The sequence below is a fragment of the Manis pentadactyla genome, chromosome 2 (assembly GCF_030020395.1).
Source record: "Manis pentadactyla isolate mManPen7 chromosome 2, mManPen7.hap1, whole genome shotgun sequence".
In the NCBI taxonomy this organism is placed as follows: Eukaryota; Metazoa; Chordata; class Mammalia; order Pholidota; family Manidae; genus Manis; species Manis pentadactyla.
In genome coordinates this window covers 115989710-116133888 of record NC_080020.1, presented here as the reverse complement: position 1 = coordinate 116133888, position 144179 = coordinate 115989710, and the positions used below count along the sequence as shown (strand labels likewise).

Genomic DNA, 144179 nt, shown 5'->3' with positions numbered 1-144179 from the left:
CGACGGCTTCCAGAGAGGCTGAGGAGGCAAATACACACACATGCTGAGCAGCAGGCACCAGGAAGGGTGCTCCTACCCCACCCCAGCACCGAACATTCTCGGGCACTTCATTTTTAAGCTTTGGCTGTCAGTGTTTGTTCACTAACAGCTGCAGGTAGAGGGGAGGGTGGGACGGTCACGTTGCTTCCCAGCAGGGCATACACCAGCCGCCATGCTGGCACCTTCACAACCACCTTATGAGGTCGCCATTATGTTTCCAGTTTTATATTTAAGGAAGCCGGGCTCAGAGCATGCAATGAACTGCCTGAGGTCATGGGGCTGGCCAGCGGCAGGGCTGGGATCCCAAACAGAGCCTGCATGGCTAGAAGCCCAGTTTCTGTTTCCCTCTTCAGCCTGGATCTGGTAAAAGCCCTCCTGCAGGGCCAGCTCAGCAAGTCCTGAGCCCCACAGAAGGCTGGTTAGCAGCACTGAGCCTGCTCAGAGAGTTAAGCCTTCAGGAGCCACAAGAGAGACTAAAGTGGTTTAAGATGAAAATAAAAAACTAGCTTCCCTACTCTGCCTCATCTCCTTTCTCTTCAGAGTAACTCCAGGCATCAGGCAAGTGCAAGAGAAGGCTAACCAACTTCACCAAGAATGTGGAATTCTGCTTAATTCCGCAGCTCCAACACCTGCTCCTGGGTCCAGAATTTATTGGAGCAAGTTACTCTTGCCTCTCTATGTCTCAGCTCCTCAGGGACAGCAATGGGCCCTATCGGGTGCTGTGAGGATCAAATATAATACCTCAGAAGACAGGAGGCACAGGGCCTAGTGTGTAGTCAGTGTTACATAAATATCACTTTTATCATCAATATTGAGTCATATTTGTGAGAAGGGGCTTCTTCAATATCCAGGTTGCTAACAGGGACTCTTACCATGTTAGTATCTTTTTGACGAGGCGAATTGAAGAAGAAGGTGCTAAAAATGGGAATGTACAGGCTGTCTGAAAGAACGGTCAGGTAGGTCTCTGTGAAATCAAATGCTGGTGGATGCTGGTGTACCACCTGCCAAACACAATCTAAGAAAAGCAGGAACACAGGAACCTACGTGAAAACAAGACACACATTACTGAGCACGTACTACAGGTCCCACGCCAGCTCACCCAAGTGCAGGTGGAAGCCATCTCAGCAGCTGCACAGCAGCCACTGTGGGCACTACAGTCTCTGGGACACATCAGACTCCATCCCATTGCAAGTGACAAATGTGCTCAATTGCAATCACAGGCCTGTAGATTAATATCCACGTTTGTCGGTACCTAACTGCATGAAAGACATTTCACAGATGAAATAAGTAGAATTTCATGATCAGTCAGGATTGACAGAGCATCATTCACACTTGACTTTAACAGGGAACACTAGCTTTGAACCCTAACTAAGTGAAATGTTATCTCCCCCCAAAAATGAAACCCATTCTTCTCATTAGTTGACTATATTACAAAATAACTGTAGTTAATTATTTTGAATTTTGTCAATACTCCCATCTCTATCCTTATAATGAGGTTCCTGATGAAAACAGGACAGAAGGCAGAAGCAGCAAAAATGAGTTTCCAACATTTTTTTCCACAATTTTTTTTAACTGATGGCCTCCTTTATTAGCCATCCAGAGGCAAACTCTTTATTGGTAGAGATAGGAGGTTTCTTGGGTACTTGGTCATTCACAAAGTATTTATCCTTCCCAGTCAACAGTGGGTAAGGCTGGCCACGTTACAGTCTCTCCCTCACAGAGGCTGGCCAAGGTCCCACGCACAGCTTGTAAGAGAGACATGAGATGGAAATCTAGCCTTTGAATCAAAGTCCAGTACTCAATCATATCATAGGTAGACTACCCAGTTTTCCTTCAAAACCCCAATACTCAATGTTGAGCTGCTAAGAAACATTTATAAAGCAACATTCACACATCTTATGCTCAGTATCATTAAACAAAGTGGAAAATATCCAAACCTCATTGTGCAGTCAGGGAGATGGGCTCAGAAAGTATGGGTGACTTCTCCAAAGGCTGCATGAACAGCAGATCACATCAGATCTGCTCTTGGAGTTGCTTCCCATCAGATGTGGTGCCTGTTAGTCCTCATTTTCTCAAGATCAACAGAAACATACTCTTCCCCACATCGTATCAGCAATCTCTGCCCATGGTGTTTTTTTAGTCCTATCAGCCTTTCAAATCAGGCACACATCAAGCCCTTCAGGGCAAGAGCCTGGCTCTCTTTTCCCAGAGCATACTGTGTCAGACAGACATGCTATTATCCAAAGAAAAACCATGAGTCAGGCACTAGCATAGACAGCTTTGCAGATTTAATTAAAGAAACTCCACCTGTTTTCATTTTTCCTTCTACAATCATCAATAATGCAGCCAAAGAGTTGTGCAGCTGTGGCTGAGGCAAACACCACAATCTGGGGGGCTCGTTTCCACTGTCTGAACGATACTGTTAACCTTCCTGTGCTTGAATTCAGCACCCAGACCTGGAGCAAGTCACACAGCCAGAAGGCAAAAAAGACTGGGCACACAGCCACCACTGCACTCCCACTAAGACCCTGGTAATGGATGGCATTAACCCTATACTTGGAAAAGGTTTATGCGCAAGGAAAATTTACTTCGTGTTACTATGCATTTTCTGTAGGAAACTTGCACTCTGAATATCCAATTTTTTGCAAAGACTAACTATGCAGAAATTATAGGCATCTCTCCCTGAGCTAAATTTTTATTTTTCACAAATCAGTATTCCCACCATGAAATATACATCCACCCTTGGTGTAACACAATTTAGAAGAGAAGACTCTGAACACACTACTATCCCTCTCCTACCATTTAAATCTTTCAAAGTCTTCAAACAGTGAACTAAACACAGCCTTCCTAATAAGCCCATAGCACACACTTTGCAAGCAGCAAAGTTGTATCTGAAGACAAATATTCCAGGCATTTCTGAGATAAGGACACTCACCTCCTCTTTGTCACTCTGACGTAGATGGTTGCAGCGATCCAGGAAACAGTGTCCACCCATGATCCACTCCTTTTGGATGAGGCTCTGGAAACCAACCCTGGTTCTACAATGGGGGTCCATCATCACTTGTACCAGAGAGGAAATGAGGCAGCAGAGGTCAGAAGCATTCTCCTCTAGGAGGGGCCCCAGCAGCAGTGCAGAGAGGAAAGAAGGTGTGAATGTTAAAAAGCTGCAAACAGTGCTTGAACTTGCAGTTAACAGTGGGGTTCCCAAAACTAAGGTCTGCCAGCTACTGACAGTTAAGCTCCAACTCCCTAAAGGCAATGGCTAATAGGGAAACAAAGTTGTCAGACTGACAAATGGCTTCTAACCTGTCTAGTACAGGTTCCAGCATACACTGACACTCATTATGGATCTGCTTACTGATGAATAAATGCAGCAAGTCCACTGTGTGCATGTGGGTGTGCAGAGGAGCCACAGAATGAGGACAGAATCCTACACATAATGGTGACTTGCCAGGCTCTGCAGATCAAGTTCAAAACTCTCTCAGCTGGTATGTCAAAGGCTCCACCACTGAACTCACTGTTCTAAGGCTCCATTGCTTTGCAGGTACCTCTGGCCCCTTTTCTCCAGCAGCCCCAATTCCTCTACTACCTCTGCTTTGGAGAAAGTGTAATACTGCTTGAAGGCACCAAATGCTCTTATGCTCAGCTCCGGGCTCTTTGCATTCCTGTCTGAGAGTGCAGAGATGCCAGCTTCGCCTTGCTTAGCCTAGAGGAAGGACTCTCCTCAGTCCACTTCAGCATGCCCACGCTGGGAGTGCATGACACAAATCCATACGATGAGAAATTCCACTCACATGCCTGTTTAGCATTCACAGCGAATAAAAACATACATCTACATCCACGCATTTACCTTACAGGTTTAAGATCCTAAAAGTCAGGGTCTACATCCCATGGTTTCCTCTTACAAAAAAAAGCTGATTCAAGTTGCTATTTAAAAATGTCTGTGAGGATGCTAGCGCTAGTCTTAATGCAGCCAAACAAGAATTCTAAGCAGGGAGGTGCTTCCACTGCTAAAATGTTTTCATTCTAACTCCCAAACCATGAGGCACTACAGCTCCAGGAAAGCCCTGTGCTGCTTTTTCTCTTCTGAGAAGCAAGCCTAAACCATGGGAACACATGGGTTTAAAAGAAACAGATTTTACTTTTGTCTTCCTAGTGCTAACAGTTTTCACGAGTTTCATTTTTAAGGGAATCTCCCTTCTTGCATCTGAAGGGTGTTGACAGGTACACCCCGGGGTCATAGGAAGAGGGGCTGGAAAATGAGGTTTCAGATGAGAGAGAACTCAGTAGTTCATCTAGGAGCAAGTGACCTCTCGGTTACATCAGTCAAAGATTCAGGCAGCCTTTTCTGTAGCCCTGGACCAGTGTGGTCAGGCCCTGGGCACTTCCACCAAGCAGACCCCAACCACTGTCCCTTCTCCTTTCACCAGATACTCAGTACTCAGTGCTATCATTGCTGGTTACATCTTTTTCAGTAACATGCTCAGGTCAATGCTTCCATTAGGTTGTAAACTTCTAGAAGGCAGGAGTATACGGGGGCTCTGCACATGGTAGGTATTCAGCCAGTGTATTAAAATCTAAGCCAGTGAGACAGAATCAGGTAGTGTGGAAGCCACTGGCAGACACGGTTACCAGTCTGTCCAAAGGAGAGAAATGTCCGCAGTCATGGAGCATGTTAGAGAAGTGATGAAGGCTTGTGGGATGAGAGCATGAGATGATCTAATTCACTGAAGTGTGGGACTATAAGAAATTTTAAATGTTCTAAACAGCAGACATAATATCTTGGCCCCAATCTAACCAATTCCAGCAACACTCTTTGTTGCACAGTGGTTTACACTTGCTTTTACACATTCTCAAAGTTGATGTTCTGTCCATATGTATGGTAAGTTAAGCCCACTAAGAAAAGGAAATCATGGACCACAAAATTTCTGTGGTAACTGCACAAGGTGGTCGAACACAAAGATATAAAAATAACAATTAATGTGAGAGAATGAAACTGGATCACTGTCTAACCCCATACACAAAAGTAAATTCGAAATGGATCAAAGACCTGAATGTAAGTCATGAAACCATAAAACTCTTAGAAAAAAACATAGGCAAAAATCTCTTGGACATAAACATGAGCAACTTCTTCATGAACTTATCTCCCTGGGCAAGGAAAACAAAAGCAAAAATGAACAAGTGGGACTACATCAAGCTGAAAAGCTTCTGTACAGCAAAGGACACCATCAATAGAACAAAAAGGTACCCTATTGTATGGGAGGATATATTCATAAATGACAGATCCGATAAAGTCTTGACATCCAAAATATATAAAGAGCTCATGCACCTCAACAAACAAAAAGCAAATAATCCAATTAAAAAATGGTCAGAGGAGCTGAACAGACAGTTCTCCAAAGAAGAAATTCAGATGGCAAACAGACACATGAAAAGATGCTCCACATTGCTAGTTATCAGAGAAATGCAAATTAAAACCACAATGAGATATCATCTCACACCAGTAAGGATGGCTACCATCCAAAAGACAAACAAAAACAAATGTTGGTGAGGTTGTGGAGAAAGGGGAACCCTCCTACACTGCTGGTGGGAATGTAAATGGGTTCAACCACTGTGGAAAGCAGTATGGAGGTTCCTCAAAAAGCTCAAAATAGAAATACCATTTGACCCAGGAATTCCACTTTTAGGAATTTACCCTAAGAATGCAGTGGCCCAGTTTGAAAAAGACAGATGTACCCCTATGTTTATCACAGCACTATTTACAATAGCCAAGAAATGGAAGCAACCTAAGTGTCCATCAGTAGATGAATGAATAAAGAAGATGTGGTACATATACACAAAGGAATATTATTCGGCCATAAGAAGAAAACAAATCCTACCATTTGCAACAACATGGATGGAGCTAGAGGGTATTATGCTCAGTGAAATAAGCCAGGCGGAGAAAGACAAATACCAAATGATTTCACTCATATGTGGAGTATAAGAACAAAGAAAAACTGAAGGAACAAAACAGCAGCAGAATCACAAAACCCAAGAATGGACTAACAGTTACCAAAGGGAAAGGGACTGGGGAGAATGGGAGGGGAGGGAGGGATAAGGGCAGGGAAAAAGAAAGGGGGTATTACGATTAGCATGTATAATGTGGGGGGGGCATGGGGAGGGCTGTGCAACACAGAGAAGACAAGTAGTGATTCTACAGCATCTTACTATACTGACAGACAGTGACTGCAATGGGGTTTGTGAGAGGGACTTGGTGAAGAGGAGACCCTAGTAAACATAATATTCTTCATGTAATTGTAGATTAATGATAACAACAACAACAACAAAAAATAACAATTAAACCATCCATGGGTCTCTTTATATAAAAGGGATTATCAAAAGATTTTAACTTTAGCCAAATTAATATGAAACAAAATTCAAAACATTAGGAAATGTGAGCTTTGGTAAAGATAACAAACAATTCCTTCTTGGGCTGCAAATAGGTTGCCAAGTCCCAAATGAAAGAATTTATTTTTAAACTGTAACACTGAAATCCAGTGCAAAGGATTCCGAAGTTAGGGTGAAAAAGAATTGGAAGGATTTCTACATTAGCTACTTTTACAAGACATTTCCAACCACATAGTTATATACACAGAAATTGAATCTCAAGTGAAGGAAAGTGGGGACCACTCTTTGTGCTTTAAATAAATTACCTAAAAGAAGAACGTTCATGTTTTGTGCTTCTAGACACTCTGTGATTTCTATTGCTTTCTTCAGGCAACGCCTAAAATAAGAGATAAGAAAAACGGGAATTAGTTCCTGGGCTTGGTTTCAAAACACTAAGAAATTTAGAAATAGAAAACTGAAGATCAAGTCAGATCATCTCATTTATTTTTTCATGCTAAAATCCCCCAGAAAAGCAAGTTACCATTGACACTATTCAGATACTATAAGACATTTACAGTATCTAGACACTTTAAAATTTCACAAGGGAATCCTGAAAGTGATGTAAAAATGCTCCTAGGTGATTATTAAACTAGAAATCCTCATTAAGAACTCATACCTGAGTGTGGCCAGGGAGTCCCACCCACTAAGACCCATAAAGGGTTTTATCTGGAAATTGTGCTGCACGTTCATATTGTTTAATTCAGGCTCACGGGCCAATTGCTGTCAGTATGGCTGAGAAGATCCCATATGGCCAGGGGTTCTTTTGTCTCTCCCTAGGTACACTACCCCCTTTGAGAATGTTGCCGCTATTTGCAGCTCTGACTTCCCCACTCAGAACTAGGGACTTCATGTATGCTGTTCTCTGCCTACAGTGCTGCCTCCCAGGCCCCTGCCCCTTCATCTGGTTAAGAAAAAAGGGTTCTTTTCATTATAACATTTATCAGTGTTTGCAATTATATATTCAAATTATGGGACACACAGCAGGCTCTCTAAAATATATTTGTTGGTCAGTGTTCGGAGGGCAGAGGCCCCTTTCCACAAGCCCACTGGCAGAATTGGCAGGCACGTCATGCTAGCGTAAAGGAATTCTTCCCTCTCCCCAAAAGCATGGTAGGGTCAGAGCTGGTCTCACACCCCTGACCATCACTTCTGGTCTGTGCCTTTGCGCTCTCCAGTGTTTAACAGCAACAAAGAGGAGCTATTTAACTTATGAAGTAAGAAAGGGAGTATAATTCTATCTCTGGGAATCTTAGCTTAATTCCAAAACTCAAAATGACTAATTGACATTAATCATGAAAACTTTTTAAATAAATAATATACACCTAAGACACAGAATTCAAAAAGGTACTCAGTAAAAAGTCAGTATCCCTCCTTTTCCCAATCCCCCATTTCCTCCCCAGAGGCCAGCAGGCTGCCTCAATTAGAATTTTGGGTTACAGCACCCCCTTTTCTGTAGCCTCTCAATGCCTAGTCTATGGTCTAGAGAGTAGATGTCTTTGTGAGCAGGTAGCATGCTATAAACTCTGATCAAACATGCATAGAAATACTAAATAACAAATGTAAAATCCACCTGAATCCTGAATAGAACATGTAATCTAAGAATATTTAACTATGAAATACAAAACAGCTAATTTGTCAATCTGCTTTACTACTTTGAATGAGAGACCTTATTCATGAGCAAAACAATGGTTTGAAATACCTGATTATGTCAAGCCAGCTACTGCTTTCCAATAGAGAAAACCACTTTATATCTGTGTCCCAAAATTCGGTACTATTATCTGAAAGAGAAAGGAGGAAAGAAGTCAGGCCATTATTCACTGACAGGCCTGCCACAAAACACCTGTGCTACCCAAATGCGCTGTTCAGATGAACACTTCAACTGCACGATCCCAGCACAAGTCTTTCATTCTTAAGTAAAGGACGTTTCAATACTTCAGCTGAAATGGTTCTTGAGCTGTACTCCCCAGGAAGGGTGTGGCAGTCAAAATCAATTTTTATTGCTCAAACAGAAAGCACCCTAAATAAGTATCCAAAGCCACAACACAGCCTATAACTCCACAAAAAGAGCAGCTGCTCTGGGCAGAGAGAATAGACATGCAGGTTACTGTCCCTACAAGTGGAAAAAGTGACAGGATACGTCCTGATGCCAGAGGCCTAATGGGGAGCCCTGGCTTCTGCTGCAATCCTAAGCACACATTTCCCATGCACTCCACTACACAATCTCCCCAACCCACCAGGATGTACAGAGTCCTGGATCTGACAGAACTAGTACATTTCCAAGTTGCAAACAAATCAGTGAAAAGGCAGATACCCCTACAAGTCCTGGATGATGAAAACAGAAGTGCCAGATCTCAGTCCTGGAACAATTAGTACAATGTATTACTCTCTCTCCACTAGGTCCCTGCTTTTTAATAAACCTATTTTATAGTAAACATCACAATGTGTTCTAGTTAGGAGCGTGTACTTCTGCTTCCCTTGGTGTCCTGTTCATCTTTTTGTGCGATGCCTAACAGAGCACACACAATGGAAATCCAATAAATGTCTGCTGATGAGTGAATGAATCCTAAGTTAGGCAGAATTTGTTATGCTGAGAAGTTCAAGTGAGGAAAAGTTACCTACAAATATGACAAATCTCAGAGGGAAAAGACTCATTTAAGAATGAATAGAATTAATAAGCAACTTAGCTTGGTTAAATATGATCCAAGTTCTAAACTGCTCACAGCGGCAGCCAGGGCGGGGAAGTGGAGGTGGCTGGGATGGCATATCTCATTTTCTACTTTGTACATTTCTGATTAGCTCAATTTTTTACATTGTAGAAAAACATCTATGTTCAATCAGAAGGAAAGGATGTGAACAAACAGGTCGTTTGCTTTATGGATCACTGCGAGCGGCCAGTGAATACAGGCATGGCACAGTTCCACAACTCTCAAAGGGGGAAGCCCCCAGGTCACACTGGACACCCGGTGTCTGGGGAAGGGAGCGCAGGGGAGTATTTTTGCCACGGCAAGGGAGAGAGGGCCAAAAGCCTGGAGGAAAACGGAGGCGGACTGTGGCAGTGGCCGCCAGCCCCTTGGCTACCAGCCCCTCCATTCCAAGACTTCAACCCTCATGGCCACAAGCCTCTGCGGAACCCAGGGAAAAGGCACCAACTTTCACCTGATCCACGTGGCATGTGACAGAAAGTTTTTGCTCAGCATTCTTCTCACCTATCAGAAAGAGCTGTTTGAATTTAGAGTATGCGGTCTGGACGTCCTGCAGGGACAGGAAGCTGCTTGATAGGTCTTCAGTTTTAACAGTCTCATAGGGTGGCCTGTGGATGGTCCTGTAAATTCTAGGTATCAAAAGTGACAAGACATTAGAAAAGCAGATGTGAACTGGAACTAGCTCGTTTCTCCTGAACACTTACTATGTGCAATCTCTGTGAAGAGCTCCCTTGGTCTCCTCCCACTTAATCCTCACCCACAGGCCTCCCAGAAGGCTGCTAGCCCCAGGCGATGGAAATAGAGGTGGGGGAGTGGAACTTCCCAGCCCAAGATGTGCAGTATGTAACTGACAAAGCCGTGATCTGAACCAAGGCGGGTTAACTCCAAAGTCTACTCCTTTCTGTTTTTAATTTATCCACTTTGGACTTTTTTCACTTTTTATTTTGCAAAATCTCAAACACGCAGAAAATTTAAAAAAGAATAGGACAGTGACATATACCATAACTTAGATATGGAAACTGTTGACGTTACAGACACCAAGCCACTTACCCCTAAATACCCAAGCGTGCATCTGCAAAAGCAATGCGGCCGACATCCTTCATGAGCATGTTATGCTGACTCCCTTCAGAGTAATTAAAACCCACCACTCTAGGCTGAATTCCCAAGCACTAAGCTATCAGCAGGTAAACAGGGAACATACTGCTAAGCACTTGTCCCTGTTTCTCAGAAAACAAGAACTGAGCTCAACAATAACAAAATGTGCACAAGCACTGACCCATCCAGGAAGCCCTTCTGGACCTGTAAAATGCCATCGTCCTGTTCTCTGGGCAGCACTGACATTTTCAAAAGGGCACATCCGTTGTGGCAGGACCAACACCATATCTGCGGAGGGGACAGAGGTTTTTTAGATATAATATACACAATCCAACAGGAGACAGGTAAGCTTAGCACTTAAATTCATCCAGGGAAATGTATAACTTGAATAAGAAATGGCTGGATATATTCAACTTTGTTAAGTCAAAGAGCAGTTACTCACAATGAGAAACACTGATTAGTCTTCGGAGGTGGAAAAGAAAAAGATCAGACCAGGTGTAGACAGTCACACTCAGACTTCTTATGGTCTACCACACACCTCCCGCCTTGGCTTCAGTGCTGGGAGCCCAGATGACGACAGCAGGAGCAGCAGCGTCACCAGTACAGGGCAGTAGCTATCGACAGAGTGCGGCTCACTCTCTCAGGCATTTTATGTGAATTAGTTCCTCTAATCACCATAGTCGCGCTTGGAGAAGAGTATGATGATCAACCCCATTAACATCAAGAAACGGAAGCCTGGAGTGACCGAGTGACCTTCTCAAGTTGCACAGAGAGCTACAGCAGTCTGCCCAAAGGCTGTGGTCCACCTGGTGGCAAAATGGGGGCAGCTCCCACCATTAGAAAGAATGGAAAGTTGGCCATTCAACATACATTGACACCAGACTTGCACATGCAAAGCACAGCATGAGCTTGTGACCGGATGTAAAGAAAGCCAAGATACCGTATTTACCTTCAGGGAACTTAGCCTCTCAAAGGGGAAATAAATTTATAAATATAATAGATGGTAGAATGTGGTAACAGAAGAGAATTTCAAGAAACAACAAAAGGAAGACAAAGGAGGAAAAAACCATTTGAGTGACCATAAGGGATAGGCTCGGCTGTTTGGGAACTTTTTTGACCACAGAGGGAATTTTTTGTGATTTGCTTACTCTGTTTTGCAGGAACAGAAGATATTAGAACTGATCTTGGGCAAAGTAATTTGCCACCAGAGCCTGGAATGAAGACAGGGAACGACTGGCTGGGGCAGGTGAGCACCGCACCACTGTAGGTTTTGTGCCCCATAAAGGCCTGGCTCAGGGTTTGTGAGGGCCTAAAGCCCATCCCTGCTCTGCTGAGCAAGCCACTGGCCTTGGCTGCAGGCAAGCCTGGAGGAAGGAGATGCCTCTTATAACTGTGCCAACAGAGGGGGCACCACTTTGCCATTCACCAGCTGTGTATAAACCACACACTGCTTATGCTAGCAGCAGCCTGGGCCAGGAGATCAGAGATCAGCACACAGGTGACTGCACTCAGAGTCAGAGAGAGGAGCCAGTTTGGGGATTCAGGAGAAGATAATGGAATAAGCACTGGGTGTGTGCCAATGGGACATCACGTGGAGATAATGCAGGTGGCACTGCAGCAGAGGGTTCTGAGCTTAGGAGAGGAAGGCACGACCGGAGCTCCAGCCATAGGAGCTGATGGCCAGCTGACGTAGAAGAGATGCTGAGCCTACAGGGAGTAAAGATGGGAACACAGCACTGCTTTAGGAAATGCCAGAGCAGTGATGCCCCTCTCAGGGCCAAGCCATACTCCGAATAAGATTCACAGTGAGGTGGAAGTGTCAGAACACTGAGACAGACCTAAGGGCCCTTTGCTGTCCTTACTCCCTTTTCCAGTGTCATGCTAAGTAACATGAAGAAGCCACCACATAGGCGCAGCCCTCTGCCAAAGGGGTGATATTTTCAAGGCCCTGCACTCCTGTCCTCCAAGTAGGTGCTGCTCACTTGGATAAAAGGGGAGACACTCTTAGCCATGACTGGTAGACAGGTTCTAAGAAACTGAGTGCTCTTCATCTTTATATCTCTTCTCATGGGCAGAAGGGGTTGGCTCTGGGTGATATTCAACCATGACTCATTTTCTAGGTCGGGCACAGCCACAACTGTCACCTCATCTGATGCACTATGGGGCAATTCTCTTGCCTTCTCTATTTGAAATGGTACATGGAGAACAAGCAAAACTCTTGGTCAGAGAGAAACTTCTCACAAGAACCTAGCAAAAACCACACCTTCTCCCATTGTTCTAATAGGCACATTTCTGTCTGGGTTCTTAACATAAATGACTTGACGATAGACAAGAATCACTGCTGGTGAATTCCAGCTTTGTTTAAAAAGGCAGAGGGGAGATTCTTCATTTTGTTATACATCTTAAGGCATCTCTCTTAGAGCTGAAGACAGAGCTTTTGGGGAACATCTACAGCTGCAGCTAGAAAGCACTGTAAGAAAGGAGGGACTACGGAGGAGGCGGGGCCTGAACGTGCAGTGTCCAAAGCCAAGACAGGAATTTAGAAGGCAGAAAAAGGAGGACATGATCACAGTCAAACCTGCCAAGGTGGTAAGGAGAAGTAGGTCTGTGCAAGGCCCACTGACTTATAGAGGGTCAGGCAGCAAAGTGGGGGCAACAGTCACGTTGTAAGAAGAAAGGAGTAGAGAGACAAGCGGAGAAATCAGTGTGGACTCACTGTGCTTGGCAATACAGGGAAGAGAACAACACCAGGCTTACCTCTGAAGGGCGGGCTTCTTCAGGTAAGGAAAGACTTGAACATGGCTTCAAGGGCAGAACAGACAAGAAGATACACATGGAAGGGAGAAGACTGACAGAAGCAGATTCCGGACACAGCAAAGGCAGGTGAGATCAAGAGCCCAGGCAGAGGCTTAGACTCGGGATGAAGGAAACAGGAGCACAGAGAGAACAGGAGGTAGAGGAGGAGGCGGCCAAGGGTGGTCTTGTCTCCTACTGTCCAAGACCCTAAGAAGTAGGGGTAATGTCCCCTCTCACACACTTGGACAATGAGAAAATGTTTACACCAACTCCAGGAAAGAATGATACAGGAACTGGAAGGAGCTAAACATAGACTGCTGAGCCAAACATGGGCCCAACTGAGGCAAGGCAACAGTTCTCATGCATCCCATTAAGTGCACTCTACTGTCTGAATAATCTACAGCAATGTTCATTAGTCCCACAGCAAAAAACATAAATAGGTAAGGTTAGAGAACAGCACAGGTCCAGGGGTTCAATGCTAGAATGGCAGCAAGGATCCAACTGAAATTATAAATGATACTGGTCTTCACTGAAGAGGAATAAGCAAAGGCAAGAAAGAACAGATGAGCTGAAAAGTCAGGGTGAAAAGCATGGAGATGTGGAGATGTTCTGGCACGGGACAGTGGTGATGGCTGCACAACACTGTAAATATACTCAGTGCCACCAACAGTAAAGTTTATGTTATGGGTGTTGAGAGTTCTGTATCCCCTAGATAAATGTGTAAATTTCATCTTGTGTAATAGTGTTCTGTTGTCCATTCATGCAAACTCCACTAATAACTTTCAGGACATATAATTAAGGCCAACTTAACAAAGTTAAGAACACCTTCCTATTGTTCCTACCAAAGTTATCTTGCTGGCTCCCCACTTAGGTCTTTTCAGAATATTTTCTACTTCTTAGCCTCTAGGCCTGGTTAGAACACAGTGTCAAAATTTCATACAGTGCCAGATGGAGAAGCAGCCTATTTCCATATGCGGACAATTCATCCTTATTACTTCTCACAGAGCATGCCCTCTTTTCCTAGACCTAAGAAGGGCTGAGAAATGAAGACCATCATTTTCATTCTTCTAAAATAGCGATTCTTCCACTCTAAAACTACTAGATCTAATATCTGAATTCAGCAAAGTTGCAGGATACAAAATTAATAAACAGACATCTGTTGCATTCGTATACACTAATGACGAACTAGCAGAAAGAGAAATCAGGAAAACAATTCCATTCACAGTTGCATCAAAAAGAACAAAATACCTAGGAATAAACCTAACCAAGGAAGTGAAAGACCTATACTCTGAAAACTACAACACACTCATGAGAGAAATTAAAAAAGACACCAATAAATGTAAACACATCCCATGCTCATGGATAGGAAGAATAATATTGTCAAAATGGCCATCCTGCTTAAAGCAATCTACAGATTCAATGCAATCCCTACCAAAATATCAACAGCATTCTTCAACGAACTAGAGCAAATCATTCTAAAATTCATATGGAACCACAAAAGACCTCAAATAGTCAAAGCAATCCTGAGAAGGAAGAATAAAGGTGAGGGGATTATGCTCCCTGACTTTAAGCTCTTCTACAAAGCCACAGTAATCAAGACAATTTGGTAGAGGCACAAGAACACACCCACAGACCAATGGAACAGAATAGAGAGCCCAAATATAAACCCAAACATATATGGTCAATTAATATACAATAAAGGAGCCATGGTTATACAATAGGGAAATGACAGCCTCTTCAACAACCGGTGTTGGCAAAACTAGGCAGCTACAGGTAAGAGAATGAAACTGGATTATTGTCTATCCCCATACACAGAAGTAAACTCCAAATGGATCAAAGACCTGAATGTAAGTCATGAAACCATAAAACTCTTAGAAGACAATATAGGCAAAAATTTCCTGAATAAACATGAGCAACTTCTTCCTGAACCCATCTCCTTGAGCAAGGAAAACAAAAGCAAAAATGAACACAGGGGCCTACATCAAACTAAAAAGCTTCTGTACAGCAAAGGACACCATCAACAGAACAAAAAGGCATCCTACAGTATGGGAGAATATATTTGTAAATGACATATCCAATAAGATGTTAACATCCAAAATATATAAAGAACTCACACACCTCAACAACGAAAGGGCAAATAACCCGATTAAAAAACGGGCAGAGGATATGAAGAGACAATTCTCCAAAGAAGAAATTCAGATGGTCAACAAGCACATGAAAAGATGCTCTACATCACTAATCATCAGGCAAATGCAAATAAAAACCACAATGAGGTATCACCTCACACCAGTTAAGATGGCCAGTATCGAAAAGACTAAGAACAACAAATGCTGGCAAGGATGCAGAGAAAGGGGAATCCTCCTACACTTCTCGTGGGAATGTAAGCTAGTTCAACCATTGTGGAAAGCAATACAAAAAACTAAAATTAGAAATACCATTTGACCTGGGAATTTCACTCCTAGGAATTTACCAAAGAATATAACTTCTCAGATTCAAAAAGACATATGCACCCCTATGTTTACTGCAGCACTATTTACAATAGCCAAGATATGGAAGCAACCTCAGTGTCCATCAGTAGACGAATGGATAAAGAAGAGGTGGTATATATACCCAATGGAATACTATTCAGCCATAAGAAAGAAACAAATCCTACCATTTGCAACAACATGGATTGAGCTGGAGGATATTATGCACAATGAAATAAGCCAGGTGGAAAAAGACAGGTACCAAATGATTTCTCTCATTTGTGGAGTATAACAGTGAAGCAAAACTGAAGGAACAAAACAGCAACAGCCTCACAGACTCCAAGAAGGGACTAGTGATCACCAAAGGGGAGGGGTGGGTGAGAGGGGTGGGGGGGGAGGGAGAAGGGGATTGAGGAGTATTATGATTAATACACATGGTATGGGGAGTCATGGGGAAAACAGTGTAGCCCAGAGAAGGCAAATAGTGACTCTGTGGCATCTTACTACACTGATGGGTAGTGACTGCAATGGGGTATGGGGGGGACATGACAATATGGGTGAATGTAGTAACCACATTGTTTTTTCATATGAAACCTTCATATAAGTGTATATCAATAATACCTTAATAAAAAAGAAAGAAAGAAAGAAAGAAAATAGCGATTCTCAAAATGCAGTCTACAGATTAAGGAGGGGGGTTCCCAGAACCCTTTCAGGTGGTCTGAGAATAATACTAAGGTATCATTGGTCCTTCTCACTGTGTTGATGTTTACTCTGGCGGCAACAAAGCCCTGGTGGGTAAAACTGCTGGTGTCTTTGCACCAATCAAGGCACGGCTGCCAAACGGCACTGCTGCCATGGTATTTATTCCTCACTGCCACACACTTGCAGAACGAGAAAATTCTGTTTCACACAAAAAAAAGTCCTTAATGAAGGACTAAAAATGATTAACTGTGTTAATCTTAACCATTACAGACTAATATTGGTATTTTTTATATTCTGTGTAATGGAGTAGGAAGTACTGAAGTACAATGTTTATTTAGAGGAAAAGCACTTATGTGACACTTCAGAGCTGAAGTACCTAGTCTTCACGGAATTGAAAGAAGAGCGATTGAGGAACTATGGGTGTTCAGACTTTGGCATCTGGCAGACAGACATTCATTCTTAAAAAAAATTAAAAAACGGAATGAAGTGACCCTATCACTTCAAGGAAAACTGACAAATTGTTGCCAATGATAAAAACTGAACTATTAAGCAAAAATTAGAATTCTGGAAAATTAGTTTCTCTCTCTAGCTGGACAGTTTTCCAATATACTACGACTTTTCCGATGAGACAAGGGTGATGTTAATGAATGTGGTTTTTATATTATATGCAGAAATGTCAAAATTTAGACTATCTGTATAACCTAGTAAACCAAGTTTCCAGATGACCACCTTGTTATAAAATCATGCAAGTTTTAAGACCCACTCAAAGTAGAAGACAGACCAAAGCATTTTAATTGTGCAGAGAATGAAAAAATACATTGATTAAGTTTTTAGATTCCTTGTTGCAATTAACCTTTCTAAAACCACCACTTATTGTTTGGCGTACCATCAAAGAACAATACCCTCAATTATCTGAGAAGACTACTAAATATTCCTCCCTTTGCCAAATACATATCTGTGTGAGGCTGGATTTTCTTCATGTTCTTCAACCAAACCCCAACATACCACAACAGACTGAATCAAAGAGGTAGATACAAGAATCCAGCTATTGGCTTTGGTACTAAAAAGTTTGTCCCCAGTCCAAGAGTGATCCAGCTATAGATACAAGTCCAGCTATAGATACAGCTATTATCCAAGAGAATCCAGCTATAGACACAAGAATCTATTTTTAAAAATATGAAAGAATACTACCCTTTTTTTTTGTATAATACAGTTATTTTTCATGGAAATGTTGCTTACATTAACATGTGATGAGTTTATTACTAAAATAAACATGAAAATAAACATTTCTGGGTATGTGAATCTCCTGCCTAAACATCTTGCTTCCCGTTCAGCAGTGTCCTTTTTGGTGAACCAGCCATGCACACAGAACAGCATTTATTTCTAATTCTCCTTCTTTACTCAATTCCCTGCAGGCTTGGCAACTCCCAACCACTTATTAGAATCCGGAGTAAGTGCCAGAATCTTGGTTTCTTTGATCAGTAACCCATTAACTAGGGCTCCCATTCCAGTCTATTCTGTGAAAACTAAGTAAGCTCTCCACATTGTCTCTGGGAGAAAACACGGCCACACCCATTAAAAATTAATAGTAGGCCCCCCAAAGAATCTTAAACTCTACTGTTCTTAGAGTGGTAGGCTCAGCTTCAAAGTGATTTAAGTGTTAAATCAGGCTCGCTTTCAACACCAGACAGATCTGTAATTTTCTGACAGCTTTTTAAAGAAGTCTCTGCTAAAAACTCCAGTGCATCTGTGAAAACTTCAGAAATCTGTCCCAGAGAGCCTCATGTCTAAGTGGCAACTCTAGTGAGTCCCTGAGATATTTCTGGATCACTCTTGGACTGGGTACAAACTCTTTAGTACCAAAGACAATGGCTTTAAATAATTTGCCAGGATGGGCTGATGAGCAACCCATGGCTGCTGGGCTCTCCAGATGCACTTACTGGTATGCCATGGCCTTGGAAGCGAGGCACGTCCTCCTCAGGCAGAGGGGTGGGGATAACGAAGTATGCAGGCAACCTAGAATAAAAAGATGTCATCAGTGTTAGTACCAGAGTTACCTCACCAAATATGAGAGCTCGATGTCAATGAACAGAGAAGCTGAGCACAGTGGTTATGACAAGTCTCTATTTCCCTGTTAAGAAGAACCAGGGCAGATGAACTGTCTCTGGCCAAATCAGTTGGAAATCTGAGGTCAAATCCTAGCACTCTGCCTCCAATTCTGTGTGTGACCCTAGGTAAGCTACCCACCTCTCTGGGTTTGCTTCATTATCCATAAAATGAGGGATTGGAATACGTGATACCTAAAGGTACATGAATTCCAGAACTAGGAATGATCTTTCTCATCATAGACTGACAATATAAGCACCTGTATTGCTTTCACTCAGACTAAAATGAAAACCAGTCATTATGATGACTGCTATGCAGACATCTGACCAAGTGCTCTGATAAATATCTAAGTGCTTACTGTATGCCAGACTGCTCTCATTACTTAACACAAATTATTAATTTGATCCTCCCAAGAACCCTGTGAAGTATGTACTAGTATTATTTTCATTCTAGAGATAAAGAAACTGAGATAAGCACTACTGAAGCCCTTCCCAGGTTGCACAACTAGTAAGTATTAGTGGAGCTGAGAATTGAACCCAAGCAGTATATCCTCAGTCTCTCCATGAGAAAATTCAGGTTCTAAAAATTAAAACCTGGTAAGTAGTAGGATGTGGGAAAGTTAGGTTTTCAGAGATGCAGGAACCAGAGGCATATGAGGACATCTTCCTCTAGTTAGCAGATGTAGGTTTCTCCGAATAAGAACCTGCCTAAGTTCTGTCACTGTGGAGTTGTAAACCTCTTTCACTCAGAGAGCTGTCAATAAAGCCTCTCAGGAAATAAGAAGGTGACTGTGGTATAAGACTTACAATGGAAAATATCAGATGGTATCTGTATGCAAGCTGCATGTTTGAAGTAAATCTTTTAAGTATTAGGTCATGGGAAAGATTGATTTTCTGAGTTGAAGAGATCAGAATTTGAATGTGACCAGTGATTAGATCTACTCAATTCACAGGGGATGGAGCACCACTTTAAACATCATCATGAGCATGTGCTTCTCAAAATTCAGACTAGAAAAACATTGGACAAATAGCCTAGATTCTTCAAAGAAATTTCAAGAAAAAATTGATGGTGTGAGAATCTATAGATTAAGAGACTTAAGAAACTTACCAATCAATTCCAATATATCAGTCTCACTGAATCTTGATTAATGATAAACAGGTAAAAAGATGAAAGATAAACCTAAAATTTTTTGAAACGGGAAAATTTGAACATCGACTGGGTAGTGAATGATACTGAAGAGTTAACATTAAATGTGAAAGGTATGACAATGGTTTTATGGATATGTTTATAAAAAGAGTCCTTAATTCTTAGGGATGTATACTGAAATATTTATGAATACAATGTGATGAGCTCTGGGATTTATTTCAAAATATTCCAGGGAAAGCATACGGAAAACAGAATTAGCCATAAATTAGTAGTTGTTGAAGCTGGGTGATAGATAAAAGAGAATTCATCATATTCTTTTCTTTTGTACTGCTTGAAATTTTCCATAAAAAACCCCTTAAAGGTAACTAAAGAGAAAGAAAGCTCTCATAATATTGTCATATAAAACCAAGTTTGGGAACCACTGGTCAAGGATAAGACACCTCAGACCATCAAAACTGTCAAGAATTATTTGGCTTTTGAGATTTTGAAGTGTTTGTAGTATTTCCTTATGCCTACTTGAGTGGATGGGCAGTAAGGCATCCCTTCTCACTTCAAGAGGTATCGCTCTTCACTGAAGTAAAAAACCTCTTCACAGATCAGTGGCTCTCAAACTCATACTTCCCAGTATGGAAAGATTACAAAAACCCCAAAGTCCAGGCTCCACCCCAGAACTATTGACAAAAAAATCAGAAACATAAAAGCTCTCCAGGTGTACTTCTCAAGATGCTGCTACTCAAAGGACACAGCACCAGGACCTGGACACTTATGAGAAGAGCAGACTCAAGCCTGACCCCAGATCTCATCAATCAGAATCTGCCCTCCAACAAGCTCCCCAGGCTATTTAGCTGCACATTAACTGTAAGAAGCAACACTCTAGACAGCAACTTACAAATAGACCAGTTTCTCAACCTTTATAGGAGAGTCACCTGTGGAGTTTATGTAAACCGATTCTCTGCTTCTTATCCAGAGGCTCATTCTACAAAGCTGGAGTGGGGCCACACTATTTTAAAACATTTGCATTTCTTCCCCTACCACTGAGGCTGAATATTTTACAATGTTAGTTAACCAGTTAACGTTCTCTTACAGCCTTTCACTGAAGGGGGGAAGATGTCAGAACCAAGGGTTGTAGCATAATGACCATGCTGCTGCTCAAGAAAGGAGGCTGCACATTTTATTAAAAATAATAATAATAATAAGGGAGAAATGTGGGATTCACATATAAATCAAGTATAAAAATCAAACGAATATTCATATCTGACCTGATTGTTTGTAGTTCATAATGCGTGATCAAAACCGAAAGTTTCTGTGATGACTGCCCTTGTACTGTTCACCATGTAAGAACTTATTCACTATGTAAGAATTTGTTCACCATGTAAGAACTTGTTCGTTGTGCTTCAGAAGATCGGAGACTGATGAGAATTAGGCTTGGGGTGGATTAATGATTGTGCATTGAGTCCCCTGTACAGAATTTTATTGTTGTTAACTGTTAACAACCATTTGATCAAAAAATATGAGAGATGCCCTCTCAAAAAAAAAAAGAAAGGAGGCTGCACAGAGGTGGCTTGCTCTTCACCAGCGAGCGGAGTGTACGATGTCCTCTCTCATCTCCTGTGAACTCAAGGTGGTTCTATACAGTCCCTCCTGTGAGACTCCCCATGTCTACAAACAACAAACCCCTTCCTCCTTAGAGAGCAATCATTTTAGTCATCAGCATGAGTTTCAAATGCAAAGTAAACAGCCTCTCCAATTACAGGATGATCTTGTAATTGGGAAGTTGTATTATCTACCCCGGCACAGCCTTAGTCCTGGTGCCTGAGTGACATCACCACAGCAGCAATGTCTTCGTGTGGAGAGTCAATTCACACACCCAACTGTTACGCACAACCCTACAGGGTTATGGGCCTCTTGATACCTTCACAGGGAGGTAAGAGGAGTGAAAGGCTTTTCAGGAGAAGGAACAGACTGTGGTACTGGAAGAGCCAGCTCTGACCTCAGGGGAAGATGAAGTAGACTTCATCTTACCCAAATTAATTGAAGGCCCCTTAATGATAGGACTTTCATTAATTTATTCATTCTGTCTCCTATTTACTGAGTACCTCTTAAAACCAGTCACTGTACTTGGTACTGAGGCTGTAATGATGAGCAAAACAGTGTCCTTGATTCCCCAGGCTGAAGAAACAAACGTAAATCAAATGGTGACACCTACATCTCAGGATAAAAATAAAACTTGACAATCCAGGAAGTGCTCTGAAGAGGCGCCTGGTGCAATGAAGGCGTTCTTGAGGAGACCTGACCTAGTCTTGGGAAGGCTCCCCAAGAAAGTGACACCTGAGTGGAGATCTGAGCGATGACACGGAGGCAACTACACTTGTGCAGCTAGAAACAAAAGGAACACCGCACAGGCAAGGCTTCTGGTGGGGGTCAGCATGGCTGGGGTGGGTGAACACAGTGTTGGAGAGACAGGGCTCAGAGAGACAGGACAGCACACAGGCAAGGCCTCTGGTGGGGGTCAGCATGGCTGGGGGGTGTACACAGTGTTGGAGTCAGAGCTCAGTAAGCTTTACTCTATAGATCAAGAACAGCAGGGAGCCACTGAAGCAGTGGGCGGAGGTGAAAGGAAAGGAGCGACACACAGCAGCAATTTACCGGAGAAATCCGCTTTACTGGGGAAAGGTGCTGGGTTATATAGGAAGGGGCATGGGGTGATTGTGGTGTTACTTCTACGGGGCTGGTGGCTATTGGCTAGGTGCTGGGAGTGGGAGTGGGGAGAGAGGTGATTGGTCTTTAGGTGGCGTCGTCAGGAACCGAGGACCCGGAAGAGAAGCCGGAAGTTCGCCATCTTACTGGTGGGGGCCCTTCAGGAGGATCAGAAACTTCCTGGAGACATGAACTCAGCCTGCTGCATAGGGAATGGACGCTGAGGAGATCACGTGGCGGCTACCACAGTACTCCAGGTGAGAACCGACCCCAGCTTTCCCTGCATTGTCCCCAGCAAAGGGCAGAGGAGTTCAAGGGCTGTGTGTTTGCACTGAGTGCTCTGAGCACCAAAATCTTGCTAAAGCTCCACTCTCCCCACTGATTATGAATGAAAAGCTTCCCCACCTTCTCTACCAGGTGTATTTTTGATGTGCTGAGACCTGTGTAAATACCTATGAATGTAACCATATGTGGCATAATTTCTTTAAAAACAATTCTGGGAACAGGGATGTTGTCTATCAGCATCAACATCACATGACAATTATCACCTCCTAGGGGCACAGGTTTCCAACCTCTCTGAGCAAGAACTAGCTTAGCTTTTCCTCTCCAAGCTCTGTGACTGGATGAGAATGGGGAGGGTGACGTGACTCTTGCTTTGCAAGCCCCTCCCCACTGTCACCACAGTTCATGTTGTGACAGGAGAGCTAACCTTATAAATGTCTGAGATCAAAATCAAAACAAATCTGATGAAGAGGCCCACAAGAACCATGAATACCAAATGCACTACAAAAATACAAATTTATGAAACTGTTAGAAGGGTGTTGTGGAGTATACTCCAAAATGATAGGATTTGAGTTTCTAAATGAGGATTATGCAGAGTCATCCTTTAAAAATGTAGGTCAGATCACATCACATCGCGCCTCTGCTCAAAGTCCTCACGAACCTATAAATGCTTCTCAAAGTCCTCACGAACCTATAAATTCTTCTGAGAGCTTCCTGGCCCGGCACTGTGCTACCACCTGCTTCACCCTGACCTCCCCTCCCCCGACTCGGCCCTTGTTGGCTCCTCTCCACCCACTAGGCTCCTTGCTGCTCCTCGCACAAGCCAGGTAAAATCCCACCTATGGGTGTTTGCCCTCACTGTCCCCTCTGCCTACCAACCCTTCCCACCACACCTCCAGCACTCGCTAACCCCTTGCCTAATCTATTTTTCTCCAACGTTTTAATTCCCTTTTAATACACTATAATCATCCATTTGTCCTATCATCATTTCCCACTCACTGGAATGAAAGTTCCAGGAGGGAAGGGGCTTTTAGACTGTTTACTGCTGTATTTCCAGTAGCCAAGACATTGCCTGGCATATAGTAACCACTTAAAAAATGTTTTGCTAAATGAATAAATGAAGTGCTCAATAAAAGGAAAGCAAATACACAACATAAATTCAGAAATGCCTCAGAAATTCAGTTTTACACTGAGATTACAGATACAATAATGGGAAAAAAAGACAAATTCACTTCTGAATGTTTTAAGGGACACTAAGGCTTTCTTTAGAAAGCATAGTATCAATGTAGAGAAACTAGAATCCATACACTGGGAATGTAAAATGGTGCAGTCTCTGTGGAAAACAATCTGGCAGTTCCTCAAAAACTAAATGCAGAATTATTATATGAACCAGCAGTTTCGCTCCTAGGTATATACCCAAGAGAACTACAAAAATATGCCCACACAAAACCTTGTACACAAATGTTCATAGTGGCATCATTCATAATAGCCAAAAGGTGAAAACATCCTAAATGTCCATCAACTAATAAATGCATAAATAAAACTCTGTGTGTGTGTGTGTGTGTGTGTGTGTGTGTATCTCCATACCATGGAATATTATTCAGCAATAAAAAAAGAATGAAATGCTGATACATGCCACAATGTGGATAAACCTTGAAAACATTACGCTCAGTGAAAGAAGCCAGGCATACAGCCTACATATTACATGATTCCATTTACATGAAATGCCCAGAACAGGCAAATCTAGAGAGACAGAAAGTAGATTAGACACTGCGTAGGGCTAGAGGTTGGGGGTGCATGGGCAGTGACTCAAGGGGTCTGTAGTTTCTTTCTAGTGCGATGACAGCGATGAAGGTTGTCCAACCCCACGAATATTTTTAAAAACACCATTTACTTTGAATGGATGAAGTGTATGGCATGTAAATTAAACCTCAGTAAAGCTGTTAAAAAAAAAAAGCACAGCACTGACAGCTCACCTTTCACAGACTTTATAGCCTTCATTGACACTCACTGCTTTGTACTTCATGCTGCCTTTGGTCCGCTCCAGTTCCCAGCACCAGTCCTTAAGTGTGTCAAACATGACGGTGTGATTTTTGGAATCAGTGGCTAACAAAATAAATTTAAAAGAAAATAAAATCTCATTATGGAACACTGCTATTTTAATGATGCGAATGTGGATGCTTAGGCCCCAATTTCCTCCACTCACGCCCATTTTTATCCAAGCAGAAGGAATTCCCTCTTAATCCCAACCCTGTTCCCTTTTTTGTCATTAATCCAAATTATGACAGAGGGTTTGTCTTTTTATACTGGAGGGAAGGAGTTGTTCTTGTTCCATTCCTTGCAAAAGTAATTTTTAGCTCCTTTTTCAGTCATCTGACCATGAGATAATTCATATAGCATAAAAAGATCCTGTGAGCACTAAAAGACAGGCCTGGCACAAACACTAAAAAAATAAAATATTTTTAGCCCTACCAATGCAAAAGAATGCAAACTCATTTGAACAGCATGTCAGATTCCTGAATGTAAATCCTTCAATTTGAAGACACACTGCCAACAAAATCATTTTCCAGTATGACCCCTGGTTATTGACAGCCATAAACAAATGAGATAGCCACAGCAAGGGGCAAGGCCTGCACTATGGTGACAGTGACTTTTGCTCCTACCCTGCCCTGCTACTCTCTGCGAGGAGGAAATGCCCAGGGGCACTACCTCTTAGCTCAGCACATGTGCCCGTGGTCCTCTCCCAAGCTGGCACTGCTTGCTGAAGGTGACATGCACCAGAACAGTCTCAGGTATTTATACAAAGCAGTTCAAGCCTTTGCATAGACAAAACAAGAAAAAACAGTATTTGATAAGTGCCTTTTAATAAAAGCAGACCAGAGTACAAAAGATAAAAGTAAGAATAATGATAAAAACAGTTGTTAAGCTTATATAGCACTTAATATGTTCCAGGCACTGGTCGAGCATATTACATTTTATTAACTCAATCCTCCCACCTCTATAGCAAAGGTGATATTATATCCTCCATTTTATAGTTGTGGCACAGAAAGATCAAGAATCTTGCCCAAGGTTACAGTCAAGCAATGGCAGAACCAGAATTCAAACCTAGGCAGCTGTGAAAGAAATTTCCATAGTGATAAATGCAAAAAAAATTTCTCCATGGACATAAATATAGACTCCATGGACTCCAATTCAAACAAAGCAGATTATTTCCTTAGCAATAGATAGGTCCTTCCCTAAAATGCCATCTCATAAGCATTCAGAACCTTTTAGCCAAAGCACATTTGTGGATACTTAAGCCAGGGAATAATTAAAGATGCTCAGATTGCAAAGCACGCACCTCTACCAACCCCTACTCATCGAAAAAGCTAGGTGGTCAGTCAGCACCTGTCAGTTATAACCTTACTTCTCAAAATAATGGGGGTTGGAAAGAGGAGAAGAGAAAGATGGAACTAAAATAGAATAAAAGATGCTACATATCTTGGGCCTTCTGGCACAAAAGCCACCATGAGGTGCCCGGAAGCTGCCAGAACTGGTAAGGATTTTGGCACAGAGATCAAGTGATGCTGGGCAAGCCAAGGACACTACACTGAGTCCAGATGAAGAATCAGGCTATAAGAGGCAGGATTCCTAAAAGTAGAGTATGATTTTTTAAATGTAAACCCAATAATGCTCATATAAGATATGGTAATCACAACCCTTAAATAGAATTCGTGCCTCATATCGAATTTACCGAGTATCATAATTCTTCCAAGTGGTAAAGATACCTCAAGACAAATGCTGGGCATAGAAGCCACAGGGCATAAATATTCAAAGAAGTAAAAAGCTAACCTTTTCAAACAATAAGGCTTCTCTCTCACTTACTAACTTTACATTTCCCTGTATGGCCCCAGAAGATGACTGGTTAGCCAGAGACGGGTAAGATTCCTCAAGGGAGGAACAACCTAAGACAGGCACAGTCGCAGGGGGGCCATCAGGTGAGAAATTGGGGATCAACAGAGGTGAGGCTTAGTACCTCACCCCGCGTTCTGAGAGAAATCTTCTGCATACGTGGATGTTTAATTGCCCTTGTCTAGCTTGGATTAACACATAGTCTACAGGCACACACCTGATCATCTACATTTGCTCTCTTACAACACTAAACTATGTTTTCTACCTTTATCTTGTATCTACCTACCACTTCAGCATTTTATTAAAAATAATAATAATAGAGAAATGTGGTATCCACATATAAATGAAGTATAAAAATCAAATGAGTATTCATATTTGAACTGTTTATAGTTCATAATGCATTAACAAAACCAAAAGTTTCTGTGATGACTGCCCTTGTACTGCTCACCATGTAACTTATTCAATATGTAAGAATTTGTTCTCCATGTAAGAACTTGTTCGTTATGCTTCAGAAGATTGGAGACTGACGAAAATTAGGCTTGGGGTGGATTAATGATTGTGCATTGAGCATTGACTCCCCTATACAGAATTGTATTGTTGTTAACAACCATTTGATCAATAAATATGAGAGATGCCCTCACAACAACAACAACAACAAAAGTACACACTTCCAATTGTAAAATAAATAAGTAACCAGGATGTAATGTATAGCATAAGGAATATAGTCAAAATATTGTAACAACTTGGTATGGTGATTAGCTGGTACCTAGAATTATCATGTATATAAATGTTGAATCACTGTGTTGTACACCTGAAACTAATGTAATGTAATACTGTGTGTCAACTACCCTTCAATAAAAAATAATTATCTACAAAAAAAACACAAAAAAGAGGAAATAAACACTAAATATTAAAAAAAAAAGATATGGTAATCAACAAGGAAGTCATATTTTGTATATCCCCTACTGCACAAGCTGCTATAAGCCAGTTAATCAGCACTTACACATATAGCTACAGTGACAAGGTCATTCACACAGACGAATTTACTAAATTAAGGAACAAATTTTATGTTCAGCCTAACAGTGGTGCTCAGTGTATTTTGTCAGTGTAACTCTCAGAACATAACCTGTCCCGAATAACATGCAGTTATATTCTCTACTAACTCTCATTTAATGCCTGCAGCCTACATGTTGTGCATTTAACAATTTATAATCTTCACAACACTTCAAGGGAGGCATTAACACCACTGTTAACAAAGTGAGGAAACAGAGGTCCCCAGAGTTAAGTGTCAGCCCCAGGATCCCACAGCTACTAAGCCACTGGGTAAGGACTTAAACTCAGGACAGACCCTGAAATTCATACCTTTTCCATTAAATCACCATACTTCCCAAAAGGCATCCTGCTCTCTCAGGTGTCTACATCTCCGCACGTGCCATCTCTCTGCCCAGAATACTCTTCTGTGCCTCCCAGACCCTCCCACATCCTCTGCTATCAGCTCTGGTACAGCGTTTGCCCTCTGACAGCCCTCCCTCCATGCACTCAGGCACTTCCTCCCTCCTGCCCCCACAGCCCCTTCCACCACAGGACACATCGTTCAGTCGCCTCTGTTTGACCTGATGCTCTTAAAGGACAGGTGTTTACTCCTGTTCACTTCTATCCCCACAGTGCCTGACCCATACCAAGTGTCCAATAAATGTTTACCAAATGAGCAGTTAGTGATAAAGTGACTCTGCATTTCAGAAAGCCTCATACATGCCATTAAACTAACATGCCACTTCCCTGATGAAAAGTACACAGCACACGGGATCACAAAACAACATCATGCTAAGTACTTAATGGGCAGAGCAACTGAACAGCCAAGGGGAGAGAGCTAGAGAAGGAAGACAGCCATCTGTGGGAACACTGTACAATGCCAGGCATTATTACTAGTAATTCAGATGACCAAAGTTTCTTAGTTAAAAGATTTCCCTTGCTAACTAAATGGAAAACATTTGGTATCTTAAGTTTTCTAACCAAACTAGTTTTCTGATGTGCTCTCTTATGTACAACCATTCCATTTTCCCCAAATATGTGATATAAAGCAGGTTCTGTTTGTTCAAAACCTTTCTAGGATGAAAGACATTCTCTAGAGTCTCGTAAAATGAAATCAAGTATATTAAGGTGGAAAAAGAACCCAGGGACAAACAGGGTTATATTTACACTTGCCTCAATTTTGTTTCTATGGAGTCTCACATTCCCAATTATACTGATTTTATCTTTCCTAATAAAAAAATCAAACTGATAATCCCTCACAAAAAGCAAACAAACCTATAAGTTAAAGCAACAAGTATCACAGGGGGAAAAAAAAAAACTTTTTCTTTAAGAAATCAGAAAATCACCCAAGCAAGAGGTAACCAATTGCTAGAAAAGAGGAAAAAAAAACCCATGGATGGGTTTTCTCCCATTTGTTCCAGGTAGGATTTGAAAGGGCCTGCCCAGCCACAATTTCTGGATTCTGAAAATCCAGAAGACGCTTACCTGTACTGTTTTGCACAGAAGTTGCATAGGAAAACAGAAACAACCGTTTAAGCAGTTTCGGAGCCTGGGTATGATGAATTATGCCACTGACGATCTAGGGAAGAACCAAGCAGTGGATACAGTCACACTTTTGGAGATAAACACCGAATTGTCTAGGTTTTCATTTTCATTTAGGCTAACAGGCTCCTGTGGTCAGCATGCTAACTCATTTACGTCTGTATCTATGACCTTATCTCTTGGAATAAACAGAATGCTAACCATATTGGCAGGTTTTCTAAGAGCTTTGTATTTCTAGGGAAATTTTTAAAACACAGTCTAATTTCTCAGAAATAAAATGCAAAAAAAATATAAGTGCCATATTCAGATACTCTAAAAATCTGACATCTCAAGACATTCAGCTGATATCAGATAATTAGCAAAATGCCTAGGTATTTGAGCCACTTGTGGCCTTTAGGACCTTCTAGAAGATCAGAAAAAGCAATCAACCCATTGTGCTTTCTGTTTCAAGTTCCAAACAAAAGTATTTTGGGTCAGATGACTACAATCGTCATTCAAAATGAAGTTTCTGGCTTCTCAGGAAATTTTCCATATCTACACCATTCTTCCTCCTCAGAACAGATACTGGAATCATGTTTATTATCCTAACTAAGCTACCACACTCCCTGAAAGAAAATTAAGGAGTTCTATTTAAGTGTGCATAACTCACTGCAGCCAGAGACAAGAGATGACCTGGCTTCTCTCTAGATTTTCCCTGATGTATTTACATGACAGTGGCAAGTTTGAGACCTTCAATATCTCAATAAGAAAACTCTTGGACGTCACAGTGACCACTGCAACCAGTTCACCCCGTTACACATCTCAACTTGCTACGCCAACAAGAGTGTTGCCTTAGTCTCCAAAAACCCAGGCCTCATTTGGTAACTTGGTTTTGCCCATCTGACCTATTAACTCCTCTCTCTTTCCACACACTTCTACTACTTCCCAGATATGAGCTCACTCATTCCAGGCATTGGGGCGACTGCTGCTACCTTCTGGAAGCCATCAGAGGCAGGAGGAGGACTGTTTGCCTGCCTCATCCTTCCCTTTCCCCAACTGCCTCCTGACGCTGAATTCCCACCTCCCACCCTGCAGAGGCTCCAGGAATAAACACATTATGATTTGAAGGCCTAAAGGTAGCATGTGCCATGATAATACACAGGCAAGCTTTACCAAATTATTTCTCAATTCTAATCAAAGCATATGGGATTAAAACCACTTTCAACTTCACAGAATAAAACGTTCCCCTCAACCTTTGCACAATACAAGTAAAAAACAGTGGGGGAAAACCTGATGGGAAATAAAACCTAAAAACACATGCAACTAGTTACCCTTTTGACTTCCTCTTCTTTTGTGTACCTCAGACAGAAGTGGAATACTCGGAGGTCTTTGCAGTGGATGATGAGTTTCTCAGGGTATTTCTTCAGTTGTCCAAAAAGAGGTTTTTTTTTCTCATCAAACACTACACGTCAACAATGAAATCAGGAAGGAAAATCAGTGTATAAGGCAACAAATTAATGCTAAAGAAATAAAGTAGACTATTAACACCTCTCAAAAGTGAGAGGAAACCGTGCTACCTTCTAAGTAAATGTCAGCAGGGGCCCAGGCCCACCCTGCAGGGTCCTGACTCTGAGTTAGGGTTCTTCATTTCTCTGGAATAAGCACAAGACCAAAACGGACTGGCCATTGCTGGCAGAACTGACTCTCAAAGTTGAGATTACAAAAGATGGAAGGGAGATCACTAGTGACATGCTGTCAGGGCAGTCAACTCCGGGGTTTTGGCTAGGGGCCCCTCCTGACACCTCTCTCTCTGTTCCAGAGTTTGGGCCACGTAGCACCTACGGGTGTTTGGATCATCAAAAATGGCTAATTGAATGACTTCTGGAAAAGCCCTGGTGACAAAAAGAGAAATGGAGCAGAAAGACGCTGGACCCTTTGTCAGCAGAAGATACCCAAGTGCCATGGAACAGACCTTTAGATTAACCTTTAAAGTAAAACCTACCCAGCTGACACTGATGGCCGAAACAGGATCAACAGCCCACATATGATGGCACTGCCGAGTATCAGAAAGACAGGTTCAAAGTTCAAGCTCCTCCACCAATTAAGTGACCCCAAACAAGCCACTTCACATCTCAATTTTATCACCCATAAAACTGATTTAAACAAGATAAATATGTGAAGGAATTTTACTAAACTGTTAAGGACCACAAAAATATCATCATTATCAGCTATACTTTATTTTTTGTAAATGAATATTCACAGCAGCTTTATTCATAATAGCCAAAATCTAGATCAGCTCAAATGTCCTTCACCAGGCAACTGGTTAAAGAGCTATGATACATACAAATCATGGAATATTAATTAGCAATAAAAATTAACAAGCTGTTGAATCACACAACAACTTGGCTGACTCTCCAAGGAATTATGCTGAGTGAAAAAAACCAACCTCAAAAGGTTACACACTGTATGATTCCACTTATGTAACATTTTTTGAGATGAAAAAGTTTTAGAAATGGAGAACACATTAATGGTTGCCAGAGGTTAGGGACAGGGGTGAGAAAGGATGGAGATGAGCATGGTTATGAGACAGTAACCCAAGTCACCGAACTGTTCTGTGTCCTCACTGTGGTGGACGCGTGAACACAGACAAAACTACAGACCAAAAAACACACTCACACACACAGGTACAAGTCAAACTCTGGCAATCTGAGTGAGATCAGTGGATTTTATCAGTGCCAATATCCTGTTAGCAGTTATATTTTCAAAAGCTGGCAATACCCCAGGGGAAAACAGATACTCACCTCCGTAAATCTGATCAACACAGTGGAGTGTAATGTCATTTTCTCCTATAACCTTATTCTTAAATTGGGTTTCCTAAAAAATTCAAAAGGGAACAATTGTGATTCCTTTCTGTGTACTGTCAGACATTATAGGCAGAACAAATCACCATTCTCCACTTGCACGTTAAGAAAAACAGGGAGGGTGTGGGGCAAATGGGTGAAGGTGGTCAAAAGATACAACTTCTGGTTACAATATAATTCAGTCAGGGGGGTGTAACATACAGCATGGTGACTATAATGATACTGTATTGTACATCTGAAAATTGCTAAAAGTAGATCTTAAAAGTTCTCATCACAGGAAAAAAAATGTGTAACTATGTGAGGTGATGGATGTTAACTTACTGTGGTAATCATTATGCAATATATATATATATATATATCAAATCCTTCTGTTGTACACCCTAAACTATTATAATGTTGTATGTTAGTTATATTTCAATAAAACTGGGCAAAAAATAAATAGAAGAGTGTATACCCTAAAAAAATAAGCAAACAGGGAAATGCAGCCACAATCTAGGAAAAGGACCGTGAAGTGACGGAACATGCAAGAGAAGCTGGTGAGCACTTGCTTTTCAAACCCAGGCAGAACCTGCTGTTCCTGGGCTGCTCCCAGGCATAGCCGCCATGCCATCCATGATCTCTCTGGGGGGTGCTGGAGAGTGCTGTGCAGGTTAGGATTGCTCCAAATGTAAACAGGTGAGTGACAGAGCTCCATGAAGCCAGCTTTGGGAAGAAAATACTGAGAGATTCATGTTTCTGTGAATGCTGTCTTGATACAGGACGGGGAACCAAGCTCCAGAGCCGAAGCCAGCACAGCAGACTACCCGCTGGGACAGCAATGGTGCTAAGAAGCCAGGGTGGGCAGTTGTGTTACTTCACACTCTGCTGCTCATTGTTCATAAGCAGGGACAAGTCTTACAAGACTTGTGTGCAGAGGACACATAAAGTAAACCCAAAAGCAAGTGCTGCATTCAGCATCTGTTTCCTAACTGAAGGCAGTCCCTGAATTTGAAGAGGAGTTTAGTACAGGGGAAACCTGGGGAACTAGGGTATCTGGGGAGATGTGATTCCAGTGAGTGCTAGACACGCTATACTGATATACAGGAGACAAAAAGTTGACAGCCTAAAAAGCATCAGCCTGTAAAGCCAAACACAAGCCAGCATGACATGAGGCACTGGTGGGAAATTGTAGCATGGTCCCATCACTGAAAGGAGATCCTGAAGGACAGAGAGCAGACTAGTGGTGAGATGGGCTTCTGTCCTTTGTCTTTAATGTGTATTAGGGTAGAGTAATTGAGAAGCTGGGGAAAAAGGCAGTGGGGCCCAAACTGCACTGCTCCCCTGAAACTCAGCCAAGCGCAACTCGTGCGTACATCATGATCAAAGGCAGATTCGTCATCACTCAAGAAGGCTATCTTGAAGTCTGTGCAGACAAGCTTCCCATAGATGCCGCGCTGACAGGAATCTTCCTGGACATACTTGAGGACTGTGCTGGCTTCACAGAGCAGCTGTTCACCTGATCAAAACCAAAACAAGTCCTCCTTAGAGTTCTCAGGGAACATACAGTGTGCAAACAGTAAAAGCTCCCCAGGCTCTCCTCGTGTAAAGGCAAACATACAAAACAAAGTAGCACTTCAGAGCTCTGCACAGTTCCAGCACAGCTGGAGCTCCAAAACTGAGGCGAAAAGATCAGCAGTGGGGACCATGACAAGCAAAATTAAAATGACCCAGACACACCTTAACTCTGGGCATTTCTCTGTCTTCTCACTGTGAATAATGGAAGTTTCCAAATAGGTGGAAATGATCTCAGCTACACTTGCAAGCATGGGTCTTAAGTGTTTTTATTACCTGCACTCAAGCACACTCCACAGAAGTGATACCTATAGGAGTGGAGCCAGAAAGGCTCACCAGCGTGCTCTACAGCAGAGCCCTCAAGCCTGCATTCCAGAGAGAGCGGGCCACCCTCCCTCTGGGATTGCTGAAGAAGAGCCGGGTGTCTCCCTGGCTCTCGGGCAGCTCCCTCAGACAGGGGCGGCAGCATTCCCCCTTTCCAGCAGGACCACACTCGCTCTGGCTCTCCAGACAAGGAAGGGAGGAAAAGGGAGGTCAGGGGTTTGTGGGGGTAAAAAACCTGTTTCCTCTCTTTCTTAGCTGAGGGTATTTCCTCTCAGTGTGACACCTTTCCTGCTCTATCTGCAGGCATCCAGCCCACAAGAGAAACTATTTCCTGGAGACAGTACTTCTCTTTATAATTGAGAAGATTTGGATTTAGGGACAGGTAAGCATTCTCTGCTCCCTGGAAATAGAGAAGCCCATGAGGGCTAGATATCCGGGTGAGGGCAGCAAAAAGAGGAGGATATGAGGATAATGAAAAACTAGGTGGAAATACTTGGCAACAAAAAAAGAAAGGGAATTTGCTTCTCCTCCAATCTTCCTTTCAGAACCTTCCTCTGGATATTTCCTTCAATGTCTTTACTTTATGGCTCAAAATTCATTTAGTCTAACTTTCAATATGAAGACAAAGAAGGGTTTCAGACACTAAGACTATCAAGGGACACATATTATGGTATTTTTTTCATCTTCTAAGGGGTTAATTACTAAGGAAATACTGGAAGATGGCTCAGTCACTAGGTTAGCCTCTAGAGAGACCACAGAGCGTGAAGAAAACAATGAAGTCAGGGTCTCATTAGGGCTTAAAATAGACCCAGAAAAAGTGCCTTAGCTAAGTCCCAGGTGAAAGGCATGTGAGCAAAGCTTCCTGTGCTTGCAACTCCTAGTGCGAAACAGCTTTTAAGAGCGAGTGTCTCCTGAAGACCGAGGGAGCCGTACCAGACGTGATCACGCCCTGGAGCCTAGAAACTGCCACCCGCTGGCTAACACAACATCCAGGGGAGGCTCTGGAGCATGGCACGCCGCACCAGTTACCACCTCGTGTGTACAGGAAGTCTCGAATCATGGGGAAGGGAGCCAAGGGGAGAACAGATCTTACAGTAAACTAAAAATGGAAGTTAACTTCAAGATCTATAACCCAGGAAAAGCGATAGACTATATGGATTGAGGTTTAGGCCATTATTATAGGAAAAAGGCTTTGAGACTTAAAAACATTTTTAAGAAGTTATGGGATTCCAATATATTTACCAAATAAGGGAGGGTCAGTCATAAATGTGTGCATATTCATATCCTCCCAATAAACTGGAATAAAAAGTACCAGAACAAGGCTGCTATTGTTTAGGGAAAACGTACTTAAAAAAAAAATTTATGAAAAAAAGCTGTTTGGGGTTGGAAAAAACAAAGTGGAAGAATTGAATGCCCAGCTCCAGGAGAGCTCAACACAGCGGACAGGACAGGCTACCTCTATCTGAGTTCAGAACATAGCAGCTTGCCTGAAGCTCTAGGATCACTCTCCTCCATCTTAAAAATGTCCAACCAATCCAGGCTCCTTGGTGGCAGCCCCAGGGTCAGTGAACCCCAGCGTGGTTGGCACTCATGTTCAGACAGGCAAGCAGTGATGAATACAGGTGAGGCCGCCACCACGGCCTGCCCGGCAAAGCTGGGCAGCTGTGTGAGTCGAGGGCAGCTACCAAAGCGGCAGAAAGAGTTGGGGGGGCGGGAGGCATAGGGCTCTGCAGGGGACCAAAACCCGGACTTTCCTGACTCAGGATCAGAACACTGGATGGGGACAAGTAAAGCAACCTGAAAAAGCCCTCATTTGTTTGTGAAAAAGGTGAGAATTTCCCAGGTTTATTTTCACCAGCTTGTGAGGGGCAAGAAAAATTCTTTGCAGATGTTGTAATACTCAGACCCAGGTGTGTGGAACTAAAGACCTTGATGTTTTTGTCCAACTTGTTACTGTCTGGATGAAAACAAAGGAGTTTATATATAGTGATACTAGGGATGACATCATTAATCATTGGCTTTGAATTGCACATGAGGTATGAGACTCCCATAACTGTTACCTGGCAACAAGTGAAGAGTTGCTTCCTTCTCTGTTACTTCCTTTTCATTTGTATGAATTTCCTAAGAGAGAAGAGCAAAGGGTAATTTTGTCCTTTGTTTAAGGGCTCAAAATGAGAAACATAAAATCATGCTTTCAGAATACAGACTAAAACACTGAATTCTCTCAGGAGTTTTGTTTTTGACAAGCTAGTTACTTTTCTTGAAAGCATTTTTAACTAAAGGAGGAGAGAAAATTCCAACAAATTAGTTCAATGTATTAATTATTTAGGACTGACAGCTATAGTTGTCCCAAGTGGAGAGGCAGGGATGGGCACTCCCCATCTAAAAAAACAAATGTCACACTGCAGCGTAAGCAGCTCAAACACACTGAGTCAAAGAGATAAGGGAAGACATTCCACAGAATGACCCCTTTTACATTCAGTGAGCATCAGGGATTAAAAGCAAAAGAAGATTGTGTATTCTTAGAGAAAATGGACATATATAAAGGACAGGAAAATATGAATGTATCATGTCAATGCTGATCCATCTAATCAGTAGCATACCAGGACTCCGTAAAGGGAACTCAGAACGAGAACGTTCTTTGCCCATTCTAAGTTAGCTAAAACCATGAGACAAAGACACCAATATAATTACTTCTGATAAGAAATCAAGGACAGATTCCATGTCACTGTTTCTCAATGAAAATACTTTCAAATGCCTCCTTGTCAGGTTTGGTGTTTACTGGATATTGAAACATAATCAGTAATCCTTAATGAATTAATGGACCAAAGCAACAGTCATAAATGGCTATGGATAGACCTGAGAGGCATGGTAGGCCTAATGCAAACTTGCACGTCATCTATGAAGTATTCTCACCAAAATATTTAACCTCAATCTGCTTGAGCTTCTATGTCAGTCTACCAATTTATGAGAAACACTGGGACAGAGAAACATGTTAAATGACACCACAGGGATGCAACCAGTCAAATCCTGACTGTAGAAAATTCTATACATTTTTTGTTTTGTCAACAAATAAAATTGGGATTGTTTTGTTTTCTTGGCAGAAGGCTCTAGGTGAAATGAGTTTTTTCCTGAAACATGACATTTAAAAAAACCTGGGTACAGCTGGGGCAGGAAGAGGCTAGAGAGCTTATCTTAAGGCTGAAGAAGAAAGTCATGGCTGTTTGAGATAACCCATTCTGAGCATGGTCTATTTTAGAGATGCCTACAATTTCCACTTTAGGAAATGCCAGTAAATCAAATCCTTCTGAGACAGTGCTTCTCAGACTTGGGGAGTGTCAAATCATCACCTCTGCAGACACTCAGGCCTCACTACAAGCCTAAGGAATCAGTGTACGGGATGCAGCTGGGCTTCTGATTGTGTCGAAAGTTTCCCAGATGATTCTGATGCATTGGTCTAGATTAGTCCCACATGAGGAACTATTCTTGCGTATGTAAATTCTATGACTATTCTGGTAATTTAGAAATTCTCATTGAGAATTTCCATCACCTATTATTACCAAAGAAATAAATTAAAGCACAACTATTTTTGACAGTTCTATCATCTTTGAGAGAAAATGCTATTCATTAAATTATCAGCTGTTAGAAAGCTAGTGATCATCTTGATTAGGGCTTAGAACTCAGTTCAAACACTTAAGTCAATGGGGAGAGGACGACCCTATTGGGATGCTCCCAGAAGAACTATCTTCTCATGACAAAGAATTTACACTATCCAAAACTACATCAATTCTTAAAATGGTTAGTGGAATTCTTTCTGTATATTCCATAAACAAAACCTTTTAGGAGCCTGTCCTACCCAAAACTCCCTTTTCCCTGACAACTGTTCCCTGCCCCCCACCAACCTCCTGGAATGAACCACCTCCTCCCCATCAACTACAAGGGAAACTGAGGGACAGTCTTTTTATCTCCCCTATTAATTTGGCTCAAGGTCTAAAAGAAGCTAAACAAACTGGCCACTTAAACTACAGCTGACCCTTGAAAAACACAGGTTTGAACTCATGGGTCCACTTATTCACAGATTGTTTCAATAAATATATTGGAAAATTTTTTAGAGATTAGCAACAATTTGAAAAATGTTTTCTTTCCTCCAGTTTATTGTATATAATACATACAACATATAAAATATGTGTTAGCTGTGTTTGTTATTGGTAAGGCTTCCCATTAACAGCAATTAGAAGTTATATACAGACTTTCAACCGTAGGGAGAGTCAGCACCCTAACTCCTCTCTTGTTCAAGGATCAACTGTACAGACTTGCAGATTTTGCCACAAATATGGGGAAGCAGAGAAAGTTGTTCTGCAGAGAATGAGACACATGAAGAGGTTAGGCAGAGATAAAAGCCCAACCCCAGACACACAGTCAGGGCCTGGACTCCCATAGCTTTCCAGGCTACAGCGAGGCGAAACCGCACCTTTGACTTATGTTCCATGAATCACACCTGCAACTTTATAATAAATCCCCTTGTTAGCATAAGTTAGCTACAGTGGGTTTCTGCTGATCGTCCCTTTTACATTTCTGATTCTCCAAGTTCCAGATGAAGAAAGTGAGGCTTAAAGAGATTCAGGAACTTCCCTTTCACAGGAAATAAGTTACTAACCAAGGGTTCAGCCCAAGCTCCAACTAATTCCAGCACTTAGCAATACCCAAGCTGGCCCTAACTCCAAAAGACTTTGACTACACAGGAATATCTGAAGTCATGGAGAAAGAAATGACATTTTTCTATTAACAGGATTTGTTTTTCTAGAAGCCCACAATGACTTAGGTCTGGTCATTCTGTGTCATATTCTGCAATAGGAAGTACTTTGAAACCACTATAAGACCAAAAGAGTAAACTAATGGCTTTCTTAAGAGAACACCACATCAAGGAGGGGGCTGCTCAGGTATGCCATACCAAAGGAGAGCTTTCTCATCTGCTGATTTTATTGAAAGACTAAACAGCAAAAAGTTGGTAAAAAATTGAGAATAAAAACCTATATAAGCACTTGAGCACTGGAATTTAAGGAGCCACACTGTAGGTGATCATCACTAATATTCTAAATTCTCTGGTTGGCACTTCAAAAAATTAGTCACTATCCAATTCTGCAAATAATCAACTCAGGAAAGAATAAGTACCATTACCACTACCATGAACTCCAAAGCAAAATAGACACCAGCCCTGGGAAAAGTAATAATCCATAAATCAGGACACACAAAGAGGAATCATAAAGAAACCCTCCCCTCAAAATTCTGTTGTTTTTTTTTAATTTGGGAAGCTATCTGGGTGGTGGGGAGGAGGTACGAAGGACAGAACGGAGTATTCACTGGCTATTGTCCTATAGTTCCCTCATTCCTGTATTTTACAATAGTTTTCAAATTGACAAAAAAAAGAACATGGAGAAGATATTTCAATGTTTTTGAGAAAGCATCCATTGCTTGTTGATTCCAGGAGAATAAACAGTTGACTGGAGCAGAGGGGAAGTAGTCACCAACAAGGGTACAGGAGCGCCCACATCTAGATATGCCAAGGCTGGATCTTAAAGTGGGTTGCAGGACATGGTGAAATTCCACGTATACATCCTACTTTTGACCATGTGCACTCTGAACATGTATGAGCTGTTGTCTTTGTGGGAAAATGTACTGGACAAGTGATTAAAGGCTGTCCAATTTGATCTTTACAACTGCATGAGTAAATACCAATTTCTTCCTTATCAACATTATAAATTATTACATGACTCAGGGGTCACTTGTGGGCTGTAGAAATCACAAATGTCCAATCTATGAAGGCCAAAGTGGGTTCTTTCAGAGGCCAGCCCTTATTGAGGTTGAGGTGAATAATTATAAGTATTTCTTTAGCTTTATGTATCAGGCATTGCTTAAAGAATTTTATACTTATTAACTCATTTAATCCTCACAGCAAGCCTTTGAAGTAGAGTTATTACACTCGCTATTATCTCCATTTGCTGATGAAGACACCCAGCTAGTATGTGGTAGAAGTGGAAGTCAAACCTGGAAGCTGGCTCAGTTTTTGTTCCTGTATGATGACACACTGCATCTTACGTGGAAAGAAGGAAAAAGGAAAAACAAGACAGATTGGTTAGTGAATATATCTGCTAGACCCACCTAAAACAGGTCAAAGGAAGCATCACAGAAAGTGTCCAGAGAAATCCAGGAGTATTGTGGAGAGGTAAATGGAGGCTACAGGGAAAAAACAAAAATCAAAAAATACCTACCCCCAGGGTAATGGCTGGCTGCATGGGGAAGAACTATGGGGCCTCTTCAAGCTGAGTTACCTCTTTTTATTTCCCCTTTCATTTTTTAAAAAATTAAACTATCATTGATATACAATCTTATGATGGTTTCAAATACACAACACACTGGTTCAATATTCACCCATATTATCAAGTCCTCACACCCTCCAGTGTGGTCACTGTCCATCAATGTAGTAAGATGTTACAGTCATTCATTGTATGAAAGTTACCTCTTACGATTTATTCCACTGGGTCCTCTAAGGCGTAAGTCTCTGTCACCCCAACAGCCTTCAAGAGTTCAAGGGGAATCCTCTGACTCACTGCACTCCAGGAAGGCCTCCAACCACGATTAACATTACATTCCACCTGGACAATTCTGTGTTTCCCTCCAAGATCATGTAGTCTAGGGATCATGCTAAGAGTCCCCCTTTATACCGCTTTCTCCTTTACCCTCATTATCCAATCTATCACCAAATTCTACCAGTATTACCTATTAAATATATCTAGAACAAACGCTCCTCCTATCTCCACCAGCACCATGTAGACCAAGCTATTATCATCTCCCACCCAGACCAACAGCTTTCCCCTGCTCTACCTGCCTCTCACCTCCTTCCAATCCATTCTCCACCCTAATGGAGCAGTGACCCTTTCAGAACACAGCCTGCTTTGGGTTACTGGTGGGATGAGGACAATGTTTTGACACAGCCTACAAGACCCGGAGAAATCTGGCCCCCATTACTTGTCCAATCTGATCAGTTACCATCCTCTTTCTCAGCCTGCATGTTGGCCACACTGGCCTTCTTTCAGCCCCTCATACCTGCCATGCTCCTTCCCATCCTGAATCAGTTCCACAGGAAGTTCCTGCTGCTTAGAATGTTTCTCCTTTCCTCTTTGCCCTGTGAATTCTGTGTATCCACTGGATCTCAGGACAAGGGTCATTTCCTCAGGGGAGTCCTCTCTGTTACCAGGTTTTTACATGGTACCAGGTACCATGTACCTCTCTCACTCCTAGCAGTTGTCACAACTGCCATTTCACATGCTTATGTCATTATTTAAGTCCATCTCCCCACCAATCCATAACTCTGAGGGCAGACCCCTTTCTGGTTTTTTGCTCACTGTAAATCCCCAGAATGCAATTCAGACTTTGCATACAGATTTTGTGAATAATTTAATAATGACTTTAAATAGTGAGAGGCTTTAAAGTAGTCCAGCAGGGACCAGAGAAACATATGGGAGATTAAGATACAATATCTGGCTTGGGCATTAATATGGATGGCATCACCAAATGCTCTAAGCATACTGTGAAGTACTAGAGAAAGAGTGCATTCCATTAAAGACTGTCATGTGTGTGATATTAATCCAAAAAGACTAGAAATTATGAAGCCTGACCAGCAAGAACTGCAAGAGCACAACAGCTGTGGGTGGGCCTGGCATCATTCCAGGATCTCACAGGCAATTCAGCCAGTGTTTAGTGACAGCTGCCTCTGTACTATCCCTGTTCTCTGGGGCGCTGGGAGCTTCTTAAACTGTCATCTGGCTTCAGAGAAGGGCCGAGTCCCCCTTAACCCTTTGCTCCTTCTGTCCCACTATCCTTCAACTCTTGACACTCCCTGCCTAGCTGCTTCATCAGCAAATGGTGACAACCTTTCTTCCAGAGCTATGAAACATGGAAAAAAATGCCTTACTGACCCCAATTAACTACCATGTTCCATGTGTAGGAAGAAAAGGTAGAGAGATATGGCTCTTTAATAATCAAGCTGAACTGGTTCTACTAGGTACACCCAGCAGACTTTTTCTTGAACTCTGTAAGATGCCTGAAAACTAACTCGTTTGGCAGTGATGCAATTTTCAACACATGTGGCAGTTAAAATGGCCATGTCCAAGAATTAGGAGAAGTGCAAGTTGCAGTGTTCCAAAATCGTGTGACTATAGACTATCTACTGTTAAAAGAACATATGGGATGTGAACAGTTCTCAGGAATGTGTTGTTTTAATTTGTCTGATTTTTCTCAAACTATTCAAATTCAGTTAGACAATATCCATCATATCATTGATAAGTTTTCACAAATGCCTAGGGTACCTAACTGGTTTTCTTGGTTTCACTGGATATGGCTGGTAATTGTAGGTCTGCTTTTGTTATGTAGCTGTATTCCTATTCTGTTAATGTGTGTACGCAATTTAATTAGTAGTTTGTTAAAACCTATACATGCTTATGTTACTCTACAAAAAGTTATGTCAAAGAAATAATCTTCCCATGTTTTCTTCCGTCTGCTACTTCTATAGCTTTTCTTCTTCCTTCCTAATTACAACCCTTCAGTAGAATTTGTGCCTCATATCGAAAATTACCAAGTATCATAATTCTTCCAAGTGGTAAAGATACCTCAAGACAAATGCTGGGCATAGAAGCCACAGGGCATAAATCTGCAAAGAAGTAAAAAGCTAACCTTTTCAAACAATATTGCTTCTCTCTCACTTACTAACTTTACATTTCCCTGTATGGCCCCGGAAGATGGCTGGGTAGCCAGAGACGGGTAAGATTCCTCAAGGGAGGAACAACCTAAGACAGGCACAGTCGCAGGGGGGCCATCAGGTGAGAAATTGGGGATCAACAGAGGTGAGGCTTAGAACCTCACCCCCCCTGTTTTGAGAGAAATCTTCTGCATCCATGGATGTTTTGTTGCCCTTGTCTAGCTTGGATTAATACTTAGTCTATAGGCACAGACCTGATCATCTATATTTGCCCTCTTACAGCACTAAATTATGTTTTCTACCTTTATCTTGCATCTACCTACCACTTCAGCATTTTATTAAAAAAAAAAATAAGGGAGAAATGTGGGATTCACATATAAATCAAGTATAAAAATCAAATGAATAATCATATCTGACTTGATTGTTTATAGTTCATGATGCGTGATCAAAACCGAAAGTTTCTGTGATATGACTGCCCTTGCACTGTTCACCATGTAAGAACTTATTCACTATGTAAGAACTTGTTCACCATGTAAGAACTTGTTCGTTATGCTTCAGAAGATTGGAGACTGTTGAGAATTAGGCTTGGGGTTGATTAATGATTGTGCATTGAGTCCCCTATACAGAATGTTATTGTTGTTAACAACCATTTGATCAATAAATATGAGAGATGCCCTCTCAAAAAAAAAAAAATGGCCATGTGTTTTCTGCAGCACCTCCTGCTACTCCAAGTCTGGATAAAATTTGCTATTACGGCACAAAAGAATGCTAAAGGCTGCTGGCACTTGCCAGTGGTCACAGCAGGTCCAGGTATCCCAGTGGCCTGAATTCACATGGAACAGCAGCATAAACATAAATGGAGAACAGTTCTGATAAGGCGGTAGGATCATAGTTAGGGTTTTTCTGTTGTTAATTCCTTATTTCAACATTAACCCCAATGCCATGGCTACTTTTTTTGTGTGACTGAGAAAGAGGATAACAGCATGAATAAGAAGTCTTCCAGTTTCCACACATTTTACCCCACAGATCAAAAGGAACTGCATCTGTTCCTGCTCCAACTGTATCAACAATTCCCAGGACCCGCAACTGCCACTGCCCCCATGTATCTCAGAAGCTCGCCCGGTGCTGAGCCAGAAGCACTCCCATTCTGGCAATGTCTATGCCAGAGAAGATGTGGGAACGGCCACCCATTCTCTAGCAAGCTTAGGGCCCAAAGGAGACATACCTACTGGAACCCACAGCTGGTCCAGCATTAAAAAGTTCTCACTCTGATCTCTTCTCAGAACTGTGTTTCTGAGGAGTGGCCCAAAGCACAGGCCTCGTCCAGAGTCAGCACTCAAGCCACAGGTCTGGTTACTCAGAGTTGCAAGATAACCCATCCATAAAAAATGCCAATTCATTTCAATAAACAGCTCTCAAATATCCTAATTACCAAATGCTAAGGATAAAAAGATGAGTAAGAACTGACTTTGGCTCTCACAAATTCAGACAGACAAAAAGCAGTAACTGGAGAAACAGTGCAATAAATACTAGAAGCCTACAAAAGAGGATCTCTCTACACATTATCTTGTTTAATTTTCACAACTCTGTTAACTGCCACTTTAGAGATGAGGAAAATGAGGCCAACCACAGTTTAGTGAAGCGGGACTGAGCCTCAGTTTACTGGACTACTCCACAATCCGACCTGCCTCCGCCCGCTGCCCACACCCTGCTCTGGGACACTGTCCCCTCACCCACAGCCTTTCACACTCTTCCACTGACTGAACTATCATTTCTTATGCATCTGCCCTATTCCAGCACAGCAAATCCAGAAGTGAACACGACACCATACCCCTACTTTGCCAGAGTACATGGGAGTCTGCCCACAGCACAAGCAGTAATAAGGATGTGGGCGAAGTGCTACCCTGGGGAAGGACAGGCTACAACAGGGACACAGCGGGAACACCTCACCTCTCTCAGAGGGTCAGAGAAGACTCCAGAAGTGCCATTTACCCCAGACCTGAAAATTTGCAGAAATGCATCTGAAACCAAAGGACCAACACTGTCGGACTCTTCCTCAAGTCTCCCTCTGGGCAGGACAACACCTGCCCTCCCCAACTGAGCTCTCCCCCTCACATGGCTCCAAAGATATGTGCAGATGGCTCTTCACTCTTCAGAGCTCCAGACCTGGACACTGAAAACAGCCTCCTGGCCACCTGCACTGGAGTGTCTCTCAGATCCTCCAAGTTCACATTTCAAAATCAATTTCCCCTCCCCAACCTGCTGATCAGTTAACAACTTTGCCACTATACCCTGCCTTTGGCAGTTACAAGCAATGCTCACTCCAACAATAAACCAAGGAAACAGTATGTGAAGCCAGGGAAGAAGACACACAGTGAGAAGGAAACTGACAATCTCTGTCTGGACCCAAGGGAACCAAGTATGTCCACAGATTCATTTAGGTGTCTGGTCTTTAAAGAGTCTGCTGTTTACTCATCATGCAAATCAGTTCTCGGCCATCCTAAGTGTTCATTCACAGGGCTAGCAGGAAATTCTCAAGAGCATTTCAGACTAAGTATCTGTTACCCACAAAAATGCAGTCTAATTTAAACACATAAGTACATAATTTGCTGGAGGTTTTACTACATCCACTTGCACATGTCCTATGTCATTTATCTTGACAACAATCTTGTATGGTATTTTCATCCCCACTTCACAGATAAGGCCAAAGAAGCTCCAAGAGGTTAAATACTGTGCCTGTACTCACATAGCTGACTAGGTGGTGAAGCCAGAACTCAATCTCAGGAGTTTTGGCACCAAATATAGTACTTCTGATTTTTACTTTGCTTTTGTAAAAGTTTTAGTAAGACAAATTCACCTCCCATACAATTCATCCATTTGAAGTGCACAATTTAACGGTATTTAGTATATTCACAAAGTTGTGCAACCATCACCCTCAATTTTAGAACATTTTATCACGCCTGAAAGAAATCCCATACCCATTCTCCCTAATGCCCAGCCCCGTCCCCAGCCCCAGGCAGCTACCAGTCTTACACTGTTTTTCCTATTACAAAACAATACATACCATCAAGTGTCCTTTCAACTGTAACTGGTCTCCAGGACAGGGAAACAGGTAACAAACTTCAACACGGCACTAACAGCTAAGCAATACTTACTCACGTCCATTCTAAATTCTTCCTTTCAGATTTAGGCTACTATTTTTGAAGTAAGAAACACACTGCTCACTAAGACCCAAACTAAATCCCTCATTCTGTTTGGACAGCTCATGGTTTAGTGAACGACAGTTTAAGTATTACTCATTCATGCTTCTTAGCAACAATCACCCTTACCAGGCATTCACTAGGCCTTTCAATAATCCACACCCTTTATCAAACTCTTCCTAGTAAGAAACCCAAGCTAGAGAAGAAATGCTAAGACCCAAATACCAGCAGAAGGCTCAGAACCCATAGATCTAACTTTCCCAAATGGTTAGCTGGCCCGATTCCAACAAAGACAGTCTTGCTCACTTGATGGAATAAGGAGCTGTCTGAAGAAGCCAAGAGCAGCCAGAGACACATCACGGAGAACTGGGCTTCAGGCAACCAGACAGGTTATTGGTTTAACAAACTATGTGCCACAGTGACAGCTTAAAGGAGTACTTTAAGGCAAAGCACCTCACGTCAAAGCTGACTGTTGGGGCATAAAGGACTAGTAGAGTCAGCGGCCACACTAATGTAGTTCTCATCCTCAACTCAAATCACTCTCCAGGAGGAAAAAAAAAGCCTCAGAATGATGCCCCACCCCCAGCTACCTCCGGAGGCCCCTCCCAGGACAGCCAGGGTCCTCTCTGAAGCTTCCCTGAGCCCCACAAGGCAATATGGCGGGGCACTACAGCCCAGCCCTCTGGAGCTTACAGTTCTGTGGGAGAAACAAGACCCACAGACACAGGGCAATTAAACACAAAGGAGTAGAGAATCAATGTGCCACTGCATCGCCCCAGAACCCAGAGCTACAGGCAGCCTGTATCACAGGCCAAAGGGAGGAGAATGCCAGGTAGGAAAGACTGGAGAATGGAAGAGGCTGACGGGGCTCAGGCCTGGGATTCTGCCAGGCCAGGGCTTTTCCAGCAGTGCGCCCCACCCCTTTCTCTTCTTTTCCCTCTTCCTCTCTATACTTGGGTTTCCTCTGATTTCATTTGAAATAGCAGTTCTCAACAGGGAGCAGGGGCACAGATCACGGTTATTGAAAAAAGTGCAATTCCTATTGCTGGTGCCCCCCACCTGCCCTTCCACCCCTAAAGGCATATCCAAATCTCTAAAGCCAGACTTGGGCCTGTGTATTTTGAGAAAGTTTCTCAAAGAACCACGCTATTAAAAAAAAATGTTCCTTGTGCAAAACAGGTTTGAAAACACCTAATCCAACTCTATAAATCAGGAAATGAGAGCCAAAGAGGTAAAGGGGCTCCCTCAACATCACACAGAAAGGACATGGCCTGCACCCAGGCCTCCCAAATCCAAGCCAATGCTCCTCCAACAAGCAGGGAGCAGGTAGACCTGAGCTGTGCCTGGAAGAGGGAAGGAGTACAGACTTGGACCAGTGCAAAGGATGGAGGGAGAGGGAGACCTCAAATAGCAAAGTGACACAGGAAGGCCGTGTCCAGGAGCCTGGCCATGGCATGGCGGTGACTCAGGGGGTACTGCAGGGAAAAGTGGTGGTGCTGGAGGGACCAGCTAAGCAGTCATGATCAGCGATTCCAGGCATGAGAGGAGATGCTGGCAGGAAGGGTGGAATGAATGGAAATGAAGACAGACCAACACAGAGCACCACCCCACGCAAAAATGGCACCCTGGGGACTGTGACTGGTTCGGAGTACAGATGACTGGGGAAAGATGGGGCCGCTGGTAGCAGCTGGGAAGCCTGCCTTAAAAAGAGAAAGCTGAGCTGGATTAGAGGTATAGGACCAGGATAAAATACCCCACCCCAGATCCTCCTGGAATTCCTGCGTCAGCTCCCAGAGAAAGAAAATTGTATCAGAAGAGAAGCCCTTTGGGTGGTCAGGAAAGGTGCCCCCTGTGTGGATGGCATAGACCTACGAGAAGGACAGCACCCTTGGCTCCAGACACAGCCTGTGAGAGCACAAGGGAAGAACAATGCTGGAAGGGAATGTAGGTCAAGTCTTGCCACTATCAGGACATGCATTGGTGGCCCAAAGAATGGACACATGAACATATGTACATACACACACGCATGCACAGCTTCCAGGGTGAAGAGTAACAGCAACTACAACAATTAACATTTAGTAAGTGTTTGTTTACTACATGCCAGGTACTGTGACACCAACTTTCTGTGGATTGTCTCACTTCCGTGGATTGTCTCACTTAAGACTAACAATAATCTTATGGGCTAGATACTATTATTTTTATTCCCATTTCACAGATCAGGAAACTGAGGCTCAGAGAAGTTAAACATCCAAACCAAACTGACACAGCCAGTGACAGAGCTCTAATTCTAAAGCCATTCTCTTAACAACCACATCACACTGAAAGTCAAGAGGGTAGCACCGGGCTGTGCCTAAGTGCTGAGAGGAAGGTGTCAGGTGGCAGTTTGGGGGCTGTCAGAATCTTAGAAGTTAAGCTAGCTGATGTGAAAAATAGCAGCTGCTGAAACATATGGCTCTGCCTTCTGTGCCACTCCCCCCACCCCAGGACTGCTATATAAATACTAGGTCAGCTGAATAGCTGGCAACCAGTTAAATTCCTTGGAACAGGAGCCTTTCTGTGGTCTTGAATCAAGAAGAACCAGCAGCAAATGAGATGTGCCTACAGGCTTACAAAGGGCCAGAATGAATCAAGGAAACAATCCCGCATCCTAACGGCACACCTTGGCTCTTATGCATCAGAACTTACCTTCCTTGCATCCCTGCTCACACACCTTCTGTAAGGGATGAGGGCATATGCTCTGACCACCTGGTCCCAGTGCACTTACAAGCTCTGAAGTTGTCCCTCTTGCCTGCCGACTACATCGTTCCCCTTTCCCACATGAAAGCCCACCTGTACACTGCCCTTTCCAAGTCCCACACAGCTTTCAAATGAGGCCAGATGCTGCTGCAGTTTCTGCAGAGGGCTCACTCTGGGCTCTGAGAGTATTCTGTGCACTCCTCCCTCATAAGCAGGCAGCACCTCCCTCCCTGAGTTAGAGCCATCTGTTGACTTGCCGTCACTCCAACAGAATGTGAACCTCCCGAGTACAGAGTGGTTTTTGCATTCCTAATTCTAACACAGTGTTTAGCAAATGGTAGGTATACAGTCAATAATTCTTCCAACTCAAGTTACTATTCATAACAACAGCATCTAGCAGTTGTTGAGTATTTGTGTCAGGCCATTTTCAGGTGCTGAGCTGAGTATACATGGCATTTCTTCTCATGCTCAGAGTAAGTCTGCAGAGAAGATAGTCACCCAATGTTACAGGTAAGAAGAGTAGCAGAGAGGTAAAGTCACCCTGGGAGTTGGATCTCAAGGTATTAAAGCAAAACAGGAATTCAATTCTATATCTAGAGAAAAGTGGGAACACAGATTTTTCATCCAAAAAACTGGGCTCATTTCCTTCAAGGTATCCTCAGGAATTTCAAACCTCTCTTAGCAAAAATAAAAGCAAAAAATCCAGCACCTCAGGACCACTGAAACAGGCTGGCAATCCTTCACAAAGAAAGGGTAGACTTCAAAATATTTCCTCATTATGGCCAGCACTTCCATACCCAGGCTCTGCTTTTCTTGCGTCTAAAGCTCCTCCCTTCTCCAGAAGCAAACCGCTGAGGACTTAGATGCTACCTCTGAAAGGATGCCCACCAGCCAGGTCTACAGGGAATGATGAAGGATGGGCACAGGAGGGAAAAGTGATGACATTATTTTAGAAAAAGCATTTACAGATACAATCAAAACAGCATGGTCTTGCAACTGACTTTGAAGTAGATAGAGTTATTACTCCCAGAGGTAATTTAACTTATTCATAGCTTAAGTAAATCACTAAACAGACACGATAAATGAACAAAATTTGGTCTATGACAGAAAGACTCATTAGTAGTGAGGGAAGAGGAAAAATAAGTCCTCAAAATCAAACTAGCAAAGTGTCAAAGGCCAAATGTTAACAAAGAAAAATGTTAACTAGTAAGTGTTCTCACTGAGTTGGAATTTCAAATACGATCAAATCATTCTCAACTGTATAAAGAAACAAAAGAGGGAAAGAGAGCTTTTATTAGAGATACTGAAAAACACTCTAAGAAAGAGTTACCACACGTGAACTTTCCTGATGTGAAACCATGGTAACAACCACGACACTCCACATCCATTGATCCCGAGCTGGGAAAGGTTTCTATCGTCTAAGATTAATGATTAAGCACCTTCTAAAACCACCCAAGTGGTTCTGACCAACAGCTTCTGAATAACAGCAGCAAGGACAGTCTACTGAAGACTGACCACGTGCCAAGTGCTCTGCTAAGGGCTTTACATGCATAACCACATTCAACAGTTCTAAGTGTTCATCTATACCTACCAGATACTGTGTGTATTAATATTGTTCCTATTTTTCATGTAGAAATACAACAAAACCATAAAGACTGGCCTCACTCACAGCTGGTGAGGGACAGCCACTGACAAGTGTTTGCCTTCCACAGAGATGTGACCCTCAAGGGCTTTGAAGAGAGGACTGGACCTTGGGTCCTTCCAGGCCTCAGACAGCCTCACTCCCTCCTGGGGTCCCTGTCCATCTCTACCTTCCCTCTACTACCTCCCAAAGCAACAGAAGATTAGAGGTCACCAGAATTATTCTAGTTTAATCCTACCTCCCAATCCAGCTCAAGAGGTTTATTTCAAATGATTCATTAAACTGTAAACCCACTATTCTCCTTGCTCTCTCAAAAAAGAACATCAGAAATCTCAAGCATAATTTGATTAGAAACTTAAAATGGTTTTCTGCTGGAAAAACAATTCAAAGTATACCTTCTCCCAATGGATCAGCAGTGCCATCTTCAAGCATGACCATCACATGCAGGTTACAAATTTTACGTGTATTATGACTGCAACACACACATACACAGCCTGGACATACCAAAAAAAGGAGATAATTCCTTTGGTCAGGGAAACAAAATTAAGGGTGATTTTATTCTTCTAACTTCCAAAGTCTAAAACTTCATTACATTGCCTTTATCACAAAAACAGGATGTACATCTTTTATGGTGATAAAAAAAAAACTTTGGCCCCTGAAAATCTAATTCTCTCTAAAGCACATAGTTAAATAAGATGGTTGGTTTAATATGAAAGTATTCCAAGAACATCAAACATCCTGTTAAGGATGCTCAGAGAAGGATCCACAACTTAAAATTTTTAAGTACAGGTTGCCCTCAGCCTAAGATTTTGACTGTAGCCATGGTTTTAACATCAGAGAGGGAAGTAGGGTGTGGGAGAGCATCTGGCTTTCAGACAGTGGCTGTCCGTGTGGCAGCTGTTTGTTGATCAGGCTGCAGGAAGTGTTGCTTGACAGCCTCATGACATCTTCTGATGCTCCATCTGCAGAAGTTGTGCAGTGTTGGATATGGCCCACAGAGATGCTGCAGGAAGCACATGAAGGAGAGAAAAAGCGGAAGCTTCGGGCAGATCATCAGGCTAAAGCTAGAGCTAAGAAAGTGATCATTTTAGGAAGGACTTTTAATGTCCTTTAATAGCCTCTTAAATTACTATCAGTGACCTGTAAGCTCAAGAAAAGAGTTCACCATTGAAAAATTAGCTTGGGATGGAGAAAAAGTTCTAGAATCTTGAAAAAAACAAAAACAGACCTAGATTTTGCTTTTAAGGTAATTTTGTTGCTAGGACTGAGGAAAGAGGTCCCTTTTAGGATAAGCCAATCTCTTCTTGTCATGGATCTGCTAAAGTTAGTAGTACAATACAGCAGTGTTCCACCCAAAAAGAAATCTCGTTTCATTTAGTTTGTATCCCCAACATTTAGAACAGTGCCTGGTACTTATAATAACTGTTATCTCCAAGGAGCCCCATTAAGTTCTCAGTCACAGGCTATCTCAGTGGATAGCCTGACTAATGCCAAGAAAGGAACTACTACAGGGGAACAGGAATGAGAAAGCCCTTTAGGGTGCAAGCAACTAATCATGACTACATACATTTCACTAATAACATTCCTTGCATTCATAAATACATGGATAAGAAAATGGCCCAGGAATCAGACTGCCCCAGTTCAAATCCCGGCACCAAACCTTGCCATCTGTGATCCTGAGCAAGGAACTAACTTTCCTCATTTAAACACACACAAAAAAGGAGGTAACACTGTGTAAGACAGGATAGTGCCCACTGAGTAAGACACCTGAAAGGATGAAATGAGATAAGCACAATTCCTAGGGCACCAAAGTGCTTCATTAGTGTTAGTAATTATTCTTTTTTTTTTTTTTTTGATATATACCCACAGTCATATCTGTGGGAAGAATATCCCCACCAGAAGAAATGGCCTTGAATGAGGACTTGGCAATCCAATGCATTCTTTTCCCTGAGGGACAATGAAAAGAAAAAAATTGTCTCTTAATTCTGGATTTTTTTTAATCCTTCCTCAAATCTCCATCTCTCTTCTTGCCTTTTTCCCCCATGTCTAAATAAAAGCTCTCATGAGCTCCTGTGGGTTTGGCTTAGCCACGGGTTCTACTGGCTCCTAACAGACAGTTCTCATCTCTGTTCTGAAATACTGCTGTGGTGGTGGGCAGAACATGTTACCGTGTGGGGCTTCACTTCCACATCTGTGTAACAGAGGAAGAGTATAGGGATAGAGTGGATTATCTTTAAGTTGCCGTCCAAATTTAAAACCCACAAATAAGTAACTGATAATATTAATCTATTCAAGTCAAACACTGACCTAAACTACTTGAGAGTACATTTTAACTATATTTGGAATACCACACAGATATGGGCACTCTAAAAGCCAAATTCTCCTGGTCTTAGTTTCACAGAACACGTGAACACCCTGATGCTTTTATTCAACTCATCACAATGAAACAAACTCTTATTAAATCAGAACTTTCTCTTAGGACCATTAAGTGCAAGTGTTATTTGCAAGCGCCTGGGTACAAACACTAGGCATTTCTACGCATTATAAATTACCAAACCAGTGTGTATAATTTCAAGGTAAATGAGCAGAGAATTGACGATCTTGAAGAATCTGAGTTGTCATTCAGCACCAGGGAAGGTGACTGAATAGAAATCCACTTAGAAGTCTCACAACTTTCTTTGGCTACCTTTGTACTACCTAACATCTCTCCATCACACTGTGGGTTTCCATTAGGAAAAAGGGTCTATTTAAAATGACATTACAGATTAACAATTGACATGAAAAAACATTTACAATATACATTTCTGGTGAAAAAGGCAGATTACATAATATTATCAGCAATATTAATTCTATTTTGATAAACATAAGCATACAGCTATACACATTATCTGATAGGACACACTCCAAGCTGCTTAAGAATTTTCTTTAAAAAGTGTTTGCATATCTGTATTTTTATTTTCTACTAAGAACACATGCAACTTTTTAAATAATAATTCAAACACGTGTTTTATTTAACAAGAAAAATGCATCTGGCATCCAAACTGTTAACCAAATGCCTCCCAGAAGGGACCTCAGCACCTAGGGGTTCCCCTGAACAGAGGCACGATATCCTTTGTGCCTTATGCCTATGACTAAGCTAGGGTGGTAATGCTGAGATGTTTCTAGATATCAGCTATCAGATGCCACTAAGAAGGACCAGATCTCTCCCTCCTGTTTGCCTCAACTTCCAGAGCCATCTGCTTCCCACTTAGTAGCTTTACTAAATCGTAACCCTCCAGGCAAAGTTTACAAAACATGACCAAAGATCCTAAATTACTGCTCAGGTTTTAACTTTCAACATTCACTGGTTTAGAAGAGTCAGTGACAGAAAAGCCCAAGTTACTCTGGCAGCAATCCAATTTTAAAAGTTGAAGCTAACTACTATCCCTCCTTTCAGGTCATTCAATGCCAAAACTTTCTGATCACAAGAAAAAATATAATAAGCCATCATGTTTAAAAGCATCATCTTCAAATACTTTATCCCATTAAACACTTCTGCTTTTTAGCACAAAGTGCTGACTCTTGATAGACTCTGGCATACTGAAGGCAGCTGCTGTTGAACCTTCTGAGAGCTGATCAGCCAAGAACAACTTCATCACCAGGCACAGGTATTATTACACTATAAGGCATGAAGGTTGTTCTGGCAGCTCAGTGACCAACCAGCAAAAAAGTCTGAGAAATCTCAATTTTCCAGTTTACAAGAGCAAAGCGCTACAAAGACATACACCAAAAGCAATAAGAGGGAAAGGAGTAGAAACTAGTTTTCAGAAAAGTGTTCTGAGGGACGACTCCTACTGATGCAGCCAAGAGGTTACCAGACCCAGTGCTCACACAGGTACATAAGCTAGGCCTCATCGCTTGTCACATGCATTTCCAATAACGTGATGTCCAGGAGAAGCCATACACTTAAAAACAAACTGCTTTTCAACCCCTCATTCCCTTATCTTCTGAAAAACCATTCACAATGTAAGTCACAGCCTTATCCCGTTACAAAATATTTTTAGAGACAGATTACAACACAGTGTCTACACAGCATTAGCTGATGGCAAAAAAAAAAAAAAATAGCCAATTATAAGGATCTGAAAATGTGACCACTTCAGGCTTATTTTGGGGCTGAACCACTCCCCTTCCCTAATTATCCCTCAAAGGAAATATATCAGGCGCTGTGGGCAAAGAGGGAAAACATGTCTAATTACAACATGTGCATTTGGTGGATTAAAAATTCGAACATTCTTGAACTCTGGCCACATTTCAAAAGATCCACTTGTGGTTTAATCTCACTGAAAAGGAAAGGTTAAAGATTACTTGTACTTCAACCGGGGCTCCATCAGAAAAAAACACAGAGAAACTGACGTTACTTACCAGTGATACTGCCGAAAATTCAAGATGACCCTGACTCCTTATCGAGCACTTACAGAGGAAGTGGTTTTTATTTTAAAATTAGGACTGAAAATAATTTCAAGAGTACTCTCCATTTCAAGAGGACTCCCCATTGTAAGGCATATATTTTGAATTTGAAGATGCATACGCAAAGGCTCCCGACCCCAGGTGGCTTTCCAGAAGCAGTCCCGGATCAAGACCTCTCATCCAGACCACCTGCCTTTGCTTTACAGAGGTGGGAAGGCAGTTGAAAACAAATGAGTTTGGTCGTGCTTCTGCTCTCTGCCGATTAAGGTGCTGGGGGAGAGGAGCAGAGAAAACCTTAAGAATCCAAAACGAGGTCGCATCTAATTAGGCATTTGGATTTGGAGCTACAGCTCAAGAATCCCTCAGGGTGGCCTACAAGCTGTAACCTCTCTGACTATGTCTCCTGTAACTCTCCCCCTCACCCACTGGCGCTTCCGCAGGGCTGGCCTTCTTGACTGATGCTTCCCCAACACTCCAGGCTCTTCCTTCTACCTGCACTATTCTTCTCTCAGACCCCAGGCATCTTCCAAGTCTGCTCAAATGCCAACAGTCAAAAAAGGGAAAAGGTGCCTGTTCTTTTCCCATGATACTTATCACGTAATTTGCCACGTAATTTACCTACATCTGTTTTATCTACTGTTTCCCTACTCTCTCTCTCAGGCTCCAGCAGGGATCTTTATTTAATGACTTACATCCCACACCTTTAGAACAGTGCCTGACACAGAGTAGGCGCTCAAAAAATTTTTTTTCTGAATTAATGAATGAACTTAACAGTAAAACTCCAGGAGGAAAGCGAGAGGGGGTGGAAAGGGTGGTCTTGAGGGGATGAATGAAAAGAAGAAACGACAGAGGGGAATTCACAAGGGAGAGGCAGAGACTGGCTGAGGCCGGGCCGACCCCCAGTTTCTCCCCGCAGTGCTGACAGGAGGCGGGAGGCAGTGCACGGTATCCCGCCAGTGGCATCAAATCGACTTAGCAGCGGGCAGCTGAGACAAACGAGCTCAGAATACTCACTGAGAAATTTCTAAAGGCGGGCAGACCCCCGCCGGCGGCGGGCTCCGGGGAGGTCCCTCACGGGCTCCGGACCTGCCAGCCCTTCCCCTCCAGCGGTACCCAGAACCCCAGCTCTTCTCCGGGGTGGTCAGGGCGGCTCGGGCCCCTTCACCTGAGGGCCAGCGAACAGGGCCCCGCGCTCGGGCACCTGCCTGCCGGCACCGGAGATCCCCAACCGGCCCGCGCGAGGCCCCAGCGCGCCCGAGGGCCTCACCCCGCCCGGCTGCCCTCCCGCACACCGGCAGGAAGCGCCCGCGGCAGAGAAGGGGCTCCGCCGCGCCCCGGCAGCTCCAGCCCGACGCCCCGCCCGCGGGGTGCCCCCTCACCTCGGGGCGCACGTACGACACGAAGGAGGGCTTGGGAGCCTTGGTGCCGCTGCCACCAACGACTACCCCTTTCCCTAGCATACCGCCGCCCTAGGAAGCAGCGACGCGCGGGAGCAGAGGCGGCCGCTCGGGTTCCGGCAGCGGCGGCGGCCACCAGCACTGGAGGCTGGGGCTCCGCCCATCCCCAGGGCTGCGGCCGCCCCGGCGCCGCCCGCATCCGGCTCGGCCGCTAACACTGTTCGCCCCGCCCACCCGTCGCGAGGGCTCCGGGAGCCGGAGGCCACGCCCTCTCCGTTCCGGCAGGCGGGTCTGAAGCGCAGAGATTCACTTTCCCAGATAGCTCCACTCCACCCTCCTGGCAAAGCCCGCCCCTACGTGTTCTCTGATTGGCCAGAAGGCGCTGCCCGGCGAGCCCCAAGCCAAGCCCATTCTTAAGTAAACCTGGAGAGATGTTTCCTCTGACCAATCCAGAGAGTATTCTCTCCGGACTCCCCGGCGATTGGATAGCCGTCATCCAATGAGCCTACGTTCACTAAATTATGAGCGGGTGGTTCATTGACGTTCTGCTTTCTTGTCCTATTGAAATAAATCTTCCAAAAGTGTGGTATAATGAATCCCAAGGTATGGGTTCCAAACCCACATCAATGACGTTCAGATTCACCATTCCATTTTTTTTTTTTTCAAAATTGTTGAGTATAGTTGATATATACTATTCTGGTTTCAAGTGTACAACATAGTGATTCAATAGTTACATACAGTCCTCACCCCTAACTAGTGTAGTTACTATTTATCAACACAGAAAGATGTTACGAAACTACTGACTATATTCTCTATGCTGTACTTTCATCTCCGAGACGAATTTATATTCCACTGAGATTTTGTGCCTCTTTATCCCTTTCACCTATTTCACCCTTCCACACCAATTCCTTCCCAGTGGTGATCACCAGTCACTTCTCAGTGTCTATGAGTCTACTGCTGTTTTGTTCATTTTGATTTTTTAGATTCCACATATAAGTGAAATCATTTGATATTTGTCTTTCTACACCTGGCTTATTTCACTTAGCATATTAACTCCTAGATCCATCCATGTTGTCACAAATGGCAGGATTTTCTTTTTTATGGCTGAATAATATTCCATGTGTACTACATCTTTATCTATTCATCTATTGAAGGACACTTTGGTTGCTTCCATACCTTGGCTATTATAAACAATGTGCCAATAAACATAGGGGTACATATCTTTTCTAATCAGAGATTTTGTTTTCTCAGTTAAATTCCTACAAGTGGAATTACTAGGTCCAATGGTATTTCTATTTTTAGTTTTTTAGGACCTTCCATATTGCTTATAGTGGTTGCACCAATTTACTTTCCTGCCAAAGAGTAGGAGGGTTCCCTTTTCTCCACATCCTCACCAACACTTGTTATTTCTTGTCTTTTGGATAGCAGCCATTCTAACTTGCATAAGGTGACACCTCATTGTGGTTTTGATTTGCATTATTAGCCTGATGATTAGTGATGTGGAGCATCTTTTCATGTGCGTGTTGGCCATCTGTATTTCTAGGTTCATTATTTTAAATGTAAGCAAAAATGTAAGGCAAAACAAGTGTTAACACTCACTTAGGAACAGGTTTGAATATTTGAACATAAAAGGCCTTGTTGGCCTAATTTTCCCAAACTTTTTGCTTTTGTGTGTTTCTAACAGAATATCAAAAGACTTCTTTTATCCTCTCTCCCAAGTTACCAATAAAATCCTCATATTTAATGAAAATTCTAAAAATGTATTCAAATTTCACATCTGGCCCCAAGCATTGTATTAGACACAGATGAGTAAGGTAGGAGCTTGCTATCAAGAAATTCAGTCTGGTGAGAAAAACTAATAATAAATATTTGCAGTTAACTTTTTCAGTGTCACGGCATTGTGCTAAGCATTAGTCTCATCATGAATAATGCTTTTTACCCTCTTCATCGCTATAACCTCCTCCCCACCACAAGTCACTCCAAATACACCCAAAATCTACGTGAAACCAAATGTGCTTACTTTTGCAAACACAATTTCAGGACACATCCTATAGCCTCATTTTCAACTACATTGCTGTTAACCCATTTCCCCATAGCAGTGCTGGAGTCACCATTGAGTTACATTATCTCAGTTTTCAAGTGAGAAGATAGATGCAAGTAATATGTCCAGTTCTCACAACTAGTCAGTGACAGCTGGGATCCCAGCCCTGATTCCAAAGCCCAAAATTTAAAGATTATAATTACACAAATTAGGAAGGAGCACAATAAAAGGGTGGAAAGTTCTATTTGGGAAGGCTGAGTCAGGCTGCACAAAGGACACTCCTTATAGAGATGTTGAAGAATGAATATTTGTCGGGACTAATATCACTTTATATGTCATAGCAGTTTTTACTTTCAAAGTGAAATGCCAGGGCACATTATTACAGCCTGGGAAAAATTTTACTTTCTTACTTTTCAAAGGATTTTGAATTTCCACGATCTTCCACCATAGTCAGTATGTTAGCATCGGTACCCATGGCCAGGGGCTGGCTTCTTGGACATGCAGTTAGCACAATGATATAAGGCCCACACTTAGATGGGCTTGGGATTTAGGGCTGTGCAGATTCCTCCTTGAAATTCTTAATCATTTTATCTTTGAATTTGAATTTTTTAAGTAAATTTTGTTTGGACAATGGAGAAAGCCCAGGGGTCTGGGAGCCTCAGCTCCTGTGCAGGTCCACCTCCCATCCTCTCCCCGCCTCTTCTCTGTACCCATACCTCTGGCACCCTGACTGTCCCTGGCCATCCCACACTGCTGCCCATCTCTTTCAGGACAGCAACTGGACTCATGCTGACAAATGGGGAGGGGAAGTCTTATGTTTCAGCCCTGGACAAGTTCACTATGGATTCAATGTGACTGAAGAAATGACACTAGAACATTCTTGGGGCAAAAGGGTTTATTACCTGGCTTGTTCTCCCAGTGGTAGGTTGAGCACTAGCGTCTCTACCTCTGCTTCTCTAGCTGCACAGATGTCCTCTGGGACTCTCTGCCCTCACAGCCGTCCCAGACCCTGTCCTCAGTGCTGCCACCACTCCAGCTTCTTTTCTGCTTTCCTGCAGCCTTGCAGCCATGCCACCGTGTCACCCAGAGCACTGGGCAGAGCTCTTTATATAGAGTCAATAACAACGTATTGCCCACACATGTGTAGTGAGCTAGCTGACTAGGGCAAGGTGAGAATCCTGGCCACAGGAACCTTCACCTAATCTACTCTCCACCCCTCCAGGATTCTTGCCTCTCAATCTATGCACCCTCAATCCTCTACAATGGTCCCTGTGCAAGGAAACTGGAACATTGCAACCAAATTCCATAATAATAACAGAGGCTACAAAAATATACAAATAACAAAAGTTACAGCAAATTATAATAACCCTCAAGCCTGAGGAGATCCATTGCCACCAAGTGGTCATCCTGGCTGTATTCAAACCAGTTCTAATCAAATGAGTTAACCAAAAGGGCGATGGTGGCCTTACAATACCCACCTTCTCCAGCCTTTCCAGACACACAGGCTGATCTTGTTGCTTTATCTCTGCCTTCTGCTTTGTCCTCAGCAGCCTGAACTGCTGCTCTGGTCTCAGTTGTTGCCACAGCTCCAGTCATCTGATTTCTTTCTGTCTGCTCTTGCCTTATCAAATCAACCCACATCTGGGTCCTCGTGGCCTTCACAGGGCCCTCCTTAGAAAAGCAGAACATATTTCCTTTTGTGCTTGAGCCTGAGGATAGAAGCAGAGCATGGAGTGCTCCACGACCTGAGGAGGGGGCCGCACCTCTCCTCAAAGAACCTGTGGTTGCCCAGTCCTTCTGGCTTTCCACCAGCTTTCAACAAGGTGGGGTTTTAACAAAGGAGACACAGGCAGGGCCTCCACCCCCACCTGTTCGTCAACCTCCGCTCCTCCATTTCTGGGGTTGAAGACTCCACTACATCCTTCACCTGCCCCATGGCACCTGGTAGCCTGCATGCTGCTGCTTCTCGAGCTGCTTCCTTTCGGGCTACCACGACATCCTTTACTATTTCCACAGCAGTTCATAGTGACATCATTTTAGTCAGCAACAAATTTTCTTTCTCTCGGAGTGGACCCCAGTCCTTCACCCCTTCACAGTACCACATGTCCACTGGGGGACACTCGGATGTCTCCCCATCTATAGATGCAGCCTGCTGAAACACTCCTTCCATGAGAGCACTCTGTTCTTTTTCCTCGGTCACCAATGCCTCCTGTTGACTATGCCATTTGTCTTGCCAATGGGTTTCAGCCCTGGACAAGGTCACTAGCATTCAATGTGATGAAAGAAATGACACTAGAATGTTCTTGGGGCAAAAGGGTTTATTACCTGGCTTGTTCTCCTGGCAGTAGGTCGAGCACTAGCATCTCTGCCTCTGCCTCTCTACCTGCACAGCCGTCCCAGTCTGTCTTTGGCACTACCACCACTCCATTCTCTGCTCTGCTTTCCTGCAGCCTTGCAGCCATACCACCATGTCTCCCAGAGCATTGGGTGGAGCTCTTTATGTAGAGTCAATAATAACGTATTGCCCACACATGTGTAGTGAGCCAGCTGACCAGGGCCAGGTGAGAATCCTGGCCATAGGAATCTTCACTTTATCCACATCCCCATCACCATACATCCCTCATTCCCATGCATGCCTGGGCACTGACTGGGAGATAACCAGGGTTGGCACAATCTCCTCCCCATCCCCCACCCCCATTCTTCCTATGTCTCTGGGTGGAGTAAGGCTCTAGGCTGGCAGGACCATGGCTACTGGCCAGGGCTTCTAGCCCACCCTGGTGTAGATATTGAATGTGGCCAGGCACAGAGATTCTAGTGTGTTAGGGGCCACCCTTCTGCATGGGAAGGTGAGTTGACTTCCCTAGCCCAGCAGACCCCAGCTTTCCATTTTGCACTGGGCCATGAAAATTACGGAGCTGGCCCTACCTATGCCCTTTATTATCTATGTGATCTGGAGCAAGGTACTTCATCTCTCTGTGCCTCTGTTTCTTTCTAGGATGACACTGACAGCAATAATTATTATCTCAAAAGGTGGCTGGGGATTGTTATGAAGATGAAAGGTGAGCCAAGTGATGCCTAGTTATCAGCAAGACTAAATAGGTGATGGTTGTCCTTAGTACAATCCCACTAAACAAGACATGATTTACCCCTTTTGGGGGACTTCTCCTAATACCTAACTGTGGGATTTTGTTTAACAAAGAGGTTTTGTTTGTTCACTTGCTTGTTTTTAACTTATGTCCCAGTCCTTGGGCTAGAAATAAATAATGGCTTTTATTTCTAATTGCCACATCAAATTTCCCTCTCTTCAAATCATCCTGCATTATAATAATTACTTTATCCTATTCTTCAGCATCCATTTGTGGGCAAGTTGGTTTGAAATGAGATGATTCTGAAACTTTACACAACCTCTGCCTCCATACACTCTCAGGAAACTACAGCCAAGCAAATGAGGAAGTTTTTAAAGACTGAAGGGCTAGCTGCTTCCAGGGGCAGTTTTGACTCAGGGATGAAAATCCACACTTTTTTTAAGTAGCAGTAAAGGAATGAGGACAGAGAATAAATTTACATCTGTTTCTGTCCTGCTCTGAAGCTATCAGCATATTTTACTTCATCTTTAGGGTGTGTGTCATATCTCCTCGGGAGAGTCTCTCCCGACTGACAGACAAATTCCTGTCATGTTGAGGTCAAATAATTCTCCATCTATTAATAAAACAGATGGTAGCCCTTAAACTTTGAAGTATTTTAACTCACACATGACAGTTTTAGGTCATTCTTTTCTCCTAATGCTGCCCTATGCTTTCTTGGAGAATTATAAATAGGAACAAATCTTAGCTCACATAGAAGGAAGTGCCAGACCAAAGGCAGTGCCATTTCTTCCCACAGACAACTGACACCGGCAGCATACTCCCAGATGACCCAGAAACATTTGCCCCTGGTGGACAGTTACCGTAGCTATTCTTATTTCCATCTCTTTTGGAGTCACTGGAAGCAGCCTACTTGCGTGTGTTATTCATCTTTATTCAATAGGTGCGAGGTGCATAGTAGGAATTCAATAAAGATTTGTATCTGAGTAAATGGAATCACATTAAATGAAAAGTAGCCTGGGGAGTGATTGATTAATAAGTGGGAAAAGTGAGAGTTTAGACTCTTGGCATCCTAGTTGGAGCCTGTACTTTTCAATCACTTGGTTACAAAGTAGGGTCTAATTTAAAAATAAATAAATAATATTATATGTAATATAAATAATACATAATTACATACTAATTATGTATAATATATATTTTATATGATGTATATTACTTATATATTAGAAATATATGTATTATACATACACACACATGCACAATATTCAAGGACTAAAATGCATGTTATTTAATGGCCATTTTTTAAACTTCCATTTTTGCAAGTGGTCCAGATCTGAAGATTTATCCTCCTCTTTGACTGGAAATAGAAAATTCCTTAGCCTCTTGCTACCACCGGGTCTTTCAACCTTCCCCTGGAGATGGTGAGGAATAATCCTGGATTAAGCAGCAGTCCAATCTTGTGGTCCCACAATATGAGGGCCCACTGGGGAGGGTCAGCAATTGTAAAGGACTTCTTTCTGGTGATTTTTTTTTTCTTCACAAAACATACAACCTAAGATGGTCACAGGGTGAGGGGCTTGATGAGCATACTCTATAATTTGTATTCTGTCTTCTTCAAAAAAAAGTTAATAGCCTGACTGATTTATTCATTAAATAAAGGTTCACCCTGATGGTCTCCAGTGACTCATTCCTCAGCCTCTCTCACTGAGATTGTACATTCTCTGGAGAAGGGATGGTCTCCTTTAGAACTAGCACCTAGCCATGCATTGGGTGCTACAGTATTAAGTGAGCCCTCAGTGAGGATGGGAGAATCAGGGATTCTTATCCATTTTGGGGTGGGGTGGGGTCCATTGATAGGGCAAGAGGGAGGGCAATTTTGCAATATCCAACAGAAACTGTATCAGGAAGTTCACTTCTAAAATTTATCCTACAGATATCCTCATACATACATGAAATGCTGTATGTCCAAGCTTACTCACTATAGCAACTTCAGTAAAGGTAGAAGATTGGAAAATGCTGAAATGTTCATCAATAAGGATGGGTTGGGTAAATTATGGTACAGCCATAGAATGTGATACTAAGCAACTGTGAAAAAGAATGAGGATGTTCTTTAGATAGAGGCTCTAAGGTTTAGTGGTTAAAAGCAGATACTCTTAAGTCAGACTGCTTGGGTTCAAGTCCTGGCTCCAACAATTATTAGATGTGTGACCTTCAACTAGGCATTTATCTTCTTGGACCTCAATTTTCTCGCCTATGAAAATAAAGGTTATGAGGATTATAATGGCATCTACCTGATAGGATTGCTGTGAGGATTAAATAAGTTAATGAATACAAAGTGCTTATAGAGTGTTGGTATATGAGGTATGGGAGCCAAGATATAATGAGCGATTAAAGTAAGGCATGGAACAGTGAAGAGTAGACTACCATTTGTGTAAAAATGGATGGAAATAAGACTGCATACACCTCGCTCTCTGTTTTTGCCTAGAATATTTTTGGATAAATGCAAAGAGAACTATCACGTAAGTTGTTTTTAAAAGGGGGAACCGGGTGTTTGGAGGCCAGATTGAAAGAAGAGTTTTCATTTTATTTACTTTTGGAGTTTGAGCCATGAGAATTATTACCTAGCTCAAAAACAAATTGAGAATTATACACACACAGTGTTCTTCTTTTTTTAAACTGAGGTGTAAGTCACCTCACATAATATTTTAAAGTAAACAATTAAAATACATTGGGTTTTATCTAAAACCAAGAGCCTTTAATAAGATCTTGTCATCTTCTGTCCCTGCTTGTCTTGGCATTGGTCCCCAAATCACCCCAGCCATCAAGAACTACTCCCAATGCCACTACCCCTTTGACATCTTCTTTAAAGACTACTGGAACCAATTCCAAATTCCTAAGCTTCCAGAATCTGTGTGCTGCTTTGGCCTGTGAACTTCAGTGTCTGGGAATCATTGCAAAAGGTCCACACCTCTGTCTTCTTCCCTAGAGCTCTTTCAGGAGCATCTTGTGGCCAGAAGAGACCCTCCTGTGCGTTCTGATACTCCCTATGGTACTGTCCGCAGTGCTTTGAGGAGATTATTAAATGGATGGAAAAATCTTCAGAACCTGACAGGACCACTGAACATTCCTGAGCCCTGGGAGCCCTGGGACAAGGAAACTGTGCCCTCTACAGGACTATTTAAAAGATAGGGAGTGAGGAAGGTACAGGTTTCCTCTGCTACCCGAAAGTTCTCTTTACACCACTTTACTTTTCCAAAAAGCCTAAATTAGTACCTGTTTTCAATGACTGAAAGAAACCCTAGAGAATTTTCACTTTTATGAATTGGTAATTGCTTCTTTGCTTTATGTCATTTCAGCTTGGAATAGGTTTCCTAGAACAGTCTACTTTCAGAGGGCAGGGGGAAACCTGTCTCAACACTGGATGGGGTATTCCATCAGTTTGGGCACAGGTTTAAGGAATATGATAAAGGAGGCCAGGCCCAGTCCTTCCATGTCCTCCTTCACCAGGCTTCCTCTGGGCAGTAAGAACTTGGCTTGTGACACCCCTGGAGGCTGCAGAACTACTCCCAGAGCTAGAGAAAGTTCATTTTGAAGAGCTGGGAGTAGGAGTGGGGATGGAGTGTCACAAGGCCCAAGGAAGTAAAATATTTCACCCAAGATAACACTGCTGGTCAGTGCCGCTGTGGTACTCATTTCTGTAACACAATCTGATTTCTGAACATGAACCTAAGCCACAGCAGCCTGATGCAGGCAACTTAATCTGGTTATTTCTGAGCTTTATCTTTATCACTTCATCTTCGAGGACTCTCTGGGCTGAATTAAAGGTTCTAGGATGCCCAAAGCCCCAGGCAGGCCTGACCTGGTCTCATTGCTTATCCTGTTCTTGGCAGGGAAGGTTCAGAGGGTGCCAATTTGGGCCTGCAGTCGCTCCACTCTGCCCCTGTGCAGCTGGCTGGCACAGTGATTCCTCAGAGATGAAGCTAAGTCCTCATCCCTGGGGTGGTAGTGCCCTATCCTTGAATGGCTGTGCCCATTTCCTCTGCCCGGCAGCCTCCCAGCAGCACCTTGGCTCTTAATTACTTTCTAGGTCTCAGTTGGGGGTCATTTCTCAACCCCTTGGGAGACACAGAAGAGTCAAGGGGCTCCTGCCTCTGGAAAGCCCATACCACTCCTCTACTCTATAGCTGTGGGCAAGGGAGGAGAGAGCATCAGCAGAGCCAGCACACTGCAAAAGGTCCAAACAGGGGTGCCAGCAGGGCAGGGTAAGTGCAGAGCCACAACCTGCTTCTTCTCCTCCAGAGGGGAGGTGCTTTTGTGTGTGTGTGGAGGAGGGGAGGTGCTGTTGAGGCCCAAGAAGTGTGTGTATGTGTTGGGAAGGAGGAAGCAGGATGTAGCAGGCAGAGAAATCTGATATTCTGATTGGCTTTCCATTTCAAATTTCTCTTGACTCATTCCAGGATAACAGAAGTCAGTATCTCACAGCTGACTCAGAAATGATCTCCAGGAGAGGAATGAAAAAAGCTTGTTGATGTCTCAAATACATACAGACTGTCAGTTTAATGCTTTCCATGTCATCCAATCACATAAAGGCTGTATATCAGAAAATAATGTACTATTCCTTCTGGAACTTTAACTACAATCAAAGCATTAAATTCAGATATTAGAACTTCCAGTACTACAGAGGGACCTCACATCCCGGCTGTTTATTCTCTAATTTGAAGGGGGATGGCACCGAATTCTCTCTCCCAAGTTCTGCCCAGGGTTGAATTGGCTTGGAGATCTGGAAGAAGTCATCTCTTTTCCACAGATAAGGGCCACTAGTGTTTGGAGTGTAATGAACTTAGAAAGAAGCTGTTGCTGTCGTAAGGGCAGAAAGAATCTTCTCGAATAAAAATGAGCCAAGGGTAGCTCCCCAAACAGATATTTGATCTCTGTTAAAAATTCAGTCAGGCCTGTTTCAAATTTGGCTAACCCATTCCTGTCACTGAACACCTCAAAGGTTTATTGTTCAAGTGGCTGTTAAAGAACACAAAGATTGTAAAAGGCCCACTGTTTTATGTTTGAAATAGTCATTTGTTCCAAAATGTAATCAAAATTGCTTTTTGAAATTTTTTTGTCCAAAGATGAAAAGAGAATATAAGGAATAGAAATGGCTGAGCTGCAACTATCTCAACGTTTTTTAGAGTAACTTTTCTGCTTGATCACCGTTAATGATCAGCCACTTCCCCACTTCCCTCCAGGACACTGGCGTCTGTTCACCATTTATTCACCTGGTCTGTAGAAGGAATTCTGAGGGTAGCCAAGTAAAGCCCCAAGCAAGGGGGCTCAGACACCCAAATATCTTACTCAGGTTTAAAAAGTCTGAAAACAAGTTTTACAGCTCAGCTGAACTGGGGGCCCAGAATGGGAAAAAAATTCTTTCTCCAGCCTCATTTAAGACATCAACCTAAGATAAAATACTGAGACACTTTATTTGGAACCACATAAGGTCAGAGAAGTAATCAATTTATTTTTAGAAAGGTTTCTCTGCTCTACTTTTCCCCTAATTTCCTCATATGCCAGGGTAACACTTTCCCAATCCTAAAGGCAAGTCAGAAAAGCAGCACCCGACATAGGCCTATTAAGGCTGACCAGAGGAAGGAGGACGTGCACTACAGGAGAGGTGAGAGCAAGGGCTTGGCCCTGGGGGTTACACTAAAGTTTCTAATATAGGGAGTGGCCAGAGTCCAGGCTGGAAGAATAGGGTGGAACAACAGTTTATGGGGCCCTGAGTGCCATACTAAGGACTTTGGAATTTATCTTTACACATGTGGGTGTACTGGAGGGTTTTATACCTTTTTCTTTTCAAAGAATTATTATGTAGAAATTATTTAAGAATTATTAAGTAATTTATTACATAGTGAAAGTTATTATAGAAACATGGAGATTAGCAAACCTCCTAATCAAATAGAAATAAAAGCTCCAAACTGAACAAGCCATAATCGTATTATACAGGGGTAACCACTGGAAACATTTTGGGACAATACTTTACACAGTTTTACAATCTTTTTCATTAAACATTATAAATTTTTTCCTGTATTATTCTTACATAGTTATTTTCAACTTTTTTCCTAACATTCCTAAGGGAGCAAACAACGTCTCAAGAGTAATGGGTTGAATAGTGGTTTTTAAGGAGGGAGCACTCCCCCCTTAAGTCACTAGTCTATGTCGTTTAGATGGTTGAACTGTTTAATTAAAATACTTCCTGAATATTTCAATTGCTTTTAATTTACACACTTGCTAGTAATTCTTAAGTAAATATATTTGAATTTATTGTTTTGCATACTTATCTGATTAAGATAAATTATTTAAAGTTTAGTTGCTGGGTCAAAGACTTGCTCTATTTGCATTAAACAAAACATAGTAACGCAGATGTCAACTGAGCTAGTGCTCCTTGCCTTTGCCTTTGAGATCTTGGTATTACTAGCTCAGAGTTTAATATTTTCTCTCTTTATATTCTTTGTCAATCTGGTTGACAAAAAAGCCTATTACCTTTTATTTCCTTGTCATTTGATTACTAGGTTGAAAATTTGTTTTCATATCGCTATTAGCTATTTATATTTTTGAGAATGAATACCTATACACATTGCTCATTTATCCACTTCTCCTTTTAAAGAAAGTTTCTATCTTACCAAAGTATTTCATGTTCATTGTCACACTGGAACAACCTCCAAGACTCCAAGATATATTAAATGAAAAAAAGGCAAGGAGCAGACCAATATGCACACATTCATGCTGTATATGTACAGAGCACATGTGAAGGATATACAAATGTGTAACACTGACTGCTCTGGGAAAAAGGCAAGGCAGAAGACATTTTATACCATATAGTTCTTTGCAGAACCGTCAATTCAAATAAGTACCTATGAGAAAGCCATCTTTAATGCAAATTCTCAGGCCCTTCTCAATCAGAATCTTTGGAATTAGGGCTTAGAAATTTTAATTTTTAGAATGTTCCCCAGACTGCTCTCATGAACAAATCTGAGACTACTGCTATGCCTTAAAAGACTGAAATTTGCTTATTGGGAAACTTTTAAAAACTAGAGTTTTGTCAAATTCCGCATTTAAAAAATGGTAGATTCATTAAAGGAATTATTTATAAGAAATTCATATTGACAACATTATAGCATTACCATGCAAAAGATTTATGCTTTTTGTCAATTAAAGGAGAAAAAAAGATTTAAAACACCATGGCCTTAAAAGTCAGCTCTTATTATGCTGTTACATAATTTTTCATTTTTAATTCTAGTTTATTCAAAGAAACAGAAACTACAGTGGTAAAGGCAAAGAAAGTTCTAATTTGGAATGCATGATATAATTGAGGGTGAGGGAGAGGACTCAACTTGTTTCACTTGGGTTACCATTAAATTATTGTAACCTAAGCATGCACAGGTAACAAAGAAAGCCAGCTTGAGACAGTAACTGGTAAGGAAATTAGCTGCCATACAATTGGATGAGAATGTATTGTCAGGGTAATAACCAATGAGTTTCGACTAGAAAGTGTATTTTAAAAAAACTGTCAAACATAGTAATGAATAGTCCATCCAAGTTATTTCATACAAGATGATTAATGTGATATGAAAACAAACCATGCAACAAATCAATAATACTGATATAGTTATTTTAGTAAAAATTTAAATGGTACCGATTATGTATCTGGATGAAGATACCCACACTAAATGCAAAATTGTGAAATGCGCCGCAAACTTTTTAAAACATCAATTGCAAGATGAAGGCAATAGCTTGGCAAACTTTGAAACCTGACTCTCAGTTTCAACTATCACTTAACTTGATGTATAGTAGCCTATTGAGGCTTCAATTTCCTCATCTGGAAAATAAGAAATATAACACCTTCATTTATTCTTATGTTTTAAACTGAAAACATGTGAAAACACCCAGGACAATGTCTTATCATTAGTGTGTGGCATCAGTTCTTTTCTTCTCTCTTAAGAGAACTGTGAGAAACAAAATTCCCAAATTTTACTGGGTGATTAATTTTTCTAAAGAGTAAAATGAGACGCATAAAGAATAAAATTTACAAAAAAGAAAAAAAAAATAGCTTGCCCGTTACATAGATAGTAAGTGGCCAGACTGGGAGAAAAGCCTGTCTCCTGCTCTGGTTCCCCAGTGGCCATCTGTGAGTCTGGGGGGAGATTCTGACCCAAGGAAGAAACCAAACCAACATGTTAATGAATTACAACATTTTCTGTAAATTATGTGCTCAGGCAATGAACATTTGTAAGGAATAGCAAGATTTAAGTATCCAATAAATCTGAATATGATTTTACTGAAGCCTAAGTAATTTCAAAGCAAAAATAGTTTATGTCAATTCTAATATATAATACATGTAAGTCATCATATGAATTTAAGTTTTTATTTGTGTATTTCACTGTAGTGCTGTGACAACAAAGGACATCTGTGTACCAGAGCATACATACATCAACGGTAAGATGTAACTTTTCATTACACCACTGCTAGAATATTTAGCTTTTTGTAGGACACATAAGCATGTAAGATGGCCACACCAAATAATTTTGTTTTCCTTAATCTTAATTTTTATCAGTAATACTTTATCAACCTCACTGTTAATAGAACTGTAAAGTATCTGGGTGATGGGATATGGGGGCAGAACAGGAATCATTCAATTGAGTCATACTGTAATAGTTGCTAGAGTACTCTCACACACACCAATAAGGAACTGTCATCATAATTAAGGGCTAGTTACTGTTGTTAGTTGCACAATGATAAAGTTCTTTTGAAAATATTGGTTAGCCCACTTATATGAAAAATGTCCTTTCCACTTATGCAGAAGAAAAAAATATTCAGAAAGTTATTTTTGGCCTTGCTATGTCAAAAAGTCAACTGTACAAAGATCTACGTGTCAAACCTAAAATTATAATTTTAAAAGCCTATTAAAAACAAAAATGTCATGCATTTTTATTATCAATAATGCAGAAGCTTTAAAACTGTTGCAAGACCATATAGTATATATTAGCTTTTATACTGCTAATGCACAACTAACAGCAAACTTGATTAGATTACCAGAAATCTTTCTTAATTACACCTTTATATATCACACTAGAGAGACAAATGCCACAAGATCTGCAGAAACATTCAGTTCTGAGCACTTAAATGGCAGGATAACTTTTTGTGTTGTAATCCATCACATATAGAATAACAAAACAAAAGGAAAAAAATTCTGCAGTTTCACGTTACAAAAAACGTACTGCTGTAAAATATTAAGAAGGGGTAAAGGATATGATCTGTAACACAAAATAACTAGTGTCAAAGAACAAACAAACCCTCTAAATAAAAATATCAAAATACACATAGCAACTGAAGCACAAATACTGCATTAAATACAGTAAAGATTTAATAAGACTAGTTAATAAAAGACACAAAAATAGGGAGAGCTAGGGCAACCAGTAATAAAACCAAAATAAAGGAGAAAAAACCTGAACCACAGTTTTTCCCCTAGTTGGAGCACAGGTTTTTGTGGGGCAAACATGGGGGTGTGTGTCTTTCCATTCATATACCTAACACTGTACATTAAGATTTTAATGTCACAGAAAAACTTGGTTCTTCCATGAAATTCATAAATTTTCTGAAGTAGACATTATTATGAATGAAAAACAGCCAACAAATGGGGCACCTGTTGTTTAACACTGCAGATTTACAGAAACTTTTTAAAAGTTATCATAATCTTTTTTGTCTTTTTTCCCCTCAGCTTCAAATCCATCAACTCCATCGCTATCCCTTCTTCGTTTCCTATTGTTGTGGATGTTAAAACGTTGGCTCATTTGGGGTAATGGATCCATGCCTAGAACTTTGTGTATCTGGCGGAATGCAAGGAGTCTCAAAGCAAACTGCAACAACAAAAAAAGAATTGTTAATTTAAAACGCCAAAATATTATTAGGTTTATATCCGCATTTAACTATATATAAAGCAAGCAAAAAGCATGTTTAATGAAGAAACACCTTGAACATATTAATTTCACAACTGAAATACTCCATATGTCCTGGTGCTTTTCTGTTCAGGCTTTTCTGTGTGCGTGCTATTTCATTTTTTAAAATATAAGTTAAAAAATAAATCTTAAAAAAAAATGTAGTACTATGTTCATTAAAAAAGAAATCCTAAAATAATATACAGCAAAAGAAAAAGTGTCTCATTTATTGAGTGAACCCCTCTTTGTCTCATATTCACAAATTTTCCCACTTTTTCTGGGGCTGCTCATGTGTGCAGGTTCAGCATGGGCTGCAGATGGGCATGCATGCGTATGAGCACACATACTTTCCCAGGTTTACAAACAGAAGAGCAGCATACTTCTTCAACTTGTTACTTTAAGAACTAAAAAAAAAGGTTTTTATTACATGATTACATACATATACAGGAATAATGTAGGCATCAATGTCATAAAACTATAAAATCTTGAAACCTAAAGGGACTTCTGAGATATAACTTAATCTACTCCTTAAATTTCTACCCCTTAAATTCAAGATTTTTATAGTATTTGATTAAATGGCAACTTCCACTATGTCATTATAACCTTCAATGTAATTAATTTAGACTATTTTTAATATAATTCACATATCCTAAGATTCAGTTTTAAAGTGTACAATTCAGTTTTTTAGTATACTTAAAAAGTTGTTCAACCATAACCACTCTAATTCTAGAATCTTTTCATCACCCTAAAGAAATCTCATGGCCTAATAGTAGTCTTCCTTGACTCATCTACCCCTAGGCCCTAAAAACCACTAATCTACTTTTCTGCTTCTATAGATCTGTCTACTACAGACATCTCACATAACTGAAATCATACAACATATGTTTTTTTGCGTCTGGTTTCTTTCACTTAGCCTAAAGTTTTCAAGGTTCATCCATGCCTACATTAAGGCATGTATATATGTACCTGTTATACATGCATTCATGTATGTGTGTGTATAGCTGCATGCAATTTTATCACATGTGTAGCCTTGTGTAACCACCATCACAATTAAGACATTAAACCATACCATCATCACAAGACTCTCCCCTTTATAGCCATAGCTATCTCCTCTCTGATCCCTAAGCCACAGCAACCATTAATTTGTTCTCCATCTCTATAATTATGTTATTTCAGGAATGTCACATAAATGAAATAATGCAGTATGTAACTACTTCACTTTTAACAAGGACATTTCTAAATACCTCCCCAAACCAGGTCACTTCCTTCAAAGTTACATTAAAAAATTGCTTACCTTTCAATTGTGAATTCTATTAGTTTTTGAATGTCCTGCTCCTAACCCTAAATTTCCTTTCTCTTAAATTTTAAGCAACTCCTTTCCAAAGAAGAAAAGCTACTTAGAATAACTATCTTCTTCCCAAGAAAATTAAACCTGAAGACATAAAAAAAGCAAAACTTGTCTAATACACACAAATTGGTAATCTCTAAGATACTCAATGATGTTCTATTACCACTGATGCTCCCTTACATATTTTTGACCATTACAATTTATTTTTAATCCTGACATCTTCCGAATTTCAAATTATCCTTGCCAAAAGAGACAACAAATCGAGATCTTAAGCCCAATAACTTCAACTGTCTTAGAGTAGATTATCATTGTTCATAGTAGCCTTTTCTACCCTTAATGCACTTCTGGAATCAAAAAAGGAAAGCTATAGCAGTTTTAGATTTATTATTTTTTTCATTCATTCATTAGATTTCCCTATTCTTTCTTTCCCATAGTTCTTCTAATAGGATTGGTAACTGATAATGATAACAGCTAACATTTAAGATCCTTCCATATACAAGGTACTATTATAGTTACACCTATTAACTCATTTAATCCTCCCAACAATCCTGTTTGAGACAAGATACTGTTTATATCACCATTTTATACATGAGAGGGCAGAGTTGGTATTCAAACTCAGGGACTCTTGATTCCAGAACCTACACTTTTAATTGCTACATTAGATGTCTTTTCCAATGGCAGGAGAGGCTAAATTATAATAATAATTACCATAAACCATATAGCACATCACTTCTGTACAATCAGAGAACATAGTCTCTCTACTGATCTTAGTATATAATCTAAAATCCAGATTAATGAAACATGGCAGATACTGATTTCTGTATCTACATAATATACTTAGACACACAGTTAAAATAAAATTTGATTATAATAATGAAATCTAGTTTTAAACTATATCCCTTAGAACTTACAAAACAAGCAAAAGAATGAATAGTATATAGCAATTTCTTCTAAAGAACAATTATGTAAAAACAAAACCATACAGGCAATGACCCAAAAAACTTCTGAAATTATAAACACAATGGTACCTGTGCACTGGATGTGATGTCTTCACGCTGCTGGTCAGTCATTGTTGCCAAGGTATCAAAGGGATCCTTCTCACAAGGATCCAGAAGTCCAGGACTACCTATAGCAATCACCACAGAGAGAAAAAAGCATTAGCATTATTCATTTGTAGAAGAAAAGAGACCTTACTCAACCATCACACAGACATGAAAAATGAAGTAAAACTTACCTTTAAGGATAATCCCTGAAGAAATGCACTCAAAAACTCTTCTCAGTGCATCACCAGGGCTCTGAGGACTAGAGGCACTACTGATTGCTTTCTCTACTAGTAATTCCATAGCCTAAAAATAAAAACATAAAATATGTGCTGAAGAGCTTACAGACCAAAGAACTTACTCATTTTCAAACACCAGAATGACATACTTGTGAAGTTATTAAAAATTTTAAAAGCTGAAAAAGCACATAGAGCAAGTCACAAAACAGAAAATAAAAACAAATATATAAATAAAAATTAAAGCAATATATATATAAATTTACACTTTTAAAAGATTTTGCAATTTATGCTCACTGAAGAATGATGTAAAATACATTACTAGGGTTTTTTTGCTTTTTATTTTTAATTATTGCTATCCTTCCCTATTAAGATATGAAAGTCCTTAAAATTCTTTAGACATTTAGGGTTCACATATTGTTCTTTAGTACCTACTGATCTATACTGATCTTAGTATATAATCTAAAACCCTGATACTAGGGAGTTAGAGCAGGTCAGTATTCTAAGACTTCTGTTTTCTCTTTACAAAATGTATTTATTATCTAAATTTCCATTTAATGTATAAGTGGACATCTATTAACACAAAGGAAAATACAAATTATGCTTCCACCGTAAATTACATTTGAGAGACTAGAAATCTAAACCAATGAATAAAAGACAAAAACAAAATAAAAATTTAGAAAGCAGATAATTCAGTAAGTGTTTTGAAGGGTTTATTAGAAAAATTTGCTTTCATTTAGATTTTAATAAGGGGACACATAATTCACATGGCAACATTCACTCTTTTAAAATGAACAATTCAGTGGTTTTTCAGTATGCTTAAGAAGTTATTCAATCATAACCACTATCTAATTCCAGAACATTTTTATCATCCCTGAAACTCCATATCCATTAACAGTCATTCTCCATTCTCTTTTCCTCCAATGCCTGACAACTACTACTTTCTATTTCTATGGATTTGCCTACTCTGGACATTTCATACAAATGGAACCATATAAAATGTGGCTTTATATATCTGTCTTTCTTCACTTAGGATGTTTAAGGTTTATCCATGCTGTAAGTATGGGTGAAATTTTGTAAGACTACCCAATAACAATTCAAAGAAACTAAATAGATTGCAACTGCAATGGAATCCTTAAAATGATACTTAAGCTGAAATTACCTTAGTGAGAATCCATTTTTAGTTGTGTACTAAAAAACTTAAAATTTTATCAGAGTTAACTACATCTACCTATTCAACCCATGGCCAATACTTTGAACTTTTAAATAAGAATAACTCTAAAAAGTTTGGAAACATGGATATTGTAGCCCCAAACAAATTAGGAACAAATTGTAAGAGAGATGGGAATTAAAAAAGACAGTGTACATCATCAGCCATAAAAAATTATAGCTGCAGCCATGAGGGATTGCAAAAAAATGTGAACAGTGGATGTTCATACTGATAAAACAATGGTAAATCAAAATGAAGTAAATTACTATGACTGTTTATTCAGCTGAAGAATGCAGGAAGGTGTCAAGGTATTTTTTAAGGATTTTCACTTGAAACTTTGATTATTTTAGGGAACCAGCTTCAGTTATCCAGACAACTTTATGAATTTATAATAAATTTCTCTCATTTCCAAACCAAGAATTACTTTAAGATGTCCAACAAACTGAAATCCTTGAGGATAAGGTTAATGTTAATTATTTTGAATCCTTTTTGCCTATTATAGGTTGCCAGCCTAAAGAAAATACTCAATAAATAAATACTTCTGAAATGGAATACTTTTGAAAAGAGTGTGAAAATAATCCTGTTGATGAAAGAAACAAGGGTAATAACTAGAAAAATTACCAATGCTGTCAGTAAAATATGCAGCTTGCCATGAATACCCCAAACTTAGAAAAGTACTTTTAGAGAATATTAAGAAAAAATAACTATTAAATAATCAGCTATAATTTAGGTATGTTCATATATAGAATGCTTCAAATAATTCAAAGCTTTAGCAAAATCTGCATATTGATTGACCTTATGTGCAAACTTGTAATACTTGCATATAAAGGTAGAAACTAATTAAAAAACAAGAAAGAAATGATTTATGGAACATAGTAAGTCAACATATTAAAACAAACACAATGAAGCTACATCAACTATCTGCCCTCTGAGATCACTTGCTATGAAGCAAGCAATTAAAAAATATCAATTTTCCATAGAACATGGTTGTTCTCCAGGCAGTTAGATGTCCGCAGTTAGGAAAGCAACAAAAGTAGAATACATGTGGTTTATAAACTCTGAAACATACGCATTCAAAAGTAACAGGGCAACACCAAAGATGAACAGAATCAAATTAGAGAAATGACATCTAGGCTGTAACGTAAAGGTTCTTGGGGGTTTAAGTTACTTACAGAGAAAAGCTCTCCATATTAAATGAAATGAAATCTAGGATTGTAATACTGTTTTAAAAAACACTCATGAAGCTTATTTTTCCTTTCCACCTCTAGTGTATTAATAAAAATAATGCAGGCAATACTTTCTATAAGCTAAGCACTTTAAATGCATGATCTCATCTAATTCTCATAACTAGATATTATACAGTTTTAAAGATTAAAATGAAAAACTTAAGTTTTTTTTTAAAGTAATAAAATTTAATTTAAAAAAAGATTAAATTGCTTGTTCAAGGTCATACAGGTAGAAGATAAAAAGGCTGCAATTTGAACCTAGGCCTGTTCAACTCAAACTTTTTTTTTTTTTAAACCGTAACTCTATTTCACTAAGTATCTTTTATCAATAGGTGCTCCACATAGTTAACACTGAATAATTTTCTTGGATATAGCTTCTGCCTCTGGCAGAGGGCAAGGGCCATGTTGAAAAAAAAACCCTTTTGAGATTGCAGTTACACAGGCACTTTCATCCAGTGGGAGGGTAAACCAGTAAAAACCTTTTTAGCGCACAACTGGTAAGCTCAAAGGCATGCACTAATGACCCCAGTAATAGTACTAAAGATTTACAGTAAGTCTATTATACTTAATAACAACACAAGAAATATTCAGTGCAGTAGTTTATTTGTAATGGACTGGAAATCTAAGTAACACTAGGAAGTCTGGTTAAATAATAGTAATAGTAGCAGTTATCCTCTTCACAATTACAACTAACCCTTTCTGAGTACTTACTATATATATCAAGCATTGTTCTAAGCCTTTACATACAATCACCTTTTAGGAGGTAGATACAACTATTACTTCCATTTTACAGAAAAAAATGTTTATGTTGTTAAAATAGGATTTTATGAATTTTATAACAATTGTATATAAAAAGTCATTTCTGTATTCCAGTTGACATATATTAATATGTCATATTTATACATACATGACAGACTTCCAACATTCCTAAGTCCATCTGCAGGATGTTGTATTTTTATATATATGCACAGCACCTTACTTTAAACTAGACAATTCTTAATAAAAACTATCAAGTCTTATGGAAAAAAAGTGTACTCAAAGCTTTTGTGATGAGAGGACATGTGGACTGAGTAGACAGTTTTTGTTAGGGGGTAGTTAACTGCTACATTATTATTTTTAAGCTAAGGTGAACGAGATGATACGGTCCAAGTATAATTTGTTGATTCTTTGCAAGCTAAGAGAATGTTAGGTCTTTGTCCTGGGATGTCAGCGCCCTATCATTTAAAAACTCTTCATTAGTTCAAGAACTCTCATACTACAAGCCACCACCACTAAAACCTAAATTACTCAAATTCTTGAGAAGCCAGTAAAATGCATGGAAAAAAAATGTTGCATCACATATTTCAACCACTATTTGAGCAGAAAGTATAATTATGGCAATTCTGTTGACATCATCTTTGGCAACTATTCTTCTACATTTGATAGATCATTCTTTAAAAAAAAAAGTAAGTGAAGTAAAATTCACAAATCATAAAATTATTTTAAAGTGACTAATTCAGTGGCATTTAGTCCATTCACTATGTTGTGCAACCACCACCTCTACCTTGTTTAAAACATTTACATTCCTCCAAAGTAAAACTCCTCACCCATTAAAGTAGTTTTTCTCCATTCCCTCCTCCCCTCTCCCTCTGGCAACCACCAATCTGCATTCTGTTTCTATGAAGTGGTCTATTCCGGTATTTCATACAAATGCAATCACATAATGTAGGACCTTTTGTTGTCTGGCTTCCTTCACTTAGCACGTTTTGGAGGTTCATCCATGTTGTGATATATTAATATTTTCTGCAAAATATTCCTCATTCTTATAAGTACTGTTCAGAAATAAAATGAACAATCCATGTCAAAAAATTAATGCTATGCTTTCTGTAACTTACAGCAGGTATACCATTCTAAAGAATGTTTGGATACTGCATAGCAATTCTGATGTCAGACCAACCTTGCAAAAGAACTCTACCTTTATTTTCTTGAGTTCATCAACATGGATTCAAGACAGAAGAACTAATTTGAAGGCAGAGTACCAGTTGCAGTACTAACTGCAGTGGTAAAGGAAAAGGTTCACAGTGGGCATTGTTACCTAAAGATTAATTCAAAGTAATCTGAATGCTAAATATGAGTAATAAATTTTTTAAGAATTTTATATTTCATTTAGGAAAAAACCAAGAAGAGAAATTACTTTTTGCTTAAGGTGACAGCACAAAGCTAAACCTCAAGATCTCTTGCTTCCAAAACATGATTATGACTAAGAAATATATCACAACACACACTACCACCACCCAAGCAAAAATGTAACAGCTTCAAACAGAGGAAAAGGTTAGTGAAAAAGCATATCCAAGTTACTATTAAGTGGCTTGGGCAACAATCCATGTAGCTCTGAGCTTGGCTCCATTGGGAGATTCGGGTAGAGTTGGGAGTTTAGTGAAAAACATTCAAAATATTTCACCAATACGAGAGGTAGAACAAATCATGCTTCACATAGTCCCAGGAGAAGAAATTTTCTGAAACATAAAAACCCCTTCTGACCATCTTCCATCTCACCAGAGAAAGGAAAAGCAACAGAATTCACCATCGTGAAGACTCTGTTGAGGTGAGGAGGGGAAGGGCAGAAGAATCCTAATTATCCTTATCTATCTCTAAATAGACATTTAGTTAACATGTAGATAAATGGAAAAATGAATAATGTAAGATATATTCCAAAGGATTAAGATGTAGGGAAAAATACTGAAGATGGCTGTGAACTCTCAACACAAATGCCCAGAGTGGCTTCATATGAAGAAAACCCTTTATTGGTTCAGGGAAACAGAAGTCGTTCCTAAAAGGAGGCGATAAACAGGCTCATGAATGAAATAGAGCAGATTCTGCATAGGAAAAGGCTCAAAGGAGACCATCCTGGCTTTCAAACAGAGAGCCTGAAGGGGTGCCAATGGATTCCACCTCAGAGCGCCATAGCACATTCAATCAAGACATAGGAGAGCACAGCCTGTCTCTAACCAAGCTGCAGGATGCCAAATCTCACTCCTTTCCATAATCAATCCTCACAGGGGAAGAGAAGGGAGAGGTATCTTAAAAGGTGTGGACAAAGACAATTTGAGTGTGAATTTCTCAGCAAAGAAAGACGATTTTGTAATGGAACCTGATGATGCTAAGCACTAAGGAGATGAAAAAACTAGGCATATTTTTGTATTTGGCGGAAAATAGCATGAAAAAAAAAGACAAAAAATCTATTTTTTATGGATTCTGAGTGACAGTGATGTGTGTCAATGTAAGTTCATGGCTTCTAACAAATGTACCCCTCTGGCATGAAATGTTGACGGGGGTGCTGTGTATGTGTGTGGGGGGGCAAACAAAGGCTATGTGGGAACTCTTTTATACTTTCTGCTCAAGTTTGCTTCTAAATTCAATTCTAAATTCAAAAATTGCTCTAAAAAATAATGTCTTAAAAAAGCCCACTCTGGAAGAATCTTAATTTAAGGGAATGAAGATATAAATCTGTTAATGGTTTGAGTTATAAGAGAACTTGATAAATGTAAAACGCCAATAGAATTAAGAGCTCAAAACTGAGTTGAAAAAGAAGACTGCAGAGCTAATAAAGCAAGTGAAATGCAACATAACATTATTACAGAATTCATAAATGAATTTTAAATAGCAAAGATTAGGCATTAGGTGAAAATCAAGTTACTGCCAGAGATAATCATGGGAGACACAGGAGGAAAGAGAATGAAGATTAAAACAATTACAAAGATAACAGATATGCAGGACAAAGGCAATCCAAGGTAAGGATGACTGATGTCCCTAAAATAGGGTCATATTAATCAAACATAATAGAAGACTGCTTTTCCTTCTAATTGAAAGATAACTGAATCTGCAGGACAAAAGATTTCAATGAAATGCTGATACTGAACAAATAGATTTCAAGACATAATTTGGTTAAGTTATTGAAATTCAAGGATAAAGAATTCTTTCAGAAATCTGTAGAAAAGGGGCAAAAATATCTGCTGGATTTAGCCTTAACAATACTCAGTGCTGGAAGATCAATGGAGCAAACTAAAATTGGAGAGGGAAAATACTGTGACCTGACAATGTATATCTTGTTAACGTAATGGCAGGGAATCTCAAACATGAAAGAAATTAAAAAACTGAAATACTTTTTGATAAAAACTATTTGATGATGAAATGCAATCAATCAAGAAACGAGAAGGAGAAACTTCAGTAAAAAACCCAGCAGTTGCACTGAACCATCTAAACAGAGAACATTCAACAATCACAGGGAATGTGACTACACACGTACTTGTAGTTATTTTTACACTTTTAAAGTTAAAAAAGCATAACTGTGTAAATTTCCTCATTTTCTTGGTAGAATTGGCATATGAGTAAGATAAATCAAGAAATAAGGTTTCAATACATTAAAGAAATGAATGAAACAAATGAAAGAAGAAACCATAACAGAAAGGGAGGATTTTTTGGTGGGAGGGAGAATAGGAAATATAAATGATAATTTTCTCAAGTTTTATAGATCTGTGGTTGACAGACATTTATCTAAAATTGTTAACAAAGGAGAGTATCACATGAAATTAGAAGCACAACAATGAAATAGCAAGAAGGAAAACACATTCACACAAAGACCAAGAAAAGGAAACTTAAGAATTATGACAAAGGACAGGAAAAAAAATCACAAATAATCATACCAGACAAATGGTAACCAAACGAGCTAGTCTCAACATTAATAAATGGGCACATTATTAACTTATGGCAGAAAACGTTAACTAAGAGGTCCTTTACAATGGCAGAAAAGTTCAAATCCACAATAATGACATAACTTGTCTTAAGTGTTTATGCCCAAAATATCACTGCAACAAACAGTAAAGCACAAACTTACAGTAACAGGACAGAAATTAACAGGAACACAATACAAGGTTTTAATTCCTTTTCTTCAGTTCATGAACAGATGAAGTACACACAAAAAAATATAAGGAAATACAGAAAATATGAACAAAATAACTGATGAAGCTGAACCAAAAGGTACAGTACACGATACCTTGCTGAGAACACATCTTTTAAGCATCCATAGTTTACTTAAATTGTATGCATTAAACCACAAAGAAAAACTTTAAATTCCAAAAAAACTGCAAATAATAGAATACAGTGAATGGATTATAATACTATAAAAACGAGAACTTATTTACAAAAGCAAAAGCAACCCTCCTTCAATCATGCAGAACTTAAAATTTTCTCAAAACTATGCTTGGCTTAAAGACAATATTAAAACAGATTTCAGACTACATAGAATATAAAGAGAAAATATTACATATGCAGCTAAAAGTCTGTGTTCAGCCTTAAATTACAATTTAAAAACCTCCATACAATTAAAGAGTGAATGAAACAAGTATCTAACTCAAGAAATTTGTAAAAAAAATAAACCCAACAAAAAAAGTTAGAGATGAAATCAGAAATTAATAAATTATTAAAGAGGGAAATGACAGATCTGGTAGATAAATCCAAGGAGCTGATTCTTTGGGGAGAGGAAAAAGTAATAAAATAGATAAACCATAACCTAAAGTATACAAGAGTGATTTTTAAATGTCAAAATACTGACATCCTGGTGTTTTCAACTACCATATTGGTACACATGATTTCAAAACTCAGCCAGCAGCTTTGTTTGCCCTCCCTGACTCTGCCTACTACTGTCACCTCACCAAAACCTATGCTCTTCCAAATCCTTCTACCTGTGCAATCTTTGTTTTCCACTAAGTTCTTACAGCTCTGCACCCTCAAAACGTAGAGTGCCCTCTGTAGGTGATGTCTCTCTCTGATAAAGAGGAAAAAGCAAGGTCTAGGGTAGGGCAGTGTTGTACTTGAGGTTCGAGAGTAGCCCAGAAGGAGCGGCCTGAGAGTTTACTCTCTTAAGTACTGAAATTTGGACTTATTACAACAGGAACAGTCTCAAATGCACCTGGGTTGTGGGAACTGAAGTTTAAGGAAGCAGGAAGTAGAATGATGATATAAAATGCTTACATTTTTACATATTTAAAAAATTTGAAGTTATATAATGCTTATAAATTTTTATATTTAAGATCTATTAAGAATTTAATGAATTCTGAGCACAAATAAATAACTGAAACACCCACCTGTCCATTCTGCTCCTAGATGGCAATTGCTGTTACTAGTTAGTTTAATCAAGCAGGGAAGAATTAAAAGCAGAAAGAATGATAATAAAGATGCTCTAAATATTTAAAAGGCCAAGAGGGCAAAACTATTACATAAAAACTTGATTATGAGCTGAATTGGTTGATTTTTCAAGGAAAACGCAAGCTGCCAAAACTAACCCGAGGAGACAAACAAATTAAACAGACTATAGTTAATAACAACAGAAAAAGCTGAGAAAATGCTACCACTTTAAAGGGGACTGGGAGATGACATCAGATGAATTTTATAAATTGTCAAGAATGCTACCAGAACTGTTCCAGAGTTTAAAGCTTCCAAATTGTTTTTATATATTTTGTGCATGCTTACTGATTCTAAATCTGACAGAACACAAAAATAAAACTATAAAAATTTCCCTTATGTCACTATACAGTTCCTATAATAGACTATCCATAACAGAACAGTTCATTAACGTTATTCTCAAACACATGAGAACCATACTTATCAAAGTTAGCTCAATGAGGCAATCTATTCGTATAATATACAGTATTAAAAGGTTGAAGAACTATGTGTCATGTCAATAAACCTTGAAATGTGATCTGATAAAATTCCATTTCCATTCCTGATACCAAATTACTTTAGTAAATTAAGAAGATTGATGCTTCTAATCTGATAAAGTAGTAAAAATCTCAAATGAAAGGGTATATATACCACCATGCTTAATATTAATACACTTTTCACACTAGAAGCATTTTCAATACCATTAGAACACAAAATGCACATGAAGTATTATTTCTTTTATTCCATATTCTAGAAGTATCAATTAAGTTAGAAAAAGGGAAAAATACTGGAAAAAGGCAAAATAGCATTTGTAGATATGATTCCAAGACAAAAAAAACCCAGAAGAATTGCGAAGAAATTATTACAAATAAAGAAATGCAGTCAGGTGGTGGGTTACAAATTAATAGCCAAAGTTAATAGCCTTTATATACATAAACCAGAAAATAGGATGTGAGGGAAAAAAAACACTCTAAAAGATAAAATACCTACTTACAACCAAAAAGAATACTTAACATGCAAGAACCTATTCACATCTAAATAGCTTCCTAAAATTAATTTCAGTAAGTAGAACATGCCATACTCTTAAGAAGAGCTACTATTATAAAAGTGATGACATTTTCCAAATTAATCTATTAACTTAATGTAGTACTATTTAAAACATATCAAGAGAACTTTGGAGAAACTGAACAAAATGGTAGTCAAGTTCACTTGGAAAAACAAACATACAAGAAAGCCAAAAAAGATTTTCTGTACAAGATGGTGTTTACAACAAGAGGCAGAGTATGGAGAGGGAGGGGTGTAATTCAGGGCAACCAGAGCTTTAAAACACACTATGAAGCTTCACTAATTAAAAGAGTTTGGTACTAGAAAAGAAAATGGACTGAGGAATGAAAGACTACTGCAGAAATAGGCCCACAAAAAAGAACTTTAGTTATGACAGGATTTCTCAATCTCAGTGCTACTGATGACCATTCTTGACAACCGATAATGTCTCCAGCCATTGCCAAATGTCCCTTGAAGGGCAAACTGTCCCTGGCTTATTACCACTGGTTTATGTTAACAGTGATATTTCAGACTGGAGGTTGGGAGAACAGGTATCATTAGTAAGTAATTAAATGGTATTGGAATAATCGGATCCATCCTTAACTCATTTATGATTTCAAATTAATTTTTAATTATTCAAGTTATGTGTGGATATTTTACCTGGTAAAAACTAAAATTATAAACCTCTATCCTCATCATTCCTTTCTCCTACTCCGAAGAAACAACTGCTATTTTGAGTTAGAATATATCATTCTGAGAGCTTTTGCTATGTATTAAAAAATACATATATTGTGTGTATGTATGTATGTACATGTGTTATATATGCACTTGTGGAAATATACTTTGATGCGAAATAAGTTATAGAAGAAACCATGTATTGATCTAATTTATAACTTTAAATAGAACAGGTTTTTGTAGGTAGAATACAAAACCCAAAAACCATAAAAGATCAATGGATTATTAGAATTTGTAAAAATTCAAAAACTTTTTTAGCAAAAATATCATAAAGCTGAAAACATAAAAACTGGAAAAAATCATTTTCAATAGGGCTAATTTCTTATACAAAGAGTTAATACAATTTATTAAGAAAATGTTGAGTACCAAAGGAATTGGCTGTTTAAAGAAAAATTATTACAAATGCCTGGAATAATTATATAAATAAAAAATGACACACAATTTTTCACTTGTCATATTATTAGTTGAGTGTGATGACATTCCAGAGTTGATGAGAGTATAAAGGCAATGATCAGTCCAACAGTTTTTTGCAAGTTTTAAATGTTCCAACTTTCTGGTGAACAATTAGCACAAATTCTTTGACCTTGGAATTCCAGCCCTAGCAATTTATCACATAAATATAATACTCACATAAAGCTTGACAACAATATAATGAAGATTTAACAGCAAAACATTGGAAATAACTGAAGTGTACATCAAATGGATACCAGTTGAATAAAACATGGCACGTCTATACAAAGGGAATATACTGTACTCAACAGAGAGATAAGGTAGCTCTGACTGTGCCCTTCTCAAAGAGCTCTAAGATGCATTTAAGAGATGGAAAAAATGTAAATAATATAATCAATCCTGTGTTTAAAAAAAAATTAAGGTAACCCTGATTATTTTAACACTCTTCTCACTAACACAACTCTGAAATTAATAGGTACAATTATGTTTCTCAATGGATTCCTTTGCACCTGAATTCTTGCTATTCAGGAACCAAAAAGATTTAAAAAATCAAAGGGATACTTGGCACATATATAAAAATAGAAAGATGTATGAAATGATGTATATGCATGCATCTTTTTCCTGGAGTAAGTGCCAACATACTATTAAGATAACTTGCCTGTAAATGATGAGAAGGATTTCACTTCTTACCTGATGTCTTTCTGCATTAACTGAGTTTCCTAACTTAATACATTTTCAAATAATCTACATTTACAAATTTTTAAAATTCCAAGTATATACATTATTTTTTTAAAAAGTCAACAAAACCCTGCATAGGGAGATTAACAGCTCTAGCTTTTGTACCTCTATGTGTGTAAATGCCAGTAACTGCTGTTATTTTAAAAAAATTAATAAACACTGTGAGAAGAGCAAAAAAAAAAGGGAGAGAAAAATACAAAAAGAAACCTCAATCCCAGTCTTTAAATAGTAAATTCTCAGAAAATTAGGCATCTAAGATGCCCTCCCCCCAGTATTTCTCACTAGAAGAGGAAAGAAACTGTATTTAGGAAATGAAAATAAAGTTGATAATTAAATGTCAGCTGAGTCTATAAAAACTGCAGAGGTATTTCCTAAATATTTATTTTTCATATCTACAGTTACATACTACTTACCCAGCTTGGAAAATCAGACCAAGTTGGAACTCGCTGACAGAGGTCCCGGAGAATACGTATGATAATCACACAGGACTGCAGACCATTAGCTCTAGCCTTAGGAGCAACACAAAAACCAACTGAATTAATCTTAGAAATATTGAAGATATCCCTTGATGAAAAAAAGTTAAAATACCACTGTTCAATGGAAGCTCAGATAAAAATAAAACAAAAATAACCACACTTAAAATTGAATTCAATGAGCTGCCATTTACAGCAATATTTTATGCCAGGGTTAGTATTTAAAAGCTGGTATTTTAGGTCAAAGTAAACAGATTATACAAGAATACTATTTCTTGATCCCCTGTGAACCTTGACCTGTGTTCATTTAAAACAGTAAACTTAAAAAAAAAATCTGCCTACATTAGAAATAAAAGAAAAAGTAAAGAGCTAAAAAGTTTGTCTAGGGACTGAAAGGTTAAGGAAATCTGTTTGGTTTCCCTTCTGTGCCTTTGCATGGCTGCAAAGTCACTAAACCAAACAGCTGCTTCCTCACCTTTCACTCCCTACACTTATTAACTTAGAGAAAGAGGGGGGAAAATCTTAAAACTATACACAAAGCTTTAAACACATATTCCATTATTTAAAGCAAAGTTAATCTGCAGCCTTATGGAATATAATATATATACACAAACATGTGATGTTCCTAAACAAGTCAACTTTAAATATAGCCACTAAAAATAAAAATAAAAAAACCCAAACTATGAAATACCCCCCAAACATAAGTTTATTGTCAAATTAATAGTAACTGCAATATGCAGATCTTCATACCCAGCTTTCTATGTTAACGTATTTTCTGAGATTTAATTTAAAATAGTAGTGCTTGGGCAATCTTTTGAAATGTTTAAACACAGTTAAACATGTGTGCTGAACTACTCTCTCATAAGGCTACAAGAAAAAAGTAAAATGATGTTCCGAACCTGGAACCACTTAGCGTGGCGTAGAGCAGCCAGAGCGTCAAGGCATTTTTGCCTGTCCAAGACGTCCGGTGGGTCTTTCACCATACCCGAGGTTACATCTAAAATGGATTGAATTGGCAAAATGCAGTGAGGAATGGGTGTTTGACCAGGTGAGCAAGACACTTCCTTAAAGTAGCATCAGTGTCACATGAGCCATTTGAGAATTTATCAGCACTTTAATGTACCCAGGGAGTTATTTTCAATAAATTTACATGATATGAAGATCAAAAGGAAAATTAATTAAAAATCTTAATTTAGAAATACAATAAATAGTTTCTGCAAATGTAAACCTTACCCACCAAAATAAAATTAAAAGGAAGGATTACTAGACACAGAGCACGATCACAAAGACAAACAAGAGGGAACACAAAAATCCACCTTAATAAATGAGAATGTACAATAAACCATTCTAAATGGTCACAGGTTATTTTGGGGCTAGAACTAATGATAAATATGGAATGATCAATACAGTAATAATCATAGAAAAAACAAAGAGCCAAAAACAGGCAATTCTAAGAGTTCAATGTTTTCTCTTCCCAGGGAATTTTGGCGATAAGGAATTATGAATTCTTTTTAAAAATTCAAAGTTCCCACAAAGTCCTCCCAAGAATAATTGGAGAAAAAACAGTGGGTCAAGTAGAAAAGGGCAATGGGAACTAGCACAATTAAATAAAGTTAAGTATAGAAATAGAAGAGATACAGTAAGCAGTGATGATAAACAATATGAAGTGTCTATGGTTGTACAGTAACTAATTTTAATCAGGTTATTGTATTAAAACATAAATGAGCTACATGAGAAGAAAATATGAACCTAAACCAGGACAAGAAGTTAACTTAACATTCTTTAAAGTAATTGGAAGGCCAGCTTTATATTCACCTAAAAATATCTGTAAAATGTGTGTAAAAGTAACAGCAAATTTACTAATTAAACTATTCAAAAGTAAATGCCAATTAAGTCAATCTAATTCACAGCTCTTGGGATCTTAACAGAGTAAATATTTTCTAAGTATAGGAAAATAATATACCAGGCAAGTATCTATTGAACTTAATAGCCTTTTGGCTAAAAAGCAACAAAATTATGGGGCACTGAGGATATAACTTAGTAACACTGAGGGCACCAAATGAATACAAGGGACAAAAGAGGAATGTATGATTAAAGAAAAAGTTAAAGAGGATTTTCTGCAACTCTGGGCAAGTTATTTGGTTGTGATTTTATATGCATTCTGAAATCTTAAAACATATTTATCTTTATTTTGAGTAGATAACATAAAAAAACATTTTCAAAGTGATAATTCCATCCCATCTGGGCTTTCTATTCTTAGTTATTACTCCTCAAATTATCAGATGGCTCAGATTTTTCAGAAGACATATTAGAAGGGAGATTTGCAGATAATCAAGGAACACTATGAGGCATTCTGAGAATGAACACCAAAGAGAAACTGGGTACTAAGAAGACACTACCAAGACAAAAAGATTAATTTTTAATGTAATAATCTCAAAACCTACAAGGACCACCTACTAAATCCAGAAATACAGTGAACGTAAGAAATGAGCTATTCTGATACAGAAAAGGAACACAGGAAAGCACAGCTAACTAATGAAGCAGAAAAAGAAACAACAACAAATATAAAAACCCACTCCCCTCAAAGCAGGGTTAGAGAACATGCTGAAGGACCCTGTTTCCATTTCCCTTACTTACATTCTTTGCTAAAGCTAGTATGCAAATAGGTGACAATGTACAATCTCTTTCTGAAAAGTTTCTGAATTTCTAATGTTAATTCACAATGTTATAATTTCCTCCAATATGTAAGAAAATTATTCTTTTTGCACATGAACATTCATAACTTGGGAAATTTTAACTAATGATATAATTTCAAAGATGCCAAAACACCTATTGTAATTTTAAACAAATTAAGAGCTATAAGTAGGAAAGTTCTGTCAAATTTAGAGTGTGGATTTTTGCATCCATTTTGTGTTTCAAGTGGATTAACCCCTTATATATATAGTGCTAAAATCATACTTGTTGCCTAATACCCAGTTAACAAAACAAAAATCAATTTACAAAAAAAAGGGCAAAAAAAGAGCAAATTCTTACCCTACATGGATGTATTTCACAGATTTTAAGGGGTTAATCACTAGTTAGAAGACATGCTGTGTCCACACTATTTTATGATTAAAAGTTAATGGGAATATATTAATTTAAATTAACATGGTTATATAAAATATATAATCCACCCAACCATTTAAAAACTAGTGTGAACACTGCTCAATTCTAAAAGAGACAAAGACAAAACAAACGAAACACGCACACAAAGGACAACAAATGCCAGACTCTGCATCCAAAATCCCTCCTTAATCAAATGGCAGGTGTGACACTGAGCTCTGAAAACCTTGGTCAAAAATCCTTCCGATGTCTTGGCAGCAACCCCTGACAGGAATCAATTCCCTCTGCTAGAAGGCTTTGGACCGGCCTGTAAGCTACAGGTGGAAAAAAACATACACAATACTTGACTTGCTGCAGAAAGACTGTAGCAAAGGTTAGAGCATTTTGAACATTGCAAGCTTCAAGTCAATTAAATGTTTACTTAATGTTTAACTGTCAAACACGGTACCATAAAAATTAGATCTGTCATGCGTTTAACAGTTATTTGGGCAATTTATTCATTTCATTTAAATAATTTTTGATGCTAAACAGGATAATCACTCATTAAAGAGGCTACCGGCACCATGCGCAAGTCACAAGTCTTGTGATTTACAACTGCTCTTCCGGCAAAGCCTTCCTTACCCCTGTGCTAACTTCCCAAAGCAAGCTATAGGCTTAGGCTTTAAATGATTTTAAGACACAGAGCATTGGGAGCTGCAGTGAAAGAGAATACATACCATTATTCTGCAGCAAGAAAGAAGCAATCTTCATAATGAAGCTAAAGACATGGTTTACTGCAGTTATCTGCAGCAAGGAACACTCTTACCAATGTTTCTAAACTTTTTGCATATCCAACTTTCAGCTCAGTGTCTTGAGGTAAAACCTTTCGATTTACGACTTTTCATTTCTCTCATATTTATGAAATTCAGAACAATAATTCGAACTCAAGTCTGGGTCAGACAAAAATATAGTTTTGTTTCCTTTAGAAGGGATGGGGTATCGAAAACTCTTACTACAAATACTATAGCTAACTTCAGATTTTTGCAACATAAAATGACTTGATACTGCACAAATTTAACTAAGCCTAAATTTAATTAGACAATTATATTGAAATAAAGTTAAATCATTATGTGAGTGTAATTTCATCTAAGTATAGCAACTTTTACTTATATTGCATTAAAATATATTTTTTAAATTATAAGAGTGATAGGCTACATATAGTTGACTAGATTGACTCAAGAACTGTTTTGCAGTACCATCCACAGCCGGACCTTGTGTGGAAACTCATTTTCACATGAAAGATCCTTTACACAATACCAGTTTTTTTTAAGATGCAAAGCTTATACAACATACAAGTCCTGACGTGGTGTATATACAAAGTATGCAAGACTAGACATGTCTCCCTATGACCACATTTTTAATAAAATGTTCTTTTCCTGGGTTATGGAAAAAACCCAGTGCCTTAAAATGCTTTGCTGTAAGAAAATAAATTTAAAGGGACAGTAATTGAGAGCCTACTGATACCATTTCAAATTAATTTTAATATTTAATATATAGTATTTTCTTCTCTAATTGTGTCACAAAGAAATATCAGTGTGAATTATAACTCCATACTCAACAAGTTCAGAGGTACAAAAACAACACGAAAGGAAACAAAGTAAATTTTATCTGACCCATAAAACAACAGAACCAACATATGGCAGACACTGACCATGCTTTTTGGCTTAAAAGCTTTTGAAGCTTTGAGAATGTTATAGAACAGTCCCTAAAGCAACATTGCTGGCACCAGCTGGATTTCATATTCTACAATTGTAACTTAAGTTTAAGAACCCTGAATTGTACATAACTCACTAACTGCACCTACATCATTTATTTTTCAATATCTCTAGTATAGTATTAGGGCCAAATGCCCAAATCTATGTGCATTAGGATGCTCTGCATTTATGAAAGTGCTTCAAACCAAAGAGCAACCTCAGAGAACTAGAAATATTTACCTGAGAATGAGCCAAATCCATGATTACATATATAACAATGCCTCTTCAAATGTAGATGTTATATTAACCAATTTTGTTTCTGAAACTCTCTTGTCTTTTTTGTAAGACAAGGCAAGCACAAGAACTTTTTAACGGAAGTTAAATTTGTGTCCCCCTTACTAGCAACACTTAATTTTTTCACATGTCAACTATTTCAGTAAGAATAATTTTGAACTTTTTTCCAGAAATCTGAGGTTAGCAAGAAAAGAAAAAAAATCAAGAAAATCAATAATACCATGAGTGTTTTATATAAACATACATTATTTAAAAAGAGCATTTACTTTCTGGGAAATCATCTTAAGCAAAACTGGTTGCCATATAACACAATCAAATTCATACATAATGCCAGCATGTTGCCTTCTAGGGCTTAATGCCATCTAAAAGAGTAGATGAATAAAAAAAAATAGTTAATACTAGTAGAATGTTTAATGGCTTTCCAACCTCCTTCCCTCATGTTCTCTTCTCGAATAATTGGAGATGTCAGGGTGATAGTGACTTGCATTTTGGGTTCCACACATGAATTCAAAATTATTGCCGCTTCAGACACAGCACATTTTATGTCATACTTCTCAGGACTTATAACCTATGTAATGAAAAGTATAAGAAATTAGTTGGACCTTTTAAATTATTAGATAAAACTGTTTCATTATGGTTCTTTCATTTCTTTTTTCCTACCTTAACCATCTTATAAGGACTAATTCATATACTACTCCCTCCGAGAAGTCTTGCAAAAAATGCAATTATCATTAATCTCTTGTTCCACTTTCTAGAATTCTTTGCTATGCTAATACTTATCATTATTTTTATCATACGAGTTATTTGTGTATCCCCCTTAAGTGACTTTGTGGATAAAAGAAATACTGCCATATTTATTAATGTACCTTCCAAACTGCATCTGGGTAAATACTCATATATTTTCAGAATTTGAATGAAACTAAAATAGATACTTGAGCCTAATAGGAGCCACACATAATTCAACCATTCCCATTGTACAATATGAAATCAACAGATGCACATTTTATCAGGGAGCAAAAAGTCCTGGTTAGTATCAAGAAAAGCCAGGATTCACGTAATCTGGTACACCTGTAATAAGGCCCAGTTTCCATGAAGAAATGCAACTATACAAATTACATGGACTGTTTACAGAATAGTATCTAGGTTCAAATCCTGGCTGTGCTACTTCACTAGTGATATAAAAATGGGCAAATTATTTAACTCTCCTATATACTATTCTGGGGATAGTAATCTTAACTAACCTATAGAATTGTTAAGGATTAATTTAATTAAGTAAAGCACTTAAAATAGTGCCTGGCACATGGTAAGTACTATACAAATGTTAATTATGGTGATCATGAAGAATTCATTTCTCTTGCTTATCCACTTGTACAGTAAGTACAGACTGATTTAGAAATGGAAAGAGTATTATTCTGCTTTTCAGCTTAAATGCTTAACTGTTGATTCGTTAGTATGTATTTCCTGCTTTGTAGTTTTACTAAGCACACAATTAGAATGAGAACGTTTCTGGCAAATTACATAATTCTTGCAACATGCTTAAACCTTTTCTTCTCCCCCTCTGTTGACCTCACAGCCTCAACAGAGCGGTAAGCAGACATACAATGCCCATTCTGCTGGCTCCTAATATGTAAAAAGACTCACCCACAAAAACTTAACTTCCTATCTAGAACAATGGAAATATGAAGCAAACACAGAAAGTGCCAGTTATTAGAGCTTACGTTCACTAGATGCGCCCTGCTATCCCTTTTGTTATCAGTTGCTCTGCTATGGTCAGGTACTATTTATTCTGACTCACTACTGTAAAATACCCATTACAAATGAAATGTCAATCAACTTAGATTCAGAATGCCCAATTAAACTCCAAGGCTTTGAAATAAGTTTTATACTTAAATTATTTAAGGAATCTATTTTAAATCAGTCTGAGATTCTGATAAGCTAATGTATAAAATTTTTAAAGATTCAAATTTAAGAGAAAAAAAAGTTTGCTTTTGTAGGAGCAGAAGGGGATATTCTACTAATTGTGCACTGTCATGACTTTTGGAGACAGAAGTAATTCTTACCATGATAACATGGAGAAAAACAAAAATAACTGCATTAAAATTGGGAGATTCAAATCAGAAAGACTATTTTAGTTACTATATTTTATTAAGAACATGTATTCAACTAAATAGGCAAAAAGTTCATGAATATAAAAAATTTAAGCTTGCTAGACGTGGGCTTTGCTTAAAATAAATAAATAAATATACAACTTTTGGTCCTGAATTGCCTTCTTTCTTATGATTCAAATCTTAGAAAAAGAACAGGAAGAGGACATGTGCTACAATTTTACATTTTTAAATAAATTAACAAAATGGCTTCATGCCAAATTCAAGCACAATAAAACAGAAAAATACAAAGTAGAAAACAATTCTAACCAACCTGCACAATCTAGGAAAAAACTCCATATAGAAAGCCAAGACAAAATTTTAAAGACTTGTTTAGGTTTAAGCTGAAACAAAGTTAGCCCTACCAAAAACTTTGAACTAGACAAGCAGTAAAAATGAATTTTCCATAATACTTACAGCAAGCTGTTTGGGTAGGTTTTCTGCAATACGGCTTAATAATGTCTTTGAAGGTTTCTCTGAGCACAGCAAAACAAGGTTGACATTTCTATCTCCTCGGAGAAGTAATCCTTTTGCCAGAACTCCCACTCGCAAAACTCCCTTTAAAGCTCTGCAGTGAGATCAAATTATATTATGATATTTCTCTAATCAAGCAGAACCATAATAATCTCTAAACATACAAAAATAAATTTAGTAAATTTCATACTACTAAAATTTTCAATACAATATAAAAACATTTAATATTTTTAGAAGTATCTTTCATTTAGATAAGATATACGGATCGGCAAATCAATTAAGAGCCAAGTTCTCAAAGGGACAACTGCAAAAAACACTAATACTTCTCTCACTTTATAAATTAGAATAAGTCATGTTTAATATAACACAGAAATATTTCCAAATAGCAAAGGGAAAATGAAAAATTGTATCTCAATGTAAAACTATGAAAGATGTTGCTATATCTTGGGTTTACTCATGCTTTACAGGCAGTACATTAAGGAAAGTGTTGCAAAAAAAAAGACTAAACATGAGACAGAGGCAACAAATTAAAACAATTCAGTTAATAAGTAAATGTAATTAGAAAAACTATAAAGGATGCTTTAAAAACAGGTGTAAAATAATTTCATATGAACTTAATAGTAAAATTACGAAGTTTGAGATTGTACGGAATGATTTCTCATTTTAACAAAAGGAAGTTGAGATTAAAGATGGTGTGAGAGGTGAGACAGAGGCTTCGTCCTAAAACCACATATAATATGAAAATATAATTAATATGACTAACCCTGAAAAAGCAACAGGAAAAAGGGCTGTGTCAAACTGCATACACCTGGAGAAAAGAATAAACCTCACGGAGCAGGGTAATGTACCAAAGCTGTGGCCCAGCTGGACCCAAGACCTTCCCCCACCCCAGTTCACTGGCATGAGGAAGAGAAAGAGCGGGGAAGGAGTGAAGGCCTGAGACTGCTGAATACCTAACTGGAGATCTGCCCTGGGAGCACAAACCTACATTTCATGGTGCTTTCATGATACTCTTGTGATTAGGGGGTTGGAAAGCTAAGACAGGCAGAATACCTGGATAGACTGAGATTCCAGCCACTTGTGGAAAGCAGGGATCCATATCTGGCTGCTCTGGGACAAAAGAAAGGCGGGCAGTCTGAGAAACCTCCTAACAGCAAGAGGGCTGCCAAATGGGCAAGGATTGCACAGAGCTTACTGCTCAGGAGAAAGGACAGGTAGACAAAATTGTCCAGGTGCACTCTGCCCAGCAGGATGGGAACTTTCACAATCTTCAGGTGCTCCAGCTTCCTGGCTGGCTACACAGCTTGAAGGACCCCCTCCGTGATACGCAGCCTACTGTGCCTTCCTCCCGGCCAGCCCCACCTCGCTTGCACACCGGCAAACCCTACCCTGGCATAAGGCCAGAGAGAGGGAAGCCCCATCTACAGCAACTTTAAATACAAAGCACAGAGGCTTATGCCTGTGTGCTCGGCCCACTGGTTCTGGCAGTGGAGACAGGCATAGCAGATGGGAAGCAGGAAACAGCTCTTTCCTCCACCCAGGCACCATGACCACTCCCCTGCGACCCCTGACATTACTTTAGGGGCTGAGCAGCTCCAGAGAGTAGAGCTTCTGTGCACTAGAGGATGCCATATACAAATATGAAATGCCAAAGAAACCTGGTTCAAAGTAAAAATTATGAATACACCACCAGAGAAGATTCAAATGAAATCTTTCATATGAATCTTCCTGAAAGAGATTTCAAAATAAAAATCATTAACATGCTCATGGAGGTACAGAAAAATATTCAAGAACTCAGGAATGAATTCCGGTCAGAGAGCCAATTGTTGAAGAGCACAATGGAGGATATTAAAGCAGATTAGATATAGTGGAGGAGACAATAAATGAAATAGATATTAGAGGAATACAAAGAACCTGAGGCACAGAGAGAAAATAGGAACTCTAAGAATGAAAGAATATTGAGAGAACTGTGTGAACAATCCAAACAGAACAACATTCACATTATAGGGGTACCAGAAGGAAAGAAAGGGAAAGAAAGTGTCTTTGAGGAGGTAATAGCCAAAAACTTCCCCAATCTGGGGAAGGAGATAGTCTCTCAGCCCATGAAGGTGCACAGATCTTTCAACACAAGGGACCCATGGAAGACAACACCAAGACATACAGTAATTAAAATGGCAAAGATCAAGGATAAGGACAGACTATTAAAAGCAGCCAGAGAAAGAAATAAGATCACATACAAAGGAGAGCCCATCAGGCTATCATCAGACTTCTCAGCAGAAACCTTACAGACCAGAAGGGAGTGGCATGAAGTATTTAATGAAGCTGAAGGGCCTCGAACCAAGAATACTTTATCCCGCAAGATTATCATTTAAATTTGAAAGAGGTATTAAAAAATTTCCAGATAAGCAAAAGCTGAGAGAATTTACCTCCCACAAACCATCTCTACAGTCTATTTTGGAGGGACTGCTATAGATGGAAGTGTTCCTAAAGTTTAATAGCCGTCACCAGAGATAATAAAACCACAGTAAAGAAAGTAGAACAGTTAATTACTAAGCAAATGCAAAATTAAATCAACTATCCCCAAAGTCAATCAAGGGATAGACAAAGAGTACAGAATATGAAATCTAATATATAAACAATGGAGGAGGAAGAAAAAGGAGAAAAAAAGAACCTTTAGGTTGTGTTTATAATAGCATATTAAGTGAGTTTAAGTTAGACTCTTAGACAGTAAGGAAGTTAACCTTGAACCTTTGGTAACCACGAATCTAAACCCTGCAATGGCAATAAGTACATACCTACCAATAATCACCCTAAATTTAAATGGATGAATGCACTCATCAAAAGACATACAGTCACTAAAAGTGAAGGGATGGAAAAAGATATTTCATGCAACTAATAGAGAGAAAAAAGCAGGAGTTACAGTACTTGTATCAGACAAAATAGACTTCAAAACAATGATAATCACAAGAGACAAAGAAGGACATTATATAATGATAAAGGGGTCAATCCAACAGGAGGATATAACCATTATAAATATCCATGCACCCAACACAGGAGCACCTACATATGTGAAACAAATGCTAACAGAATTAAAAGGGGAAATAGAATGCAATGCACTTATTCTAGGAGACTTCAACACTCCACTCACTCCAAAGGACAGATCAACCAGACAGAAAATAAGTAAGGAGAGAGAGGTACGGAACAACACATTAGAATAGCTGGACCTAAGAGACATCTACAGAACTCCACATCCAAAAGCAGCAGAATTCACATTTGTCTCAAGTGTACATGGAACACTTTCAAGAATAGATCATATACTAGGCCACAAAAAGAGCCTTGGTAAATTCAAAAAGATTGAAATTGTACCAACCAGTTTCTCTGACAACAAATGTATGAAACTAGAAATAAATTATGCAAAGAAAATGAAAAATTCCACAAACACATGGAGGCTTCAAAACATTCTCCTAAATAACCAATGGATCAGTGACCAAATAAACACAGAGATCAAGCAATATATGGAGACAAATGACAACAATAATTCAACACTGCAAAATCTGTGGGACTCAGTAAAAGCCATTCTAAGAGGAAAGTATATTGCAATACAGGCTTACCTCAGGAAAGAAGAACAATCCCATACGAACACTCTAAACTCACCATTAACAAAACTAGAAAAAGAAGAACAAATGAGACCCAAAGACAGTAGAAGGAGGGAAAAAATAAAGATCAGAGCATAAGTAAATAATATCAGGAAGAATAAAACAATAGAATCAATGAAAGCAAGAGCTGGTTCTTTGAGACAATAAACAAAATAGATAAACTCCTAGCCAGACTTATCAAGAAAAAAAAAGAGAGTCTACACACATACACAGAATCAGAAACAAGAAAGGAAAAATCATTACGGACACCACAGAAATACAAAGAATTATTAGAGAATACGATGAAGAATTATATGCCAACAAACTGGATAACCTAGAAGAAGTGGACAACACTCTAGAAAAATACAACCTTGCAAGGCTGATGCAGAAAGAAACAGAAAATCTGAAGAGATGATTTACCAGCAACAAAATTGAATTGGTAATCAAAAAACTACCTAAGAACAAAACACCTGGACTAACAATGAACTAATAGAAAGAGAAATCAATAAAACAATTCCATTCACAATTACATAAGAAAGAATAAAATACCTATGAATAAACCTAACCAAGGAAGTGAAAGACCTATACTATGAAAACTGCAAGACACTCATGAGAGAAATTAAAGAAGATACCAATAAATGGAAACACATCCCATGCTCACGGACAGGAAGAATTAATACTGTCAAAATGGCCATCCTGCCTAAAGCAATCTACAGATCCAATGCAATTCCTATCAAAATACCAACAGCATTCTTCAATGAACTAAGGCAAATCATTGTAGAATTTATATGGAACAACAAAAGACCCCAAATAGCCAATGCAGTCCTGAGAAGGAAGAATAAAGCTTGGGGGATTATGCTCCCCAACTTTAAGCTCTACTACAAAGCCACAGTAATCAAGAAAATTTGGTACTAGCAGAAGAACAGAATCATAGACTACTAATGAAACAGACTGGAGAGCCCTGATATAAACCCAACCATATATGGTCAAGTAATATATGATAAAGGAGCCATGGACATACAATGGGGAAATGACAGCCTCTTGAACAACTGGTGTTGGCAAAACTGGACAGCTACATGCAAGAGAATGAAACTGGATTATTGTTTAACCCCACACACAAAAGTAAACTTGAAATGGATCAAAGACCTGAATATAAGTCATGAAACCATAAAACTTTTAGAAGACAACATAGGCAAAAATCTCCTGAATATAAGCATAAGCAACTTCTTCCTGAATGCATCTCCTCAAGCAAGGGAAACAAAGGCAAAAATGACCACATGGGACTACATCAAACTAAATCTTCTGTAAGGCAAAGGACACCATCAACAGAACAAAAAGGCCTCCTACAGTATGGGAAAATATATTTGTAAATGACTTATCTGACAAGGGGTTAACATCCAAAATATATAAAGAACTCAACACACCTCAACACCCAAAAAGCAAATAACCCAATTAAAAAATGGGCAGAGGATATCAAGAGACAATTCTCCAAAGAAGAAATTCAGATGGCCAACAGACACATGAAAAGATGCTCCACATCACTAATCATCAGGGAAATGCAAATTAAAACCACAATGAGATATCACTTCACACCAGTAAGGATGGCCAGCATTGAAAAGACTAAGAACAACAAATTCTGGCAAGGATGCAGAGAAAGGGGAACCCTCGTACACTGCTGGTGGGAATGTAAGTTAGTTCAACCATTATGGAAAGCGGTACGGAGGTTCCTCAAAAAACTCAAAATAGAAATACCATTTGACCTGGGAATTCCACTGTTTGGAATTTACCCAAAGAATACAAGTTCTCAGATTCAAAAAGACATATGCACCCCTATGTTTATCACAGCACTATTTACAATAGCCAAGATATGGAAGCAACCTAAGTGTCCATCAAGAGATGAATGGATAAAGAAGATGTGGTACATATATACAATGGAATACTATTCAGCCACAAGAAAGAAACAAATCGTACCATTTGCAACAACATGGATGGAGCGGGAGGATATTATGCTCAGTGAAATAAGTCAGGTGGAGAGAGACAAGTGCCAAATGATTTCCCTCATTTGTGGAGTATACCAACGAAGCAAAACTGAAGGAACAAATTAGCAGCAGACTCACAGACTCCAAGAAGGGACTAGAGGTTACCAAAGGGGATGGGTGTGGGAGGACGGGTCGGGAAGGAGGGGGATGCAGATTGAGGGGTATTATGTTTAGTACACATGGTGTGGGGTGTCACGGGGAAAACAGTGTAGCACAGAGAAGGCAAACAGTGAATCTGTGGCATCTTACTACACTGATGGACAGTGACTGCAATAGGGTATGGGTGGGGACTTGATAATATGGGTAAATGTAGTAACCACATTGTTTCTTCATGTGAAACCTTCATAAGAGTGTAAATCAATAATACCTTAATAAAAAATAAAAAATAAAAAATAAAAAAAGGCAGTTGAATATGTTAAATATTTAACCAACATGTTAAAACACGTAGAATCACACCTGAGAGTTTTCAGTCATTGTAACTTTTACTTCAAGTGTTAGGAATTCCATGTATGAAAAACACAACTGTACAAAATAAATTAACTCTTATAACATACCTGTCTTTACCTCCCTCTTTCTTATCATCTCCCTCTTTGTTCTTGCTCTTCTCATGTTCAGACAAACTGTCTGAAACAAGTTTTAAAGCACGTTCAGTGATAGAAACAATTTTCTGAACTGCCTGTAATTCCTCTTCAGTTGGATAAATGGTCGCATGTTTTGTCATCACATAACGGTCATCAGATGAGTCAGGGCGGCGTAAAGGCTAGAGAGAAAAAAAAATTATTTCATTAAAAAATATGTTTCCTGAGCAGAAGTAAACTCATTTTTCATCTATACATGTTTGTCATAACTTTTTAGTAAGAAAGTCAATTATGCAAAATGCCCATTTAAAACTATCTGTTTTTCTGTTTCCATAAAAACAAAAACGCAAACTATGAAAAGTTACACTATCAAAAGTATTTAAGTATATACGTATATACATGCTTTGCCTCAAATCAAGTAAAATTATAACACTATCTAAAATTATAAAAATACTTTTTACTCAACTTTAAAAAAGTGATTCTTAAAATGTTTTTTGTTTTTAATAAACAAGTTTTTACAAATGGCTGTTCTGTGCAAAGACAAGAAAGAGAATAAGTTGAGGTGAAATTTGCAGTTTTTTCCTAAGTGAAAACAAAACAAACAAAAAATATCTTGTTGCCTTCCGTAGTCTAAACTTCTATAAACTGTTCCTCATAATCCAGCTTCCATGGAATATAAATTGTCAAGATGCAGGCCTTTTCTACAGTTTCCTCTTGCGCTCATCTTGAATCATTTACCTACTCCCCTTTATGCTGCACTGAATTACAAAGTAGATTTTAGACTGTCATAATTTGAAAAAAGAAAAATGATTCTACATCACTGGGGATGGAAACATAAGAAAAATTCTGAAGGCAAAGCAACTGCCTTCAAAATTAATTGTTCCTGATAATCTAAAGAACAAAGGCAAGAAAATCTCTGATGTGAAAGAAGAGCTGGCAAAAGCAGCTCTGCTCCTATTTATCTTACACTGAAGATAAGATTCAAGATTCATGGAAACTCTATGAAGTCCTTATAAAGACATGAGTTGATAACCTCTAATGGAGGGAAAATTCTAAATCAAATAAAGAACTTACATTGAGATTATGAGACTATTAAATGTAGGAATTTGCCCCCCAAACTATTATCTTCTAATGCTAACCAGTCTTGCACTCTCACCCCCTATATAAACAAAGTGGACACTCACTGCAGGCCCCTGTGGCTGAGGAGGCATGCCTGGGCGGACTCCCAGAAGGCCTAATGGGCCTGGAGGACCATGAGGATAGCCTCCATCAGGCATTCGGCGGCGATCATCCCAATGATGCTGTTCTTCCTCCATTCGTCTCCAGTACATGTCCTCTTCATAACGTCTGAAACATACAGAATATTAATTATAAATAAACCTGTGAGAAAAACGCAACCTGAGAACTTACATCAATAACATCATAAAAAGCAAAAACAAAACAAAACAAAAACCCCAAAAACAAAAACCCTCAAATTAGCTTAGGTAAATGCTTTTTTACTATTTTACTTTATTTCTCTTTCCCTTATTTACATCAATCTAGAAGTAAATGAAAGTGAAAAGAGAATGAAAGAACAGAAGGAAAAGAAGGACAAAATTTTACAGCCTGATGTCAGTCAAAAGAACAAGCATCAGAAACTTCAGGGCTCCTTCCAATCTCTCCCTCTTTAAGGGAAGGATTGTAAACTTAAATGCCTACCCCAAAGTGGCTAGACCAGTTAAGTGAGCAAAAGACCCAAGGCACACATATAGAAATTTTCTTCATGTCTCCAAAGAAATGTGCTCTCCTACTTTTTCCTTAGAGAGACCCCTTTCAGACTATCTTTAATTTCCCCATCTATGATACAAGCAGAGACAGACATGTGTCTCCTATGAGGAAACCTAACAGTGGAAGACAGTAACATACAGCAACTCACACTGTCCCATTCTTGGGGACACATTAAGGGTTGCGGATACTATGTAAGTAGAAAGCATGTTCTGACTAGAGACAACAGCTGCAACTCAAGCTCCTATTAATTATTGCTGTAAGGGAATACAGGTTGTAATCACAAAGTCATCAGGATTTTTGAAGTTTTTCAATGTCTTTGATGTTGATCATTAAATGTTGGTTCAGATTTTAAAATACTATGTATACCAAATAAAATACGCACAAGGTGAATATGGACTATGGACAGCAAGTGTGTAGTCTCTGCTTTAATGGTCAGCATTTCCAGGATCTAATTTCTTTTTCACTGCCTTACTCTCTTGCAGTTCTATCCTCATTTTCAGCTTCAAAGTAGGATACCAGTTACTCCCATGGGAAATCTCATAGCACTAACACAAATTTTGGTAGCAATAAGATTTTATTAGACAAATTTGTTTAATACAATACAAAAGAAAGAAGTGTGCTTCTCAAGTAGCACTGCAGAAACTACCAACTTCCTCAGGTTGGAAATAAGCAGTGTGTTTTAGGTCACCCAACTTAAGACTTTGGAGAAGTATAAAACCTTATTTTTATGTTATATAGGCCTTGAGAGAAAACGAATAAAATCAGCTTGAAGGCTCTGGAAAATCATGTTCATTCCTGTTTTGAATAATTAACTATTACTATTACTAAATTACATTGTTATTACAAAAGATGTTCAAGTTAAATAAGGACAGGGGCCTTTATCCATTGTTTGCCAATTAATACTCAGTGCCAAACACACTAAGTGCTACTTCTTGGCATACAGTAGGTGATTAGTATTTGAAGTATTAGTGAAAACAGGAAATAACTGCATAATCTAGGTACAGAGGAGAATTTCCAATGCATTACTAAGGTAGAAACTTCATAAAGGAGACTGGTAGATTTAAATACCTTAAAAATAAGTTGATATGTAACAGTCTGTAACAGCAAAAACTACTTAAAGGTAACACATTAATAATGGGTTAACAGCTACAATTTAAGAAGTGTCTATAAAAATCAACAACAGGTAAGTAAAAAATTAATGAATAGGCAACTTACCATAGAATAAATACACATGATCAAGAATGAAACAAAAATTCAATTTGCTAGTAATACAAACAATTCAAATTGAAATAAAAATGGCTCTCACATTTCACTCTCTCATTGCAGAGATTTTAATAAGTTACAGCAATAGTTCTCAAGGTGTGGCTCAGGGAACCCAAGACATCAAAATTACTTTCATAATGATATAACACATCATTTGCCTTTTCTATTATCATTCTTTTTATGAGCATACACTGGAGTTATCCAGAGGCAAAATGGCATCACAGCATATTACACACAGCAGATATGAGAAGCATGCTTCCTTCTCTTAAGCCAAACATTAAAGAGATCTGCAAAAATGTGCAATACTGTCATTCCCACTATTCTGGGAAAGAAATATAGTTATTTTGTCAGTTTTCACCATATTGTTATTTATTAAATATACCTTATAGTCATATATTATAGTCATTAACTATATTTAATTATGTAGATGAATATAATTAAAAGGTCATTTTACAATGAATATTTAGATTTCTCAGTTTTAATTTCTAATATAGCAAATCTTGATAAGCATACATAAGCAAAAGTTCTTTGGAGTCTTCAAATAATTATTGAATATAAAGGGTCCTGATATCAGAAAGTTTGAGAACCAGTAGGTTATACTATCCAGTACAAACAGAGGGCATCCTTCAAGCAAATGTTTCCATTTCTGTGCCTTTATTCTTAGAAACTTATCATGATTTACACAATAATATTAGCCTCAAGGATGGTTAATGTAATAATTATATTAGGGGAGTACTAGAAACAACCTAAATACCAAACAATATGGGACTGGTTATAAAGAAAATTTTATACCTGCACAAGAAAATAAGCTACCATGGAAAAAATTTTTTATGTTGATACATAAATGAAAAAAGTGGGTCATAAATTATGCATATATTATACTTGTTTTTATTTTTTGAAATTGTGCTTTAGAACTTTTACACAAATATTCATAGCAGTATTCGTGACAGCCTTAAACGGTGAACACCATAAATTTCCAACAATTGATGAATGGATAAAATTGGTACATCCAAATGATGGAATATTATTTAGTCATAAAAAGGAATGAAGTATTGATATATGCATGAAGCTTGAAAACATCATGCTAAGTGAAAGTAGCCAGACACAAAAGACCACCTATTTTATGATTCCATTTTTATGAATTCTCCAGAATAGGTAAATCCAGAGAGATAGAAAGTATGTTAGTGGTTAGGGGTGCAGGGAGGGGATGGGAGAAGAAAAGACAGTAACTGCTAATGGATTCATAATTTCCTTGGTGGTGATGAAAATGTTCTAAAATTGATTGTGGTGAATGCACAACTCCGTGAACATTCTAAAAGTGACTAAATTGTACTATTATAGTTATGTTAGTTAGATCAATAAAACTAAACATTTATGTATCTTTGAAAGTTGTTTTCTCATTTCATCTCCCCTATAGCTTTTAAAGTTTCTAATGTAAGTTTCTTTTTAGAAAGAAATGTTATTAATATTTAGAACCTACTAAATCTTATTCTCAGGATAGTTTTATCATGTAATTAAATGTTCTCTTTTGATTGTTTTAAATTGATAAGGCATATATTTATAACATTAAACCATTTCTTCATATATTTAATATATATATGTAAGATACCACTTACCACATAACTCTTAATACCAGGGCCACAGTCAAATACTAGAATAGAATAGCTAATAACTTAATTTTAATGCATTTCTTTCCTAGACCTAGGATCTACTTGAAAAATGAAAATTAAAAGTACATTCAATAAATCTGGATTACTTTGAATGGAACCCACATACTCAGAATAGCTAAGTTTCTTTAGAAAGGCTGAACCAATTATCAGGCTACTGAAAGTTAAAAGACATTACCTCATTTCCATTCTCCAGCGTTCTTCTTCTTCTCTTCTTCGCCAATACTCCTCTTTCTGCATTTGCTTCCTCATTTTCTCTTCTTGAATCTTTCTTGCTCGAATACTAGGCTTTACTTCTACTTGCAAATCTGGATTTACTTTTTTCTGTTAAAATATACAAGACATTTAAAAACTAGCAGCTCTTCCAACAGTCTACACATACTTTTAAATCACAGAATCCCATATATTCTTTCATCAGAGGCTTTTAGTTGCAAATACCCATTATAAAAGTAAATCAGCAAATGAGTTGACTCACAGGAAAGGCTGAGAATACATTAATAAACTTTCTTTTTTTTCTCCCACCCATAATATTACCTGTTTAACTTTACAATTACATCTTTCTATGTGAAAAGTATATAACTTAGTAGTGATCAATGAATGAAATTCTTAGGGGATTAACAGGTATTTAATTTTCCTCTACTTGTTTGTAAACAGATGACTTTAAATGTCTTGAGTTGGTGATTAGTTTCTTTTCATATAAAAGTATTGCCCTTTAACAAACCTCTTTGTTTAGAAAACATGTATCTAGTGCATTAGTCCAGCCTAATTAAAAAACTTTAAATTCAGTATTTAGAGTTAACACTTGAAGTGTTTTTCATGAAGAATTCCTCATCTCAAAATTCATTTTAGTGGGAATTCTACCAAAACAGTTTAAGTGAAGCAATTACCTTTTCATGAGCACTGATGTAAACAGTGTTATAGTTTTATTTTGCCACCTCACAAAAATAATGAAATAGGTTATATTGTTCTGACCTGTGTATAACAAATTGATCAGTAAAGACCAACAATCTGAATCTAAGACATGAGATGCTAATCTTGAGTGGGAGTTCATGGGCTCAGTGAGTTATGTTCAGATGCTTTGTTTTGCATCTAGAATGTTCCAAGATGCTTTAAAAAAGATGCTTGAAATTTTACTCACTTTATATTGAAGTCTGTGTCTTCGCCCTTTTAAGTGCATCTCCTTAGCATTGGGATCATTAAAACTGCACTCGCATAATTTACAATGGAATCGAATTACTTTTCCTTCATCATTTCGTACCTTGATATGGAAGAAAAAATTCCAGAATCATAAAAGGAATGCTACAGTTGAAGATCCTATTCATGAACTTCCACAGATTCTCTGATAAAAGAAATGTTGTGAACAAGTTTAAGAAAAATGTAAGAAGTAATATAATATTTTAATAGTTTTAAGAAAAATGTAAGAGGTGATGTAATATTTTAGATTATTTAATATTTAAATCCTTTTAAATATAGAAACAAACTAAATATTAGAAATTTTAACTGTGGTGTGCAAGATGTGTTAGCATGTATTTATTTGTAATTAATTTTCATACTTTTGTCCAATTAGATACATTAAATGCTCTAATAAATAGTTACTGAATACCTCTGCTACTGAATACATGTACTGTTCTTGAAGATGGAGATAACATGATGAAAGGCATTATTTTGGTATACTAGTATCTACAAAGCTGAAGATTTTATACATATAACTGTATAGAAAGCCAAAGTCAATTTTTTCTAATTCCACGACCAGTTAGTTAGGAAGACAAATAGACGGGAATGTTATTAGGAAGTCTATATTGTTCTGGAGTATATTACTACCTAAGTCTGTAAGTACGTAAGTTCAAATTGTGCAAGCTTTCAAGACTGGCTCTGAATGCAATTCCTTGATTACTTAATGACTATCACTGGAGATTATGGTGTTCTGGCTCTGTACACCTTTTAAGAGCTGTAACTTTAAGTTAAAATTATATATGAACTATTTACAAACTATATAACCCAGTTTTCCATCTTGTAAACCAAGGACCCAACAAAATACATTATTTTTCTTGATGGGGGAAAAATATGAAGGTACAAATATTTACCAAATCTACTGTATATGCTAGGCACTGTACTTCATCTAGTTTTCACAACTTTGAGAATACCCAAATTGAATAGACATGGACACTGAAGTTCAGAGAACTCATACATGTTCTACAATACAGAGCAAGGGTAGTGCTATACCACTTGATGTTACTCTTTCTGCTAACAGCAAATACTTTACAAGTCCCTTTGATGTTCCCTCAACAACTCTGTTTTTACCGAGTTTACTTTTACCTGTAAAACAGGACTAGTTTTCTAATCAGCTTGAGAAACCAAATAAGCAAGATCTGTTAAATCAAGAACCTCAGCTTTACATAAGAAATTAAGTGATTGTTTAGAGTAATAAATAATCAGCTCTTTGTCAACATATTTGCTGCTCATAATTTTTTGCTTTTTATGTTGACGATAGTTGAAGGATAATTACAAGAATGCCTACTAAATAAATGGGAAGTTACTTTACAATAGCAGAGTGCTGATATTAGCAGAGAAGGAGGTAAGTTAACAAAACAATGTGATGTCACTTAGGCAAATTTAAAGGGTATGCTTTTCAAAAACCTTTAATGAAGATTCTTTTGATATTTCTTCATGAGTAACCTAAATCTAATTGAATATAATTTAATTTTACATGTAAAGCATGCATGCAACAAAGTGATAATGCTTTTTATCTCATCTCACAGCATAATCTCCAATTAATACCTCCTCCACATAATCATGGCCCACTGGCTGCACGTCACTCTGCAATGCTGCAAGAGATGCAGGTGTAACTGGGTCTGACACTGTGTCTGGCTTTACTTCTGGTATCTGAACAGAAGTGACAGGAGTGCTTTTAACACATTCAGCTCCTTTTAAGTCTTCTGTTTTATTTCCTGTTGATTGCAGCTTATTACCACCTAGGAGAACATAAGAATTACAGAAATTTCAGGTATCTTTCTGTATAAATGTATAAGCTGGTACAACAAAAACTTCATATAAAGTTCTTATCTTTTCTACCAATAGTCAAACTTCTACTTGGCATACAATAGTTCAGAATTTTGAAGAACCTCATAAACCATTTGGCTTTTAATCCGATTAAAAAAATACATGTGGTGATATTCCTTCTCCCCCACCCAATAACCCTCTCCTTCCCCACCACACTCTCATAACATCAAATACCTAAAAAGGTAAGTCTAAGCCTAATTCATGTATGTATCTTTAGTTCCTTGCCAAGGAACTGAGCACTGTTCCAAGTTCTGGTAATATGAGATAGTACAGCTGCCTCTGAGGCGACAACTTATGGAAGATATAAGTAATAGTAATAATACAATGTGAAAAGTGCTATAGTAAGTCTGCATAGAGTACTGTGAGAATGTGAAGCAAAGTAGCCATTGCCCTTTAACCTGACCCACTTAGGAAAGGCTTCACTAAGGGTGTGACACTTGAGCTGGGCTTTGAAAGAGGAGTAAAAAGTATGAACTGGCCAGGCAGAAAGAAGAGAATGTCTACACAGGAAGGATAGTGTGTACAAAAAAGAGTATTAACATAGACTTAAAAAGACTATAGTAAATTTAAGGAAGACTCAGTAATTCAGTATGAACTACTACCTAAGTAAAAGTTAAAATAACCGATGTAGGGGTCAGACTGTGAAGGGCCTTCGATGACATTATCTAAGGGATATAGTTTTTTCCTGTATATGCAAGGGGAAGGCCACTGAAAATTTATAAGCAGGAGACTAATACAATTTGAAATGTATTTTTAACAAAATGACTTTCATAAGTGTTGGGAGACTGGATTAATCCGCAAGGAGAGAGAAAGCTCTGAGGAAGAGACTTTGAAGGCCTAAAAACAAGGTAGTGGCTATGAAGGAAAGATATTTTTTGTAGCGATAGAAACAAAAGGACTAGGTAAATAACCAGAGGAGGCAATAAATAATAAATAATGTCATGAAGTTTCCCATGTGGAAAAGCAGCAATTTTATGAGATTATTTCATGGTACTCTTGTGATGAGGTAAGAAGTTAGAATGAGACACTGGCAGGCATCCACAGAGCTGTACAGATAACCAGAGAATACCTAAAATATGGATGGATCTAGAACTCAGGTTGGGAGGTTTTGAGTTTGCCCCAATTATTTCAAAGTCACTGCACACAGATATGAATGACACCACTCATGAATACTGGGTGAGTAGAGTGAGGCAAGAACCAGAATCAGAACTTAGGAATACCACCATTTACTGACATGAAGGAAGGAGAACCAACAAAGACACCGGAGAAAGGGGTGTATCAACACATAAGAGGGAGCGAGAGAGAGCTGTATCTTAAGTTTTAAGGTACAGCAGTCACTGTGTCAAATATTAGAGAGGTCAACAGGATGAAACCGAAAACTGACCACTGGGTTTGGTAATTAGGTCTTTGGTGACTTCTGAAAGCAGTCTAAGAGCAGAGCAGAGTGGAAACACTATAACAGACTGACGACTGGAAAGAAGTATAGAAGTATAAAAAGAATTAGGGTTACTGGCTTGAGAATATTATAGGAATGAGAAAATATCTGTTTTAAGACTATTACCTATGAAGACACAGGTATACCTATATGGCTGAAGGGAAGAGAGAAAAAAACCATTAGAGGTCTAAGAACTGGAGGAAAAAATACAGATACATGATAGAACAAGGTCCCAGAGAAGGGAGGACACGAGTACTGCAGTGTAAGCAGAAAGGCTAATCCTGGAATGGAGGAGAAACATCATTTTGCTAGAGTTAGGAGAAACAGAGAACTTCAGTACTTGCCAACAAAGTTTATTTTGGGTGTAGATGTTTTCTTGGCAGCCATATTTGTAGGCACTGCTGATACTTTAGTGTTGGATGTGCTATTTAGAGACGAGTTTCCTGTAGTTGTAAGACCTTTCACTGAAGAAGCTGCAATTGATGAAGTATTCACAGAACAATTGCTCGATGCAATGCTTGAAGGAGAGGCTGTTGGTTTTGAAGTAGACACAGCTGTTGAAGAAGTAGCTTGGCTGACAACATTTGGTTCTGTTGAAGGAATGGGTTTACCAAGTTTCGTGTGTAATTTAACCACCTACAAAATAAAAGCATATTTATTTGTGAGGAAACTCAAAGAGTAGATTTTTAAGTTTCCCTAAAAGACATTATATGAAATGAAAACCTGAACTCTATTTTTCTTTGTTGTACTTTTTCTGTTATATATTTTTATACACAAAACTCATCACTTTCAAAATAACATCTGGGAAGCAGATATGGATACATGTTCCGTCTGCCACCAGGTGAGGGAACTAAGGTGAGAAGGATGAAATGACTTGGCCACATGCATGCCAATCAAGACAAGCATAACAAGAGGAGGAAAATAATGATACAACTAATTTCCAGTTGGAATAAAAGATCTAGTTCAATTCAAAGAAGGTCTTTAGTCTTTTCCTCTTTAAGCAATGATTATTTGATGTCAGCTTTACATATATTAGCATATAAGCAAGTTTTCAAATTTTGAAGCCACCTTTACATTTTTAAATCCCCATTGAAAAAGTAAAAGAAAACAGAGTAAGACATGAGGGTGTGTGGGGAAAAAAACACCTACTTTCTGATGCTTAGCACCACGAATGTGGGCAGCATATGCATCTGCTCCTGTGCAGGACACATCACAGAGCTCACAGCGCAGCTGGTTCTGAGTCCCACGGGCAGAGCTGTTGCTGCTGCTGGTATTTTGTGAGGCTTTCAATGCAGCTTCTTTTTTTTTATGTTTTTGTCCTTCTAAATGTTCTTTATAAGTCTGTTTCAAACAAAAAGGGTAAATTCTGCTAATTTTGTCTACATTTGAAATTATTCAATTCCAAAATCTCTAATACTCATTTAAAAATGAGGACTAAACAATTGTAAAAGCAAGTGAACAAGAGCATGTGGAATTACCTATGTGATCTATCTATGACTCTGTATCTTGTTTATTACCAAGAATACAGTCATCTAACACCAATTTACAGATGACTTTCGTATGCAGCCATGCTTTCAATATAGATAACTACTGTCACTTTTAAGAATTTGCATCTTTTGCTCCTTATATTAATGCTGGATAGAGAATAATTGACAGTGATCTTTCCACAAAGAAATTATGTAATTATAGGATTAAGATGAGAGAAGAAAATGTATCTACATCATGAGAAGAAAAATAAAGTTATTGTATGGTAACAAGCCTTTACAAACAGGCATGTTTATTTACAGAACTGACTTTTCTAACTTAGAATGCACTTTAACATAGAATTCCTGTCACCTTGAACAAAGCCTTTGAAAAATACAGACATTTTTAACATATACAAAATTACATATATTTGTAAGGAAAAATAGTATTATTGTAGTACTAGGCAGCAAAATAGTGAAATATATGTTAAAAATTTTCTTGAAGGCAGCAGATTTATTAAAATGAGAGGAAGTTAATAAGGACTGCTGGGTAGTTTGTTTTTTTCTTGAGTGGGGCCAAATTGTTCCTTTTAAATCTTATTTTTAAAGTTGTTTTTAAGACAGACAATTAGTACATAACTGTGTATTCTTCATAGAATTTCAGAGCCAGATGAGACTTGAGAAATTATCCAAAGTGATGACTCTCTAATTTTTAAACTAGAGAATTCTTTCTCCAAATAAAATCTTATGCACAAGAAAAGTTGCTCTGTGTTTTCAAACAAAAGAGGGAAACCTAAGACCCAGTCATTTGATTCTCCTCTCACTAGTGGTGGCCTCAAGTGCCTCCATGAACAGTATTAGCCTCAATTATTTAGGAAAAATCCTTATTATGTAAGTGAGGAAACAAAAGCCCAAAGAAGTTAAAGGCCTTCAACTTGCCCAAGGCCACATGATTAGTGACGGCACCAGGACTGGAACCACGGCCCCTTACATCTAAACCGACTTACTCTCCCTTCTTACGTACATGCCTAGACTCTTAACTCAAAATTTCAGTATTTTCGGGCTCTCTTGTCCCCTCCTGGCATTAGCCAGGAGCTCGATTCTCTCACTTTATTTCTAAATAAAAGCTTGTACCTTGCTCTCCTAAAAAAAAAAAAAATAATAAATAAATAAAATTCAGTATTTTCCTTTAAGGCTCATTAACCCCCTTATGGCACTGCCTCCAACTTGCAGAAGTACCATTGGCCTATTCTTGTGTAACCATTCAGATACCCAAATCATTGGTCAGCCTTATATACTCAGAGGTGCTGCTGTTAACCTATTATCCTGGAGCCATCGATATTTACCCTTTCATGTTGGTGCTACATATTCAACAAACCTGTTAGAGGTCTACATTTGCCACTCATACCATCATCTCCTTTAAACAGTCATCACAGAGTAGTTTCAATGTAATTATGTGGCTGGAGGAGAGGGCAGGTGGGCAATGTCTGCAGCCACCCAGGATTAACATGAAATGATGTTGGTTCTTAATAAAGTTGGGAAGGGAACTCAACTCCCTAGATTTTATAAACAGACTCATGTCTAAGTCACATATTACAAGGTGTAGCAACCAAGGAAAAAAAAAATTGAGGTTCTACATGCTTTATTAGTTGATATTTTTGAAAAAGATATTTCCCGTACCCTTCTTGTTCCCATAGTTCCTACTCCCTCCTGAAGATTATACAGAAATAAGTGACATTTTCTATAAAGCTTATACAAAAGTAAGTCTCAATGTTTTCCTGAAAATAATAGATATAATAATAGAAGAACTTATTTTAAGGATTTTTGATATTCCAGAAAGCCAATTTTCTTCTGAGATTTATATACTCCAAAAAATAATACATCTACAAAGTCATCTTTAATGCAAGTGTGAAAAGCTCAACTATCTCTACAGTTACCCTTTTTCAGTTGTAAAATTCTATTCATACACTCAAAATGGACCTTGAAGAAGAGCTAAGGAAATCAATAACCAATTGTCTCAAGTTGAAAATTTTGTATAAAGGCTATATGCTGTGTGTGCTAAAAAAAAAATGAAAATCCAACCTTACCCCCTAATCACAATTATTTTGAATATGAAACTTTTAAGCTAAATTTAAGTTTTATATAAAGAGCAAAGTCTCTTTCCTGGAAAAAAAAAGTTATTTGCCCATTTTCCATTTACATTCATAATCATTTTTACAGTTTTTTTCTTAACAGAATTCTTACATCTCAATACAAATACCTTTAAAAAAATGACTGTTTAGTGAAGTATGTATGTGTCACCTAAAAACTAACAGCAAAGATAATGTAAACATTATCTGTAGGCACAAGAGTTAGAGTATCAACCATACTGAGCTATCAGCAACAACCATTAAAGACCGGTGGTAAAACACCCAGCGTAAGTACCTGTGGTCCAGCACAGCTGATCTTACAAACATCACAATAGTGAATCTGGGGCGGTTTGGGAGGCTGTTTTGGCTTCAGCTGTTTATTCTGGAATGGCGCCTTTTTAGTGAAGGTGGTCCCTGTCCAGGCGGCGGTGGCAGCAGCGGCGGCGGCAGCAGCAGCTGCCTGCTTCTGCTGCTGCTGCTGCTGCTGGTAGTAGGAGGAGGCGGCCGAGTACACCGCTGCCTCATAACCTGAATAAGACGTGCCTGCAAACAGAACCAGAGGCCACGTTACACAATCGTAAGAGGCCAAGTTCAATGTTATGAATTTAATTAAAATAAATTCTGCTAATAATAAAGGCAGGTTTGCATGTGCATATTTACAAATAATGTATATCTCACAAAACTCAGGAAAAAAATGTATTCATCTTCCTTTTATGTAAGTCAATCAACAAGCATTTATTTACTCAACATATGTCAGGTGTTACAGAGATTAAAAAGTATAAGACTTGGGTTTTTGCCTTCAATGAATTTATGAGTTCACCTGGAGGGATGTGATAAACTTATATGGTTACACAACTTGCAAACATTCCCTGAATTCCCTGAATACAATTTGGAAAGTGCTGGATTTGGAGAAGAGTCTGAACTAGGATACTAGATAGGAAAAAAAAAAGGAAGTATGAAAGTAAGATTTGACATACCTGGTGGCTAAGAAGATAGAATATATGAAAGATGACGAAAACACACAAAGATGACACCAAGCCATGGGCTGTGCAACCAGAGGGGCAAGGTGAATAAAGCTTAGCAGAAATCCTTGATATGGAGGTACAGTTCAGGTAAAAAAAGAAGAACAGATAGAAGATTTTGGAATTAAGGACCAAATACACTGGTTCTCATCTCACAAAAGATGAAAATGCACCATATTTTCCGGTTAAATGTATGGATTCTATCCATTTCCATTGTTCAAAGTCATGAATGAATAACATTAAACTAGGTATTGACACAATATATATAGATGCTGTTTCTGTTCAGTGACTTACAGATTTAAAAATCTATAAAGGTTTTAAATGACAAAGTTACTGATTTTACTTATAAGCCTACCTTAAAACTGGAAAACTTAGCCCTTCTAAACTAAGATCTCTGGAACATGGTGGACTCCCTATTTATCATATTCCAGTAAGACTTTTTTCCTTGTAGTAGAAATGTGTGGGCAAAGTCATAAAGCTTAAGAGAGAAATTCTTAATTGCCAGGATGACATAGAAAAACTACTCAAAGAAAACTGAACGTTGGTCTCTCAAATGCAGACTGCTATGCTGAAAAGTTAAGGACTTGTGACCCACTAACTTCAATACTTATCTACACACACAGGAAGAAACAATGAATTGGAAAGATGAGAGTTAAGAGGCATGAGAAATCAGAATCACAGAAATCTGAAACTGGATGTATACAGAAGAGTTAAGTAATTTTCATAAAAAGCCTTCCTAGACTTTTATGTCAGGATATTTAATTATCTAAATGCTTATGAAGATTACAAGACAGAAAGTATTTAGTAAGAGAGGAAAAAAAAAATCTAAAAATTAAAGGAAGAAGTAAGCATATCAATAAGCATTTGACCAGTAAAAAAAAAAACTGGAAAAAAGTTGGTAATAATTGGTTAAAAGAAAAACTCAACAGATAAACTCCTTACTGGTTAGTCCTACCAATGTCCTCTATTATTTAAGAATGTGATAAAAGACAACAATTAAGCTACAACCAAATACTTTCAAATTTATCTGCAGAAACATGTACAGTTTAAATTTCATTCTTAAACCACAACCATAAAATTGTACAGTCAAAAATAACAGAATTAAAGGCTCTATAACATCTCACTAAAAAAAAAAAAAAAAAAAAATAACAAAGCTATTTTTAGATCATTACTGGTTAGGATCATGACTTTTATATGAAATTTTTATAACAGACCTTTTCTAAATGACTACCTGTTATATATAGAAATAAGATAAAGCTCAGTTTTTGAATACTAAAAGTTTCACTTAAAAATTATTTTTATTAAAAATGCTTATCAATTAGTAAGTTACATAATTCTAACAGTTCAGATTTTTCAATGTACAGTATCAGAAACAAAAACATACCATTTTAGTAATAAATCCATTATGCTACAAGCCACCATTTACTAGGAACCAATATTTCAGAACTCATTTTAACAAATTAAAAAGAATAAATGACCTACCTAAATTGTAGCTGATATAAAATTGCAGACACAAAACTCAGAATCCCTAATAACGATCTCTCTGGATGGCAATTTCACACTGTACATCACATCTTTAAAAAGTGCACAATACCCTTCGATGTAACAGTCCAAATTTAAGAATTTATCTTAGAGTAACAATTGGCAGACATACAAATCTTTATATACAAGGATTATTTTATCCAATCTTGTTTCTAGTTTTTCCCTAATATGGAACTGAATGTCCCAAAATAGACATTTTAGAATACAGTACATCCATACAATAAATACGTAGCTGTTAAAAACTATGTGTTTCTAAGGATAGATCTTAGTTTCTAAATACCACTGGCAAGTAAGAAATCACGGCTCCTTTGCAAAATGGCTGATTTTAAGTCTAAGGCAAGAAAAGCTCAATCTGTATCTGTAACATTTTATGGTGCCAGAAAGGAAACAAGTGCTCAAAGACTAATGATGCCAAGCCTCAAACACTGAGGAGCTAGTTTGAAAAGGATCCCGGTGGCCAAATTTGGGACAATGTGTGCTTCAAAAATGAAAAATGAGAGTAATGGATATTATACTACATTGAATAAAAAAGAGTAAGTCCATATTAATACTAAAAAAGAAGGGGGAAAGGACTCTGTTTCCTTAGAGAAGGATTCCTAACAAAGGATTTTGTAACCACCACTGTAGAACTTGATTCAGTTAAGAGATTTTTCAAAGGCTCTAACACCACATTGAAAGTTGGATAACAGATTCACAGTTTATTTGGTTAATTATAAAAGGAAAAAGGTATCTTTACAATGGAGAAATTCGGTAGTCACTTTAGCCAGTGATTATACTTGGCATCATCAATGAATAAACTGACATTATTTATGTGCTCCTGATGTGATGAAGTGTAAAGCTTACTTAGTTTCACTGAATCTAAGCAAAACAAAAATGAAGAAATCAGGTAAATTCAGTTTGCAGGATATTCTACAACCAGCAGAAACCCTGACAACTCACAAGACAACTGGTCTGAAACTTCAAATATGTCAAGGTCATGGGAGACAAGAAAAAAATGGGATTACTCTACATTAAAGGAAACTGAAATGAGTAAGATACGACAACCAAATTCAAGGCAGGCCCCCTTACTGGACTCTGAATTTAAAACAAAGCACAAACACATAGAAAGTTCAGCCATAAAAGACATTTGTGGACAATTGAAGAAATGTATTAGATAATATACAAGTTCAATTCCTTTTTATATTTGCATTGTGACTATGTAAAAGAACGCCGTTTTTCTTGGCAAATACATGCTGAAGAATTCTGGCCAAAGAATCATGTCATCTGTAACTTACATTCCTGAACAATTTGAAGATATGTTTTAAGAGGAAAAACACACCAAATGTAACAAAATACTAATAATTAGTGAATCTAGGTAAATGGTATATAGGCAACTGTCCTATTTTTTTAACTTTTTTGCAGAATTAAAATTTTCTAAAATAAGTTAAGGGAAAACAATAATCAAAGGAATGCTATATCTCTATATTTAGTGACATGGAAGGACATTTAGAATGAGAAGAAAGCAATTTACACAGTAGTATGTATAGGACAAATTCGTTCTTATAAATGAACCATGATGCTTATATAGAAATACTCCTAAGGAAGAAAAGCAAAGGAAAACATGCCCTAAAGTGTTAATGGCAGTTAGTGCCTAGGAGCTAAATGTCCAATGACTTAATTTTTCTCTACTTCATCTACAGTTTCTAGTTTTAAAGTGATATATTACTCATTCAATAAAGCAGTACATAATTTTTTCCATTATGGGTAAGGTTACTGAAGCAACTGAGACAGAGATAAAGGCAAAACAGAAAAGAGGAGGAGTACACATAAAAGAGAAACAAGGAATAGGAAAGGATACAATCACACTCCTCCATTTTGTTGATGCTAATGTGGATATTTCTTAAAAATGTATCCACTCAGATTTCACTGAAATTTCATTTACAGTTATAGCTGGTTAATCAGATAAAAGAGAGGCAGAAAAGTTGTATGTGGGCAATCCTGAATGACAGATTTAGGAATTAATAACATCTCTTCACTCCAATTCATTTCCACATGGTTGTCACAGTTAACTTACAAATCTGCTCCCACTGCTCCCTTAAAATCTCTTTGGCATCCTTCCTGACCACAAGATAAAGACAGACACCATAGCAGAGCCTTCATGGCTTTTCACACAGGTATTTCCAGCCTCATCCTTTCATCTGCCCATATATCCTATATTCTAGCCACAAGGAACTGTTGTTCCCAAACATGCCTGCCTAGTTCATTGCTGTATTTCTAGCACTTAACTTAGTACAGCATTTGACAGAGTAAGAGAAAAAGACAATCTCTGAGAAATTAAAAAAAGCTTTTAATTCAGTAGCTAGGCTTCTAACATTCAGCTACAAGTATCAAGAAAAAACTCTAATTGCCCATGCCACAGTAAATCCTCCATGGAACAAGATACAGTATTAAAGAATAAATAAAAGGCAAAATACTAACAAGTCATACAGTAGTACAAGGCTACATGGCTACAAAAAACAATGTGTGATTTTGATCACAGAAACTCTGCAAAGTACCTCAGCTGGAAATTGGTTAAGAGTAGTGGACACAGAAAGAGGGTTCTAGTAACTGTACTTCTCCAGGGAAAATATATGATTATTTAAAGAAAACAAAGCTATTTTGTCCTTCCAGGAAACATGTTATATAACCACTATGGATGTTTACAAAGCCTACCCAATATTTTCAAGATTACTTATTACTGATAATAAATAAGAAGAAATAGCTTCTGAGCTGAAATAGATAATTTGTAATTTAGTATTTATCACTGGTATTCCCTGAATGTTAACTGAGTTCTCAAATTCACTTTGAAAAGTCAGAAAAGAAACGAGCCTGTAAAATACTAGGTGTTATTTTCTCTAATTGTAATGCTAGGCCCAAGACTCATGACTAGCTTTCAAATGCCCAAATAGCATTTTAAGTTCTGCTAAAATCTCCTGGCTTAAAAAAATGCATACAACTAAGTATGGTCCATTTGTCACCATTATGCACATAAATATATGAACATAAATATATTTTATGCACATAAACACATTAAATATGTATTAAAAATACTTGCTCTTGATAGATTGGTGGTAGGATTATTCCACAGAAAATCAAGATAGATCTAGTACACATCTCTTTGTAATTTGTTTACTCGTTTATACAGAGTCTCTAAGTCTTACCAGAGTAAGTAACTGCTGTGGTACTATAAGTAGCACTCTGGGTATAGGATGGCACCACAGTTGCTGCAGCTGCTACTGGCTGAACGGTGGAAGATACAGGATAAATGGAGAAAGTAGTGGTAGCCGGACTTGGTGTGGCTGGTTTTATGGCTGTTACTTGTCGAGTTTGCTGGGCTTGTGTATACTGAGTTGCACCTTGACTATAACCTGCTTTGGGAGCTAAATTGGGAAAGACATATCAGAAAATTAGAAGAATGAACCACTATAGTTATTGTACCAATATCCTTGAAAAACAGTAAAAATAGGCATAAATATTAAAGTTGACGCTAGTAATTTCTTCTCGGCAAAAAGCATACAATTCTTATAACCAACTGAAGAAAACATAACATCCATATAAATTAACTTACTATCCCTTCCCAGATGCTTTCTACATATTCCCCAAATGGCATCTTGTCAAAATATACGAATAATCGAAATACTAGTACTACTTAAAATAGGTAATTCTAAACAAAGTTTTCAGAAAAGATGCACATGGTATTTAGGTTTAATCAGTCTACTTGAGAGTTATGCTTAATACTGGGAACACAATAGAGCCTCAAAGTATATTTCAATTCACAGTAAAAATCTCAGTTTAATTATAAGAAACTTGTTCATGCACCATTCATCACATTTTATGTATTTATCCACAGTGAACTTCAATCTAATTCCAAAGCACAAGGTGCTACTGACTTAATTCCCCAAGGGTCAACACCTTGAGTACAGCTCTTCTTTAATGACTATCTTTAATGTATGTTAAACTTTCTGCTGCCTTTGACCATATTCAAAACTAATGTATGCCTTGAATCTTACAAACCTTATTGTCAATCACTAAATTAGTAATTAATCACTTGTTAATGATTGCTAAAGCATACAAACTTTTCTTAGGCCCTAATTATGAGAGAATCAAACTCATTTTATACTCAATTTAGTAAAGGTAAATAAACAGCACTTAAGAATTTATAAAACTTTTTATCTATATATAGTATGAAATTTGATCCACACAACACAGATGAGGACATTTTATGAAACAAAATTAATGTCCAAAGGCTAAAAGACTTACACAAGTCACATAGTGTCAGAGCTTACACTAAATCAAGGTCTTCTGACTTGGATAATTCAGGACTCTTAAGCACAATCTAACTTTGATAATTAACAAAATCAGGGTCATTATTATTCAAAATATTTCTAAACCACTTTTAAGGGATTCATAATACCTTAAAACTAAAAGTACCCTAGAGAGATCTACTACCTCATTTACAAATGAGAACAGAGATGAAAAGAAGTAAAAATCACTTGCCCATGTTAGTGGTAAAGGCAATACTAGATGCCAATTCTACTCATCCTAATACAAGGCTCTACCCACACACTCATGGCCCTTCAAAAATAATTAACATAAAGGAGTTGCCTATTTTCAGAACTCAGACAGCTGTGTTTTAAAAATTCTCAATTAAACCTCTACGAAAAAAATCCATCTTTTAAAGACTACAAATACGTGGGTTTCTTTGTAAGCAAACACTTCCTACATTTGAACCATTACGTACATGCTAATACCAGTGACCAGTAACAGAACCAACTGTCATCAAAGAGGAAAGATAAAATACGGGCCCAGGAAGGGTCTCCCTCTAATGGTTACAAAGGTAGTCAGCAGTATGTTCTGACTACTTCTGGCAAAGATAGGAAACTGCCCAGAAGTTACCACTGTAACTTCTTTTGTACAACTTCTATTTCAGCAAAAAGAGAACTGTAAGCTGATGACCAGAAATGAAATATATTCCAAGAGAGAAGGGCATGATTATGAATTGTTGCCATGCCCTCTTTTTGGTATTCAAAGGCATTCTATCAGAGGAGGACATGGCTACAACCTGCCTCTCAAGGTCCTATAATAGAGATTTTTGAAGGACTCAGAAGTGGTTTTTCATTAAAAAACACCTTGAATAATGTATTCCAATAGTTTATAATGAAACTTTGTTAACAAACCCACCGGTCTGATAGTAGGTTTCAGCAACAGAAGGCTGAGGCTGGGCAGCGGCAGCTACAGCAGCAGCAGTTGCTGTGGGCTGCTGGTAGTACTGCTTACTATCATAAGCTACAGCAGGAGCTGTGGATCTTACATATGAGTACGAGTCCTAAAGAAAGGGAATGAAAGAAAATCTTGGTATGAGTGAAATGGCAGGAAAAAATCCCATCTTTACTATATAAAAGTGGAATTAAGGAAAACAAAACATTTTGGACTTCATTGAATAAAGTAAAAGTTATTTCAAGCAGCACATTTAACTTTCACAATCAGATACATCACCAGAACATTTAAAACTAATGCTTTAAAAAAAACTGTATTAAGAAATTCATGGCAGTTTTGCCTTAAAGATGGATCCCACAGTAAAGACCACCTGTGTGCTAAGCCTTCTGACTACTCCAGCTTTCTTTTCATTCCTATGTACTACTATCATTAAATATAATGATGAGTTGGGTTTCCAGATAAAGGAGAAAAAAGGGGAGTGGAAGTTCCTGGTAGAAGGAATACTATACAGTTGACCTTGAACAATGCCAGGGTTGGGTCACTGCACCCCTGTGCAGTTGAACATCTGCATGTAACTTCTGACTCCCCTCAGAATTAACTACTAATAACCTACTGCTGACCCTTGAACAATATCTTACCAATAACAAAATCTATTAGTACATTTTTTGTATATGTATTACATACTATATTCTTACAATAAAGTAAGCTAGAGAAAAGGAAATCTTTTTTTCTAATTGTGGCAAATCTCAAATAAAAATTCCAATATATGTATTGAAAAAAATTTGCATGTAAGAGAGCCCACACAGTCCAAACCCATGTTGTTCAAGGGTCAACTGTATATAAACCTCCAAGGCAGGGAAGATCAGGTTAGCTGGGTGCATTCTGGCTCTACGTTAAGTGAAAAGGAATGGAGAGATATAGAGGTGGAAAAGTTGAAGAAGTGGGCAGGGCCCAGAAAATGAATGGGTTTCATTTACCCTATTAAAAACAATGAAATCATGATATCATCTCTGGATATAATGAAAACAATCATACGTCAAAAGGAATTCCAAGTTTAGTAACTTGCCAGATATTAATAACAAATACTAACATTGTGATTCATGTCAATGTTTTACTTAAAGCAATTAATTTGTATACTTCAGAAAGAACATAGAAAAATTAGGCCAAGCCCAGAAGGATCAGTGTTTAAAAAGCAGATCCTAAAAGCACACAAAAAAATGGGTTACAGGAATTTGAAACAAATTTGATTCAATAAGCAAGTAGTAGTTTAGTGCAATAAACATTAGATTTTTATGTCCCCATAAGACTGAACAAAAAGTAACTAGGTGACTAAGAGCAGGATCAATTTACTAAGAAGGAACACCTTGGGGAAGAATGTACAGGCAACAACCTTTCCACCCTTAAAAAGTTTCAAGACACTATGTAGTTTGTCCTTTATAGTGTAAATTCATATTCTCAAAATAGGTGACATAGCTGTGTTTCAAGTGGACAAATAACACCCTAGCACAAACAAGGGTGTTACACAATTTTTCTCAAAAATTTGTGGAAAATTAAAATATTTAAGCAGTAATTAATGGAAAATTTTTTAATTAAAGCAAACACAGATATAAAATGGAATGGAATGGACTAAAGGGCATTATCAATATTAAACTCACTGCAAAGAAACGTAATGCTTGGGCTATGCCCCTGAATTACCTAGGAATACACATTCTCTTTTCTCTGTCAGAGGTATATTTTGAAAGATCCAAGTCTGTGAAACAGTGGCTTGGACATTATATTACACAGGGGCCACTGAAGCTTACATGTTAAGGCTACTGAAACTAGTAGTTTTCTTACCTGGTAGTTTTGTGTAGTAGCTGGAGGTGGTGGTGGTGGTGCTTCTTGTTGCCTCTGGGTATAACCATAGTCAGTAGCTGTATGTGCAGTAGGGTAGCCTCCATAAGCAGCAGCTGTTGCAGCAGCTGCCACAGCTACTGGAGCAGGCCTGGCAACTGCAACTGTGGCGGCTGCTGGTGCATAGGCAGCAGTAACTGTATGTGCAGCTACTGGAGCCTGATGGACAGTATAGCTAGCAACTGTAGTTGGATGAGAGTAGGCTACACCGGAAGCTGGCTGCTGGCTATATTGTGAAGTAGAAGAATAAACATAATAAAATTTACTTTTAAAATCTAGGAGTTTAGTCAACTTAAATGAAAAGCACATTTTCTAGTAAGTCAATCATGGACTACAAAAGACCAAATATGTGAACTCAGTAAACCTCCTAATCAATACCATATTTGTTATTACTATATAATTTTCATTCCTTATTCTCAAATACATTAGACAGTCACACATACTATGTTTCAGATTGTAGATCACAGCACAAAGCAGGGATGACAAACTGGGATAAGCAGCAGTATTAGGAAGAAAAAAAATTGATCAAACTAGGAATTTTATAAGATATTTGTTATACGCAAAGTTCTTTAGTATGTTGTATCTATAAAAATCTCTCTACAAAGAAATCATGTTAAGAAAAATACCATATTCTAACTCCAATTATGGAAAGCATTTAAGGTAAAACTATTACCCAGTTGACTTAAGAAATACTTCCGATGCTCTATGGCCATGGTTTTCAACTGGGGTAGATATTTGTACTCCCTGTGGACATTTGGCCAGATCTGGAGATATTTTTGGTATCAGACTGCAGAGGAGGTGGTGCTGGTAATGTGTGCTACTGGCATCTAGTGAGCAGGGGCCAGTAATGCTATTATTACATATCCTACAATGCACAGGACAACAACCCACAATATAGAATTACCCAAAGAGTGTCAATAGTGCTGATGTTGAGAAATCTTGACCTAGGGTACAAAACCTACAACAGAATATCTATCACTTGGTTAAAATTTACAGGTCATGGGCAACAGTTCATTACACATACTTATTTTTCTCTTAAAAATGTACATGTTGCAAAAGGAGATCTATGTCAGATGCTTTGTAACCCTATCCATTTAAAACTCAAAGAGGCAAAAGCACTTTCCAAAACTGTAAAGCAAATCAACTGCCAGCTCAAGTTCTTAATGTTTAACTTTTAAATTGAGGGCCTATGTCATATAAAACAAAGGCATACAGATATTAGCATATGAAAGTGTATTTTTTTGTTCTAGGTTCTCCAAGGAATACACTCACAATTATATTTGCTAAAGCTGTATTTCCAAGGCAAAAATGCCTTTTAAAGAATAAAAGAGAGCCCCAACAGCTATTTAGCTGACTGTAAGTTTTAACATGAGCCAGTAGTTAAGAATAGCTAAGAAAAAAATACCTGACATAAGCTGAAACTGCACTATTAAACTAGAGTGTCTGACTCATGGGTTATGGTACAGGGTATTATTCACTGGTATGCACAATACCATACAAATGTGCCTGGGGACATTGTCTAGAAAAGGTGACTGGGAAAAATATGAGAGCTGCCTTCTAATAGAAGAGACTTACTCCATGCTGCTCCAGAGAACAGAACTAGAACCAATGGATGGAAGGGTGGCAGATTTCAGCCCAATATGAAAAAGAGAAAAAACAAAACAAGACAAAACAAAACTTAGAACAGAGTCCAAAGATATTCTATAATTTATTATTTGGATGATGTTTTCCATATTTTGATATTAAAATTAGCTAATATTTTATACATATATGACAATTATAAGACAAGGAAAGGGAAGGTTTTTAAAAATCTTTTTAAATTGAAGAATAGTTGACATATAATATTGGTTTCATGTATACAACATAGTGATTCAATAGTTGTATCCATTATGAAATGCTCAAAAAAAAAGAGAAGTTTAAATTTTAAGAGTGGGAAATTGGTTTGGGATTGACATTTTCTAAGGCTAATTCTACATCCTTAAGGAAAAATGCCAACACCATATAATACTTCTTCAAAATTCCTAGAACTGAGAAAAATAAATAGTATTTAAAATATAAATACCAGTTCTGTGAAACTTGTACTTAACATTTAGTGGTAAAATTTCATACATCCAGACTACAATGCATAGGAGTTTTGTTAAGTAAAAACTCAGATCGTCTCGGATTCCTATACTGTTTCCATTCAACCCACTGCTCTTTATCCAGTACCTGTTCACAATTCTTGGTCCCAAAACTTGTCCTGTAGGACAAAGCAGGGTAGGAATAGAATAGGAATGTCAGGTCAACTAGACAAGCAATTTGACTTCTACTGCCTCTGACTGAAAGTCCATGTAACTCAGGAAGGGATGACCATGTTCTTCGGTTTATGCCTATTATCCCAGCAGAATTACTAGTGGTACTCTCTCATTCTCCTACATGTCTCAGTCTGAACAATAAATTTTATAGTCACCCTTCCCAAGAACCACATAAAAAAGAATGCTGATGCATTTAACAATTACCATGTACATCCCTAGGGCTGCCTAACCTGCTATATATAGCCATGTCCCCATAATCTGGTACAATAATCTCTACCAAAAGCATCATGAAGATTCAGTTCCAATTCCCACGGAGTCAAGGGCTAGTGCAGCTGACTGGTATTCAGAATAAAGATTCTCTGGTTTGTTATAATAGACACATCTGGTAAATTCTCCTTTGATTTCAAGTATCCTTAGAAAAACCAACTTTTACATGATGTGGATGACCAGACTGGACTATACCAATTTAATTAAGTATTCAAAGGCTAAATAAGTAAATTCATTTTTAAAAATTCAGGTCAAATCAAGTTAAATTAGTTTTAGTAAAATTAAGTTTTAACTTGAAATAGTTCAAATCAAGTTTTTTACCTAGTTTGAAGTGTCAGAATAAATGGCATTAAGTTATATCTCTACATTAAAGACTTAACTGTCTTTAAATTATTTAAGTAAAACAGGTTATAAAGAATCCCAATCTTGTTCCATAAAAATACATTTGTGAAATATGAGAACACTTTCATTTACTAAGTAAAACAGGAGTTTCCATTTAGATGACACTATTCTTTGTGAATAAATTAAATCTAAATTGCTTCAGTCAGTTAACCAGGACAAACCAAATAATACATCATGAAACAAACCTATAAAAACAATATGAGTAAAAAAAGCTTAAGAAATACTTAAAAGAATCAGACATAAAAGGGAAGGGTATTTCATGAAGGGGTTGGGTGGGGGAGGAAAAGAAAGTATTTAGGGAACAAGTAATATTAGATAAAAATACTCTTTATACTCTTGAACTTAACCTGGAGGTTAATGGCCATCTTCCTACCTCCCTGCCAAAAAGTAGAGTCAGTCAGAGGCCTTACCAAAACAGCCAGCCAAAACAACCAGGTATTTAAAGAAAACCTTCTACATACTGCAAAAGAAACAAAGAATGACCCCGTGGGAAACATGGGTATCTCAAGGCAACAGACAAATATTTTCAAAAACTAATTTGTATCCATAAAACAAGAACTTTATACTAGTTAAAAGATAAAGTTGAGGGATATGAAAACTATAAAAGACATGAAACTATAAAAGAGAAGAAAAAACTAGCAGGTCCAATAACCTACTAGAAGGAATTCTGGAGAGAATAGAAAAAAGCAGGTAAAGGTAATTAATAAAATTTCCCACTCTCGAAGGGAGGCACATATTTTCAAGTACAAAGGGCCGACAGAACGCAAACCAGAATGAAGGAACACCTAGAGAGACAGCATTTCACAACTCAAGACAAAAAGATCCTTCAAGTCTCCAGAGATAAGAAAAACAGGTCACCTACATACAACTAAATGAAAATCAGATGTTTTGTTGACAACACTAGTGACTAGAAGACATTAGGGTAATGTCTTCAAAATTCAAGGGAAAACTGTTACTAATATAGAGGGTCTGTACCCAGCTAAAATAGTAAGGCAGAATAAAGATTTTTTTGACATTCAAGGAACAAAGGAGTTTACCTTGTATACTCCTTTTCTGAGGCAACGACAGGAATTACTTCAGTGAAAAATAAAGCAAGAAAGAAACAATGGGATCCTGCTAACAGTGGGTCCAAACCCACGAGATGAAAGAAAGCTCAGGTCAACAGCTGTCTGGCAAGCCCCAAACTTAAGACAGGAGGGAACCAAAGGAAGGACAGAAGTCTCCAACAGAAAGATGTCCAGGAAATACAGAATTGTACAACAGACAGTAGACCAGGAGTCTAGAAAAATCTTAAGACATAATCAAGACACCAACAAAGAAAAAAGAAGAGGTAATGAAAGATCTCAGGAAATATGAAATTGCTCAAGACAGGCATTATCCTGGTAAAAAGACATCACAGTTCAACAATTAGGGTGTAAAAAAGGAAAAATCTACTTGAACTTGAGCCTAAGAAAATTCCTCCTACTAAGTGCTATAGGGCTGTAAAAATGGAACATATTAGGAATTATCTGAATAGCACTTGGCTTCACAGTAAACACTATTGTAATAATGGAACCGTTTTGCTTTAAGGTTCTAGAATCAACCTAAATTATAGAAGATAAACTATGATTACAGAACATAATATAAATGTTATCACAAGTGAAACTATAGCTAAGTTGACAGATGGGGTAGAAAAGGGGGAAAGTAAAGCACAGGAGTTTCAAGGTTCTTTCCCCAGCAAGTACTACCTGATGTAACTATAAATGGCATGTATTGTTCCAAGTAACAAATAGCATTTTCAATTGAATATGGAAAGAGAAATGGAAGGAGATACAATATGAAAGGAGAAAGGAGAAACATAAATCCTAACTATGACTATGAGAAATCAAGATATAATGCATAAAGTTGATAAATTAAGCCTATTATTTAGAAATAAATAGGTTAGAAACAAAACCAGAATGCATTAAAGGTGGGGATCTTTAGGAAGTAGAATTGGGACACAGGGAGAAGGAAAACAAGGGAACGTTTCATTGTAAGCCCTTCTATACCACTTTATTTTTTATTATATCATACATTACTCTGGGGGGAGAAAAGCATAAAGGTATTGGAATATAATTATCAAACTGGGAACTTGAATGACCAACCAACCCCTAATTTAAATATTACTTTCGAGTTGTTTCAACTGAACTCTTAATTTCTACATTTCTGGCCTCCACCCTAACCTGTACCCAAATCTGGGCCCCATTTTTAGTGCTTTAGAACGACATGGCTTTACGCTATATTAAATTTATAGTCACTACTGAAATTAAAATAATTCATCTGTACAAATGGCTTGTCCATCCATATGAGTGGTGTCTGTTAATAGGGGAAACATTTCCATAACTCCTTTAGTTTCTACACAACATTGTTTCTTAAAATGTGATCCAAGAATGGATAGGATCCAGGAGGTTCTCCCTTTTTCAGTTAGATATTGCCTTCACATATTTTAATCCAAACAATTTACTGCAACATAATGAATGGAGAACCCCTGAGGGCAGATTTGAGAATCCAACCATCTTAACTGAGATATGAAGATTTGTAGAAATGTTAAAACAATGACTCTTCTCTATTTTTTTGGCTGCAGCCCCAAGTCTGTCGACCACAACTGCAATATCTTTATCAAGGGCTCCAAATCTCCCTGTTTATCCAGTGTGCTGCTGATCAAGTATCATCTTCTGTGTTAGCAGAGATATGAAAGGCTTTGGGAAGCAATGGCATAGAACTCTGAGACTCCCACAAGAAACCAGCACAGAAGGTAAACTAGGGAAAAGCCCACTTCCCCATTTTAGGGAGAACTGTAAGGAACTGTCCTGTCTGAGCCTTAGCTGGGTAAAGAGGGGAAAGTCTTTTCTGAAAATTTTTAACCATAAGCCAGCCCTCCCCTAGGTTTGGGCTCTGGAATTCATATTATCTGACCAGGCAAACTCTCACCCAAGAAATCAGTTTAATATATCTCTGGACTGATAGAGCTTCTAGGTGCCACAAAATGCCTATTCTTCTCTAAATGCTACAATGTTTCAAGAAACAGGAGAGCTCAATCAAAAATCACAACAAAACCCATAAGGAAACAAGTTACTATGTATGAGCAAGAGTTCGCAGAAGAAAACAAAATTTGAAGAGACTACAAATATTAGAATTACTGCATGCAAAATGTAAAATAAGTGCACTTAAAGAAGTAAAAGAAGCCTTCAAAACTAAGATGAAGGACCAAGGGGTTGATAAAAAACCAGATGAATATCTTAAAGAACAGAACTACCAGAAATGAAAAAATACAGTTATAAAAATTTTAGTTAGAAACTCAGAAAGGCATTACATAACGATTACACATGGCTGGCAAGAAATTACTGAACTAGAAACTAAAAAATTACCCAGAATGCACAGAGAGACAAAAATATGAAGAATTTTAAAGAGGTTAAAAGACCAGGAGGCTAGAATGAAAAGTGGTAACTTACCTCTGCAAATGGAGAAAAAGAATGGGGGAGAGTTAACATCTAAAAAGCATGTCCGAGATTTCCAAGAATTAATAGAAGATAACAATCCTCAGATTCAGGAGTCTCAACAAACCCCAAGTATGATTAAATATAAAGAAATGTTCACCAAGACGTATCTATGTGAAACAACTGTTAATATCAAAACAAGGAGAAACACTTATAAGCAGCTTAAGGGAAAAAGTTGCCTATAGAGACTGATGACTTCTCAAAAATGAGGTTAAAGACACTCTGAGATTTAAAAAAAGACAAAAAACTGTTACTGATAGACATTCTCAAAGATTTTCTTTAGGAAGAATGAAAATAATCTTGGAATGAATCAATGTTAAACAAAAGAGTGGTAAATAGGAAGGTAAATTTATATATTCACTGACTATATAAAAACCACCATCAGAATTGTGTTCAACACTGATTGGCTGTGGGGTTTAAAAAATCTAAAATATTGTATAACAACACAAAAATCAGGAGACTGATTCAGATTAAAGCATTTTAAGTCCCTGCATTGTTTAGGAGAGTAAAGATAATAATTAACTTTAGATTCAGTTAAATATTCATCCTAAATTCTAGAGGAACAACTACAGGACAAAAGCAGACTGTCTAATTTTTGACTTTGTAAAAGGGATAAGGGGAAAGTCTCAATCAAGAAAATGTAGGCAGCTTTTATCTCCTGTATTATTAGATGTGCTTTTTCTCTCCTGGAAAACATAGTAATGTGTGCAGTTGTTTCTATTTTGGATAAAATGGCAAAGTAACTGATTAAAATCTTTTTTATTTCTTTTTCATGGCACACAAAACATAGAACTTTCAATTAGTCTGAATTTAATGCTCAATATTACTGGACTTTTCTAGGTCAAATTATAGCATGTTTTATCTACAAAATTACTGACAGATTTAACTTCTTTATATTCAGCATTTCAAAATGTTGAAAAAGACGCAAAATTAAACTTTCTCTAGAATCACCCCCAAAACAAACCACCTTTAAAACTACTCCTTACTTGGTATGATAATGTCACGCTCCCATTACCTTCACAATGCTAATAGCTAATACAAAATAATAACTATCATATAATTTTAGAATAAATTTATATTCAGGCCCCATTTCTTCTTAAAAACTAGAATAACTGATCTTACCATACCAATGTAATGCATTTTGTACAATATATCTATTTTCCCAGAAATAAAAAATAAATTAAAAAATGTATTTTCATTTAACTCATCTTCAAACACAATACTTGTTTTTGAACAAGTTTTGAAGCACACACAGTGCTTCCCAATACTTTAAAGCCCACATGACCTCTAAGACCCTCAAAAATTCACTGAATATGGTATTATACTACAAGACCTCTAAGACCCTCAAAAATTCATTGAATATGGTATTATACTACAAAACTTACATAAAGTTAGCTAGTCCTTCTGTAGCTCCAAATGAACAAATCCTAGTTTTCCTATAATGGCTACTCATTAAAATTATACCAGTAATTAGATAATTATCAAATCCTTAATCCAGCCTCTCTAAAGCCCTAACATTGCTTACTACCTTCTCTATCTTCTTTTTGTTCCCTGCACACCCAGTATTTGTTTCCTTCTCTGGTCCTACTTTAAATACAGATATTCCCCAAGTTTGTAACTATATACATATACTATCTTTCTTCCATTCATTCAAAATACGTTTACTAAATGTTTGATGTATGACAGACACTGTTCTTTCTCTGGTTTCATTCATACTCACAATGGTGGAACACCACTATATGGAGGATATACAGACCCTAATCCCTTTTCTAAGATCTATTTCCAAATGTCTACTCAATATTTAAAGAGATATAATATATGCCCAGGACTCTTGACTCTTGTCAGCACTTATAAATACTTCATTGAGTTCTCAATTATCTCAGTGAAATACAAATGGAGAATGTAGAGGCTTCCTAGAATGCTGATTAAGTATTCTTTTTTTTTTTTTTTTTGGGTGCTGGTTACACAGGTGTGTTCAGTATATGACATTTCATTAGGTTACTATTACTATACTTGCAGCTCTTTTTTATATATTATGATTATAAAGTACATATATTTTATATTTTTATATATTCAAGAAATTTAAAAAAATCAATTCTATGAGGTAAGAATTAATATTATCTCTACTTTATACTTCAAGAAACTTAAGTTACCATGAGACTGCTTGCCCAAGTTCACATGGCAGGCAATAGAGGGAACCAGGATTCAGCTCAAAGTTTGACTTCAGAGCATATCCACTTTCCATCATATCAAGCAATTCATATATACCTGTCGTGGCTCAATACTTTTCCTTTGTTTAAAATTATTTTCTCTTCATTTTCAGAAAGAAAGACAATGAAATCCACCTTATATTTCACAGTAAGAATCCTCCAATTCCCTATTTTAGTATTTCATTCAAACTCTGTTACGTTCATTAGCACGGCATAGCTATTTGTAGGTATATCTGACCGTACTCTCATCCACTTAAGTATAAACTTCTTGAGAACAGGGACTGTGCATATTGTAGATGTTCAATAAATTTCATGTGAGTTACTCCCTACATGTATACTTTTACATAAATGCCTGAGAAGACTAACATTAAAACAAAAAATAGCCCGATTTTTAAAAAAAAACATGGAATACTTCACGAATTTGTGTGTCATCCTTTTGCGGGGGCCATGCTATTCTTGCCTGTATCATTCCAATTTTAGTGTATGTGCTGTCAAAGCGAGCACCCAATTTCTCTAATTCATTAATTTGTCCTCTGTAAGAATGAATTAAGAGCTGCACTACACACAGCTTTCACACAACACTAAGAACACAACCATACTCAAAACAACTAATTCTGACAGAGTGGTACCAAGAACAATTTAGACAACCATAGTTCATATACTGCTCATCTTTAATAATGTGTTTAAGTAATTCTAACATATTACTATTATGTAATTACTATCATGTCAGTTACTACATTTATAAGCCCAAGGACTGTCTTCTGATTAACCTGATACTGTATTTCTTAATAATAATTTGGCTGATTTGTTTTTGACAAATAGTTCTATTTAAATAGCTCTGCATTCTAATCCAACTGCCCATAGCATATCTTTCTCTGGGATCTCTGTTTTAATCCAGTCATCTGTCTATCCTGTATCAATACCACACTTAACATTTTAATAAACTTAAGGTATCTGATAATACAAGATCTTCCTTGTCATATCTTACCAGACTGTCATGATCACTTTTGGACAAATATTCCCTTTACTGTCAACATTAGAATCCCTTTATCAAGTTATCCCAAAAATCCTGTTGAGATTTTTACTGGAGTTACTATATACCTCCTCTGTATGTTCTTAGGAGAAAGTTGCTAACTTGGTGGTATTTATTTTCACTCCATGAATACAGCCCGTCTTCCTTCATTTACGTATTCTTTTAAGGCCTTTATACCCTATTGTATTTTTTCCTTAAGGGTTGTGCATATTTCATTAGTTTCATTTTTTACTTAATAGGTTTTGTGGCTATATATAAAGAAAACTTATTTGAAATTAGGTAATCTAATTCAATATTGCTCAAACAGGAATGTTACCAATTTTTCAGAAAATTCACTGAACTGTTATTTCTCATATTTTTGTCTATTACTTACAAATAATCATGTTGTTTGCAAATAAATTTCCTTCCTTCCCTATTAAACTAACACTGAACTGAGGCCTACCAACTGATAAGTACCTATGTTTAAAATGTTTTACTTTGAGATTACAAAGCTCTCTATATTAAAGTACATGACAGACATCAACTAAGGAGTTCTTTTAAAACCCTTATATGTATTACTCAAATCTCTACACTTTAGAAAACTAGCATTGGTAAAATGCCTCCTGAAAATGACACACTAGGCTAGTAAACCTTTTACTTAATCTTCACCTCAAGGCAAATTAAGTGAGGAACTGAGTCTCAGAAAGGTTAAGTGACTTGGCTAAGTGATCGAAGGGGTACAGCTGGGATTCAAATCCCAAGTCTGACTAGCTCCAAATTCATGCCTTTTCGTCATAGTATACTGTAAGGCAGTTTACAAAAGCAGTCAAGCATACACCTTAAACATCCTATACAGGGATATTTTGGTTCACCCTGCTCTCAAGGCTATTAATAACATATACAGGAAATAGCATCAGTGTAACAGCAGCAATCCTTTTAGAAAGAAAATTTTCATTACTTCAAACTCATTCATTCAGTATGAATCCTAATATCTCCGATTCAACAATGGAACAGCTGATACAATTAGCAATTGCAGTAATTCTTTTTTGTAGAGCCAGTAAATTTCCATCACAACTGGTTTCAAAAACCTGTTCACCTGGTTTTTTCTTCACCTTCTCAGTTAGATATTACTCCTTTTCTACCTTACTAGTGTTACTTTTATTCTTTCCCTCAAGACACAATACTCAACACTATATTCAAATAAAGGAAAAAAGGCAAACTCACCAGTTTATCAATTTATTCTATGTTAGTAATATGAGGAAGATAGTTATCCTTTAGGAACAGATGTCTTGAAGACATCTCAAGAATACTTAGATGCGATGCTGTCTTTGGACAAGCAGATGCTTAATTTAAACTAATGTCCAAACAGTCAAAATCCACTTAAACATTTACCATTTAACATTTGCTAAAACTCTAAGAATATGGGGGTAGTTGTATTTTACACCTTTATACAATCTCTAAAGTCTTTGACCAGCAAGTACTAGATATAAAAAGGGTTAAAAAAATTGCCAAATGATTATTTTAAATACCTACCTTTATTGAACAGGTAGAATAACATTCCAATTATCAGTGATACACTAAGAGTTTTATATATAGGACAAAGGAAATCAGTTTAATTAAGCACAAGCTAAAGATTTAGGTTATCCAGGTAACAGACAAGTATCTTGAATAGATAGAAAGGTGTCAAGAACTGGTAAGTCCAAGGCTTTTCTGAAGTATAGGAAAACTGGCTGTTTAACACTCTCGAAGAAATGGTTACACCCTATTAATGATTAATAATTGGAATATAGTAGGATTACTTTAATATTTGTATATCTCACAAATCCCCTTCAAAAACTGAAAAACTCTTATAACTTCCACATCGTTGCCAATGAATGAGGAATAAAAAGATTTTGATCCTATGTAAGTATTAGAAAGTTTTTTTTCCACTGAGAATTATCTTTCCTTACATTCTTTGCTACCCTAACTCCTTGTAACTGTTCAGTTTTTTCGAATTAGATGTCTAAAAGCAAGTCAAGTCTACCTTCTCAAAAAAGGTACACTACTGAAACAAGTTTACCTATCAAGTTCCCTTTCTGCTATGAAACCATTTTTTGGAAAATTCTGCTCACCCTGTGCTCCACAAATTTACATTCTACCAGAAACACATACAAATTAATACTTAAATTTTTAAATCTCTTCATTCCCAAGGGGGAAAAAAAGCACATGAAAGGTCAGAAAATGAAGAGATTACATTTTTGCAAGACTGGCAAATAGCATAATAGGTTCATTTACTTGACTTAAAAAAACACACAAAGCAGGAAGAAAAATATTCAGTAGCTGATGGAACATGCAGCACAAGAACTGAGTAAATGCTTACCAGGGAAATGCTTAATATGCATTATAAAAATTAAAAACTTGAGTATATCTAGAAGTTATTACTGTCAGAACTTTAAGAGATCTTTGTAACACCTCTGAAAGAATCTCATCTTCAGTATGGCAACATAAATCTCAAATAGTAACAAGCAATAAAGAAGTCCAAATGTTAAACAAATTAATCAAATATCTTACCAGCAGTAACCAAGAAAACTAAGAACCCAAATTAAATCGAGATTTACGGCAGTTACTTTCAGCTGTCTGTATACAATGACAGGTGAAGCAATTACTCACATCATCCAGGTGTAAATGCTTAAGATTTCCCTGAGTTTGCATACTTCAAATTAAAAAATTGCAAAGTAATCTTCCATATCTCAAAGTTACATTATCACAATTTCTAGACAGGAAGAAAAATGAGCATCATCTCTGCATTTTTTTGTATATACTTTTATTATTAATGCTATTTGTTCATCTTCCTTGAGCCAAAGTATTAGCACTACTGGGTCTGATTTCTTTCCCTTAAAAGCTAACAGAGCATCTTAACAATTAGTTATGTTGATATTGTATGCGCACAGGTATGTAACTCTCCAAAGCCTAGTCTTTTCTTGTTAAGACATACATATAACAAGCAATGTTAATCGTTCGGCTTGTTACAGTTCACTGTAACTTTGAGATTCAAAGTCAAAGAAAAAGTAGGTACAGAAATTTCCTAATAGTTTTTCTACATTGGGATAAAATATATACATGCAACTATTTTATTAAAAAGTGATGAAGTATCTATAAATTGACATTTCCTCCCCTCATTTCTATCTGTAGGTTTGAATTAGAAAAAATATTTCCGAACTGCCACAAAGAACAAACCCACTACATTTTAAGGTTAATAATTCAAAAATCTATCACTTTGCCCTTAGTAACAGAAAAATAGTGTGTAAAGCAAGTAAAAGTTTTAATGGTTAAGTACAGCCTTATCAAAAACACACAGTACTTGGTAGCACTGGATTCATGGCACAGGTACTGATTAGCTATCTCTTGTTTTTCCACAGAAAGCAAAATGGCTTGATTTTTTCTCTCTATCCAAGAAAATTATTAGCCTTAAGAAGTTTTATCAAAGTAGCTGAGACTTTGTTAGTTGTTTCATTATCACAACTTGTAGGCAAAGGATTTAATGCTTGAAAAGCCCCAAGATGTTGCCCCAGTAATTTGTCATCTCAGTCCTTTTTCTGGAATATAAATCTAAAGATAAGAGAGACTTACAAAAAATGCCACATACGTTCAAAGCACCCAACAATTAGCAAAATACCAATTTCATCAATAAAATGCACATTACATATTTTACATCTTTTAAAAATCAATGGGATCTCAAGCATTGTCGTATTTTAATTGGCAGCAATTTTTTTTTTAGTGATACGCAAAATGATACTCCAGTGAATGGCAACTTAGATTTTCATGAAATGTGGCCAACTTCGATTCTCAGAATTCAAGTTTTTAACACAGAAAGAAAGCCCTGTATTTCACTTCACAGATGAGGAAAATTAAAGCCTAAATTAGTGATGTCCCCAACGTCATAAAATCTAGAGCTTGGAGACTGGAACCCAGGTCTTCTGGTTCCCAATTATGCCCTTTCCATCACACAACACGCCGCCTGGGGTGAATGAGATGAAAAAATTACCTGGGTTTGACTCACCTAATATGCTTACTACACAGATTTCTAATATAATCTCTCTCTATAAACACCTTATCATGTAAGTGCCCTTTATGCATATGGCCTCAATTTAGAGATGTCTCAAACTGACTCTACCGACAACAACAAAAAAAACCTAGTAGTTATTTTTTCCTTTTGGTAAAATGTATAATGAATTCCAGACACTTCAGAAATTAGAGCTTTCCTTAAGATAGAGATTTCATATGGTGCATTACAATAACAGTACAATCTCACTGGCCCACCTCCAGCCTAAACTGTACAGTTAGAGCAAGGCTGTGGACCCATTTGTCAGCACTAGAAACTTCGCACCTCTTTTCCAGTCTCCAACTATACAATTCACAGGTGGTTGGTATGTTTACATCTCTCTCCGGAGTAAATACTAATAAAGGAATGTAATGACACCGCAGTTGTTTTGCAGGGCTCAGTGCAGGGCCAGGGAAAGCCACAAGACGGAGAAGGTACCAGAGAAAACGACACGTAAGCTGGGCCCAGGGGGCCGGAGCAGCGGAGGGAACACCGGTCTCAGGAGGCTTCGCGCAAGAGGCCGGTGGCTGCTCTCTCCTTCGCCCACCCTCTCCATCCCCACGTGGGAGGTAGGAGGTGGGGGCCGTACAGGCGGGGCGGAGACCCGGGGGAAAATCCGAGCTTTGGCCTCGGTTCCCTCCCTCAACCGGTCGGGCGGGGGCGGCGACAGGGCTCCAAGGCCGCGGGAGGCCATTTTAGCTGCGGGGCCGCCGAAAACCACGGCGGCCCTCCACGTCCCCAGACCTCGGCCGACGCGGGCTCCCGCCCCACCGGGTCCGCTCCCCGCCGCGAGCCGGGCGGAGCGGGAGAGGGCGCGGGGCCGGGCCCGCGACGGGCCGGGGCGGCCGGGCAGGGGCCAGCGCGGGGGCGTCCACCCGCGGGATCCCGGTGGAGGAGCGAGCAGGGGGAGAGGAGAGAGGGCGGGAGCCGTTACCTATACTGGGCCGCAGCCGCCGCCGCCGCCGCCCCGCTGTGGGTGAATCCAAAGTAGTTGCCGGTCGCCATTTTGGCATCTTCCCCCAGCCGGCTGGGCACTGCGGCGGGCACGGAGAGTCGGGTCCCATGGCGGGAGGGGACGCGCGGAGGGGCAGAGACGCCGAGGGAGGGAAAGGGAGAGAGAGAGGCCTGTGAGAAGCCGTCCTCGCCGGGCCGGGGCCGCGGCCGCGCCGCCTCCCCTCCCGCCTCGCACTCCCTCACTCACTCGCACGCCTGGGTGGCGGCCGCCGCCTCCTCCCCGGAGCCAGCCCCAACCCCCGCGCCTCCCCGCGGCCCCGGCCGGGGAAGGGGCTGGGCAAGGGCCTCGCCGGGGCACATTATACTCACCATAGGTGAAAGAAACTACAGGGCATATGGGAATCATGGGCTCGAGCTGCTGCGGCTGAACTCTGAACTCTCACCCACTGCCTCCCTCCTCTGCCCCGCTCCTCCTCAGCGGAGAACAGACCGCTGTCTCCCGCCGCACTGCGCAGGCGCCCCCGCGCGCGGCTCGCTGGGAGCTGTAGTCCCGCTGCCTTCGCGGCTCGGGCGGGCGCGTGCCGGGCCTGGGTGGCGGTGGGCGGCGGTGGGCTTGGGTAGGGTGCCCACTGTGTAGGCCCGCAGATCTCCCCCAAATGACGGTGACTGCGATCCGCAAACCCAGGCTGTCGAGGAGCGTGCGAGAATCGCGTCGCCTGGCCGTGGGGGGAATGTGGGGGAGTGACCGGAGAAAGTGACGTCTGTTCGTTTTTTCTGCTTACTTTTCACTTTTCTTTCACTTTGCGTGTGCTTTGCGAGAAGAGGGGAGGAAAGAGAAAAATGATGCAACTGTGCCACTCTGCTGGACTGGAAGCACACCCCAAACACCCTTTTTGGAACACCTCTTTCTGCCCCCTCCCCCCCACGTGCACCCATTCCTTGAGTTATTCACCGCCTGTTGCACAACTCATACCCCCATCTCCCAAGTGTCAGGTTAGGTACTGGAAACAGGCAGTGAACAAAACGAGTTCCTGCTCACGTGGACTTCACCTTCTGGGAAAGGGAAGAAGGTGTTAGACAATAGCCAAATAAATACTGTGTCTGTTGGTGATTGTGCTTTAAATATAAAGCAGGGTAAATAAGGGAGTAGAGGGACGTGCTATTTCAGTAGGGTATGGATAGGGTGATCACTAGAGTATAACCGTGAAGAAAATGAGGGACAAAAATACTTAAAATATTTATGTTAAAAAAAAAAAACTAGAACAAGGAAGGAGAGCAAGCGAGGGGTCCTAAAGCAGGAGTGCGCAAGAGCAGCAAAGTTTGTGTGGCGAGAGGTGAGTGATAGGCAAGGTAGACCAGAAAGGTCCTTGGTAAAGGTGCCACGTCTTTCACGGTAAGGACAAAAGGATACTCTCCCCCTTGCAGGCATTTCTTTCTTCCCTCTGTTTTCTACTTTTTCCTTACTTTCTGGGTTCAATTTCAACCATTCTCTTTCCTCTTGCAGTCCCTCTTCTGACTTAGTTCTCCCACCTTACCTCTTTCCTGCCTTCCACCAATGCAGAAAGTGCTTCCTTTCATCTCTACTTCACCTTCTCTGTGCCCATCCCCAGACCCTCTGCTACTCATCTCTCCCCAGTTTTGGATATGAGCATTAAAAAATAATGCAAAGTTTGAATCAGAGGTCACTTACGAAGTTTAGGGATTTATCCCACCTTCTTATGTCAGAGCAGAAGCAATACCTCAATTGTTATTTGTGCCAACCCTGATCTCCCACACCTCCTACGAAGGTACAGGTTTTTACTCACTTTAGAAAAAAGGAAATGTAGAACATTTGAGAAAAATCAATGTCATTATTTTTGAGAATACTGATGTTTCCTCAGGCAAAAGTTATTTCCTCAGGCAAAAAGTTATTGAGAATACTGATGTTTCCAATTGTGTTGTTTGGAATTCGACATATAGGCTATTAGAGCACACATAAGATATTAGAACTGTATTTTAAAGGTGATTTGCATCGAATTTCATGGAGCAATCAAGCCTTCAAGGCACCTACTGTAATTGCTTTGATAAGCTTGTGCTATTGGTTACTTAGGCTATTTGAATAAAACTGGAGGAGGAAAGGCAGGTGTTAATTACCTGCCCAAGAAAATTATTTTTAGGCCAATCTCATGCTTGGTTGCTTTGCAAGCCTTTAGAGGATGAAAAAGGGCTGTGGCACACCCCAATAAGCAAGCAGGTAACTAGAAAGAGGGAGGTGTGCCTCTTCTCTTTGGTAACCGTTCTTAGAGGTCTGAGTAGGTGTGGCAGTAGTGGAAATTGTTTACAACAATGCCTCTTATCAAAGAGGGAATATGTGAAGAAGGGCTTCAACTTACCCCTGACTTGGGTTTCCTAAGGAGGGAGTTTTGGGATGGACTTGGAGGCAAAAAAATTGGGGTTCTTTTCCTGGGAATTTGGTAGCAGAATGAAATGAACACATTATTTAGCCTTTCCTAACCTGTATGACAAGAGTAACTATAACATCTCCCTTCCCCAGGACTGTGGTAGGCATTAACTGAGGTAACATTTCTATAAAACACAACCAAGCACAGGGTAGTTATGTAAAAAGAACTAGGCTGGATGATTGCAGATCTTTTTAAAAAAACCTACCTTCCAGTAAGTGTACTATGCAGGTCACTCACCTAAAAACAAAAGGTAGGTGGCTCTGCCCTAGAAGGGTTTATGTCCCAGAGTGTACCTAGTCTAAGCAACACAGCCATACAGTCTTCTGGACCCACAGAAGGTGAGAGACTTGATTGGAAGTCTCCAATTACAGTATCTATCATCCTTCATGTCTGGAAATGGTTGGTATCAGAATTTGAAAAATACACTTTAACAGTCATTCTCCATTCTTCATCCAGAGTGATGGGTTCAAAATGCAAATCGGATTAAACCCTTCTGTACTCCCCCTCTAAGGACAAAGCAGAACTCTTCTATATGGCCTGCAAAGCCCTGAGTGGTCTGGTCTACCTGCATTTTCAGTTTCTTCTTTATCTCCATTCTAGTTACTCTGGCCTCTGATTTACCATGCTTCCTCACACCAAAGGACTTTGAATGTTCTCCCTGCCTAGAATGTTCTTCCTTCCTCTCTTCACCTAGTTAACCCTCTTGCTTCAAGATCTCCTCTCAGTCAACTCCTTGTCAGCCGTCCTTGACACCCTTATTATGCTCTTGGAGCACCAGGCATTTCTCTTTACCTGCCTTTGTCACAGTTGCAATTCTATACAAACGGTATGTTTGTTCGATTAATATGCACATCCCCCATCAAACTATGACTTGATGAAGGCAGGGCCAATACTGGGGGCTTGGTGAAAGGCATCCAATAAATATGCACCAGGTAATGCACAGTTTCATCTTTCCTTGATGATTCAGAAGGCTGTTCAAGAACCTGTAGTGCCTTAGTATTTGAGGGCAAAAGAGGAAATGGTGATTGGCAGACCTGCTAACCACAAGGTGGAGCTAGCCTGAGAAGGCCTGAACTCCCAGGAAATATATCTAGTCGCCTGGCTTCACACCTTTTAGACAAGGCTTGGTATCCTGAAAGGCCCTGTTAAAATACAAATGTGCCAGCCACAAGGAATAACATGTAAATTACTTGTACCAAAAGGAGTAGGCATGGTTAGTGAGTGCATAGACTCTGAAACCTAACCCACCTGGCTTCAAATCTCAGCTCTGTCACTCACTACTGTGTGATCTCAGCCACAACCCCTCTATGCCTCCTTTTCCTCCTCTGTAAATAGAGATAATAAAAGTAGTATCTAGAGCAGGGAATTGCTGGCAGGGCTTAATGGCTTCCTAAATGTGAAGCTCCTGGATCACTCCTGGGATCATGTCAAACACAGTGAGTGTTGGCTTTTATTCTAATCACTGCCTTGCCCAAAACAATTGAAAAATGAGCCATAGGATGGGAATGTTTTTTGCAGGGACAGGGAGAGATCAATCCTTTGAGGACATAAATGGGAGGTGCCTGGAAGAAAACAAAATCTCTGACTTGGAAAGATATATGTACCCCTATGTTTACTGCTGCATTATTTACAATAGCCAAGATATGGAAGCAACCTAAGTGTCCATCAGCAGATGAATGGATAAAGAAGAAGTGGTACATATATGTGGTGGAATACAATTCAGCCATAAAAAAGAGAAATATTGCCATTTTCAACAACATTGATGGATCTAGAGGGTATTATGTTTAGTGAAATAATTCAGGCAGACAAACACTGTATGATTTCACTTATTTGTGGCATTTAAAAACAAGGCAAACAGAATGAACAAAACAGCATTAGACTCATAGACACTGAGAAGTAATTAGTGGTTACCATGGGTGGGTAGGTGGAGAGAGTAAGGAGGATAAAGAGGCACAAAAATTCTCAATCATAAGTTGGTCACAGGAGACTATAGCCAGTGATTCTATATCTATATGATTCTATGTGTCAACATATTCCTAGTAAAAAGCTAACCTTTTCAAACAATCAGGGGGTGGAGCCAACATGGCGGCATGAGTAGGACAGTGGGAATCTCCTCCCAAAAACATATATACTTTTGAAAATACAACAAACACAACTAGCCCTAAAAGAGAGACCAGAAGACGCAGGACAGTGGCCAGACTGCAGCTACACCAGCGAGAACCCAGCGACTGGTGAAAGGGGTAAGATACAAGCCCCGGCCCGGCGGGACCTGAGCACCCCTCCCCCCAGCTCCCGGCGGGAGAAGAATAGGCAGAGCCGGAGGGAGACGGAGCCCAGGACTGCTGAACACCCAGCCCCAGCCACCCCCACCAGAGCACAGACACAGTGCGTGGGCAGAGGGCCCTGGATACTGGGGGAACAGGGCAGTAAGACCTCTGAGCGGGTGCCGAACCTGATGCCTCTGTGACAAAGAAAAGTGGGGGCTTTTTGAAAGTCTTAAAGGGACAGGGACTTAACAGCTTGACGGAAACAACCCAGGTCACAGTACAGCAGCTGGAAATTACAGGGAAAACCGGGCGCACTAACCCCCTGGGCAACAGCTCTGAGACCCCTCACGGAGGTAAACAGTCAAGCAGCCCCCCCATCCATTACCCCACCGGGCGCTGCGAAAGCAGAGAAGCAGCCTGAGACAAATTCCGCCCACAGAAAGGGAAATTTCTCCCTTCCGGCCAGGCAAGACACAAAGACCCACTCTACACGCAATTACCCAACACAAGCCACTAGGGGTCGCAGTTGTCCCAGTAAAGAAAGGCCAGTAGCAAGTGAAAATTTTGGCCCTCCCAGCTGACAGTCAATAGCACCTGTCAACATGAAAAGGCAAAAAAATATGATCCAGACAAGACTAACCCAGACAGCTTCGGCATCTGCTACATCTTCCCCTGAGAAGGAATCTGGGGAGATAGATTTAGCCAGTCTACCTGAAAAAGAATTCAAAACAAAAGTCATAACCATGCTGATGGACTTGCAGAGAAATATGCAAGAACTAAGGAAGGAGAATTCAGAAATAAAACAAGCTCTGGAAGGACTTCAAAACAGAATGGACGAGATGCAAGAGACCATTAATGGACTAGAAAACAGAGAACAGGAATGCAGAGAAGCTGATGCAGAGAGAGATAAAAGGATCTCCAGGAATGAAAGAATTTTAAGAGAGCTGAGTGACCAAACGAAAAGGAACAATATAAGAATTATAGGTATTCCAGAAGAAGTAGAGAGAGAAAATGGGATAGAAAATGTCTTTGAAGAAATAATTGCTGAAAACTTCCCCAAACTAGGGGAAGAAATGGCCTCTCAGACCACAGATGTACACAGAACTCCCATGACAAGGGATCCAAGGAGGGCAACACCAAGACACATAATAATTAAAATGGCAAAGATCAAAGACAAGGACAAAGTATTAAAGGCAGCCAGAGAGAAAAAAAAGGTTACCTACAAAGGAAAACCCATCAGGCTATCATCAGACTTCTCAACAAAACCCCTACAGGCCAGAAGAGAATGGCATGATATACTTAATGCAATGAAACAGAAGGGCCTCGAACCAAGACTACTGTATCCAGCACGAATATCATTTAAATATAAAGGAGGGATTAAACAATTCCCAGACAAGCAAAAGTTGAGGGAATTTGCCTCCCACAAACCACCTCTACAGGGCATCCTACAGGGACTGCTCTAGATGGGAGCACTCCTAAAAAGAGCACACAACAAAACACCCAATATATGAAGAAGGGAGGAGGAGGAACAAGAAGGGAGAGAAATAAAGAATCATCAGACTGTGTTTATAATAGCTCAACAAGCGAGTTAAGTTAGACAGTAAGATAGTAAAGAAGCTAACCCTAAACCTTTGGTAACCACAAACTTAAAGCCTGCAATGGCAATAAATTCATACCTTTCAATAATCACCCTAAATGTAAATGGACTGAATGCACCAATGAAAAGACACAGAGTAATAGAATGGATAAAAAAGCAAGATCCATCCACATGCTGCTTACAAGAGACTCACCTCAAACCCAAAGACGCACACAGACTTAAAGTCAAGGGATGGAAAAAGATATTTCAAGCAAACAACAAAGAGAAGAAAGCAGGTGTTGCAATTCTGGTATCAGACAAAACAGACTTCAAAATAAAGAAAGTAACAAAAGACAAAGAAGGACATTACATAATGATAAAGGGCTCAGTCCATCAAGAGGATATAACCATTATAAATATATATGCACCCAACACAGGAGCACCAACATACCTGAAACAAATACTAACAGAACTAAAGGAGGAAATAGAATGCAATGCATTCATTCTGGGAGACTTCAACACACCACTCACTCCAAAGGACAGATCCACCACACAGAAAATAAGTAAGGACACAGAGGCACTGAACAACACACTAGAACAGATGGACCTAATAGACATCTACAGAACTCTACATCCAAAAGCAACAGGATACACATTCTTCTCAAGTGCACATGGAACATTCTCCAGAATAGACCACATACTAGGACACAAAAAGAGCCTCAGTAAATTCCAAAAGATTGAAACCCTACCAACCAACTTTTCAGACCACAAAGGCATTAAACTAGAAATAAACTGTTCAAAGAAAGCAAAAAGGCTCACAAACACATGGAGGCTAAACAACACGCTCCTAAATAATCAATGGATCAATGACCAAATCAAAATGGAGATCCAGCAATATATGGAAACAAATGACAACAACAACACTAAGCCCCAACTTCTGTGGGACACAGCAAAAGCAGTCTTAAGAGGAAAATATATAGCAATCCAAGCATATTTTAAAAAGGAAGAGCAATCCCAAATGAACGGTCTAATGTCACAATTATCAAAATTGGAAAAAGAAGAACAAATGAG

At 38.7% G+C, this 144179-nt stretch overlaps 2 protein-coding genes and 1 non-coding gene across 6 annotated transcripts in view; all 3 read right to left on the bottom strand.

The window, feature by feature from the left end:
- MTMR12 (myotubularin related protein 12) overlaps nucleotides 1-56039 on the bottom strand; it is a 62094-nt gene extending 6055 nt beyond the window's left edge. Inside the window, exons 1-14 of one of the 2 annotated variants that reach the window (XM_036926597.2) lie at nucleotides 55792-56015; nucleotides 35694-35754; nucleotides 33111-33253; nucleotides 31699-31771; nucleotides 30229-30359; nucleotides 28862-28955; nucleotides 24430-24559; nucleotides 18163-18238; nucleotides 10441-10547; nucleotides 9669-9793; nucleotides 8162-8240; nucleotides 6729-6799; nucleotides 2975-3147; nucleotides 912-1079 (exon numbers count right to left, since the gene is read on the bottom strand). In XM_036926597.2, the coding sequence (XP_036782492.2) occupies nucleotides 912-1079; nucleotides 2975-3147; nucleotides 6729-6799; nucleotides 8162-8240; nucleotides 9669-9793; nucleotides 10441-10547; nucleotides 18163-18238; nucleotides 24430-24559; nucleotides 28862-28955; nucleotides 30229-30359; nucleotides 31699-31771; nucleotides 33111-33253; nucleotides 35694-35754; nucleotides 55792-55872 (1512 nt within the window). In that variant the 5' untranslated portion in view covers nucleotides 55873-56015. Of the gene's footprint in view, nucleotides 1-911; nucleotides 1080-2974; nucleotides 3148-6728; nucleotides 6800-8161; nucleotides 8241-9668; nucleotides 9794-10440; nucleotides 10548-18162; nucleotides 18239-24429; nucleotides 24560-28861; nucleotides 28956-30228; nucleotides 30360-31698; nucleotides 31772-33110; nucleotides 33254-35693; nucleotides 35755-55791 lie in introns of both variants that reach the window. The other variant, XM_036926596.2, reaches the window with a different exon arrangement.
- Nucleotides 56040-66902: 10863 nt separating this feature from the next.
- On the bottom strand, nucleotides 66903-137350 carry ZFR (zinc finger RNA binding protein). 3 transcript variants are annotated; one of them, XM_057496062.1, is made up of 21 exons: nucleotides 137194-137350; nucleotides 136805-136904; nucleotides 123665-123688; nucleotides 122033-122315; nucleotides 120161-120305; nucleotides 118141-118359; nucleotides 112693-112940; nucleotides 109955-110146; nucleotides 109150-109441; nucleotides 107089-107282; nucleotides 105449-105568; nucleotides 104489-104634; nucleotides 100798-100960; nucleotides 99590-99795; nucleotides 93305-93455; nucleotides 91170-91311; nucleotides 86514-86611; nucleotides 85555-85650; nucleotides 73499-73610; nucleotides 73293-73390; nucleotides 66903-70838 (listed from the first exon to the last, which is right to left on the bottom strand). In XM_057496062.1, exons 1-21 carry the CDS (start codon nucleotides 137228-137230, stop codon nucleotides 70659-70661), a joined length of 3246 nt encoding a protein of 1081 aa, XP_057352045.1. In that variant the 5' UTR covers nucleotides 137231-137350; the 3' UTR covers nucleotides 66903-70658. The 3 variants fall into 3 exon arrangements, 2 of the variants coding, with proteins under 2 accessions (XP_057352045.1, XP_057352048.1); XM_057496065.1 differs by lacking the exon at nucleotides 123665-123688; XR_008995316.1 differs by lacking the exons at nucleotides 66903-70838; nucleotides 73293-73390; nucleotides 86514-86611 and having other exon boundaries at nucleotides 73564-73610.
- LOC118932842 (U6 spliceosomal RNA) lies at nucleotides 131175-131281 on the bottom strand. Its single transcript, XR_005032918.2, has one exon. It is a non-coding gene; the product is annotated as a U6 spliceosomal RNA (small nuclear RNA).
- Nucleotides 137351-144179: the final 6829 nt, after the last annotated feature.

What these genes read in the sequence shown, in the direction of transcription:
- ZFR (XM_057496062.1), bottom strand. Translation starts at nt 137,230, where the DNA reads ATGATTCCCATATGCCCTGTAGTTTCTTTCACCTATG. An exon ending in GTGGTGCTAAGCATCAGAAA is followed by an intron (nt 109,442 to 109,954) that starts GTAGGTGTTTTT and finishes TTTATTTTGTAG; the next exon opens with GTGGTTAAATTACACACGAA. An exon ending in GCCACGCTAAGTGGTTCCAG is followed by an intron (nt 85,651 to 86,513) that starts GTTCGGAACATC and finishes GTTGCTCCTAAG; the next exon opens with GCTAGAGCTAATGGTCTGCA.